Source organism: Acanthochromis polyacanthus, chromosome 1, assembly GCF_021347895.1.
Source record: "Acanthochromis polyacanthus isolate Apoly-LR-REF ecotype Palm Island chromosome 1, KAUST_Apoly_ChrSc, whole genome shotgun sequence".
Lineage (NCBI taxonomy): Eukaryota > Metazoa > Chordata > Actinopteri > Pomacentridae > Acanthochromis > Acanthochromis polyacanthus.
This window is the reverse complement of record NC_067113.1, coordinates 32,667,405-32,794,404: the sequence shown is the minus strand read 5'-3', so window position 1 is coordinate 32,794,404 and position 127,000 is coordinate 32,667,405. Positions and strand designations below refer to the sequence as shown.

Below are 127,000 nucleotides of genomic sequence, written 5' to 3'. Positions count from 1 at the left end.
GCTGAAACCAAACTGACACTCTGTGGCGGCCATCTTTGATTCTCTCCAACTCCCCAAAACAAACTTCAGAACACTTGAAGCTGTTTTCAAGGGCAGTCCCGAGCTTGCAATTATTTTCTGCAAAAAAAAAAAAAGAGGCGCGACAGTTTGTGTGTCCTGGAACGCTGGGAGCTCTGCGGCTTCGGCTTGAATGGGAAACAATTAAAGTGTTTTTTGGCAGAACATGAAGCCAGACGGCGATAAAAATGGCTGAGCTGTTCAACATGGCTGAGAATCTTCCAGAAAGATTTTCCTCCTCCACTCTGGGTCACTTTCTGCTCTTTACACTCACATCTCTGGGAGGGCAGTAGACAAAAAACTATACACAATGTTATCATATTAATATGACATAAAAAACATAAATGTTTCCTCTTTTCAGGAAGCTAAAGCTTCTAAAATTAAGCTTTTGCTTCTTGACTGACTTGTGATGCAAAAAACCTAAAATGATTAATCATTTTAGCTGTTTTCATTAAAATACAGATAATAGCTGTAGAATAACAGGAAAAAACAGTAATTTATATATTGACTGTAAAAAAACAAAGTTGTTTAAAGATGTTTTGTGTCTCATTTTTGATTTTTTGAGTCTTATTTTTGTCGTTGGTGTCATTTATGCTGTTTTGTGTTTGTTGTTTGTGTCATTTTGCGTCTCATTTTTGTCGTTTATGTCTAGTTCTTGGTGTTTTGCGTCTAGCTTTTGTCGTTTTGTGTCCCGTTTGCGCAATTTTGTCTCTTTTTGTTGCTTTCTGTCAGCTTTTTGATTTCTATTTCCGTTGCTTGATTTCGTATTTGTGTTGTTTTGTGACTCATTTATGTTGTCTTTTGTCTTCTTTGTGTTGTTTTGCATCCAGTTTTTGTCATTTTGTGTACTGCTTGTGCTGTTATGTCTCATTTTTCTTTCTTTGCGTCTGTTTTTGTTGTTTTGCATTTGTTTTTGGTATTATTTTTGTTGTTTTATGTCTGTTTATTGTTGTTTTGTGACTCATTTGTGTTGTTTTATGTCCAGTTTCTGTCACTATGAGTCCCATTTGTGCTGTTTTGTCTCATTCATGTGGTTTTAGGTCTCATTTCTGTGGCTTGATCTCGTATTTGTGTTGTTTTGTGTCTATTTTGTGTTGTTTTTTTGTCATCTTTGTGTTGTTTTGCATCCAGTTTTTGTCATTTTGTGTCCTGCTTGTGCTGTTTTGTCTCATTTTTCTTTCTTTGCGTCTGTTTTTGTTGTTTTGCATTTGTTTTTGGTATTATTTTTGTTGTTTTATGTCTGTTTATTGTTGTTTTGTGACTCATTTGTGTTGTTTTATGTCCAGTTTCTGTCACTATGAGTCCCATTTGTGCTGTTTTGTCTCATTCATGTGGTTTTAGGTCTCATTTCTGTGGCTTGATCTCGTATTTGTGTTGTTTTGTGTCTATTTTGTGTTGTTTTTGTCATCTTTGTGTTGTTTTGCATTCTGTTTTTGTCATTTTGTGTCCTGCTTGTGCTGTTTTGTCTCACTTTGCGTCCGTTTTTGTTGTTTTGCATTTGTTTTTGGTATTATTTTTGTTGTTTTATGTCTGTTTATTGTTGTTTTGTGACTCATTTGTGTCGTTTTATGTCCAGTTTCTGTCACTATGAGTCCCATTTGTGCTGTTTTGTCTCATTCATATGGTTTTAGGTCTCATTTCTGTGGCTTGATCTGGTATTTTTGTTGTTTTGTGACTCATTTGTGTCTTTTTTCTCATTTGTATTGTTTCATGTGTCATTCATATTGTTTTGTGTCCGTCTTTTATATTCTGCAGGAAAACGTCCTCCAACTTCTTTGACTCGCATCGATTTCTGTGAACTTCTCTCCTCCTCCTGCTGAGGAGGTGGTTTAAAGGTCGAGCTGCAGCCCAAAGAGGCCGAAGAGGTTTGATGAAGTGCAGCCGAGGAGGAGGAGGAGAGGAAGGGGGAGGAAGGAGTGGAAAGGGTCCACCAGCGCAAACACCTCTGAAACAGAAACATCCATTTAGCAGCGAAAACAAGCCCCCCTCACAAGCCCCGGGTGAATGGGCCACTTCAGCCGGCCGAGGAAGTTCCAGCGAGGGGCAGGATGTTCCCCTCGGGACGCTCTCGAGCCGGGCCGAGAGCCAGAACCTCCACAGAGACCCCCTCTCTGCTCGCCCGGCCTCCAGCTCCTCCTCCAGCAGCCGGCCGGGCGGCCTCGGAGGCGTGGAGCCGCCGTCGGCAAACAAAGAGCGACGGCCAGAGAGTCTGGGCGATTAGAGGGCGGCCGGGACGGAGTGAGAGGCTAATTTGTTCACAGAACCAACAGGAAGTCTCGCTGCATTTCCTGCCGCGGTCTGAAGGTGAATGCTGCCGATTCAGAGGCTGTTTACTCTCCCTCTCTGTGTGCTCCGTGATGCAACAACAGCTCACTTTTCACCTGAAGAAATGCGGTTTCTACAGCCAGCACCGCCTCGTTCTGTCCTGAATGTTAAAATGATCCAACATTAAAGACTCCTCTGGTGAAAATCAGTGGTTTTAACGTGTTTATGTGGCGTATTTTTAATGTTAAAGACACAATATGAGGGAAATAAACAGTCAAAGCAGCAGTTTAATGATGACAGACGCAAAAACACGGATTTAGACGTGTCATTTGTGTCTCATTTTTGCTGTTTTGTGTCTCATTTTTGTTGTTTTGTGTCTCATTTTTGCTGTTTTGTGACTTATTTGTGTTATTCTGTGTCCTGTTTGCATTTCTAGCATCTTGTGTGTGTCATCTTTTTGTCCCATGTTCATTTTTGATATTTTATGGCTTGTGTGTGTCATTTTGAGTTTCGTTTGCATTGTTTTGTGTTATTTTTGTTGTTTTGTGTCTCTTTGTTTTTTGTGACTCATTTGTGTCTTGTTTGTCATTTTTTCGTCTAATGTTGCTTGATGTCTTGTTTTTCTCATTTTGCATCTAGTTTTTGTCATTTTGTGTCCCGTTTATGCGGTTTTGTGGCTCATTTTTCTTGTTTTCTGCCTGTTTTTTGTTGCACATCTTTCTTGTTGTGTTGTGTTTTGTCGTTACTCTTGTTTGCATTGTTTTATGTCTAGTTTTTGTGATTTTGGGTCTCATTCATGTTATTTTTGGTCTCATTTTTGTCATTTTGTGTCCTGTTTGTGCTTTTTTTTGTCTCAGTGTTGTTTCTTGGTGCCTTATTTTTGGTTTTTAAGTTTCATTTTGTCATTTATGTCTCGTTTGTGTTGTTTTGTATTTTGCTTTTATTGTTTTGTGTCATGTTTGAGTCATTTTGTGTCTCATTTTTGTCATTTATGTCTCGTTTGTGTTGTTTTGTATTTTGCTTTTATTGTTTTGTGTCATGTTTGAGTCATTTTGTGTCTCATTTTTGTCGTTTATGTCCCCTATGAGGTCATTCTTACATAACAAAAGTACAACAATAGTGGAAAATTCCCCAAAAGACAAATAAACGGATTCACACCTGAACCAGAGATGCCATTCAGGATACAAATAATGTGGACTTCAAGCTCACAATCAGAATCTGTTTAAATGAACCAGCCTCAGTTTGTTAAAATTCCATCACATCTCAGATTTAAACAGATTCTGCCTGGTTTAGGCTTTGGGTATTTGCTAAACCAGATGACAGAAACTGTTGTGGAAGATTAATCTGTTCTGTAGATGCTGTAACCCAACCGTCTAGCTTTAAGTATTTGATCCTCGTGAGGATCCAACACCAGAACCGACCGCTCACCTGCTTCCTTTTATAATCCGCCTGCTGACAGGTGAGGCTGTAACGAGGTCATCAGTGGAATTCTCTTCACCTGTCAGCAGTTTAACGCCGAGGCTGTATGTTGGTTCAGACTGAAAAAGGAAAACTTAACGCTCCTCATGCATCCAAAATCCATTCTTCATGTATAAAATAATGTTGAACACAGAGCTAATGTGAACTGTCACCTATCCAGATCTGCTGTAAAACTGTTTCCATTTGGTGTCATTATATTTTGTTTGAATGAAGCTCCTTTATATCAGGTTTTAATCCTTTTCTCATCACTTTCCTCGCTATGGACGCCCTGAAAAATGACGTTTAGGCTCAACAACATCACAAACACACACACACACACACACAAAAATAAGGTTTGCGTCATTCATTTAAAATAATCGAGCTTTTGTGTCTCATTCCTGTCATTTTGTGTCTCATTCCTGTGATTTTGTGTCTCATTTCTGTTGTTTTGTGTGTCATTCCTGTCATTTTGTGTCTCATTTCTGTTGTTTTGTGTGTCATTCCTGTCATTTTGTGTCTCATTCCTGTGATTTTGTGTCTCATTTCTGTTGTTTTGTGTCTCATTTCTGTCATTTTGTGTCTCATTTCTGTTGTTTTGTGTGTCATTCCTGTCATTTTGTGTCTCATTTCTGTTGTTTTGTGTCTCATTCCTGTCATTTTGTGTCTCATTTCTGTTGTTTTGTGTCTCATTCCTGTCATTTTGTGTCTCATTTCTGTTGTTTTGTGTCTCATTCCTGTCATTTTGTGTCTCATTTCTGTTGTTTTGTGCCTTGTTTTTGTTTTTTGGTGTCTCATTTTTGCTGTTTTGTTTTGCTTGTGTTGTTTTGTGTCATTTTTCATGTCTTGTGTCTGTTTTTTGTTTTGTGTCTTGTTTGTATTTTTAGCATCTTGTTTGTGTCATTTTTTGTCTTGTGTAGCTTCATGTATTGTTTGTGTTGCTTTGCATCTCATTTTTGTCATTTATGTCTAGTTTGTGTTGTTTTTTTTGTCATTTTGTGTACAATTTGTCCTGTTTTGTCTCATTTTTCATGTTTTTTTGTTTTTTGTTGTTTTGTTTCTCATTTGTGTTGTTTTATGTTTTGTTTGAGTTGTTTTGTATCTCATTGTTGTTGCTTTGTGTCTCATTTTTCTTGTTTTGTGTCTGCTCTTTGTTCTCTCATTCTTGTTTGCTCTCACACAAACCTGTTTTCTGCTGTTTTATGTCTGATTTTTCTTGTTTTGTGTTACGTTTTGTGTCTAGTTTTTGTTGTTTTATGAGTTGTTTGTACATTTTTGTCCGATTTGCACCATTTTGCATCAGTTTTTAGTGCTTAATGTCTGTTTTTTTGTTGTTTTGTGTCTAGTTTTTGTCATTTTGAGTCCCATTTGTATTGTTTTGTGTCTCATTTTTGATGTTTGCATCTTGTTTATAATGTTTTGTGCCAGGTTTTTGTTATTTTCCGTCTCATTTTTGTTGTTTTCTGTCTTATTTTCGTTGCCTTCCTGGCTTCATTTCACGAACATGCCCTCCTAAACATCTGATTTCTTCACCCTGAATCATAAAAATATGTTTTCGCCACAGGAACAGTTTGTTTTGCAAAGTGACAGAGTCGGGCCGACAGCGAAGCGCTATTATAACATGTTTATTGAAAACCTTTTGTCGACAGGCAGCTTGTCAGGCACAGAGAGAAAGAGAGAGACAGAGAGACATAGAGGAAGAAGAGAAAGTTGTGAAATAGTCGCTGTTTTTTTTCTTTCCATCCCGGTGGGAGATGTTCGCCCAGAGGGGATGTTGTGGTGGAATGTTACAGAGGATTCATCATGATCAAAACATCGCAACAAACAAGCTATGAATCACAAACAAACAGGAAAAAAGAGAAATGTCACATAATGCCAAATGGTTAGTTCCACCTTTCTACGTTAGAAAAATAAATTACACGGAAAAGGAAAAAGGAAAATCATGATTTCCTGTCTCGCTGTTGTTGTAAAAAGCCGGATGTGGAATGCAAAAAAAATGATGCAAAAATCAGAAAACAGCTCACACAGCTGCATAAAAACTACTTTTAAAGCCATAAATTAATCTTTACTAACTGGTTAGAACTGAAAAGGGGCCAAAAATGAACCAGAAAGTTAAATAAAATACGCAAAAATTTGAGGAAATCTTTGAATTTTTGACAAATCTGAAAGGAACAAAGCAAATCGGAGTCGACGCTCCTCTGATTTTAATCCCGATTACGTTGAGGATGACTAAAACACAGAATAAATAAGTGAATCCGACCTCAGGTGGCGCGAAGTCGACTGTACATACAGTAAAAATCCCTCCCTGCTGAGGCGTTTATTCATTCGACAGCACAGAAAGTTTACTCTGAAATATATCCAGCAAAGAAAACACGCTCACTCTTTAACACATTTGTTGTTTTTAACACATTTCGCATTGAAATCAGTTTTTTTTGCAAATAAATCAGCGTTTTCATGTCAATTTTCACTTCCAGAACAGAAATTTCCCACTTTCATTTGTTAGAAAGACGTATTTAATGCAGAAAGAAACATTATCAAAAGTCAGGTTTTTCAAAATAAAACGCCACATGTTAAAAACAACAAGATTTTAAAAGCGATTTGACAGAAAGCTCAACAAGGAGGTGGCGAAATGAAATAAAATCATAAAATAAAGAGGATAAACTATGCCAGGAGCAAAGCGCATCTAGTAAAATGACTACTCTACATCATCATCATCATCATCGTTTTCTTCTTCTTCTGGCTCTTTAATGAAAAACACTGAAAAGCAGACGACAGCTCTGAATAAAAACACTCTCACCATAGGGAAAGCTTTTACCCAGCATGGAAGAATAAATAAAACAAAATAATAAAAAAAAAACCAGCATCCGTTTCATTAGATCCATCCAAACCTTTGCAGAAGTGCCTTTTTTTCTTCGCTTGAAAAATGAAAAACAAAACAAAAATCAGGCTAAAATTTGCATAACCTGCTTCTAGAATCTAAAACGCTTCTTTTTTCTCTACAGTTATACATTCAAAAATGAACCCATCTCCTTTGTTTTGTTTTGCTAAAATGACCTCCAGGCACTTTGTAGATTTTGGGCCAAAACTGTAGTAAAATAATAATTTAAAAAAAACGGAAATAAGTTCTTAATTTCAGCACAATTTGGTGTTAAAATGTAAAAATCCGCCAGATATAATTACAAATTCTGACACTTTTAAGTACTTTAAATAGCAAAGGGGTGATTTATTTAAGTACATTTCATAGTTTCTCAATCATACATCGATTTACAGTCATTGCAGAGTAACCGAATATTATTTTTATCATCTAGCAGCGGATTAATTTCATCAATTATTTCCCTTTTTGTGATTTTTCTTGTGCTAAAAACAGACTCTGTAAACACTATTTTTTATTTATTTGGGGAGTCAGCTGGAGACACGACTGCATGTGATTTAAAAAAAAATTAAATAAAAGGTGGAGATATCCATTTGGCAATCCCATGATCCTTTGCTGCACATTTAACCGGAGCAGCAGCAGGATATCTGACTTTAGAAGACTTATTTTGGCACTTTTTTCTCTCCTCTCGACAAACTTGAAGCAGGACCCACCGCACACTCCGGAGTCTCCTTTAAACAAACCGATATATTTATATTTATATATAAAAACTGTATATAGAGTTTCTTTTTTTGCCGTTTGACCCGTGAGTCGCGCAGCTTCGCCTTCATTTTCAGTATTAATACTATTAGAGCAGCGATAAAACCTCAAGCATCTGGGCAGGTTTTTTTTATTCTTCCCACTCAAACAGCTTTTACATTTCTGCCTTCCAGCTGATGTTTTTTTTTTTTTTTAAATTAAATCTACGAGTGCACGTGCTCAGAGTGTTGCTGGAGCACATCGTCGACCCTGTGACCTTTAGGAGTTTAGAGATGGAAGCCGTCTTTTTTAAGAGAAAAGTCCACCTTTAATATGTAATAACTGTTTTATTTTGAAGGAAAAAGCAGCAACTGGTGGTTTGATTTGGGTTACTGGGTGGGTTTTTATCAGAACTAAAGGGCAAGAGCTGATTTCTACACTGTAAAAAAATAAAATATTTTTTTTGGTAAATAAACTGAATATCTGTCAGCAAATGTGCCAGAAAAATATCAATAAAATGATAAAAAATAACAGTAAATATTAGTAAAATAATGATATTTTAACTAACACAATTAAAGGAAAAACTGTCTAATTTCATAGTCGGCACAAATTAATATTAAATTAAAAATCGATGTTTTTATTGAGGTGAACATTGTTTACATTTTTGGCCTGTTTTGTTTTTACAGTTAACATGTAAATAAATATTTTTCTGTTATTTTATTAGTTATTATCTGTAATTTAACAAATTCTTTCAACATAATTTCTTTCCAAAAAAAGGTAAAGATCCATAATCTAAAATAATTTTACTGATTTAAAATAGTTTTAAAAAAAAAAGTATAATTTATAGTCAAAAGCTTTGGCTATTTTTTATGGTTAACATGCAAATTATTATATTTTTCTGCTGTTTTATTAGTTGTTACCTGTAATTTAACAAAACAGGTAACATATAGGAAAAACCAGTCTAAACAAATCATTCATAATTTCTTAAATTCTAAATATTTATAATTTCTTTCCAAAAACAACACATATCCATAAGATAAAATTATTAGTTAATAATTTAAATACATTAAAAATACTTTAAACATTGTTTTGGCTGCTTTGGCCTTCTTTTATAGTCAATATGCAAATTATATATATATATATATATATATATATATATATATATATATATGTATATATATATATATATACATACATATATTCTGTTATTAGTTATTATTATCTGTAATTTAATAAAACAGGCTAAAACTGTAAAGTAATAGTTAAAAGATTGTTCACCATTTCAAAAAAAGTTTTCTTTAAATGAATGGCAGTTATCTGTGGAAAAAAAAAAATACATTTTTTGCAGATTGAAACACTGTAAAAGTTCTGTAATTTTACCATCACACTTTTAGAAGGACAACATAAAGTTTTGATTTCTGTTAGGGACATCTTACATGGTTAAAATGTAAATTAATGTAAATTAACTTTATTTCTGTGATTTTACTAGTTATTCACTGTATTTTAATAAAACTATGAAGTACCCTTACATTTTTCGAACAATTACAGTTAAAAATCATTTTAAAACACACATATTATTGTTTTTACAGTGTAGACTATAGGTCTGGACTCAAGTTCCCAGCATGCATTGCACCAAAACCTGGACAAATTTGGGGTAATGGGGGAATGCGACTTTAACTTTTCTTAATTTGTTCTTTTGCTGTTAAAAACATTTGTTCTCTGGCGTTTTTTTCCCCATTTTTCTAAATGCAACAAGCACATTATAACTAATAACTGCAGGAAAGCATATCTGGGAATTGTAGTTCAATGACAAAATCTACTTGAAATTGCTCATTCAGTAACTTTTCTGTTACTAAAATGGTTTAAAATGAAATATTAGCCACAATTAGACCACCAGCTGCTCCTTAAATTCATTAAACGTTACAAATTTAACACAAAACAGTAAAAATAGGAGGATTTTTCCTTAAAAAGGTTCACTGAAGGCTCCTTATGTTTCACAGCTAGTTGTTGTTTACGATGTTTGAAGTACTTCAGTTGCACTGAAAGGTCTCTTTACGACCTCGAAGCACTGCGTTTTCTTGCCCAGCAAGAGCTAATCATTGCTATCGTTTTGCAAACTCGAATCGCTCTCAGAAATCACCCATCATACATTCTTATTCTCTCTCTTTTTTAACAGAAAAACTGTCATCTAGCTGTAAACAAACTGATAAAAAGATGGATCAACAAACCAGAGGAGTCCGTGAAAATAACGTCGGTTGTAAAATAAGTTACACAAAAAAAGAAATAAAAATCTTTGCGTACAGTACTAAAATCCTAAACTAGACCTTTCGAACTTAAGAACCACATGTTAAGTCTATAAATATCTTTACAAATATACACGTTAATTATTCAAATAAACCTTTTTTCTGATTAAATGTTTTACACATCGTGACAGTGTCTTCTAGACTGCTTCCATCCTAAAGCAATATCTTAAAAAAAACAACGTTTTTTGTGTTTTACGGCTGCGGACAGCAATATGATACATATTTGCATTTATATATTTACAATAAATCACTTTTCTAGATACATAAAAAAACAAAAACGACCTCCGAACCTCGCTGCTCTTATTACTGAATGGCCCTGAAGCTTCGACGAACGAATCTGTTCCATGATTATCACAAAAAGCGGTGGGTGCCGAGACGCGACGATGACGTACAAATTCAGGAGTAAAAACGTGAGATCCTCTCCGTTTCCTTGGAAGAACGAGTCCCATCGTCGAGTCGGTTCTGACGTCTGCTGGTTGATTTTCCCGCGAACTTTCAGGGGATAGAAAAAAAATCGCCCGCCTACTGGATCGCCGATCAGTCGCTCGTCAATGCCCTTCATTTCCCCCTTTAGATCCTCTTTATTTCAGTCAGGAGGTTTAATCCCAGTAGGCACGGAATGGTTTGACCCCACAGATTGTCCGTAACAAAAGACTGGCCCGAGTACAAAAATAGAATCTTCTGAAAGAGGAACAAAAAAATAATCCTTCACTGCTTCTCGGAGTCTTTTAAGGGAGCGTTTAAGACGAGCGGAGGAGCTGAAGGAAGTATTGCATGCCGAGTTTTTTTTCCGGACGTCGAGTCACTGAGGAGGTGATTCTTAAGCGTCCTTCGGGTTCTACGTCCGAATCACCCCGTTGCTGGGCAGCTGTTTGGGAAGACAGGGCTCCTCGGGCAGCGGGTCGTGGGCGAACACCGAGTCGTCCCCCGAGGAGCAGGTGCTGTTGGAGTCCTGGCAGGTGGGCGAGTACTGCTCGAAGGGCACCGACAGGTCCAGGTACTCCTGGAAGAGCAGGGCACGGGTTAGAATGAGGACGCTCATAGAACTGGGTTACCTTTTTCTGTAGTGTCACCTTCATTTTTGGCTTTTTATTACAGGTAAACAGTTGAAATAGACTTTAAACTGTAGCTGTATTTCAACCCTTGGAACCCAAAAACGTGTTTAAAAGGAGTTCCATCTTTACAAACCAAAATAAAGACACCATTTATCAGCCAGAAATTGCAAAAACTGAAAAGAATCATTGGATTTTCTACTTTCTGACAGTCCTTGAACTACTCTTGTGTAACTTTCAGTGACAAAATTGTCTTGTCTTTTGCCAAAAATAGTTTGTTGACTTGAACAAATTCTAGAAAAAGCGAAAATATTCTGTGCTACTCCGACTTGAACTTCTAAATTGTGATACTTAATCAAAATCACTTTATTCTACATGTTCCAATTAAAATGAATAGTTTCCTCTGACTAAATTCTATAAAAATCAAAAAATTCTGTGTTCAGTGGTGCAACTGAGAAGTCTTTAGTGACTCGGCTGCAACCAAAGGTCTGGAGATAAAAATTCAGAAACCTTTAAATTTAAGCTTAACATCCTGATATTTCATCCATGTCACTTTATTCCACATATCCCATTTAAAAAAATGCTAAACATGAACATTTAACTCCAAGCAAATTCTGTGAAAAACCAAAAATTCTGCACCCCTCTGCACAACTCTGAAGCCGTTTGTGATTCGGCTACAACGGACAGTCACATGACAAAAACTGAAAGACTTCTCAGCAGAACCGCAGGCAGTGTTTATGGCATCGAACGGCAGCTGTGGAGGGAGACTTACATCGGTGGAGGTCATTGATAAAACCCGGTCGTGATCTTCTACCAGCTGCCTGAAGGTCGGCCTCTGAGACGGGACGGCGTGCCAGCACTCCCTCATGATCATGTACCTGAAAACCAGCAGCAAAGTTCACTTTATCTGCATCTCGTCCAGTAAAATCAGACAAATAAAACCAGATATTAGATGGATTATGTTAGAGAGACAGCATGACAGAGCATTTTATTGATCCTTTAAAGGATGTTGGAGTGTTGCAGGAGCATCACAAAAGACATTAAGATAGCACTAGAGGTAAGAAACCGCTATTTACTGAAAATACAGCACTTTAATAACATAATTTAAGGAAAAAAGTAAGAATACAATAAGACCAAACTCCCACAGTGCAAATTAAAGTGAATTTTCAGTGACTTGTAACCAAAAGCGCCTGATTTAATCTTACTCTCAACCCGTTTCCGATTCATTTTAGCTGCATTAAATGTCACTGAGCTCTAATCTAAAGGGACACCTACAGTTCATGGGTGCAGTTGGCAGGTTTGTCCATCCGATGTCCCTCCTTCAGCAGCTTAAAGAGCTCTTCCACTGGGATTCCCGGGTACGGCGAGCCCCCCAGGGTGAAGATCTCCCACAGCAGAACCCCGTAAGACCACCTGGACACACACAGAAACACAAAAAATACACTACGGTCAAGAAAGAAGCTTCTGATCGATGTGTTTGTGGGTCAACATTGATCATAAATAATGTTAACTGCACCCGATTCAAAAATCCATTACAGACTGTTATTGTCTCGGACAGCCGGTCGATGCTGATAAAAATCAACATCTCTCCCTTCGAGCCAGAAATAAGACACAAAAGGAATTAAACAGAAGTGAACAGAGCAATGATTTCTGTCAATGTGTTAATCAGTAATTAGATCCTCATGAGAGAAGCTGGTTTTAAAGCCAAACACTGGTGTTATTTTAGAGTTTTTTATAGTCAAGAAATGCCTTTAAGGAAGCAAAAATTAACTGTCTGACTTCCTCGTAAAAGTAAATCTTTCAAAACAGCACACAAAAACATGGAAGACTACATAAAACAGTGCGTTTGTTGTGGATTTTTCAAGCTGCGAATCAATATTTGGAGCTTTAGGAGTATCGTCAGGAGCAAAACAGATCAATAAATTGTCAGTTTTGGTGTTTTTATGGAATTTTAGAGTATTGTCATCCTTATCTGAGACATTTTTAATCATCTCTGCAAATGGTTGTTGCATCAATCGTACATCAAATTAATAAAAACACCCCTGGGGCTGAAGCTAGCTCCATTTTTGTCCACAATCAGAGTTCTCTTTTCTTTGTGGCAGCAAAAAAAAAAGTTCTAAATGTGTAAGCTTGATCCACAAAGGCGAGCTTGTAGAAGTCCAAAACTGGCTAGCAAGTTTGAAAGGGATGTAATCTATAAAAATTGACAAAATTGTACCAAGAACAAACAGAATTGCAACTTTCTGATGGGCCCTGAACTACTCATCAGTGACATACAGTTCCATTGGAAACAACCAAATCAAAAATCTCTTTATTCTACATGCCTCATTTAAAAATCCCCCAAAATAGACTGTTTGGTTTAATCAGAAACTGTAAAAAAATAAAAATTTTGCCAACTTCTACGTAACTAGAAAGCCATGAGTGACTCAGCTGCAATGAACAGTGACATGACAAAAATTCAGAAAGTATTTGGTTGAACTACAGGCCAAGTATGGCAACAAATTAAGCTTATAGTTAGCAAAGTATCAAAAGTTTGTGGAGCCAATATTAAATTCCAGTGTTGGTAACACATTTGAGCAAACATGCAAAGCATGCTGATTCCAGTTTTTTTTTCAGTTTTTGCAACTAAATTATTTTAAGAAATTTAGTTTTAATTTGCCCGATTTTATGATTTATGGATGTTATATTACACTGAAGACATTTCTGAGTTCTCTCTACTTCCAGTCATGGCTGTTCTGTTTCCACAGAGGTGCAGGACTTTATAGTGCAGAGAAAAATGAGCCCACAGTGAGTCAGAGAACAAAAAAAAGCCTGTAGCTAAGCGGGGAGTTAATACCATTTACTGAAAACCAGACTGACTGATAAAAATCTTGTCAGCAGCTTTTAAATGCAATGTGACTCAACAACAACACCAACAAAACTGCACGGAGAGAATTTACTTTATGCAAAATAAATCCCAGAAAAGTGCAACTGCACACAAACAAATGTGCAGAAAGCTGCCTTTTTTCAGACAAAAATGGGTCAAAATTGAGATATTTATTTGATTTAACAGCTAATGCTGTCTCCTTCAGTGTAAGTTTGTTCTACTGCAGTTCTCTCTCATGTTTCTTCTGTTTCCAAAGACGTTCTGGACTTTGTATTGCAGTAAAATGAGCCCACAGTGAGGGAAAATGTGCTTGGAGTTGAGACTTGGTGTAATCATCTGTTGGTGTTTTGATGTGGACGGAAAACTTTGGACAACAATCCAGCAAAGTGTCAACACAAACAACCGTAAATCTATCCGTGTTTGTTTTGGATTCACGCCTTCATGTCTCCAAAACGCCACCTAAAGATGAATGGAAAGACTTATTATACGGTATCTACATTTACAGTCCAGCTGCTGAACCTCTGGCAGCTCCAAACCAAGCCATCATCTCCTTCTCTTTCTCCCTCAGTGGCAGCAGCTTCACTGAACGGCCGCATTATTCCTAAATGGCTGAAAAATGAGGGAAGGTAATCAGATAATGGGCAGCCTATTAACCCGGCGTACTATTGTTGGGCCGCTGGTCCAGTGAATCAGAACGAGACGCCTCCTCCTGCTGCAGCGCTCAGCGGGTTTAATCTAATTATCCTCGCTCCGGTCCGGAGGGTGGAAAAAACAGACGCTCACTGGCCCACCGTCCGAACAGCGAAGGAGGCCGGAGAGAGACGTCAACGTTCAGAGACGCAGCTGAGAATAAAACTCTGATTCTAAACAAAGCAGAGTCCGAACGGGTTCACGAACCCCTCAAAGACAACCGCAGGGATCAGAATAAAGAGTTAACATGGATTTTCTTAGAGGCACCTGCAGAAATGAGAAGTGATGTTTGATTCTGTGAGATTTAGATGTTCAGAGTACATGAGGGGAGAAGTTTTACACCCATCGTGCATATATAATATATGCACGATGCAACGCAGATGTCTGTCCGTGTTCCGCGCTCCGGTCGGATGGTGATTTCCGTTGCATTGCGCGCTCACTTCCGCTTTTGATGACGTATCGTGCTCAGATGATTACTCGAGGCTTCGTTAGCTGCAGCCCTAATGTGAACACCACATCAGCTGCCTGCTGATGATCACATGATTGTGATCCGACTGCAAGTCCACCGCTGAGGACTTACTGGGATTTATCCATCGGAAATGATAAAAGGAATAATTGAATATATTGTGGGGTGTTTCTGAGTCCTATCAATTCCTGCCGCCCGCTACTATTCTATTATAGCAATACTGCACATCTCGTAAAGGCGAAGTCACGCTTTCCACGTCTCTTTATGCTAATCGCTAACAGACCGTGAATGCAAACAGCGGACGTGCAGGCACTTCTATTAAATTCTATTTATTCTACAACAGCATCAGTTTGCATTTTCGCTCGCATCACACACGAAAAATGGGCTCCTGTAGATGTTTCTAAAAGGTTATAACTTGGCACTTTTTGCAGATTATAGAAACGCACAGACATAGCACGGTAATTCTGGAGAATTTGGAGCTTTTCACTGCACGTAGCGACAAAATCAGAGTGCTGCAGCGACGACTTCAATTACAACTCGTTTAATGACTAATTATAAAGGTGTGAAGTCCTCATATAGCCTTCTCTTCTAAATTAGCTTTGGCTTTGAGGTCCTGCTTTGTTTTCGTGGCACATTTAGAGTGTCGATGATCTGCATGAATCAGCCTCAACCCTCTGAGCTCCATAATCTGCTGCCGCTTTTGAAAAGAATGATATTTCTAAAAAAAAATCACCAAAATTGCACCATTTATCAGAGCCAAAAAGTGTTAAAACAGAAAAATTTGTCAGATTTTTACCTTTGATGTACAGTTCCATCTGAAAAGTGAACCACATCTAAGCTTAAAACCGTGCTATTTAATCAAAATCCCCTTGTTCTACATGTCATTTAAAAATTCTCTAAAAATAAACCGTGCACAAAAAACAGATTGTGTAAAAAAGAAAAAAATTCTGCACTTCTTTGTGCAACTCTCAAGCTATCAGTGATTCAGCTGTGACCGATAGTCATGTGACAAAAATTCAGAGACTTTTTGGCTGAACTGCAGGCTGTGTTTATACAAAGTAGAATGTTGTGCATGCTGATTCTAGTTTTAATTTGATTTTTGAAAGATAAATAATCGAAATTTTAAATGATTTAATGCCTATTGCTTTGTGAAATGGCACAGAAAACATTTCTGAATTCTCTCTAGTTCTACTAGTTTCCATAGAGGTGCAAAAATAAGCCAACAGTGACGGAAAATGTGAAAAAAGTGCCCAGAAACTGCTGCCTGGAGTTGAGAGGGTTAATGCTAATATTGATGGGTTAAAGCTGCTTATAGCTGGTCACTTGTTAATTCAGATTTGACCAGTTTCATGCTGAATATTCCCAAAATGTTTTGCCCTGTCAGTGTTCAAAGAGCCACTGAAACTGTATTAAAAGCTGCATCAAATATCTCCACATTAAAAGTAGAACAATGGGTGCTTTATAATTTAATTCAGCCACAAGGTGGATCTGTAGCTCACCTAAAAATGTGCTGTTGTTATTCATTTTTTAACGAGCACACTCTGCTTTCTGTCAGCCAGAAGGGCTGCTGATTATCTGGCAGAACCTCGCCTTCAAGCTAGGTGGTTGAGAGAAATCAGCCACAACTTTATTGTCTTCTGTCTGATTTCAGCAGCGATGAAGCCGTTCTGCAGGTTGTCGATGTTTTAATACTCTTCCTCCTTCTTGATTCATTTAGACTGCCGTTGCAACTATTAATAACGTCTAAAGGTGTGGTTTCAGTCCTGTAGACATTTTAATACGCAGTCGAGACACTGTTGAGCTTATACTCACTTCTAGAAAATGCAGTAAATTGCAATATAAAGCAATGTTGTGATGCAAAACTAACCCTGGTGTCGTCCTGCGGATCAAAAATGACCCGTTTTAAAGTTTGAAAATGTGGGAAAAAGAATATTTTCACAGTGAAACTTCTGATGTCCACATTTTCAACATTTCTGGGAAATTTTTGAACATTTTTTGGTGGGAAAAAAAAATGTTAGAAATGTTTCTTTTAAGAACATTCACAGAAATTCGCTGGATTTTAGTTGATTTTTATGTGAATGTTCTTAAAGAAAATATTACAAGTTTTACTGATATACATGTAATCACTTTAGATATTATTAGGATTTTTTTGGAATATTTTTACTCATTTTTTGAAAATATTTACAAGAATTTTCTTGCCAAATTTGGGGGATTTTTTTTTAAATAAAACTTTTAAGGGAAACTTTTAAGGAATTATTGGAATTTTCTTCCTGAAGGTTTTGCAAATTTTCAGAAATTTGGGGATTTTTTTTTTGTTGAATTTTTGGATTTTTTTCAGACAAGGAAACACTATTTTTTGGTGCTTGTAAATGAGGACAACAGGAGGGTTGAACACTTTCCATTCATGCTGCCGTCTTCTCTATGGTAGCTGATCTTGTGTGTGTGATTAAAAGCTCAACAAAGCCGCCCAATGTTCAATTAATAGCATATTAGAAGGGATAAAATGATTTCTGTTTGAGCTGTGTTTTTTTTATAACACAAACAGCTCATTTCATTCCACACTTCATCCACCTTTTCTGCTTTCCGTGCGTCACTACGATTCGTTCCCGCTGCTTTTACAGGCCGACACCTCCGAGGAAAATCCTCACCTTGGCGACTCTTGGCAGCGGGGAGAACTCTGCTGGCTGGTAGATGAATTTAAAAAGTAAATTCATCTTGTCTCGATGTGATGATGTTAATTACTAAAAGGCTCACTGTTCCTCTGTTCCACAAAAAAACAGAAGAGAAAGTGTGAAATAATCCCGTAAAAATGGCTCCCAAATGTTGTCTCGAGCCAGTTTTGCAGCTGGAAAGATGGAAGGAATCTGAAGTTTAGTTTTTTCTTTATTTTCTGCTGTTTTTCATTGTTTAACGCAAGGTTGATCTTGGAAAGTACAAAAATTACAGAAAAGACATTAAACGTAAAATTTAAAATAATTTCTAGATCATTAAAAGTTGTTTTGATTATAAAATAAAATATTAGATTGCTCTTTGTCATTTTGTGTCTCATTTCTGTAAATTTTGTCTTGTTTTTGTTGTTTTTTTTGTTTGACTTTCATTGTTTGTCATGTCATGTTTTTGTCATTGTGTGTTTCCTTTTATTTCCAGCTTGTGCTCTTTCCAGCTTTTGTCATTTTTATCTCGTTTGTGTCCATTTTTTTGTCGCTTTGTAACTTTTTGTCTCTTTTTTTTATTATTTTGTGTCGTTTGTCTAATTTTTTGTCATGCTGTTTCTTGATTTTGTCCTTATGTGTCTCATTTTTGCAATATTTTGTCTTGTGTTTGTTGTTTTTTTGTTTGACTTTCATCGTTTGTCTCATTTTTTGTCATTTTGTTTCCTTTTATTTCCAGCTTGTGCTCTTTCCAGCTTTTGTCATTTTTTGTCATTTTGTATCTCATTTCTGTAAATTTTGTCTTGTTTTTGTTATTTTTTGTTTGATTTTCATCATTTGTCTCATGTTTTTGTCATTGTGTGTTTCCTTTTATTTCCAGCTTGTGCTCTTTCTAGCTTTTGTCATTTTTGTCTCGTTTGTGTTAATTTTTTTGTCGCTTTGTCACTTTTTCTCTTTTTTATTATTTTGTGTCGTTTGTCTCATTTTTTGTCATTTTGTTTCTTGATTTTTTTCCTTATGTGCCTCATTTTTGCAATATTTTGTCTTGTTTTTGTTGTTTTTTTGTCTGACATTCATCGTTTGTCTCATGTTTTTGTCATTTTGTGTTTCCTTTTATTTCCAGCTTGTGCTCTTTCTAGCTTTTGTCATTTTTGTCTCGTTTGTGTTAATTTTTTTGTCGCTTTGTCACTTTTTCTCTCTTTTTTATTATTTTGTGTCGTTTGTCTCATTTTTTTGTCATTTTGTTTCCTTATGTGCCTCATTTTTGCAATATTTTGTCTTGTTTTTGTTGTTTTTTTTGTCTGACATTCATCATTTGTCTCATGTTTTTGTCATTTTGTGTTTCCTTTCAATTCCAGCTTGTGCTCTTTCCAGCTTTCGTCATTTTTTGTCTCGTTTGAGTCCATTTTTTTGTCGCTTTGTAACTTTTTGTCTACTTTTTTATTATTTTGTGTCGTTTGTCTCATTTTTTTTGTCATGTTGTTTCTTGATTTTGTCATTATGTGCCTCATTTTTGCAATATTTGGTCTTGTTTTTATTGCTTTTTGTCTTTTTTAAAGTAAAACACTGTACTGTTCAGTTCCAGATAGCTGTGACTCAATGCTTTGTTTCTGTTTAGACATTCTGTGATCTGAAAGTTGTAATATGTTAATGTTAAACTGAGGCTGAATGTTGTTGAAGCTGAACTTGTTTTTCTGAACAAATTTCAGTTTGTTCATAACGTTTTGTTAAAAAGATGGTCCCTTAAAATGTGAACATTTTCAGAATGTACTTTTTTGATCTAAAACAAAGGAAGCATTTGGAGTTGTGGTTATTTATGGGTTATTACGTTATGATTTTACTGGCCACTGGAGATCAAATTGGGCTGAATGTGGCCCCTGAACTAAAATGAGTTTGACACGCCTGGTTTAACGTGTTTTAATTGAACAAAAAAACCCATCACGGGTCAAAAGTCGAAGTCCCGCAGGGCGTGTGAGAGTAAACTGGCTGCAGAGCGACTACTGTATGAAGGGAGGAGGAGGAGGAGGTTTGGCGGGAGGATCGACTCTATAATCCAGACCTGCTGAAATAACAGAGCGGCCCGATTCTCCACTCGGCCCGTTCCCAGTCTGCTGTAATCACACGGCGAGCCAGTGTTGACAGGGGCCCGTGTTTGGCTTGGATGGCTGTGCTGGGGACACAGCGTCTGGCTTGGACCGGCGGCGGGCGGGGGGGTGAAATTCGGTTTAAAAAGTCGGCTACCGCAGGACAGATTGACTCCAAGACCTCCTTGCCTTTCTTCTCTTCATCGCGGAAGCAATCAGGGGTCGTAAAAAAGTCGCCTCCGATCCCTTTGAAACCGCCGTGGAAGAGAAGCGCCCCGAGGGAAACACCTTGAGACAAATCCGCCGACCCTCGTATCTCCTCCTGCTCTGGAGCGGCTTGGATTGACGCTGATAAAACAACAGTAAGACGGCAGGGCTCCGTTGTGTTTCTTTCTGTCTCTGATGTCGTGTCCGGAGATTAAAGAACAAACGCGGCGTGGAATGCGAAGCCGTCGATACGCAAGAAAGTCGGGATGGAGTTGACAGTGAGCGGGAGATATTTGGAGAGGGAATGCTATGATTGGGAATTCACATGCGGTTGATGCTAACGTGCTCAGTCATGATATTTCAACACCCGGATTCCTCCGGTGTACGGTCGCCACACATGAGTGGACGATCGGCATGTGACGGTTGGTTTGTGCAAACTTACACGTCGCTCTGGTGCGTGTAGACCCGATCGAACAGAGCCTCCGGAGCCATCCATTTCACGGGCAGACGGCCCTGAAAGAACAAAGAAACACAACAGAACCGCAAGTCAGCAGAACTGTTCTGTACACAGCAAAATATGAACCCAAACAGGCAAAGTTCACCGGCAACCTTCAGCAGCAGGCAGTGGAAAACATACAGCCGTGATCAAAAGTTTACATACACATACATCAAGGCAGTCTTGAGTTTCCACTGATTTCAACACCTCTTAATTTGTCATGACTTACAGTCATCAAATTTTGGTTCTTTCATAGATTTATTATAGATCTTCTGGAAATACAACCAAATCTGCTGGGTCAGAAATATCCATCCATCAATGCTAATGTTTGGTTAATCGTCTCAGCTAAGTTTTTTTGGTTTCTGTCCACATTCTTCTGGTTTATCTTTGACCCTCCTCTTAACAGAATTGGTTCAGTTCAACTAAATTTGTTGGCTTTCTTCATCAGTCCACCGGATCATGTTGGATTTAAGTCACGACTTTGGGGAGACCAGACTAAAACCTTCATTCTATCCTGGTTTAACCATTTCTGTACTATTATTAATTTGTGTTTGGGTTCATTGTCTTGTTGGAAAACCCAAGACCCAAACTTCTGGCTGACGATTTTAGGTTTTCCTGAAGAATGTGGAAGTAATCCTCCTCCTTCATTATTCCATTTACTTTGTGTAAAGCACTCAGAGCATGATACTGCCACCACCATGCTTGATGGTAGGTTTGGTGTTCTTCAGGTAAAAGGGGTCATTCTTCTCCTCAGTACCATTTTTTGGCCATTTTCACCACCACTAAGCACTTTTAGTTTCACTCCACAAGCTTCTCATTGTTTTTTTGACCCTCTTCTTGACAGACTCGGTTTTAGTTCAACTGAATGTGTTGGCCTTCCGACTCAGACTTGTTTCTTCATCAGTCCACAGGTTCTTGATGGGTTTAAGTCAGGATTTTGGAGAGACCAGTCTAAAACCTTCATTCTAGCCTGAATGAACCAAGAATGTGGAGGCAATCCTCCTTCTTCACTATTCCATTTACTCCAGAGCCCCAGAGCATGATACTGCCACCACCATGCTTTATGGTAGGCTTGGTGTTCTTGAGGTTAAAGGCCTCACTTTCTCTACAAACATATTTCTGCTCATTGTGGTCAAATAGCAAAGTTTTTGTTCCGTCTGACAGCAGAACTTTCCTCCAGAAGGCCTTTTCTTTGTCCATGTGATCAGTTGTAAACTATAATTGAGCTGCATTGAGGTGCTGTTTCTAGAAAGACTCTCCGTCCATTATGATGTAAAAAACTGAAGACACTAAAAACCTGCATCCCAGTAAGTGTGTGCAAGCTTTTGCTCACGGCTGCAATAAATGCAACAGACAAAAGTTTGATTCGGATCAGCAGTTGTCGAGTCCAAAATGGAACAGATATCCACCGCAATTTCTGAAATGCAATCATAGCTACGAGTGGCTCACAATAAAACAGTGTCATATAATAAGTACGAAAGCATTCACTCACTTATTTAGCTTATTGAAAGTAAATTAAATTTGCAGGTGTGCTGTACTTTCCTCCCCTAACCTGACTGTGACATTGAAAGATAAACAGAAGCGAAGAGCCACTGAGTGTGTAATACTCTGCAGTCAATGCCATCCCCTCCTCCTGCAACTTAAAACAGGTATTGCTTTCCTGACAGAGAAGCCCCTGATGGAATGAGACTCACATTTGTGGTCTTTTTGTAGTAGTCTATATTGTGCACGTCTCTGGCGAGGCCGAAGTCAGCGATCTTCATTACGTTGTCCTCCGTCACAAGGACGTTTCTGGCTGCCAGGTCTCTGTGGATGCACTGAAAGGAAGAAGTAAAAACACTTTAGACACACATTGGAACAAAATAGGTTGCACTCGCACGTCTACAGGGTGAATATCGTCACTTAAAGACAGAGCGGCTGACGAATTTCTCTTTACATGGAAATTTAAACCTCAAGTTTTGCATCATCTCAGTCACAGTTCTATTTGTAATTCTATCCTAAAACTCAGTCCAAACACTCCAGAACCTCACTGCATTGACACATCTATAACTTTACCTTGATTTCATGTCAAAAAAACGCAAAGAAAACTTACTTTAAAGGACATTTACTATATTTAATTGAGTGTTTCTAGCATGCAAAACAAATCAAAGTCCCTATGGCAAAGCCTCCTTCTCATTTTCTGCACTTTGGGATAATATTTAGGTTGAAGCAGTGCAGCATGTATGTGACTGACCTTCTGTGAGGCGAGGTACTCCATGCCTCGGGCCACCTGGTAGGCGCAGGACACCAGGTCTTTGAACGTGAGCTGCTCGTCGGGGATTTTGCAGGTGTCAAAGGAGTAGTCCATGCCCGGCGGCCGCCTCGCCCGCAGGTACTCCCTCAGGTTGCCTTTGGAGGCGTATTCCACCAGGACGTACAGCGGACCTGAAGGCAACACCGACATCAGAGTCACTTTGAGGACACGGTTTATTCCCACGTTAACGCGCTGCGGTCTAGACTTCACCGCGGCCTCACCGTCCTGTGTGCACGCTCCCAGCAGGTTGATAATGTTTTTGTGCTTCCCAATCATCTTCATCATCTCCATTTCCGACACCAGGTCTGACAAATCCTTATCCGTGGCGTCATCTGAGAAGAGCGAACATAAAACCGGATCAGAACAGCACCGCAAGAAGCCATTTGTACTGATGAAGTGCTTCACTTGTAATGAATAGTTTGGAGACACAAAAGGACAAAAACACAGATAAGAGAGAACAAAGTTGATCATCATGTAGAGACAAAGTGAGTATGTGAGAAAAAATGGAGCACAAAAGACACAATTCTGCTGATTTCCTCCAGGAAATCAGAGAGAACATTTGCACCACCGTCACTGCAGAGATCGGGCATTAATTCCTGGCGATGACGAACCTTTCAGCATTTTCACAGCAACAGTCAGCGGCTTGTTGGGCTTCTCCTTGTCGATGCCGACGGCTTCGGCCATGACCACCTGACCGAAGCAGCCTTCTCCCAGAGGTTTACCCAGAGTGAGCCTGGAACAAAAGCAAAACGTCTGTTTATGTCTCTATACAGACTTCATATAAAAAAATTGGACACAGCCACTGTGACGTCAAGCATTGGTTTGTAAGACGGCTGTTGTGAAGATTTGAGTTTGGAGATACCGGAGAAACTGTGAAAATGTGCTAACAAACTGCACAACGGTTTTCTAATCATCAATGAGCCTTTCACCACCATTAGCTAACACAACGTAGCATTAGAACACAGGAGTGATGGTTGCTGGAAATGTTCCTCTGTACCCCTATGGAGATATTCCATTAAACACCAGCTGTCATTTACCACATTAACAATGTCTACACTGGATTTATCATTCATTAAGTTATCTTCATTAAAAAAAAATCTGCTTTTCTTTCAAAAATAAGGACATTTCTAAGTGACCTCAAACTTTTGAACAGGTGCTGTATATTCCATACATATATTACACAAAACATTGTAATCATTAACAGGAGTTTTCAACACATGACTTGAATAACTATCTATAAAGAGCTAATTATACTACAAGGATTGGGGTGATTTTGTAGGGAAGCGCAAAATTATACTGCACTGTTGTTGTGAAATTTTGAACTTTTCTCACATAGTGCAACACTGGTAAAGGTAATCAAAATGGGATTTTCTTTGAATGGCATACAGATCAAACGAATTAGTTCATTACTGCAAGACTCTACAAACAGAGTGCCTGTTTTGGTTCAACATCATCCTTTCTGTAGCTGAATTATTTCGGTACAACTGATGTTTTGTTTTGCAAACAAATCTTCCTTTTCAGTGTTTCAACAAACTCTTTTAAATAAGAAAAAGCCCTCATTTTAAATTGGAGTAAATAATCAAACAGACGTCTCTTGTTGATTAGTGCCTGAAATTGAGAACTGTGCATTTTCTTTTTGTACCAACCTGCAGAAAAAGTTGCAGCATCATGTGTTAATTTGTCTCATTTCACATCACAATATCAAAACAAAAACAATATATTATGTAGCTCTAATTGAGATCATATATTCAGTAGGAAAATGTTTACTGAGGTGGTAAATTAAGCAAGCAGTAGGGTTATTTTCTCATACAGTTTGACTACTTTTTGCAACTATAGTAGTCGCCCCCTTCTGGTTGTTAGACAGAATGCAGGTTTAAGGCTTAACTTTCCAGAACTGGAGGCTACATCCATCTTTTCTATACAGTCTATGGTGCAGATATCTGAAATTTGATTGAGATTATAAGGATTGCAGAGTGTAGAGGAAGGTGTAAGGCTGTTATGTTTTTCTTACCGTGTTCGGGGAAACTCCCATTTAGGGTCGGAGGGCAGCTCGAGCTCTGAGACGTTGGCGAGCATCGGTCCGTCGCTGGACGACAGCCGGGCGATCCGGACCAGCGGCGTGTTGGAGTTCATGGAGGAGTTGGAATCCAAGGACACCTGCTTGGGTGCAAAAAAGAAAATGTTATAGTCTCTGAAAAGAGTGAAGTGATTAGTGTTGAAACAAGAAGACAGAAGGGAAAAGAGAGAGTCTGACTGACAAAATCTAAAATTTCGCAGCCTGAAACGTTCATCCTAGCCTTATTCAGTCATTTCTTTACCACTTTTGATGCGTTTTTGGGACCATTGTCTTGTTAAAACACCAAACTGTATCCAAGATCCAAACTTCTGACTGATGACTTTGGGTTTCCTAAAGATTGAGGGGGGGTAATCCTTCTTCTTTATGATTCCAATGACTTTGTGTAAAGCACCAATTCCACTGGCACCAACACAGCCCTGGAGTATGATGCTGCCATCACCATGCTTGATGTTCTCAGGGTTAAAGTCCTCACCTAAACAGTTTCATTGAAAGTCCTTGCTGCTTTATTGAAATTAAGATCACTGCAAGAGGATTTTTTAATTTGTTTAGCTATTTCAAATAGTCTGATTAATATCTGGTGTCCAAAACGAGGTCAGCGTAATAATTAAACAAATTCTTCACTGAAAAACATGAACGAAAACTACTTCCACAGATTCACAACAGCCACAATTTAACCTTGAGCTGAAATGTAAAAGAAAAAGCAAACATTTACTGACTGAATAAATGATTAAATAACTAAACCAATTGGAATTCTATTTTGGCAGCAAACATCACACATCCCAGGACCGGCGTCGGAGCTCAGTTTCTTTGAAAAACAGCAGGACTTCTGACACAGGCAGTGACTTTTACAAACAACTGGCCCGTGGCTTCGAACAGGAGGTAACAAAGACGAATGAAGGAGGATGTAGAGGTGGGCGAGCGAGCGAGCAAGCGAACAACATCTCTATCCATCAACGAACTCCATTTCCAGATCGGCCGGTCGTGCCGCTGCACCCCTGGGCTCGACATCCTCCCACCATTTATCTGGCTGATGGCTCCGGCCAGCTTTTTGATAGATCTGTTTATGTCAGAGCCTGCCAGCTCGGCCCCTTCAGGTGGGGTCCTGGAACAAACATGTCCACTTACCAGACTCCTCGACTGGAGGAAAATGAGAAAAATGCTGTGAAGCCCAAAAAAAAAGAAAGCAAGAAAGAAAAAGCCCTGACCACAATTTCAGAGGCATGAAAAGTAATATCTGATAGAACATGCCAGGAGGTTTACAGGAGATTTACTCAGAGTTATGAAAAAGAAAGGAGAGAACCGGGAGATTAGCTTTACAAAAACGAAGCTAAGATTACAGAAAAATGCAATAAGAACTTTCCCCGCACTACCTTATAAGACCATTTATATGAAGGTAGCAGAAATAGAAAAGCTTCAGAGGCTACAATTAAGGGATCTTTGAAAAGATGAGCTTTCAACTTGATATAACCTAACAAGACCTCTTTATGTAACGAGGACAAACACGCCATTTTACAACCCTCACAGTGAGAGCCGCGCTTTGGGTTTGAAAGTCGTGTGTTCGTTTTCCAAGAGCTGAATTACGACTTTCAGGTCAGAGTTTTCCTTTTCTAAAAATGCATCTTTTTGCATTTCGAGGAGCTCAACCCTTTAATTATGAAGCTGGAAAGCTGGAATTTGCTCAGAACAGCCACACAGCGGCTTTGTCCTGCACACAGCGGGAGTCCGGCAGGGTGGGGTCGCACGGATAATGACAAACTCATCGACAGGGTACAAATTCAGCCTGTCTTTGCAAACAGAACGCAAGAACAAGACGTGCATCGGCGTCTGGATTAAAACTGCTGCAAGAAAGCAAAATAATTGAGCCACGCTGCACCGTCTTACAGTTTTCTGAAGATTATTTAAAACATATAAAAAAGTAATAAGAACAGAAATAGCAGCTCAGACAGAATTCCCCTGATGGAGTGAAGAGAGGCTGAGGGCAGATTAATTAGTCTGCAAGGAAGGTTACTCGAGTTTGGTCTTCAGAAAGCCTATTTCCCTTCTTGGACATGTCTGATTCTAATTTTACTCAGACGTTTCCCTGTCTAACCGCTGTTGGTTGTTGACTCATTTTTTTCCTTGTCTGTCTAGAAAATACAAACCAACATCCCAAACTTAACCCTCCAAACCCTGAAACCTGCCTGCAGCATCGAAAAGTGTGTTATCTCTAAGAAAATCACCAAAGTTACATCATATATCAAAGCTAGAAACTTCAAAATAGAAAGAATCTCATCTGTGAGGTGCTTTTCTATCACAAAAACGAAGCTTAAAATCCCCGTATTTAATCAAAATCACTATTTTCTACATGTCTAATTTAAGAAATTAACAGAAAAGCAAGCAATAAAACAAAAATTTTTGCATTAGATTCTGTAAAAAACTACTAAAACTCTACACTTTTTGCTCAACTGTGAAGCCAAGAACCACTTAGCTGTTTAGGGGACTGTTTGAATGAACTAGGATGAACTGCAGGCTGTTTCCACAAAGCAGATGGGAGACAAATATGGAAATGAGTCTTTAAAGTTTGTAAAGATCTCCTATCTGGCAACTAGACTTGTTTGAACATGTCTTAATATCGATTGTACAACTTTAAATTTGTGAAATTAAGCAAAACGGTTGTTTTTAGACCACCTCTACTTCCAGATTCTGCGGGGTTTTTTGCTGTTTATCTGACAGAAAACCATGCGCGTCTTTTTCTTTTCGGAGTACATCAAGGATTTATACTGGGTCCACTACTTTTTAGAATTAAATTTAAATAAACACCAACATTTGTAAATTCATTTTACCAATATTGTTCACATTGTATTCTTAATGTTACCTTTGATGCTACCTTAAATGACCTTCTGTCTAATTACTGGACTTATTAAAACATTTCTGATTATTAATTTCGGCACTCTGATATCGTGAGATTCAGCGTTTTCTGGCTGTATATTTGACAGAAAACCATGCATGTCTTTCCTTCTCGGAGTACCTCATGGATCTATTGCGGGTCCACTACTGTTTTAGAATAAATTATAATAAACAAAAATAAGCCACTTTACCATTGTTGTTCACATTATATTCCTTATGTTACCTTTGATGTTGCCTTAAATGACCCTCTGTCTGACTACTGGACCTGTTTGAACATGTAAGAATATTAATTTCACAACTCTGATATTGTGAGATTCTGTGTTTTTGGTTGTATATCTGACAAAAAAACATGCATGTCTTTTCTTCTTGGAGTGCCTCAAGGATCTATTCTGGGTCCACTACTTTTTTTAGTATGAAATTCTAATAAACACCAGGATTTGGGAACCTATTTTACCAATAGTGTTCACATTATATTCTTAATATTACCTTTGGTGCTGCCTTAAGCGACCTATTTGGCTACTAAACTTGTCTGAACATGTCTGAATACTGACTGTGCAACTCTGATACTGTGGGATTTTGCTTTACAAAAAAAATAACTTGTTTTTGCTAAGAGGAGGGCTCTCAATCTTCTTATCCTCAGCTCTTGTCAGTGAATAAGTATATTCACAAAATGTCAAACTATTCCTTCAACCCTAAAGAATTGTTTTCACTATAGTTTAGTTTTAAACCAAACACAATTTGCCTGATCTTTGCAGATATCCGGCTTGAACTTGGACTCGACTCGGCCCGAAGACACGACATCGAGGAGATCGCTTCACTTCTGCCAGCCGCGGCGTTGCAGCTGCTCTACTTTATGTTTCTCTCCAAACAGTTGAGCGCAGAGTTTGTGTTACACCGAGAGTGAAATCTAAAACTAACACTGACAGTCACAGGAGGGCATAAATATCCCTGAGCTGAATCTGCTCCAAGATAAATGTGAACACATGTCACCAGCGTGATGCCTTCCAGCTTCCGCGCAGCGTCATCAAAACAGCAGGACGACGAAAGATCCGCGACAGATAGACGAGCAATAACCGTCTCTATTTACTTATGTTGTAAGCTTGCGTGAGCCCAGTCCTGTGATTCTTCTTTCGAAACTTGAAAAGACAGATCCAGCAAACTCTTGTGGCAACCACTGTGAAGCCAGACTACAGTAAAATAGACAAGGAGAGTGAAAAAGAGGGGGAAAGTCTTGTACGAATCTTGTATCTACTTTCTGTTACCTGTCTCTTGAGGGGGAACTTTGACAGCTTTTGCACCGGAGGCGTCGGGAGGGTTTTCTGCGTGGTCATCCTCATGCGGCAGAGGATGACGATGACCACTGCGAGGATGAAGAGGACGCAGCCCGTCACGTAGATGAGGATGTCGGCGTAGTAGTCCTCCTTCTCTGGACTCACTGCTTCGAAAACATGCAAAAGACAGTCAAAAATGCACACAACAGTTTTTCTAAAGGATGATGAAGCTGTCTTGTTTTGCTCAGTTTCACTTAAATGGACGTTCTATTAAATAACGTCCATAACTCAAAGTGGCAACTGATCAGAAAGCTGTAAAGTATGCATTCATATTCTGAGTTGAGACAGCTAAATGATCAGCTTGTAGTTTTATCCCGCAGCAGGTAATTGCACCTGTGATACGCTTTTCCCTGGGGAGGTAATTATTGTCTTGAACATCGAACACAGAAATGTCTTTAAATTGCCTCGTAGCCTTGAGACACACAAACAGACGATGTGCTCTGATTAAAAAGCGTCTCCCAGTAAGGGAAGGCTCGGTTCGTTCAATTAAAGAGGTGACGACACACTTTGGACGCACTCGAAACGTGTTAACAACTAACAATCTGAGGTAATGCAAGATAATTAGGTTTGAAAATGAATGTTGAATCAAGACTGTGCCACTGAGCAAAACACGAAGCTGTCAGAAGTGGAGTTCATAATGTAGGTGGAGGGAAAAGAGGAAGAGGAATATACCTGGAAGCACCGTCAGCCAAGCAGAGTGGTAAGCATAGCCGATAGAGTTCCCTGCCAGACAAGTGTACTCGCCCGCATCCTCAAAAGACACATTGGTCAAGAAGAGAACCTCTAGCTCCTTATCTGTGGTGTTAATACCGGCCGTCTGTGGAGGATGAGGAGGGGGGGGGTGAGAGGAGAAAGAGGGGGAAAGGGAGATATCATGAGCCCAAAGCTTCTTAGAGGAAACACCAAATACACCCCTGGAGATAATGGACAGAACGGAGGATTTTGAGGAAGTTTTCTGCTGACAGCGCCGCCACCAACACCTGAAAAACACCCAAGCAGCACCTTCACCACACTGTGAAAGAAGCTCGCCGGTTCAACTTAAGGTCACGGATGCTTTAGTGAAAGAAACAAACTTGTAGAATCAGGTAGGGCTGGGCGATAAATCGAATTAATTTGATTAACTCGCCTTTTTAAAACCTGACGATTTGAAAATTTGCCAAACCGTAAAATCGAGGCGTGCTTAAATATATACCAATACAGATTCTTCTTCTGCCTTTCACGACTTGTGCACTGGCGTTTGCTTTACACTCACACCCCCGTCATGGCAGACACAACAGCAGACGAAGAGTTGGTCGCGAGAAAAGTGCCTCATGTTATATCGATTATATGGAAGTGGTTCGGCTTTGACAAGACTGACACAGAGCAAACTACAGCCATGTGCAAGGTTTGCAAAAGTACTGTGAAAACGAAGAGTAGCAACCCAGCTAACCTCTTTCAGCACCTCCGGCAGAGGCATCCTAAAGAATGGGAAGAGTGCTCGCAGCTACGGGAGTGCAGCATGGCTAGCACTAGCCATAGCAAACAGACCGCAAAGAAACAACAAAAATCGATTAAAATCGTAATCGTCCAAGATGGCTAAAAAAAAATTAAAAACTGAGATTTTATTTTTTGGCCATATCGCCCCGCCCTAGAATCAGGTTTTCTCTAGATTCCAGGACAGTGGTTTGCTCTAACATAACTATCTTGAATATGCATTTTTTATCATGAGAAAAGGCCATTTCGGGTGCTCAGAAAGCCCCATATACAGGGGCTATCGTCCCAGACGTAGAGGTCATGGGTTCAAATCCAGCCCATGGCCATTTACTCCTCCACTCTTCTACTCATGTTTCCTGTCTCTCTCTCTCCATTGCCCTATATACAATAAAGGCAAAAAAGCCATAAAATAATTTAAAAAGAAAAGACCATTTCATGCTTTCTCTAGCCACAAGGGTATGAAAATTTCGTTCCCCATGTGGACATCCATGTTCAGCCCAACATCTGTGACCAGACTGTTCAAAACAAATGCTTGTTCTTCTATATTCTGCATGATCCACACCTTTTTCATTTAAGATGTAACTTTAATGAAAAGATGGACTTTGGAGATGCTTGATTTGTTGACGGTGCCCAAACACAGTGTGGAGCTCTAAAATCTCCAGGTATCCCGTGTTTTTTCTGCCCACTGCTATCGGCACACCTCAGAAATAATCACATTGATATGATGCTACTGTCTAATCTTTGTCTAGCTACGATATCATGAAAAAAGTGTGTGTTTTTGTGTTCAATATAACCTGTTCTTTAATATTATTTTGTACATTTCAAAAAATATGCATACTTAGTTTCTCCACATATGCAAAAAACATTATGTACTTATGAAGAAATTTGTGCAATTTAGATAAAATCTGTCCAATATCAGTACTTCTTTGGTCAGTATTTCTACTCATGAGGGAATCTGTGCAATACCATTGTTTTTTGATATACAGATATGTGCAATTTTGTTATTTTCCACATCTAGGGTAATCTGTGAAATATCCAAATATGGAATAATCTGCACAATATCAACAGTGCGTATGTATGTTTTTGGTTATTTTTTATTTTCTGCTGATGTTCCTTACATGTTTGCACTGTCCTACTTGTTGCTTTAAGACTGCACAATCCCCCTTTGTAGGATGAATAAAGATGCATCTTATCTGATCTCATATAAGGGGCAATGTAACTGTCACCTGGAAACCATGAATTGACCTTAACTGACAAAACCTGTTTGATAAGATGGAACTTTTTGACCCGTTTTCCGTCACTCGCACCAGCACCCATGACCTTAAATTGAACCGGCGTCCATTTTACCTGATGCGAAAGCAAACCAGATCCCTTCACCACAACGTCTCGTCTGCAGAAATCATGGCGAGCAAGCAGAAGTTTTCTTTATTTTTAGACCTCCTGGGCTTCAGTGATTCTTGGCTGCGTATTTGACAGAAAAGCGTTTGTGTCTTTTTCTTCTCGGAGCGCCTCAAGGATCTATTCTGGGTCCACTCCTAAAGTCAAATAAACACCGAGGTCTGTGCAGCCATTTCGCCATTGTTGTTAAAAATTTCAGTCCACTGGTGCAACATATAATCATCAAAACGTCGCTCCAGCTGAGTAAACTTACATTCAGTGCCCTCCCGGTGCAGTTTCTTATAAATAAACTTAAAAAGAGCATCCCCGCAGTTGTGGTTTTTGCCCTTTTGACTAATGATTGGTGTGACGACCGGTGGGGGAGTTCGTTTCAAAGCCGGTGTCTGATGTGGTTCGGTGGAAGGGAGAGGTGGAGGACTCGCTCTCCAAGCCTCGGTAATGAACATCGACATCCAGACCCGGTTATGAATCAGAGTCCTGCTGCATGCTTCCATATAAAAGCACATTAATATAGCTGGAGAATGCACTCCCAGAGAAATCAATACTGCTGTGTATGCGCGGCTGGTTTGGTCGGCGAGGCTTTTATGTCGTCGGTGTGTTTCTCTGTGTAAAGGTGTTTGTGGGTGAGACGTCTGAAGTCACCGTGGTAATTAATGGTGCAATATTGTGTTCGTTATCGACCGGGGGAGGAAGGGAAAGTGGCACCGGGAGTTAAAATGGATGATAGCCACCAGCTAACAAAAAGTGAGCGCTTGAACTCAGAGGAGAGAGATCTATTAGCAGGCCAGCGAGCCGTCGAACCCACAACCAGGAGGAAATACTGCAGAAAACAGGAGGAAGAGGAGCAGCGGAATATCCGGCTCGGAGCTCAGGATTTACCTGGGTTGTGTATCTTAAGCCAGAAAGCGTTTTCCGACTTGCCTACAAAGTTTGAGGCTCGACACCAGTACTTCCCGGCGTCTTTCTCTGTCACGTTGGACAGTTTCAACTTACTGTGGGCCTCAGTGTGTTTACTGACAACACTCTGCAAAGGGAGAAACGAGAAGCTCAGTGAGGCCTTCAAGGATCCTGCAAGAACACATTGTGAGAAAACAAACCCTTTTCAGACACGCTTTCCCTTCTGTTAAGGTGACGGCATCTGGACTTTTTGCATAAAAATGAGCAATCTTGGTCAGCCAGACCTTGTAATATTTCACTTTTAACAGGACACAAGTCTGAACAACATGTAATCACATTATTATTTGAGGCAATTTTTTTAACATTTAAGCACCCAGATTGGTCCAAAAACAAAGAGTTTGCGTGCCAAAATGTTCAAATGTCTTTTTCACTTTACTAAATAGAATGTCCATAAAAATACAACTTCACTGTGTAGAAGACAGAATCTAACAGGCCAAATTAATAAGACTCATCAATAGTGAAGTTTACTTTGTCGCTTCCAGTTGTTTAGGACTGTTTCCTCTGAGCTTCAGCACAAGTCTGTACTATATGCAGTCACACTATTAGATGAATTGTGTCAAGCAATTTGAGGATTTGTTTTCAACATTTCGGCACCAATATTGATCCTAAAAGATTACAGAGAGCAAAAGACAAAGGGTTTGTGTGCCCAAACGTCTTTAACATTCACTTTGCTGTACAATTTCACACCTATTACAAACTAAAAATTCCATAAAAGTAAAATTTTATTATGAAAAAGACAGAATCTAACAGGTCAGATTAATAAAACTCATCAGTAATAAGTGTAATCCAGGTTTTGAATAACAGGAGGTAAAGTTTTTCTTTGTTGCTTCCAGTTGTTTAGGACTATTTCCTCTGAGTTTATTGAATAACTGCAGCATCAGACAGCAGCAGGATCCATATGAGTGACAGCTGACTTCATTTACATTAACTGGATTATAAAGACACATAAACAGAATGTCCAGCATTTAGGGAATCATAAATAATCCAGACTGTTTTTGAAGAACTGCTTAGTTTAGATTCAGTCCTTTGTTAATTAGTGCCGTCACTTGAACAGATTGTTATATGTCTCATGTCTGAAAAAGGTTTTACAAGCAAACCTGGAAGAAAACAGACACAAACACAGACTTTAACACACTGCAACACATTCTTATTTTTCCACTTTAAATGCAACACTCAGAGCCCACTTTATTGCAGGTTTAATACGGCGGCTCTGCCATTAATCCCACCTTAACGAAGCTCACGCTGTTGACATTTTCAACAAATTAAAAGTTTACCGTTGAAGGGGCGGAGTGAGTGACATTTTACAAACACCTCTCAGTAAAATGCAGTCCAGCAGCATCAGCATCACCATGAGCTCAGGGCAAAAACACAGCATTGATTTACAACCTCTGTCGACAGAAATTATGGGCATCGTAAAAGTGAGGCCTTTGTGACAGGTGTGAGTCGTGTATTTGACTGCACAGGTGTGTTGCTGCTTATCTGTTTTATGCAATAAAATCAAGTTATTATTAGAACTCTGGAGACAGCCAGGCTGGCAGTTTCCCCCCTTACAGTCTTTATGCTAAGCTAAGCTAACCCTTTCCTCTAAAGCAGGGGTGTCAAACACGTGGCCCGCAGGCCAAAAGCGGCCCTCCAGAGGGTCCAATCCGGCCCACGGGATGACTTTGTAAAATACTAGATTGCTCAATGCTCATTTGTCATTTTGTGTCTCATTTTTGTAATATTTTGTCTTGTTTTTTGTCTTTTATTGTCTGACTTTTGTTGTTTGTCTCATATTTTTCTCATTTTATGTCTTGTTTTTGTCATTTCGTGTCTCGCTTTTGTCGTTTGTGGCACGCTTTTGTCATTTTGTGTCTAGTTTTTGTAGTATTTTGTCTTGTTTTTGTTGCTTTTTGCCTTTTTTTGACTGACTTTTGTTGTTTGTCTCATATTTTTATCATTTTATGTCTTGTTTTTGTTTTTGTCACAAGGAAAAGATATTCTTGGTGCTCGTAAATGAGGACAACAGGAGGGTTAAAACATCTCAAATTAGGAGGTTACATGAATCCATTTTTGAGTGAAAAACTGCTTTTTCTTGTCTGGCTTATTTTAAGACAACTAAGCTTGACAACCCTGGTAAAACATAGCTTTAAATAAGTTTTCCCAGCTAATTTTAAGATTTTTTTTCACTTATTTCAAGGTAAAAGTTCCTTGAAATACGTTTTTTTCCCTTGCTTTGAGAGGGGCATTTTTTTTCCAGTGTAGAATCTCAAAAACACACCAACACCCCCCATACGCTGCAGTAACACATGCTGTCTGTAGGTAGATTAAAGCCACTACAGCGCGTCGGTTTAGCGGTAAATGCAAAGAAAAGCGCCTCTGAATTATTAAACGGGCGAAAGCACATAAAGGGAGAGAACATATCATGTTTTATGGTCGTTTAATGAACATCCAGGGCTCGGCTCCAGACGCCTCCCCACGCAGGGCGAGTCGTTCATCGTTAACTCTTTTTCCAGGCTTCAAAAGAGCGATTCAGGCGTTTATCAAAAAAAAAAAAAAAAAAGATCATGCATGACCCCGTCCTCCTCCCACCCTCAGCTGTGTTTAACTCCTCCAGTACATACGCCACACATGAGAAAGCATCTCACGCCGAATGAACCGCGGTGGGCCCAGAGAGAGTGACAGAGGGAGGGAGGGAGGCGCACAAATCTCACTAAATACTGTTTCAATTATGTGGTAGTTGAAAATAGAGCGTGGAGCCGCAGTCTGGGCTGACAGGGCTGCTTTCCCCCCTTTCTGTCTCTCTCTGTCGGCCTCTGCTTCTCACTCCCTCTGTCTTTTATCTCCCTGGAGTCTTCTCTGCCCTAAACGTGTGAGCCAAATTCACGTACTGACGGTGAAGTCGAATGAAACGCCGCAGCTTTCATGTAGAAGCTGCAGAATTAAATGTAAAGTAGCCCTCTGAGCTCCTGTCACATTTTTACTCACTGTGAGCTCATTTCTTTATTCATGGGTTGTTTTGTGTCGTGTTTTTGTCATTTTGTCTCGTGTTTGTGTAACATTTTTCCTTGTTGTGTTGGTTTTTTTGTCTTTTTTTGTCTGACTGTTGTCGTTTGTCTCATGTTTTTTTCATTTTGTGTCTCGCTTTTGTCATTTTGTATGTCGGGTATGTCGCTTTTGTTGTTTTGTGTCTTGTTTTTAGCGTTTTGTGTCTCGCTTTTGTTGTTTTGTGCCTTGTTTTTAGTGTTTTGTGTGTCGCTTTTGTTGTTTTGTGCCTTGTTTTTAGTGTTTTGTGTGTCGCTTTTGTTGTTTTGTGCCTTGTTTTTAGTGTTTTGTTTCTTGCTTTTGTTGTTTTGTGTTTTGTTTTTAGTGTTTTGTGTCTCGCTTTTGTTGTTTTGTGTCTTGTTTTTAGTGTTTTGTGTCCCGCTTTTGTTGTTTTGTGTCTTGTTTTTAGTGTTTTGTTTCTTGCTTTTGTTGTTTTGTGTCTTGTTTTTAGTGTTTTGTGTCTTGCTTTTGTTGTTTTGTGCCTTGTTTTTAGCATTTTGTGTCTCGCTTTTGTTGTTTTGTGCCTTGTTTTTATTATTTTGTGTCTTGCTTTAGCGTTTTGTGTCTCGTTTTTGTAATATTTTGTCTTTTTTGTTTGATTGTTGTCGTTTGTCTCTTGTTTTCATCATTTTGGGTCTCATTTTTGTCATTTTATGTCTTGCTTTTAGTGTTTTGTGTCTTGCTTTTGTCGTTTTGTGTCTCATTTTTGTAAAATTTTGTCTTTTTTTGGTCTCACTATTGTCGATTGTCTCATGTTTTATCATTTTGGGTCTAATTTTTGTTGTTTTGTGTCTTGCTTTTAGCGTTTTGTGTCTCGCTTTTGGCGTTTTGTGTCTGGTTGTTGTAATATTTTGTCTTTTTTTTGGTCTGACTGTTGTCGTTTGTCTCATGTTTTTATCATTTAGGGTCTCATTTTTGTTGTTTTGTGCCTTGCTTTTAGTGTTTTGTGTCTCCCTTTTGTCATTTTGTGTCTCGTTTTTGTAATATTTTGTCTTTTTAAGTTGTCTTTCTTCAAAACCTGTAATAAATTTGTCATTTAATTATTACTTTTTATGCACAAAAAAAGCTATAATTAAAAGACCGTTTCAGTCTGTTGAACAAATTATGCAATTTGGTGAATGTTTAATATTTAATCAGTCATTTTTAGGGCTCTTAGCCTTACGGTAGTTCCATGTTGAATGAGGGTGGCATTGATTTTCATGGCAAAAAAGTGATTAAATGTACTTTAGACTGATATTTTTAAAGTGTTTTCACAGATTTTTATACAATTCAGAGCACAGGGCACCACTGTCACTGTTCACAGTGTGCAAATATTCAATTTATTATCGAATAAATGGTCAAAAAATGAGAAGTCGAGGCCCTAACTAACCTCTGCACTCAAGGTTTTCTTTAAGGCTTCGACTGCAAAATAATCCATCCTGATGCTGCCTTTCTGCTCATATTGTTCTGAAAATAGCGAGTTTGAAAGTCAGAAATCCATCAGTTCAGGAGACTCTTTTTCTTTCTCATCTTATTCCTCCTTCGCTCTCCTTCGCCCTCCATCTTAACCCGCCGCTCTGTCACACTTTCTCTGCTCTCCCTGCTGACTTTGCCCTTCCTTGTGTTCCCTCCACTCATTTTTTCCATGGCTTTTTTGGGTGCCTCTTCCCTCTTTCCTCCTCCTCCTCCTGCTGCTGAAACCACGCGACGCAGCACATCTGACGGCAGCGGCGGTTAACAGAGCCCGACTCTCTGCCTGCATTGCCGCCACCACAGCAGTTAACTTAGTCCAAACCAGATGTTTGTTTTATTCCCTCTCTCTCCTCTCTCTGGAGGCAGAAAAAGAAAAAAAGAGGGGGAGGCCAAATGAGAAAGCTCTTGGTTTTTCAATGGGAGTCTTCCTCTGTTCGCCCTCGAAATATAAAAAATAAAAAACAACAACAAAAAAAAAACACGCCCCACTGTGGGTTTAGGGTGTTGTCCTCTGCTGGCGAGGAATGTTTTTCACTCTATTCTTGAACGCCGCCTGTGGAGGCGACGAGACCTCCTAAGACTACGCGACGCCTTCCCCGCTGCGTTTATTTAACCTTGATTTCACGAGAGAACGCTCGAGATTGGGAAAAAAAAAAGCCTCGAAGAGTGACAAGACGCAGCGACGGAACAACCGCAAACAAAAGCAGACAAAGTGCAGCTAAAAACTGAAGCAAAAAACACAGAATATGGTGATTTTTGAGTAAAAAACATCTGCAGTCCTGTACACACTCTGTCACAGAGCTGCAGGTATAAACACAGAGTTCATTCCCAGGCAAGAAAACGCGTCACGACAATCAGCAACGAATCAAACGAAATGTTGAGGAGGATAACCTCTGAGGTGGATTTGTGCTTCGATCAGGGTTTTATCTCTTATTGCTTCAGTTAAGCTTTTTGTTTTTCTGCTCAACTGAAGCTCAAGATGCCGGTTTTTGTCGATTATTTTTGGGAAAAAAGCAGAAGAAGTGTGATGATTGTGTGTTTTTTGTACTTCTGACAACAAGGAGAAAGTTCAAAAGTAGATTTTGCAAAAACCGATAACTCCATTTTGATATATTTTCAGAAAACTTTTTTTTATTGTTTACTTGAGATAATATCAATCAAACTGAAATTGAGTGGATTTGACTCAGTAGAAAAATACATGACAAAATAGAGAAAAAATAAATTATTAGTGTTATTTTTATCATTATTATCTCAAGTAAACATTAAAAAATGAGTTTTCTGAAAATGGAGTTAGCTGTTTTTGCCAATGAACTCTTCATTTTTTTTCTAATAATGCTAAAAGAAAATGTAAATTTTAAAAAATGAAAAGCATCTCCTTGTGCTGATTATAAATCTGTCACACAGTGATTTATCAAACATCATAACTTCGACTTTAATCTCCTTTTCGGAGTTAGAGATAATAGATCAGATTTAGTTCAGTAATAAGAAATTAAACAATGAATATTTTGCTGCATGTTTATGGATTTCTTACTGTATTTCTTATATATTATTATACTCTTATGATGCTATACTCCTAAAATATTCAGTTTAATTATTGTGCAATTAGTAAAAAAAAGTTGTGGTTACAGTGGTTATTTGAAAGACTGGTAAAATGTGTATTGCTTTCAATTTAATTAAACAATTAAATTACAAAAATAAACTGTGAATTTATAAGTCTAATGTAAAATAACATTAAAAACGTAGACTTTAAGTGATCATTCAATTTCCACTTTCTACAATAAAAAACAAAAAATTGGGGCATTAAAAGATTATTGAAATATTTTTGCATATTTGCAGAAATATTTTCACTTCATGCAAATCATGAAACTGTTAAATTCAGTTTTAATACAGAAAATATAATCATAAAATCAGATAAAAAGTGTCAAAGAACAGAAAAACTCATTTTGGTTGTGTAGTTTAACGTAGATATTATATAAAAGAAAGATATCTTCTGTGATTTATTATTATTATTATTAATAAGAAGAAGAATTTAATTAAAGTTTGCACAACAAAAATATTGAAAAATATTAAATTAAAAAAACTATATATCTAGTTATGTTTTTATTTATTTATTTGTGCATATTATAAGTAATTGCATTGATTTGATATAAATATCCTTCAATTTACATTAAAAAAATCCCCCCAAATTAATAAATAAAATGGAGTTATGGAAGAAAATGTATTTGAAATATGGAAAATCTCTGTATTTTTGTGACTTAGATGGGTATTTTCTATCATTTTGAAATTTAAAATTTTATTTTTTTGGCATCCTAGGAGCCAGAAAATCCTTTTTCAATTTAATTTTCAAATTTAATTTATTTTTTTACAGTGTAAGCTGAACTACACTTCATTTTCCCCCTGAAGGAAAAAAACAGCAAAAGTCCGCCTTAAATTCTGATTCAATTTAACTTTATCTATCTTCAGCCGCAGTAATAATTGAACCTGAACTTCTCCAGGTGTCTCATACAGGAGCAGAATATGATTTCTATTGATATTTCTGTGGATATCACCTGGTTATGGAGTGCACATTTCTATACACTGTGGTGTGTTGCAGAGTGCAGGTGAAGCTTTTCTCCTATAATGAAGGTGTAACATTTAAAGAATGAGCTCCACAGTTATTCGCTGCTGTAAAAAGAGCCTGGGGAGCCGCAGACCCACCTCCTGTAAAAGCTCATTAAACGAGGCATTTAGGAGGGATTAATTATGAGTGAAATTATTGTCGGCTGAAACCCACTCCAGGCATCGGGGCTCATTAGAAGCAGAGCGGGGAGGGAAGCGGTGAACACCCACCTTGAGGATGTTGACGTAGGGGACGCCGTCGGGCCCGTAGCGGCTGCCGTTCACCTCGATGTGTTTCAGCCACTGGATGTGCGGCTGGGCGTCGCTGTAGACCTTACAGTGGAACTCCACGTCGCTGCCCACCACCACCGTCTGGTTGGCTGGGAGGCCTGCCTGGAGGATGGGCCTGTGGGGCGAACGCTCTGCAAAGGAAGAAAAAAGGAAGGTCGTGCATGTTAACGACGAGCTGCAGGAAATGCACACATTCAGCAACTCTGGTGTGGTATTTTTTAAATTTATTCAATGTTTGCACAAAAGAAGAGCTGAGAGCTAAACGTTTACCCAGAACATCCAGCTGGTAGGTGTGGCTGATGGCGCCGTACTTGTTCTGCACCACGCAGGTGTAGTTTCCCCGATCCGACGGGACGGCGCTCTCCATCACCAAACTCCACTGCTGGTGTCTCAGCTGGGCAGAGGACAGAAAGGAGAATTTTTAGCATATATCACTACTTTTATACAACAAAAATAAGAAAAAAAACCCAAAGGTTGATCATAAAGGATCCAGGGAATCCTTGGATTTGTTGGGTTTTCATGTATATTTTTGTCCGGTAAAAAGCTACAGGGGGTCCTCGGTTTACGACATCCTCGACCTACAGCTTTTTGTTGGTCACGTCGGAACTGTTTACGGTCAGGTCCTCGGTTTACAACGTATGGTGCTTCGTCTTTACGTCGGAACTGGTTGGCGAGCGGAACGGACGAATACATCGTCACGCGGCGCTACAAGTTGGTTTTGTTTCCATTCTCCGGTTGTACGCCGCCTTGGGTTGTGCTACATTCGCTGACTTTTTGCCCTTCATTATGGCTCCCAAGCATAAGTCAGACTCTTCTGATGGCAGTGTTTTGAAGAAAAAGAAAGCCATCTCCATGGAAAAGAAATTAGATTTAATAATACACCAGGAACGTGACTTTTCCGAAGAACTGATCGACATCGTGATGCACGTAATGGCTTAACTTATGGTGAAAACTGACTCAAACGATCTGTAGGAACGGAACTTAAACATAAGTCGAGGACCTTTAAATTTGTTTAATCTCCATAATTAATGATGATGCAAAGTTGTGCATTACCGCAGTCTTAGCAAAGTCATTACATTAAATGATAAATTGTTTGTAGTTCTGCCATTCGGGAGTACGGGAATCGAACGATGAGCCTTACAATTAGCGGACAACCAGTTCTACGATCCATTAGTTAGAGTATTATGCATAATTAATACCACAGTAGGATCTCAGTGTTAATATGTACTGTAGTCAGGTAAAACTATGTTATATATGCAGCATATTAGTAGTATTTTCTTTCATTTTTGTAGGATTAAATCCATGTCACTTATCTAGGTCACCAATAGTGGAGACTGAACCACCAACCTTCTGATTAGTGGAAAACCACCTTTACCATCCATTAGTCAGAATATTCTCCATCATTTTTGACACTGTAGGCTCTCAGCTTTAATGTATACCATAGTCTGATAAATATAGCAGTATTTTCTATAATTTCTGTCGGGTTTTATCGCTAAAATGTTAATTATTCTGGTAAAACCATACCATTATTACCACTACAGAGTCTCCATCATTTTTAACACTGTAGGCTCTCAGCTTTAATGTATACCATAGTCGGATAAATATAGCAGTATTTTCTATAATTTTTGTCGGGTTTTATCACTAAAATGTTAATTATTCTGGTAAAACCATACCATTACGACCACTACAGAGTCTTTTCTTTAAATTGGAAAACACTTCTGCTGTTATAAACGTGCTAAATAAGAAATGTTGACAACACTTCTGAATTATGAGGAGACCGTTTCTAGAAACCTTCTGGGGAATTCGATGTCACACTTGCAGTCCTGTTAGACGAGCAACACACAAGCACTCATTCAGTGAATTCCCGCTGGTGATGACAGCCCTGTTGATGTAATTCACAATCACAAGCTGCTCTCTGAGGAGTTCAGATCATCTGTTCTTAATGGAAGAGAAGCAAAGGAAACTTGATGTGAAACTAGGTGTGAATACAAGCACAAACATACTGAGAACCAGCATTAAAACAGAGACAAACTCTCCTTCAGCTAACAAATATTCCTCCTATTTGCACAGTGGAGCTCCTTCTTGTCAGATCTCTTCCTTCCTTTGATATTCTTTGCTATCACAGAGCCGGCCGGTCGGTAAACACGAGCGAGCCTTTGTGCTGAGCGTGTTTACCGAAGTGCAAACCCCATTGAGCAAACATTTGAAACGATAATGCGACTTTAACCTCCTTTTATTAATTACATGCTGCTTGATGCAGAGCAGACGCGACGTGCAGAAAACAGTCTTTTGAGCAAACGTCTGGATGATGTTCGCCCGCAGCAGCGAGAAGGAAAAACTGAGATGAAAGCAGCAGAGATCTCCTAAGAAGTCGCCTTTTTTTATGCTCAAAATGCAAGACTGCTGAAAATATGTCAGATTTTCAGGCTGAAAGTTAAAACCGTGACACAGCAAGAAAGATTTCCAAGTTTAAAGACCCATTGGGGACCATTGTCTGAAGTTTCATTTTCACCTGTTGCTTGCTTTCAGTTTTCATTCATGGTTTGGTTTCAACACCAAAATTATTGGGTTTGATTGAAACTTTCCCAATAATAACTATGTTTTAGGCACCAATATTATAGCATATATGAGCTTCTCCTACATTTTCTTGGCTAGTTTTGGGAGGAAAATGGTGATTTTCCTCAACCTGTCCACATAGTTTTGGGGTCTAAATCTGTTGAAAAATCCAGTAAAAGAATATTGCTCTACATCTAAACAATGCAAGATTGCTACACAAACTGATACACAATGATCATTTTTTTGTCTTTTATATTTAGAGAGAAACATAATTTCTCTCTGAAAGTTAAAGCCGTGGCATAGTAGGAAAGACTTCCTGTTTCAAAGGTCCATGTGGAACTGTTATTTCTAGAATTAAGTCGCTAACTTCAGTTTTCATTCAAGGTTTGGTTTCAGCACCACAATTATAGGGTTTGGTTGAAACTTTCCCAATAATAACTACGTTTTAGAACCTTGGTAAAGTTTAGACACCAGAATTAAAGCATATTTGAGCTTCTTTTACACGTTCTCTGCGAGTTTTTGTACAAAAATGGTGATTTTTCCTCAACCCGTCCACGTAGCATTGGCGTCTAAATCTGTCGAAAAATCAAGTAAAACCAAAAGAACGTTGCTATACATCTAAAAACCATTATGATTTACGTCGGTCAACACAAGCTCTGTGCTGAGCGTGTTTACCGAAGTGCAAACCCCATTGAGCAAACATTTAAAACGATAATGCGGCTTTAACCTCCTTTTATTAATTGGATTCTGCTTGAAGCAGAGCAGACTTGTAGAAAATAATCTTTTGACACCGTGCAAATGTCTCGACAGCAATGAGGAGATGAAAGCAGCTGAGCGATGGTTATTCTTAATGCTGAATGAATGGATAAACAATGATGCTTATTTAACGGATTTTCTGACGAAAAGTTAAAACCGTGACGTAGCAGGAAAGACCTGCAGCTGTAAAGAACCATCATGTTTGAGCTTCTCCTATATTTTCTTAGTTTTCAGAGTAAAATGATGTTTTTTTTTGCAAATTGGTTAAAAGTAAATTGAATAAAGCAGCAGAGAGACGGATATTCGTACACTCACGATGCAGGATTGTTGAACAAATTGATAAACAACGATGGCAGGAATACCAGAAACCGAATGCAACGAAGCTCTGATAATCAGCTGATGATATTAAGAGCGGTTTCTCTGTTTGTTCGGGAAAGCCTCTTTTAAAGCATTCTCTTTTCTCTGCTTGCACTGAAGGCAGACAGGCTTTTCTCTTTTATTTTTTTGCACCTCCGAAATTGGTTCCACTCAAGAGCGATCCATCCCCGGAGAGTCGGACGGTAAATTTTGAGTAGTAATTTGAAGCAGGTGTGGCTGGAGAGCAGACAGATACTAACTCGACAGATTCAGAAGCCGAGGAGGAGGAGGAGTGAGCAGCTCGGCCCGGCGAGGCGAGAACAGAGAACCTGCTACGCATCAACAGGCTGAGTCTTCACGGGCCAACGGCAACGACCTGCACCGTTTAAGTGGAAACGTGCCGCCGCCGCTGCTGCAAGACGAACTCCACAGAAAGAGGTCGCAGAGTGATGTCAACAAGGAGGCTGTTCAGTGGTGGAACACTTAACATCACCTGGAAAATGTGCAGAGGAGGCTCAGTGTTTGCAGCAACATTTAACCTCACAGGTGTGGGGAAGCAGCCAGCCATTCACAGATCGTATACACTACGGTTCAAAGGTTTGGGGTCACTTACAAATGTCTTTGTTTTTGAAAGAAAAGCATCAATGAAGGTAACAGTCTAGACATTGTTAATGTGGTAAATGACTATTCTAGCTGGAAATGTTTCATGGAATAGCTCCATTTCCAGCAACCATCACTCCTGTGTTCTAATGCTACATTGTGTTAGCTAATGGTGTTGAAAGGCTCATTGATGATTAGAAAACCCTTGTGCAGTTATGTTAGCACATGGATAAAAGTGGGAGTTTTCATGGAAAACATGAAATTGTCTGGATGACCCCAAGCTTTTGAATGGCAGTGTAGGTCAACTTTAACTCATTGAGAGCAACTTTAGCTAATATAGAGCAACTTTAACTCATATAGAGCGACTTTAATTCATTTTTGAGCAACTGTAACTAATGTAGAGCAACTTTAAGTAATATGGACCAACTTTAACTCATTTAGAGCAACTTTAGCTAATGTAGAGCAACTTTAAGTAATATGGACCAACTTTAACTCATTTAGACCAACTTTAACTTATTTCTGAGCAACTTTAACTTATTTTTGAGCAACTTTAACTAATACAGAGCAACTCTAATGTAGAGCAACTTTAACTAATTAAGAGCAACTTTAGCTAATGTAGAGCAACTTTAACTTATTTTTGAGCAACTTTAACTTATTTTTGAGCAACTTTAACTAATACAGAGCAACTCTAATGTAGAGCAACTTTAACTAATTAAGAGCAACTTTAGCTAATATAGAGCAACTTTAACTAGTATTATCAGCTTCAGCTAATATAGAGCAACTTTAATTAATGTAGACTACCATTCAAAAGTTTTTTGACACTTGGAAAGGTTTTTTCGATGTTTTTTCAATGAAAATAACATTAAACTAATCAGAAATACAGTGTAGACATTGCTCATGTGGTAAATGACTACACTGTGTTAGCTAATGGTGCTGAAAGGCTAATAGATGATTAGAAAACTCTTATGCAATTATGTTAGAACATGAATAAAAGTGTGAGTTCTCATGGAAAACATGAAGTTGTGTGGGTGATCCCAAACTTTTGAACTGTATTCTACTTATACATTAGTAGTCTGAGCTTCTTCTTCTTCTCTTTCTCCTTCTTCTTCTGTCTTACACTCTCTCTTGGAGGCGCATGCGGAAAATACTGTAACAGTGTAAATATTATGCCTGAGTGTGCTCTCTGCAGTTGCGTGGTAACACACACCAGGCCGCCCGCTCGACGCTGGCAAACGCTTTTTCACGGCGGCTGGCTCCACCCCGTCTCAAAAGCCTCTCCGAGCTCCGGGAGTCAAACCGGAGTCAATGGCTGCACTCATGAGCAGATGAGTGACGCCTTGTGCTGCGGTCGCTCAGCGCTCGGGAGGGAAAAAAACATGGCGACACTCGAGGAGGGAAGCTAGAAGGTGGTAAAATATGAGCTGGAGTCGATGCTCGGCTCAGGCCAAGACCACCAACAGAAACAGAAAGAGGCTGTAGTCGCAGCTCGATTTCACATAAAGACCTCGATCAGTGTAAGACGGAGGACGTAGACCTACTGCTGTTCTGCTCGCTTTGTACAAGTTTACGCTCAAAGCACCAACAAAGTTCATCGTCTCCCAAAACTAGGCTTCTATGCAAACAAATTGCATTCTTATTTAGATTTTGAGAGACATTTTATTTTGAAAGTAACACATTTTGTCACTCGAAGGATCCAGGAGGTAAAGATGGAGGGATAAGTCGGAAAAATGGAGAATTAAAGTTCCTTCATTGTTCTGATTGTACAGTGTACAACAGAATTAAGCAGCAAACGCATTTAAGAAGTAAGAAATTGTTGTTGTTATTGTTGTGAAGTTATCTTATTGGATGTAAGAGGATCACTATGAAAACGCTGGTGTAGCTCATGTTGCACTTCTGGATTTTGCATATTGCTGAACATTTATGAAACTGTAAGGGTTTAAAGTAGACAGCAAGACAGGAAGAGGACTCTCATTCAAATGATACCAGGGTCCAAGTCCCATTTAGATAATCTCATAGTTTTGGTGCCTTAATCTATGAAATCGTGAGTGAAAGCCAATAGTACTCTCCTAAATAACTGAACAGCATTCTGATTCATGTTTTAAAAGAGTTTTTACTCATAATACCAGATCAGAGTCCTGTGTGGGACTTTATTTGGTCTTCACTGACTCTTTGGTTTGGTTCAAACACCAAACTGCTTGGTTCAGTCGAGGTAAACAACCAAATTTAGGTTAAAAAAAACGCCACTTTCCCAACATGTTTTAAGTTCTCCTCCATTTTCTGCTTTACCAGGAATAAAGTTATAATAAAAAGCAAAACAAAAGCCAAAGACAAGTTTATTCTAACTGTATTTGTGATACAACAAACATTGGATCCCATTTAAATGTAACTGGGTCATTCCGTATGAAATGAACCAATTTGAAGAAAACTTCCCACCAGAGCCTCTCAGATTTTGCAAAGTTTTTACATACATTTAGTACATTATATATGATGGGAAAATCCAAAATTTGAATGCTTTATTGTCATTAGTTTCAAAGTTATGGCCATTTGAAGTAGGTAGGGGGTACCCTATTATTGCAGCCAAAATTAAGACTTGAAATTTTCGACCATTTTCAGACTTCTATAACTTCTGAACAACAAAAGATAGAGATCTGAAGTTTTCAGAATCATTTCACAGTGACCTATAGTCTTCAGAAATGTGAAAATATTTACTTTATATTTATAATTGCATGTTACAGAGAGTGAAAAAGTTGCAATTTTATCCATCAAGAACTTCTAAACTGCTACATTTGGCCACCCACTACACAAAAACTAATCATCATATCCATTAGAGATTTTATGTGGTATAATTTGGCTATCTAAGGATTGGATCTGTATAAAATGAAAGTGCTATGGTATGTAATGCACGAAATATGAACAGCTAAAGTAGGGGGCCACTGGTTGAAATGATATGAATGACCCAACTAAAAATGCAGTTTAGTCGTACAGGAACATAATCTAACTTGAACATTTAACAGTCTTGCTTCTAAAAGTGGACTGTTCAATCTGCTAAACTGAACCTGAACTCCTTTTTTGTGGTAATTACTAACTGCTCCATTCTGGCTCATTTATTTATTCTCCACATACAGGCCACTTGCTTTTATTACCCTGTTCCTCTGGCTAACCCCCGCTGAACCTGCGGCATTAGTCCCTGAACGTGATAATCCCATCCATTCCAATCATGCCAGATTCCAACCAGAATTAAATTATTAAGCAGCTTATGTTCGAGTCATACGAGGCTTTAAAGGTTTTAAGGCTTTTGGCTGCGGATGTACAGGATGGAGCCGGCCATGGGAATGGACAGGCGCTTTTACACTGCAAAAAGTGTGAAGGAGGCGACTTTTAGAGGCGTGAAAGTGTGTTGGAATCTGTATTCAGTTACAATATGTCTCGGGACAAAGTAATCTACTTCATTTTAAGATATTTCTTCGCTTTGCCGAGCTCGTCATGGAAAACAGTAAAGTTACCTCACGCTTACTGGCAGATTACTTACTTTAATTTTAACCCTCCTGTTGTCCTCATTTACGAGCACCAAAAAATAGTGTTTTCTTGTCTGAAAAAATTCAAAAATTCAGCAAAAAATTTCTCCAAATTTCTAAAAATTTGCGAAACCTTCAGGAAGAAAATTCCAATAATTCCTCAAAAAATTCCCTTAAAAGTTGTAGTTAAAAAATTCAACAAATGTGCACATATTTTCAAACAATGACTAAAAATCTCCCCAAAACAATCCTAAAAATACCTAAAATGAATGCAAATATATCAGTAACACTTCTAATATTTTGGTTGAATTTTTTGGTTTATGTTCTTAAGAAACATTTTTAACATTTCTTTTTTCCACCACAAAATGTTCAAAGATTTCCCAAAAATGTTGAAAATGTGGACGTCAGAAGTTTCATTGTGATTTTTTTTTTTTTTTTCCCCACATTTTCAAACTTTAAAACAGGTCAGTTTTGACCCACAGGACGACACGAGGGTTAACCAAAACAAGAATTCATAGCTCGGCTGCCAGCATCAAACGACTCAAGCAGACATTTCTTGCAGCGTAGCAGTTGTCTGAAAAAACACAGGAAGCCCTGTTCCCTTTATAGTCCAAACTCCTCCGTCTTCACCTCGCAAAATAGCCCTGTCAGAACCAGCGGGGCCAGTTAGCAGAATTTATGACTGTGTCAGAGCGGACCAGTGGCCCGGATCTGCGCTACCGTCTAATTTGACCCACAGAGAAGGCGGAAACAGATAGACGCAGCCCTCAGGGTTCGCTATTAAAGCTGCCAGAGTTTGTGGGTCTGTTGCCTGAGTTTGGCTCGGCACGACGCTGCGTCAACATCCAGGAGAAGACTGTAAAATTGGAAGTATGAGAGTTGAAAGCAGAAGAAACGGCTACGAAAACCAAATAAATAGGATAATCTGTCTTTTGATATCCGTGGTGTATTTGGGTAAAACGACAGGGGAGGAAAGCGAAAAACCGTGGCAGGTCGAAGATTTATAAAAAAAAAAAAAAGAAAAGAAAAGAATAGTCCAAAAATAATCTTGCAAAGTGTAGAAATTCCTCTGCGGCCTACAGAGACTCACAATCCAGCCTGTGTTAATGTGTGCAGTGGAAAAACACGGATTTAAGGTGCTTAAAGTCTTAAAAAGTAACGGTGTGGAGCCCGTTTAAGAGCACTGCCTTGGAAAAATGTCAAAGCATGGATTGAAGAATCAGTTAAGTGCTGACCGAGCAGGATGGAATAAAACAAGAATTACATTGTCGACTTTTGTCTTGTTTCATCGGCTGAAGTTCAGAACACAAAAGTATTTTTTCACGGACAAGAACGCAAACTTTCATGCTCTACCTACTGATGCTAACTTTTAGAGCTTTTTAAAAAGTATGCACACATACATCTGTACTTTTCTGCAATGAGTCCAACTATATGTTGATTCTTAAATGGATGAAGGCATGCTTGGAATTTATTATTCAACAATAAAATAAAAGTATAAAAATAATTTAACACTTGGCAGAAAGTGTGCCAGAAAAAAATATTTAAAAAATGTGAAAACAACAATACACATCTGTAAGAATTTATATTTTTGGTGAAATTCTATACAGAAAAACTGTGTTTTTTATGTTCTGTCACTAAATATTTGCTATATTAGGAAATTACTAGGAATTATGTTTTTTTCAATCCTTAATCTGCATAAACTTTTTCTCTCTTTTTCAAAAAAATGTATTTAATTTCACTATTTTACAATCCTTAATATGAATAAATTTCCTCACTCTTTTTCAAAAATCTGAATTTTTAAATTTATGTTTATTAATTAATTAATTACTATTTTACAATCATCAATTGTCATAAACTTTTCAAAACTCTGCATTTATTTATTCATTTATGTTTGTTTATTTCTTACAATTTTTCCATCTTTAATCTACCTAAATTTTGTCTCTTTAATATTTTTTGCTGATTTAAATACAATAAAAATGTTGTAATTATACGTTTAAATGTTTTTTTTAATTGAAAACAACAGCAAATATCTACAAAACAAAATGACATTAAAGTTTTGACCCTTTTTATTGGTTGAAATGTAAATTAATGCTTCTTTTCAGTGTTTTTACCAGATATTAGCGGTAATTTAACTGAATTGCTGTAATTTAGTGTTTGAAAAGAACAAATTAGAATTCATACAGATGTTTTTTATGGTTATCATGTCAATAACTTGTCAGTTTAGGAGCCCCAGCGTTGGAAACGTGTCAAAACCAGGATTGAAAACGCAGTTAAGAGCTGAGCGGCTGCGGTGGAACCAAACACAATAATTACATTGTCGACTTTTGTGCTGCTGCCGTTTAGCATGAACACAATAAAACTCTCTGCTGCCATATGCGGCGGCCACAACGGCGTCGTCTTCGGCTGTCAGAGCCTCAATGGAGCGACGACACGCCCGCCTCCATCTGACGGCTCAATGGAGGCCGACCTCTGACCCCTAAGCCCCGCCCCTCCATCACGCAGAGCGCCACAGTTGTCTGCAGAAGGACGCACAAAGCTCCGGCACGTCGCACTGCTGGAATCTGATTTTCCACTGTGCAAATGAGCCACGCATCCTATTTACCGTTTCATTTAGTCTCCACAAACGTTTAGTTCTCTGAGCTGCATTTCAACAGAATCACAAAGAGAATCCAGAGCAGACGGGAAACAACACACTGAGGACATGTTGGTGCACAAATTTATAAAAGTGCAGGACTGGATGTGATGCATTTTGCTGATACTCTGCCGTGAATCTTCACCGTAACAATTATTTTCTTTCAAAATAACAGGCAGTGTGCATTTTCTCAAGAAATCCACGACTTCCAGGAATCATAAATATGTTTTAAAAGCATTCAGATCATTTCAAAACTCACCAGCAGGTTTCAAAGGCATGTTATCTTTTTTTAAAAATGCGAGAATTAGAGCATTTACACAGAAAAAATGTCATAAACTACTCATCTGTGTGGAAAACTTCACCAAATCCAAGCTGAAAGTCGGAATATTTTATCTAAATGTCTTTATTCTACATGTCTCATCGAAATATATTGTATGTACATATACACCCCTGTCAAAGGTTTTAGGACGCTTTCTTATTCATTTGAAAGAGAAAGCGTCCTAAAACTTTTGACAGGGGGTGTACATATGTATACATATATATATATGAAGGCAACTGCCTGCAGCTCAGACTGACATATTTACTTTACACAGTAATATTGTCTCTTTTAGTGCATTTTTTTTCATAAATTAAAAAAAGCACCTTTATCTCTATATTTTTATGCTTCTAGAACAAAAGCAGGAAGCTAAATCCTCTTGACTCGGCTGCTAAATGTCGGGCAGAAATTCGTGCAGCAAATGATGAGTCTGTTTAGAAGCCTTTATGCGTTATAAAAAAGAAAGAAAATGCTTGCTAAAATGGAATCCTTTAAAGAACAAAGGGGAACACGGTGCATCCCCAGAAAGGCCACTTTGCAGACGGGAGGAGCTTTTAGTGGGAGGGTTAATGGAGCTGAATGCTCAGTCAGTCACACCGATGTGCTGCAGGTCTGAAGGCACTCAGACTAAATGACAAAGTGGCTGCTGAGCTGAGAGGACTCAGCACGGGTCAGTTAGCCGGTCAGATGCAGCCGACACACACCCACGGTTGTCCCGTCAAACGCCCTAAAAAATAAAATACAAACCAGCCACGGCGGCCATTCTTTCAGCGGACATTAAGCACGGCTGTCAGAGCAGGAATGATCTCGTCACGTCGGTCTGCAGGCAGCAGGAAGGAGCTTCACCTTGAGGACCCTGTGGGGCCAATAGAGTCTTTAGAAGGCCATTGTCAGGCTGTCAGAGTCCCCCAAACTACCCCCAACCTGCCCTCCTACCCCCGACCTGCTGGATGAACTCATCACGGGCAGATGTGAGCTGAGGTTAGAAGGTCTGTGACACCGAGGGACGAATCCACTGCAAGAAACGTCTACTAGAGCTCTGTCAGCACAAAAACCAGTCAATCTGTATATCTGTACATATACTTCACTGTGATGTTATTAGAGTTCACTTATTGATTCTTGAATAATATTTACATTTCTGCAGATGGTGCAAATGCCGATGAAGGTCTGCATGAAACTTCTGATAGAATTATAAAGTAAAATACATTAAAGAATTAGAAAGAGAACATATGGACAAAAATACACTAAAAAATCCTGTAAAAAAACAAAAAAAACAGCAATAGTTTGACAACAAGGGCACAAGAAAAAATACTTAAAAAATTGTGAAATATAACGAGAAATATCTGTAAAATAATTAGATTTTTAGAGCGTTAAATGCAGTAAAATGGTGTGATTTTATGTTGACACGTAAAAAAATACTGATTTCTGAGGTAAAAAATTTCTATTTTACAAAAATATTACAGAAAAAAATATATGTATACTTTTATACTTTATACTTATTTAATTCACATTTTTACAAATCCTTCAGATTTTTTTCTGTCGTATTATTCCTCCATTTCAAAGGGCAGGAAATTATTATATTCGTCTGTAATTTAAGAAAACAGGAAAAATCTGTAATTTTTAAAAAAACTTTTTGAATAAATTACAATTGGTAAAAATAGCCATTCTTTGATGTGGACAGCTTTAGCCTATTTTTTATTGTTAACATGTAAATCAATAAAAAAAAAAATCTGTGTTTTTACGAGTTATGTGTATTTTTTTTTTTTTTTTAAAAAGGAAAAATCTATCAAAGGACAGTAAATTGTTTTAAATGTTGCATTGGAAATCTGTTTAAAAAGGTACATTTTTACAGTGCAGCTGCATTTATATTGGCCCTAGTAACATTCTAAAAGGAAATAACCAAATCTGAATAAAAACACTTCATATGATCACCTCAGTTGGAGCAGATCTAATCTTTTTGTGCGTGTTTTCTTTTCAGTGTTCCACTTCTCGTCGACAAACTCCATTAGAACAACTTTCACCAGATTTTGCCTCAAACTTTAATCAGTAAATTGAACTGAAAAAAATTTCCCAAGAAAGTTAGAAAACACAGCTTTATCTTGCTCTCCTAACAACCACAAAACATCTGCAAAAGCACACCTTATTTTATCCCTATATTTAGGGTATACGTAAACAGTTACATATCGTATTTTAATCACAGTGAAGAGATAATCCCAGCTAATCCCTGAAGACTCCATAAAAATCAACTGATTCATTGTTTCCTGCAGCATCTACAGCTTTTCTCACAGAAATACCACAAATAGAACAAGATGGTGTTTAGCGTTAGCCACATTAGCCTCTAATGTTTAGCGTTAGCCACATTAGCCTCTAATGTTTAGCGTTAGCCACATTAGCCTCTAATGCCTGACGGGACAAAGGAAACTAATCAAATCAAATCAAATCAAATCAAACTTTATTTATATAGCACCTTTCATCCATTTAAAATGCAACACAAAGTGCTTCACAAAATAAAAGAATAAAACAACAGAGAGAATAAAAAACATAGTGTAACCAACAATATATATACATATATATACACACACACACATATATATATATATATATATATATATATATATATATATACACATATACACATACACAACATACAATGTATATACACATGCGCTCACACACACACTCACACACACATACACACAACACGGTGCTGAGACACGGCAGGGCACTGAGGAACCATGTGGGAAAACACGTCTACTATAAACAGAACTAATAAAGGAACAAAGAAGCGCCACAGACGGCTGATTTGTGCAGAAACAGCTATGAGCATGTGGCAGGAACAAGAAAAAGGGGATGACTGTGTTAAAAACTAGGTGATAATATAATAGAATTAGGGACATCAATCAGCCTAAATGAGGATAATGTGACTGGATGTTCAGCGCAAACATCCATCAGAGCACAACCAGGCACCGTGGGAAGATTTTAGTGTCGTTTTCCTTACATTTCTCAACTTTTAGTGCAACATTTCATTCACCTCCACTGTTTTCAGGGTGAAATAACACTCATATCTCACTCTGGTTCTTATATATTTGGTATTTTGTGCGTTCAGATGGACATTTCTTGCAGTGTGCAGAGCGGTGAAGAGGTCAGCGGAGGTTTTGACACCGGGACGGGCTGAAGCTGTTACCCCCGACCCCCCTGAAGCCTCATCGTGTCACCGCCTGGCCGTCACCCAGCAGCGTGATTCTATAGAGCCTGACCTCCATGTTCACCTCCCCAAAGGCCGACAGCGGTGATTAGCTAACCGGATTTTAAACCGGGACGGAGCGGAGGGAGGACGGAGACGCACCGAGGAACGTCTTAATAATCACACAGCGATCCAGAACACTGGAACCGCTCACATATGTGCTACATTTTCACATTTCATGCTCAGCAGTTGAGGAATTTAAGCGAGCTTCTTCTAGATAATTTAATACTGCACTGAAAACATGAATCTATTAGGATAATAGGAGCTTAAAGGAAGCATGAGCAAAGGCTGAGACACGTGATAGGAGGAGAAACGTCTTAATAAGCGCTTATTAACATCTCTATTTGGACTAAATTTAGTTTTATAATGGAGGATAATGGAGAACAAATGCTTATTATTGATTATTTTCTCAGTAAACTAGTAGATTGTGGCCAACATGACGTCTACAACCCAAAGATATTCAGTTTACTGTCACAGAGGAGGAAAGAAACACGAAAATATGTACATTTAAGAAGCTCAAATGTGAGAATTTAGACTTTTTCTTTATAAAATTACTGAAATTGGTCAAAATAGTTGCAGATTAAGTCAGTATTCATCAACTAATCAATTAATTGTTGCAGCCCTATAGTTGCAAATTAAGTTTTCACCAAAACACGGGTAAAAACCAATCAGAATGTGAGTAATTGTCATTGAAAAATTGCTTATAAAATTGCTTTGTGCACAGCAGAAGTCATCCAACAGTGACTAGTGGAGTAAATCAGACTTTAAAGCTGCAGAAATTGCTATTTACATAAAGTTATAGTGATTTAAATGGTGAGTTTTGCATGGAAAGATAAAATGAGAGTGAAACAAAATGACTCTTTTTGGGTTTTAGATGAACTGCCCCTTTAAAAAAAACAACTAAAAATCAGAATAAAGAAAAGTGTAGGTCTGATTTGATGACATTAAAGCAGCTTGTTGCTGTTTAACCGTAACGTCGCTGCTGAATATCTCTGACAGAATCGATTCAACCACCAAATGTTCCGTTGGGTTGGCCGAGTCAAGAGGATTTTACAGCCTCTGAAGGGCAGCTGTGAAGAGTCGGCCTCACATATCACTCCTTAATTACACATTAAACATCCCAGAGGAGCAGGAAAGTGAATAAAACAGCTAAAATAAAAAGGCTGGGCTGACTTTAATATCCTAACGCAGCCTCAGTCACCACAAAAACACAACAACACGGTGCCGCTAACTCGACACCGGTGAGTCATTTCGTGCACAAAGAGGACTCTCAGGGACTCGGAGGAGAAGTGTGGGATTAATTTGCTTCATCGTCGGGCGAATCGTCCACGTGGTAAAAGCGGTTGGAGGCCGATGGGTGACGGCGACAGGTGTGTGTGGACAGAAGGGAGGGAGACAACTGCTGTTGGTCTGCTGGGAGCAGATGTTGGAGATCTCTGTAAACTGTTAATAGCTGCAGGATCTCATTACATTTAACTCTTGAAAGGCCAAGAGCCGCACCGGGGAGAAAGCGTCTGTCGATGCCCCGATAGCTGTCCGACGCATGTTTACGCTGCCGAAGCTGCGGGATGCAATTTTAGCATCAAAGGAAATCATTTAATTGGTCATTTTAGCTTGATTCTGCGTATTGATCTTTGATAAACAGACGATAAAGCAAGCTGTCTACATGCAAAACCACTGCATTTCTAAGCCATCAAACTCATTTTTTCAGCGTTTTTAGTGCAGATGCTGCAAATAAAAGATTGCTGTAGCCTCTATAACATCACTCCATAACATTCTGAAGTCTTGAGTTTGGAATTTGGCTTCAAAAACAGACATAATAAGCAAAAAAGTGGATCTGAATAAGAACTGAACCACAATATACATCACCAGACTTGAACTACTAGTCAATTCTTTGGTAGCTCCGCCCTGAAATATACCATTTCTCTTTTCTATTTTACACTCAATGAGGCCATAATTTGCTAAATACACACTCTGCCGTACTAAAAAATATGTGAAACTAGCATTTGAGACCATAAACTTGGTAGGAAAATGTTTTCTGAAGCAGCAAATCAAAGAAAAAGTAGGCTAATTTTCTCATCGACTTCTATGAAAATCACATTTGAATGAGGAGTCGCCTCCTGCTGGCTGGTAGAACGAATACAGAAATGTAGAAATCAATCACTTTCCAGACCTGATGCATGCAGCCTGTGGCTTTGCTGCTGCAGCCTACAGCTAGAAAACTTTGTGTACATTTAGCTCTACAACATTCACGCTTTATTGCGTTTTAAGATATCACGCTAGACTGAAAATAGCTCTGAAATGCAGTCAGTGTTGTGGTAGTTTTGCATGAACAAACATCTTCAAAGCACTGAGTTGGCACTGCAGAATGGTCTGCTGCACCTTGGTTTTATTCTTCTATATGAGTAAACAAAACACTCAGGTTTGTTTGTTTTTAAGCCAGTCATAGTTGTCTTAGGTGCTCCAAAGCCCAGGACGGAGTGCTGGTGCCCCGGCAAACAAAAAATACTGGTTGATTTGCACACAGGAAGGCAAGAGTTGTCATTTAAAGGACCAACAAGGCTTAAAATGTTAAACTTTCAGTGTGTTTGCAGCTGTTTGGAGCTTCCTGTTGCTGTTTCCCAGAGTGGATGGGATTTTGATAATACTAACATCCACATAGCGGCATCTGTTGCTCTTCTGTATGCTGTTTCTGAGCCATGGCACATTTATTTTATTGGTCAAAAATGGTCTAAAACAACTTTAAAACTATCAAAAATTACAAAAAACACTCAAAAATGACTCAAAAAAGTCCTTTTAGAGATTTTGTAGTCTAGTTTTGAGTTAGAAATATGTTTCACCATGCTGAATGTATCTTCCAACAACTTGCTCCTCTGTTCACTGTTCTTGAGTCATGTTGCATTTATTTTATTGATCAAGTAGGTTTTAATTTCCTCTCAGTCTAAAATTGTCCAGTATAACGTCCAAAGTAACATACAATCTGTCCAAAATGACTCAAAAATTGTCTGACTTGAAAACTAACCAAAATTAGTCAAAATTTGTTCAAAATGACAATTATTTGACAATGCTAACATCCACATAGCAGTAGAGGAGAAAGTGAAGTGACATGTGCAGCAGAAACAGCAGCTTTACAACCACAGACTAATCTAAAAGCAATAAAGAAACTCGTCAGCTAGCTTTGCATCACACAACAAGGAAAATATGAAAATGTGGGACTAAAGTATGAGAGTTGTTTCCAGTCCCCATCACTTTCTAAAAGCACTGCGAGGGCTGAGAGGGAGGGGAAAACAAGACGCACGGCCGGATGAAGCTCCAAGAATTCACATCTCTGGGCAGAATTTTAGAATTTACGTGCCATTAAGTCAAAGTTTATTTTGAACCAAAACACACGTTTTGACTGTTTGAATTCCGATGCCGTTACCGCACCGAGCTCGCCCTTTAATCCTGCAGCTCGGAGGCCGTGGAAGGAACACAGAAGTCAACTGTAACTTTAAGCAGCGCCATTCCACAGCACAGCCCAGTGTTTAGAGTGAATCCGATGACAAAACTGAGCACAGCAGCTGTTTGCCGCGCCGCGTTACTGTCAACGCCGGGCTATCACGCCAGCACGCATCCGAGCACCACTCTGATTTCAGCGTCGCAGCGTGGGTTTATTTTCAGTCGAGGTTAAGAGCGCTCCGGAGGTGTTTTCTGACCTTTATTTATCGTGAGAAGATTCACCGAGCGCGAGTCTCTTTCAGCACTCTGCTTCACACTCCTCCGCTTATAGACGCTCATGCCAGGGAGCATCGCAGCGCCGCTACTCTCGCACCAGCGGGGGATTAAAATGCCTTGCTAAAAGGCACCCGGTAGCAGCTCAAGCAGAGCAGAACATGACCTCCTCCGGGCAGAGCTGCCGGCGCTGGTGTGAATATTGGAATCTATAAATCACGGCCGTGCTCCTCTAACCTTTAAGTGCTAACATGTTATTCCTCTCACCTTGATGCCTCCCATCCTCTGCTCTCCCTTGAACTCCTTGCCATTCTTCAGCCAGTGGATGCTCGGCGTTGGATTTCCGGCTGCAGCACAGCGGAACTTGACAGTGTTGGCAGCAGGAACGGCCAGCAGCTTCTTGTCCATCCGGTCAGGTCTGGTCCAATACGGAGCTTCTGTTGGGAAAAACGCAAAACAAACGGCGCTGCATGAGTCACTGGAACTATTCCAATAAAGCAAAAATAAGACCAAGCTTAACCCTCCTGTTGTCCTCATTTACGGGCACCAAAAAATATTGTTTCCTTGTTTGAAAAAAATCCAAACATTCAGTAAAAAAGTTCCCCAAATTTCTGAAAATTTGCAAAACCTTCAGGAAGAAAATTCCAATAATTCCTTAAAAGTTTCCCTTAAGAGTTTTACTTTTAAAAAAAAATGCCCCAAATTTGGCAAGAAAATTCTTGTAAATATTTTCAAAAAAATGAGTAAAAATCTTCCAAAAATAAAAATCTCCTAAAATTACCTAAAGTGATTACATATATATCAGCAAAACTTCTAATATTTTTTAATTTGTGAAACCTTCAGGAAGAAAATTCCAATAATTCCTCAAAAAATTCCCTTAAAAGTTGTAGTTTAAAAAAATTTAAAAAATGTGGAAAGAAAATTCTTTGTTTCAAACAATTAGTAAAAATCTCCCTGAAAAAATCCTAAAAATGTCTAAAATGATTACATGTGTATCAGTGAAACTTCTAGTATCTTCTTTAAGAACATTCAAATAAAAATCAACCAAAATCCAGCGAATTTCGCTGGATTTTGGTTGATTTTTATGTGAATGTTCTTAAGAAACATTTTTAACATTTCTTTTTTTTCCCACCAAAAAATTTTCAAAAATTTCCCAAAAATGTTGAAAATGTGGACATCAGAAGTTTCACTGTGGAAATGTATATATTTTCCCACATTTCCAACATTGCAGCTAAAAATGAGCCCACGGTGAGTAAAAATGCGACAGGAGCAAAGAAACAGGGCGAGGCAGGTAAACGATCGGCTTTTGTGTCTTGAGGTCAACTCGACCTGCGAGCGCTTTCTTATCCAAACAGATCTGACTTTGTTTTTCCATTTTCTGACGATCACAGAAAATTTCGTGGACGGACCCTCCAGGAATTTATACTTACATGTTTGTGTAATTGCTAAAAGACTGCACAGATGGGACGACTTGCTCCTCTGCCCCGTTTAAAAAGCGCCTTCATCTTGGATCGGTTATGTACTTCGGCAGAACAGATGTGAGGCTGTGGCTTCACCAGAGGTCTTCCCTCATACAACAGCATAGCGTACCTGCTCTGTTTACAGTCACTAACATGCACTTGCGCTGTCTCTGTTGTGAATTTTTCAGCAGATTTTCATTAAGATGACGTGGCTGCGCTTTCAAGACACAATAAAACTTGGACATAGCGTTCAGAATGCGCAAAGTGAGTTTAAGAAAATAAGAGTTTTGAGAAATTTGTTAGTTTCCGGGTGATTTTTCATTGCTCCTGTCACATTTTTACTCACTGTGTGCTCACTTTTCATTGCAATATAAAGTCCTGTACCTCTACAGAAACGGAACAAAGACTAGAAAATAAAAAAGAAATAAAATCTGTATTCTGTGCAGCATGACACAGAAATGACGCCATAAATCATAATAAAAGCAGGTGTTAGTAATACTGGAAAGCATGGCATCTCTGCACGCTATAGATACTTTACTATTCGCATTTTAACAATCAGTTCTAACTGCATTTTTCACTCTACTCTGTATACCAGCGGTAGAACGATGTTTCGTCGTGCTGAGAGCATCTTCCAACAACTTGCACCTCTGTTTACTGTTTTTGAGCCATGCTGTGTTTATTTTACTGATCAAAAACGGTCTAAAATAACTTGAAAACTGTCTAAAACGACTCAAAAACGCTTAAAAATGACTCAAAATTGCTTCAAAGTGACAATTTTTAAGTCATTGTGGACATGTTTTTTAGTCCAGTTTTGAGTCTCTGCTCATCAGCTGTAGAAAGATGCTCCACCATGCTGAATGTATCTTCCAGCAACTTGCTCCTCTGCTCCATGTTTTTGATCCATGCTGCATTTATTTTACTGATCAAGTAGGATTTATTTTCCTCTCAGTCTGAAATTGTACAAAATAATTGAACAAACATGCCCAAAGTAAAACAAAACTTGTCCAAAATCATTAGGAAAATATCTAAAATGACTTGAAAACTGCCCAAAATTACCGAAAAATGGTTCAAAATCCATGATTCTTTCTGGTTTTTTGCACTTTCTGGCTCAAATAAATGCTGTAATTTCAGTGTTTCTTTAAAGACAACACGCCTTCTAGTCCCTCTTGTGGGTTTTGGGGTTAAATATAAGGTAGAGCTGCTGCTGGTGGGTGTTTACCGGTTCTCAGTCGCCTTTACATTTCAGGTCTAGATCCGTCTTTCTGCAGTGTTCAGCCTACAAAGAGATACAGTTAAGTTTGAGATTCCCCGGCGGTGTAAAACACAGTTTGACGGACGCTGAAAGAAGACGAAAACAGGTGCACAAAGCGTCCAGCGCAAAAACTTCATCATCTTCCTCGGGGCGCCAACAATACGGGAGCTCATGTGAATCGCGCAGCGCTGAGAGTTTGGGAGGCTGTCAGGGCGATTTATTGAGTTGTATTGAGAAGACGGCGGACAAAGAGAGTGCAGCGAGTCATTGTTGGTGTTGGTGGGTGTGGAAGGTCTGCTCGGTGATTCCCGGGACAAAGGCTGGGGAGGTCATCAGATGTCTCTTTTACGTTCCCGAACACAGGAGCGGAGCCGATTAGCATCTGAATGGCCGGTGGTGCTGTGTTTGCGTGCCGTCGGACAAAAGCTAGAAAGCAAAACTCTCATAGGGACGACTCAGGTGAGACGTCAATCTTTGGCCTCTTTGATCGGCTACATGTGTCTGGTTATTATCAGGCCTCGTTTGTGCCATCAAACGCCGGCTTCATGCAGTAATTGCAACCAGGCGGACGCAGATATGAAAGACGTATCTCAGAGAGCAAACAAACACTCTCCACGTGCAACAACCACGCAAACCTCGGTTAGATTTGGTTCCTCCTCTCTCTCGTGTTGCGTCGTATTTGGACTGACTAAACCTCGGAGGAACACACTGTTTTCTTGGCATCGCGATCAGCCACACACGCACTGAGATTTTAAACAGTCTCTCTCTGAATGTGTGGTCCCTCCAGGCCTGGAAACACCTTCGTCCTGCTGCTGCTGCTGATCCTTCAGCCACAAACCCAAAATAGAAACCTGTGTGGATTCACAACAAGCTACCGGAGTCTCCACAGTTTTGTCCCGACCTTTAGCTGCTGAACTCGTGCTTTTCCTTGCAATTTATGTTCAGATTTCTTTTGGCAAAGCAAGCTATTTAGAGTTTAAGTTACTAGTTAGGGTGCTTCAGATAATCTACAGTGGAGAAAAAGTGAAGTAATGTCATATTTTTACTCTTTTTCTCTTTCAGTAGGGTTCATTTACTCTACTTGCACACCAGCCAGGCAGTGTTTTACTACACTATTGCACTATCCATTGCACTGCACTGCTCATTTCTTAGTGTCTTTTGTGTTTTCTTTTTTCTGTGTCTTGAATGTTTGCACCGGGGTCTGATAGAAACGGCATTTCAATCCTGTAGATATGGCAGAATTGACAATAAAGCTGACTTTTAAGGCATTTTTTTCTCCTTGTGAAGAAAAAATGACTCTACCCTTTCTAAGGTCATGGGGTTAGGGTTAGGACTTTAGATATTGTATATTCTGTTGTGACAAAGCAGACTGGTTGTCTCCATATTGGTCTGTAATCTAAATCTGACCTTCTTCCAACTACAGTATATACCCAAAGATCAGACAGAATCCTCAGAACTGATGCTGACATTGCTCGCATGAACTGCTGCTCTATTAATGTCACTGATATCAGTTAACATTACTCGCTGAAAGTTGAAAACTTGATTATTCTTTTTGTTTTTACAGTTTCTGGCTGATAAATGGTGACATTCTGGCAGTTTTTTAATGGTACATGGGTTTGAAAGGGGTGTTATCTTTGAAAAATTGCCAATATTACACCATTTATATGTACATTTTTGAGGTCTTTCTACTTCTAGCCATATTTGTTTCCATACAGGTGCAACATTTTATGTAATGTTGACTGATTTGAGGGTTCAGAATGATGGCTAAATTCATCCTTAGAACTGATGCTGAAATTGCTTGCATGAACTGCTGCTCTGTTGGTGTCACTTCTCCTGATATCAGTAAACATTACTCGCTGAAAGTTGAAAACTTGTTTATTCTTTTGGTTTTTACAGTTTCTGGCTGGTAAACGGTGACACTCTGGAAGCTTTTTTTTAATGGCATATGGGTTCAAAACAGGTGTTCTCTTTAAAAATTGCCAAAATTACAACATTCATATTTACATTTTTGAGGCTTTTTGCTTGTAGCCATATTTGTTTCCATACAGGTGTAAGTTCTCTTTCTATATTGTTGATAGATTTGCGGATAAATGAAAGGTAAATGACAAATAAACAGATGCTTATCCACCATGACATCAGATTATTATTAACTGAGGAGGTGATTGGACCATTTAAAATCATTTTTGCTCTGGTTAGAACGGATTACAGACCCTAAAGTTTTCTTTCTTTGTGATTTGCTGGCTCTGCGGATTCTTCATAGCCTGCTTTGGAAAGCTGATACAGATACTTTCCACTCGAGGAAAAAGCAAAGAAAAAAAAGCAAAGAGAAATCACAGCCTTTTCCAGTTCAGAAGCAGCAGTCGATATTTTGATTTCGGTGTGCTTTTGATTTACTGCGGAGTCCTGCTTTGTACGCTCAGCAACACTCAGGAATCCCGTCCCGTGTCTAATTGGCCGGATGGTATTTCCTCAGCAGAGGGAGGGATTTTACTGGGAGGAAGACCGGCGCGAGATACCCTCCAAGAAACCTCCACAGGGACGGACTCTGCAGATAAACCCGGCCACGCACGGATATATGACCACAACATCTCCCGTCAGCTGTGCAGCGATGCGGTGTCACGTCCACCGTCAGCTGCAGGGGTTAACTGAGGAGGGGAACCTCTAAAAATACATGTTTGTTTTGTTTATGTTCCGCGGCAGGTATTTTTACAAGGAAAAGGTGCAGCTGTATGACGATTTATGACTAGTTTTTGTCTTCATATTTTTAAGAAATCTTTCCTATTATGTCACTTCCTGTACTGTACAACGAATAACCACCAGCTTGGTCTGAAGCTCTATTTAAATTCAAAGTTGGAAGCATTTAGAAGTCGGAAAATACTCATTTGAATTTGTACATATCGGGTTTTCATGTAATTCCTGCAAATTTTACCACACCTGCTGCTGCATCTCCCGTCAGCTGTGCAGCGATGCGGTGTCCCGTCCACCGTCAGCTGCAGGGGTTAACTGAGGAGGGGAACCTCTAAAAATACATGTTTGTTTTGTTTATGATCCGCAGCAGGTATTTTTACAAGGAAAATGTGTAGCTTTACGACGATTTATAACTAGTTTTTGTCTTCATATTTTTAAGAAATCTTTCTTATTATGTCACTTCCTGTACTGTACAACGAATAACCACCAGCTTGGTCTGAAGCTCTATTTAAACTCAAAGCTGGAAGCATTTAGAAGTCGGAAAATACTCATTTGAGTTTGTACATATCGGGTTTTCATGTAATGCCTGCATATTTTACTGCACCTGCTGCTGCATCTCCTGTCAGCTGTGCAGCGATGTGGTGTCCCCTCCACCATCAGCTGCAGGGGTTAAATGAGGAGGGGAACCTCTAAAAATACATGTTTGTTTTGTTTATGTTCTGTAGCAGGTATTTTTACAAGGAAAAGGTGTCCGGTTGCAGCTGTATGACGATTTATGACTAGTTTTAGTCTTCATATTTTTAAGAAATCTTTCCTGTTATGTGAATTTCACTTCCTGTGCTGTACGACGAATAACCACCAGCTTGGTCTGAAGCTCTATTTAAACTCAAAGCTGGAAGCATTTAGAAGTCGGAAAATACTCATTTGAGGTTGTACACAGCGGGTTTTCATGTAATTCCTGCATGTTTTACTACACCTGCTGCTGCTGCTTTTACCAGCTGTTTGACTTTCCATATTTGTGTTTTCTACATGCTATGTAAACACTGCCTGCAGTTCAACCGGCTCGTCTCTGATTCTTTTTTTTCTGACTGTAGCTGGGTCGAGTTCGATGTTTGAGAAATTGCTGAAAAAAACGTGGAATAAAGTGATTTTTATGAAACCTCACAATTGGTTATTTTTTCCAACACATTAAACATGAAACACTATCCAAACTCAAAGCTGGAAGTATTTAGAAGTCGGAAAACACTAATTTGAGGTTGTATATATCAGGTTTTCATGTTATTCCTGCGTATTTTACAACACCTGCTGCTGTTTGACTTTTCCTTTCAGTCTCTCTCGTTTATTTCCATACTTGTTTTTTTTCCTAAACACTGCCTGCAGTTCAACAGAGTAGTCGATGATTCTTTTTTGTCGCTTGTAACTGAGTCAAGTTCTGTTTTTGACAAATTGTTAGGCAAATCATGTAGGATAAAGTGATTTTTATGAAATATCACAATTTTAAGCTCAGATTTGGTTCTTTTTTTCCGACACCAAACTCTCCTAATTATCCAAACTCAAAATTGGAAGCTTTCAGGAGTCTCAAAATACTAATTTCAGGCAGTTTATTCAAGATTTCATGTAATTCCTGCGTATTTAACTAAACTTGCTGCTGCTGCAACATCATTTTGACTTGAAAATTCACTTGTTTCTTCTCTAAGCCGTGGAAACACTGCCTGCAGTTCAACCGAGTAGAATTTTTGTCAGTTACTGCTGGTTGCATTCGAGTCGAGTTCTATTTTTGACAAATTGCTTAATAAAACATTGGAATAAAGTGGTTTTTGATAAAATATCACAATTTTAACCTCAGATTCAGTTAGTTTCTTGACATGTTACACATGAAACACCATCCAAATTCAAAGTTGGAACTATTTAAAAGTCAGAAAACACACATTTCATTCGGTATATTTCAGGTTTTTGTGTAATTTGTACATATTTTCTAACACCTGCTGCCTCTCTCACAGCTGTTTGACTTTTCCTTCCTCCCCTTTCAGAGTTTGATGATAAAACGTGCTAAAAATTAATTTCTCGTAGAAAGTTAGGCCGTCTGCCAAACAGCGTGATTGATTTCTGGTGAGGATCCAGTTGTTTTTTTTTCTGATTAATCATTTATTTTCTTGAGAGATAAGGCTTTTTTTTTTTTTTTAAGGATTTTTCTCATGAGCCACTCGGCTGAAGGACAGCTATCTGGCAGACGTGCGCCCTGATTGCGTGTCACTGTGAGTGTTTTGATGCGGATCCAGATGCGGATTGAAATTTTCTAAATACTTTCAGTTATTGGAACAACAAGTTGTGGCGGATTGCGCAGCCTTGGCAGCAGCGAGCGCCGTCCGAGTGCTCACTTTGTTAACAAAACACAATCTGATCGCATTTTCTCTGTGTTCAGACGAGGCGACGCTCTCCAAAGTGTTCCTGAAATGCAGCTGCTGATGCTCGCTTCTCTCCTGACTCGTGGCTTCATGTGTTGCAGAAGCACTAAAACAAGTGGTTTTGGGTTGAAGTTAGTAGCTACAGCATCATCACAACTCCAAATGTGCTTCAGATAATCTAAGGTGGAGAGTAAAATGAGAAAAGAGAAGCTACAAACTGAATAAAAGTCGTATTTTCAGTTCTGTTCTCTTTGCTAAGGGTGCATTTAATCTGACTTTTAGAACATTTTAACCCTCTAAACCCCACTACTGTCGTATTTTACAGACTGTGGGCTCGCTTTTTAACCAGTTTACCCAACTTTTACTTATATTTGGCATATCCTAAAGGATGATTTGTTGGAGTTTTACTGCTTTACAATGCAGTAGGGAGTTGGTAGATAGCTTATATTAATACACAATATTATTTTTCAGCACTTTAGGGGTTCATTTTCAAGGTGCATGCGATGAATTTGTTTTTTTTTCTTTCTCATTTTCACTCACTGTAGGTGCAGACAGCTGCATTGGAATGAACTGGAATCAACTTGTGCAACATTTCTCCAACTGAGCAGAGAAATACTGGAAAAATGCAAAAACAGAAGCCGCAAATTGAATAAAGTCACATTTTCCCCCACATTCTCTTTGATTGGGGTGCATTTAATCTGACTTTTAGAGCACTGTAACCTTCTAAACCACACGACTCTCATTTTTCCTCACTGTAGGCTCGATTTTAACCACAAAATAAAGTTGTGCACCACATGCTTATTTGAATCCAATCCGATTACATTTAGTCATTTTAAGACTTCTTTTCTTCTCTTATCACAGCTCAGGATGCTATCAAAATGCCAAAGCAGAAGCTGCACAGTTTTTTCACCCACATTCTCTTTGATTAGGGTGCATTTAATCTGACTTTTAGAGCATTTTAACCCTCTAAACCCAACTTCTGTCACGTTTTAACCAACTGTGGGCCTGATTTTCACCACAATACAACGTTGTGCATCTGTATTTATGTTTTGAAGGTATTTTCTCTGTATTTGGATTGTGCAACGCTGTCACAAGTGTTCCTGACATGCAGCTCAACTAATATTTTCACATTTTAACCCACTGTGGGCCCATTGTTCACCACAATATAAAGTCCTGCACCTGTATTTATGTTTATTATTGCATTTTCTCTGTATTTAGGGTTCATTTAATCTAACTTTCAGAGCATTTTAACCCTCTAAACCACACGACTGTCACATTTTAACCCACTTTGATCCAATTTTTCACCACAATATGAAGTCCTGCACCTGTATTTATGTTTATTATTGCATTTTCTCTGTATTTAGATTATGCAAAATGTCTGAAATGCAGCTCAACTTTCACACTATTCTGTTTGATTAGGGTGCATTTAATCTAACTTTCAGAGCATTTTAACCCTCTAAACCACACGACTGTCACATTTTAACCCACTTTGATCCAATTTTTCACCACAATATGAAGTCCTGCACCTGTATTTATGTTTATTATTGCATTTTCTCTATATTTAGATTATGCAAAACTGTCTGAAATGCAGCTCAACTTTCACACTATTCTGTTTGATTAGGGTCCATTTCATCTAACTTTGAGAGCATTTTAACGCTCTAAACCACACGATTGTCACACGATTTAACCCATTTTGAGCCAATTTTTCACCACCCTATGAAGTCCTGCAACTGTATTTATGTTTATTTTTGCATTTTCTCTGTGTTTTCACGATGCAATGCTGCCACAAGTGTTGCTGAAATGCAGCCCCTGATGCTCGCTTCTCTGCTGACTTGTGGCTCTGCTGCGTTGAAGCGCGACTCTTGCATCAGCGCAATTAGCTGCAGCGGGACACGGTGGCCGATCGGAGGCCCTTCAGACACCGATCTGGAGGAGGAGGAGGAGGAGGAGGAGGAGGAGGAGGAGGAGGAGGTCTAATTGTGTAATTGTATAATTTGCCCTCGCTGACGCCTGCGAGCACACAGGCAGATTTCATTCCAGATTACACTGGGGCTCTTTGAAGGCACGCTGCCCCCAGAGAGGGCAAACAGAGCGGGAGGACCGGTGGCCGTGGAGCAGCGTAGCGTGGCCCGGCGTCCGGCGCTCTGCTCTCCTGCCAGGGTAAACAAGGAGGCTGCATAGCTCCGGAGCACAGATTAGGCTCTGTTAACATTCCTCCCTCCCTCCTTCAGACACGCTGCTGCTGCTTTCTCTCCACGCTGCAAAAAGTGTCCTGGCTTTATTAACCGGCATTCATCGTGTGAGGCCTGCCGGATCTCTCTCCTTTTATTTTTATTTGCCCATCTATCAGCGGAGGCGTTTGATTTTGGGAACTTTGAAATGTGGACGTCATTAGTTTGTTGGACAATTTCCGCACATATTAGAGATAAAAGTGTGAGTCAGAAAGGTGGCGCTAACAACTGCAGATGAGGATGTGTTGCTCATCGGGGAGGACGATGCTTTTAGTTCAGGACTAACCCTCTGAGCACACAGCTGAGTTACTCAGGGCTTACTCAAAGTGTACCGCACGCGCAGAAGAGGACACAACGACGACACACGCAGAGAGCGTGTTCAGTGTTTACGGAAGTAAACATGGACGCTAACAGCAGAGCATGGCTGACCATTTTAAAGTTGTTGTCCAGCCGGAACCAGCATATTTATAACTTAATCGTTTTAAGGAGAAGGTCAAGAAGGAAGAGAGCCAGGATTTTGGCCCTGGCGTTTTGTGGGGCAGTGGCAGCAACGTCTGTCCAGAGAACTGTGTGGGTGCGGAGTCGCAGCCAGGAGTGGTGGGATAGCGATGTGAGAGGCTTCACAGATGCAAACTTCATTCAGAATTTTCGAATGCCAAGGGCGAATGCTTGAACGCAGAATAGTGACGTTTGTCGTGTACCAATGACGGATAAATGCGACCCGGCCGTTCAGACTGAAGCCGCATGGCAAAAGATCCGATACGTATCGGAATTAGGACCACATATCCAAGTGGCCTGGGTCGCATTTGAAAAAAAATCGGATTTGGGTCACTTGAGCCTGCAGTCTGAACGTAGCCAAAGACGATTAGTTCAAAGACCACCTGAAAGTGAAAAATCTGAAGATTTTTTCTGTTTTTACAGTTTCTACCGCTGACAAATTGTGTCATTTTGGTGATTTTTTTTCAATATAACACACCTTTTATACCAGTTAATTTGGTAAAATAGTTTCTTCATACAGTTATAATCACTCAACCATGTTAACCAACACTATTAGTGTATTTTAATCTGCAGTCTGGTTTCTGTCACTCTGAACCATCCTGAGGTTTTTCCTTGTTTCCAGAGAACCGTTTTCCGCTCCCTGTCCTCATTACCAGCTTCCCTCTTTCACCATCTCCACATCTCCATCTCCGTCCTCTCAGCATGAGGACGTGGAGGTTCTTCCGCCCGTCGACGGGGACCCTCCGTCTGGCCGAGCGGCTCGTCACATGGCTCCTTCCTGCTCCAGCCGGCTAATTAGCGGTGGCTTAGCGGACATTAAGCAGCGATAGGGGTTTAATGTTTCTGGGCTAATCCCTCTCCTTTTGGCCGGGAAACCGGAGCCTCATATGTCATGAGGTGGACTTACATCCAGAGATTAAGTCTGGCAGTCTGAGGCTATTTACTGGCATTCAAGATGTGTGCTAGTAAAGCTGCCACCGCCACTCCGGCCCGCTCAGAAAACACTCGAGGCTTTTCACTGCGAAGTGACGCGGCAGCATTCAGATTTTACACTGAGGGCGTTAAAGCTTATCCAGCACAAAGACGCCAACAAGGAGCTCATTCTGCTGCTTTCTACTGTAATCTGTGGATAAGAGCATCAGACACACGCCTCCAGGAAGAGAAAAATATGAATATGAAGCAAGATTACATTTTTAATTCTCCCACATCCAAAGGGAGGAGAATGAAGGGATTAAATGTTGAAAGTGATAGTAGCAAAATAAAGACTATTAACACAGACAGGGTTCTGCTAAACGACGGAGTGGCTGATAGCATTGAGTGTCACGATAAGAACAGAAAATTAGAAAAATGAGGCCAGTGAGAGGTGATTATTTGATGTGAAAAGAAGAATTTACAGCCCTATAAACACAGCTGCTGCAGGTTTTTGAATGTGGCATCAATTTCGCATCAGTTACTGTGTTCGAAAATACTGATTTCTTCACCGTTTTAAAGGAAAACGGACGTTTTTTTTTAGATATTTAACAACTTCAAAATGAAAACAAGCTTCAGCAAGGTTTTCTACATGAACTCTTAACTTGATTTTATGCACGACGTGTTTATTAACCCCTGATGATGTGGCGTTTCTTCGGATAACTTAAGCAAATCTCACTCTTGAAAGAAAGCTATTTTATTCTTCATGTCATGTTTGAAAATCAGCCAAAAATAAAGTGTTTGCTTGAACCAGATTCTGTAAAAAATTTAAAATTCTGTATTTTTTGGTGATGCTAAAAAGTCAGGATTGACTCTCCTGCGATGAACAGTCATGTGACTAAAATTCAGGGACTTTTTCGGCTGAACTGCAGGCAGTGTATGCAGCCGACAGGAGACGAACTGAAAATACAAATAGTGAAACATCTATTGCACATGGACACACAATTTTTTTTATTCAGTATTGGTAAAGCCTGTGAAAACTGCAAAAAATATTAGACATGATGATTGTATTTTTTCAATTTTTCTCAAATAGTGTTAAAAATGCAGCAGATGTTTTCTTTCTTTTATGATTTATGGCATTATAATTGGAGATATTTAATCAAAATAAAATATCATTTAAATATTTACTGAATAAAACACTTGCAATAAACAGATTCTGAAAAAAAATTCTGCATTTTACACACAATTTAGGGACTTTTTGGCTGAACTGCAGGCAGTGTACGTACAGCATAAAACGAATGAGAGGCAAGCGTTGTGTTTTTTTTTCTTATGATTTGTGGCGTTTCAACTGTATCCCACTGCACACATTTCATTTTCGAGTCGTTTCTACTTCTAGCTATGGTTTTCTTGTCTCCATAGAGGTGTAGGACTTTAGATTGCAGTGAAAAACGAGGAAATACACCCAGAAACTACTCGGTGTTTAAAGCTATTATCAGAGCAATTATTTCAGAACTTTTTCTTCTAATTTGTTGGTAGAGAAGTGGCCGAAAATTGAGATTATAATGGAATTCAAATGGAACAAAAGCCCCTGGATGAAGTCGTGCTAATGATGGTTTCACGGTGAGCATCTGAACACAAAAAGACTCACAAACATTAGATGTTTCTGCACAGACGTCCTGCTGAAACTCAGCAACCACTGATTTGGGCTCTGGAGCTGTTTCATTTTTCCTCTCTACAAACACCACCTCTGTCCTGGTGGTAGCTATTTTTCTGCGCTTCACATCCTCAGTAACTCCTCTTTTTTTCTGTTTTCACACGTCCATCTCCCACCGAGTCCTGACTGCGGTTGTCTGGGTGAAACGCTAATGATGGCCGCGGGGCGTCCCGCTGTTTCGGCAGCATCTCCCACAGCCGCCGTCTCGCTGTTTCAGTCGAGTGTGACGCCGCTTGATTTGCTCTGAGCTTTGTGGCGACGTTTCCAAAGAGGCTTTGATTTGGTTGGAGCTCCCGACCGTCACCGCAGCGCTTCCACGTCCTGCTGCCGGCACCGATTTCAGCGAGCAGCCGAGGTGGACGGGGAGCTAAATCAGGGCGTGACGCTGCTGCCGTGTGTAGGGCTGTTTCCATGTTTTACACCGGCAGTCTGTTATTTCACTACTGTGAGCCTCCATATGGTGTTTTTTAAAAGTATGGATATCTATCTAGCATGTCCATAAAGAGTATTCATTCTTTAATTACAAATAATATCTAGCAGAATCATAGAAAATTGATGTCTACATCAAAATTTGGATTTTTACAATGAGTTAAATTTAGGTAAAATGACACTATTTTATTTTTAAATGCAAGTAAATAAAAACAACACTATTTTAAAGAGTTATTTGAAAGAACAATCGTCAATAATTTTAACTGATATTTTACACATTTTCCATGTTCTTTTAAGGTTGACTGTAAAAATAAGAGCTAATAATCTATTTTTTTTCCAAAAGCAGCAGCAAAGAAGTTTTTTTTAAACCAATATTTGCCACTATTTGAAAGAAAAATCATGTCTATTAAGAACTAAAAGGTGCTAAATTATTTTCTAAATGGGTATTTTATAGATGGTCCCTGTTTTGTTAAAATAAGCATCACGGGAGAAAATACAATAATTAATTGACTGGAATTTTTTTTAAAATAAATATTTTGAAATGTTTTGAAATCAGCAAAAATATTGCTAATTTACAAAATACTTATATATAAAGAATTTAAATAAAAATGAACATTATTTTAGAGATTTCCCCAGTTTTGTTCAACTACAGGTAATGTCTATAAAATTTAAAAAATACCAAAACTGTATAAAATGTCCACATCAAAAATCTGTATTTTAACACATAGTAATTTGTTCTTTTACAATTTATGACTGTAAAATGACACTTTTTACGGTAAACCAGCAAAAAGGAATTATTTTGCAGACTCAGATCATCAATCAAAAGAAAATTTAGGCAAATCAAGGACTGGAAACTGTAAATGATTTTTTAAAATGTATACTTTTCCATGCTTAACACACATTAACATCCTTTACGGTTTTGTTAATGTACAGAAAATAATTAGTAAAATCTCAGAAAAAAAATAAATTACACCAAAACTGTGAGGAATGTCAAAAAAGTAAAAATCTGTAATTTAAAAAAAGTCATTTGTTCTTTTACAATCCATGACTGCAGAATTACTCCACAAAAAGCTGCAAAAATACAGATATTTCCCCATTTTTATAGTATTTCCCTTTTTTTTTTTACTGTCATTTCTTGCACTCTTGCAGCCAGATTTCACAGGTTTTTTTCTCATTTTTACAGCATATAAATTCCTTTTTTCTCTCCACCGTTGTCTTTTGCACCTCCATCTCTTCACTCTTGTTATTTTTCCGATTCGTCTTCGGCTGTCTCCCTCCATCTGCTACATTAAAGGCGTCTCGGTGTGGCGTCTGGCCGGTCGACAGCTTTCTGAGGGCCGGAGACGTTTTCCCGTCTCTCCGGAGTCATGATACCTGACAGAACGGAGCGTGTCGAGTCTTTTTTCACCTACACCTGAACTCGAGTGCCAGAACGGTTCACGTCAGCGAAGAGAGGCTGAAACATGCCGGCGTTTGATCTGGGCAACACCGGTGTTTAGCTCAGTGCTCTGAGGAGGTCACTAGAGCCGTATAAATGCCGATTACGGATATAAACCAGAGAACGCGCTCGTACAGATCTAATCACCGGCATAAATCCCTTGATTGTCACCCGGTGGCTCGTAAAAGCAACGATCTGATGAAGTGTTGTGTCTCCTGCAGATGAAACCTTTAATCAGAGCGGCATGAATCCAGCTATAAAACGCAGATTAAGCGAGGATAAATGTGGCTTAAATAATGTGAAGCGCCAATATCTGTATCTCAAGAGGACTGGCAAACACTTTTTACCTTTTTATTATATAGTGAGGTTTGCTAATAATTCACAAATCAGAGTGTCTGGAACACTTAGGGCTGCTTAAATGTGTAATAACTCTGAAATATTATTCACTTTTACATGTCATATTTAAAATTGCCCAAAAAATAAAGTGTTTTGTGGAACTAGAATTTGTAAAAAACTAAAAATTCTGTGTTCCTTAGTGTAACCAAAAAGCCATGATTGACTCTGCTGCGATAAAGAGTCGTGTGACTAAAAATCAGGGACTTTGTGATTGAAATTATCCTTTTTTTCTTCTGCTTTTTCTTGACTAGCATGTACAAAAACACGCATTTACGATCCCTCTGTAACCTCACTTGAGGAGTTTTACAAAGAAAAATGAGACAATGATTGCAGATTTTCCAGGATCTGATCATTTTTCTGTCGCGGTCGGCTGCTTTAAACATCAACACCAACACAGGAGTCCTTTGTATTTTGACGATATGTCTCTGAATTGATTTGAGATGAAGATAATCTTCAGTACAGCAATTTTGTCTGTTAGCAGGATTAGTTATTGTCTTTAATTATTGTTTTATTGTCTTTTCAGGATGAGGGTTGCATACTGTTGAACATTTCAGTGACGTGTTCAGGAGAAGTCAGAGAAAAAGTGGCTATAAAACAGCTACAAATTCATTACAATTGAATAAAATGTAAGCAATTAATGAAGTTTCTGCTGTTCTTCCACATATGATATCATATGGATCCTGTTGTTGAGTGATTCTGCAATTATTTAATAAACTCAGAGGAAATAATCCTAAACAACTGGAAGCAACAAACTCCTGTTAGTTCAAACCTGGATTACACTCACTGCTACTGCTCCTCATTCATCTAAGATGATGCAGCCTGTTTTTATTGTAGTAAAGTTGTATTTTTATGAACATTTCAGTTGTTGTTCCATGCACATAAATGTCTGAAACATGGAGACGTTCATATAGATTCAACAAACTCAGAGGAAACAATCCTAAACAACCGGAAGCGACAAGCTAATCTAAGATGGTATAGACTCTGTTTTTAGATCTTTCTGAACTTCAGTTTTGTTATAAGTTGCTGCAGTTGTTCCACATGAATAAGTGCACATAATTGGAGATAATTATATGGATTTACTGCTGGCTAATGCTGCAGTTATTTAATAAACTCAGAGGAAATGATCCTAAACAACCGGAAGCAATAAGCTAACTTCAGCTCCTATTAGCCAAAACCTGGATTACATTCATCATTGGTGCTTTTCATTAACGTAAGATGTTATGGACTCTATTTTTATTGCACTAAAGTTGCATTTTTATACACATTTCAGCTGGTAATAGATGCAAAACCGTAGAGCAAAGTGAAAGAGAAAGGCGATTTTTGAGGTCATTTGCTCAGAACATTTCAGTTTACTGTTGGTCTGTTTATTTTTAGGTTTGTGTTTTTGCTCCCGTTTCTATTTTCTTCATTTCTTCTACTTCAAATCAAAGTTATTTTGTTTTTCAGGCAATTTGCTGTGCACATCGATTTTCTGAAAACTTCAAAGTCATTTATCTTGAGCTCATTCAAGGTTTTAGTTTGCACCCTGAAGCCTTTTAAAACAGAAGAAATATCACCTTAGTGAAACAAGTGACAGCGTTTGAGTATAAAAAAGAAAGAGAAGAGAAATTAAGAATTCACCATTTTCATTACCTGCATCTTCTGGGTCTTCATCGTAGTCTTCATCGTCACCAGATGACAGAGAATCTAACGGAGGGAAAAAGCAGAATGAATGTTAATTTCTCATGAATAAAAACCTCTTTTCCCCTCAGACTCCGTGAACTCTGTTGGCTATCAGATAACGAGCAAAACTACATCTGGAAAACTTCGGAGCCCAGAATCTGTTTGACTCGAGACGATGGGGAGGAGGAAGAGGAGGAAAAAAAAGGAAGAAAAAGAAGCAAAGCAGGAATTGTTGCATGGTAAACGCTCTCAGATTAAATGGCGTGTGTTCTCATAGATGCTTGAATGCACATTAAAAGCGGCTGTTCATTGAGGAGCTCATGAATGAGTCCACAGTTCTCTGCAGGCAGATACTACAACCTAAACATTTCCACAGACGCTACAAATGAGAGGGTCATTAGTGTTGCAGTGAGAGAGCACGTGTGCAGAAATAACACCACCAAAAAACCCCAAAGCCCGGCTAATTATTCTGCAGCCACAGATACAACTGTTTAGATTTGCTGTATCGCACATTTGGGCTGCCGTTGTAATTATTTTCGACGTGACCTTGAAGTTTCCTGGTTTGACTCCGCAGGTCTGGTTAATGAGAGCCAGCTGTTACCCCGACAACCCCGGTGAGCCAAAACTGCTCCTGAAACTCCTGACTGGCAGCTTTTTTTTAAGGCTATTTTCCCCCTTATCTGACACCTCCAGCCCACAAATCCACTCGGCGATTATGCAGCAGAAAGACGGATTTTTAACTCGATTTATAAACAGGAAACAGACTTGTTGTTGTCAAAATAAAATTCAAACAGTGTGATTATGGAAATGGATGAAATCAGATAAAAGAGGTGTCTGTGGTCCTCTCTGATTGGTCGACATCTGAAGGTGTCTGGGGTTCTTTCTGATTGGTCGAGGACTCGAAACGCGTCAGCGGTCCTCTCTGATTGGTCGAGGCTTCTGAAGGTGTCCTGTGGTTCTTTTTGATTGGTCAAGACCTCTGTGATCCTCTGATTGGTCGAGGACTCAAATAGCGTCAACGGTTCCCTCTGATTGGTCGACATCTGAAGGTGTCTGTGGTTCTTTCTGATTGGTCGAGGACTCGAAACGTGTCAGCGGTTCTCTCTGATTGGTCAAGACCTCTGTGATCCTCTGATTGGTCGAGACCTCTGAAGCGATCCTGTGGTCCTCTCTGATTGGTTGAGGCCTCTGTGATCCTCTCCAATTGGTCGAGAACTCAAAAACTGTCAGCGGGTCTCTCTTATTGGTCGAGGCGTCTAAAGGTGTCTGTGGTTCTTTCTGATTGGTTGAGGACTCGAAACGCGTCAGCAGTCCTCTCTGATTGGTTGAGACCTCTGAAGGTGTCCTGTGGTTCTCTCTGATTGGTCCAAAAAGGTTTTTTGGGGGTTTGTTTGTGGTTGTTTTGCATCTTCTGGTCACTTTGTGTCTCTTTGTGGTAATTCTTTACCTGTTTGGGGTCATGTTGCGTCTTTTTTCCAGTTTCTCTGTGGTTGTTTTGCATCTTTTTGTAGTGGTTTTTTGTCTGGTTTTGCAATTTTTTTTCAAGTAGCGGTCATTTTGCTTCTCTCTGTGGTCTTTCTTTTCATTTTTAATAGGTCTCTGGTCATTTTGCATTTCTTTAAGGTCATTTTGACTCTTTTTATGCTTTCTTGCAATGCAAAATGCCCCTGTCTGTCTTGTGTTTTGTGTGATATTTTAATCTGTGACTCATTTATGGGAACACTTCAAACAACATCAGAGCAACAAATGAAAATGTGGTGTGAAAGTGTCTGAGAAACCATCCTGCTTCTGCTAAAACCACCTTAAAGCCAGATACATGCAGCACATTTCCCTTTTTTGCGGATAGACCTCATTCATCTCCATGTTTTCATTCACTTCAGGCTGCAGACAGCTTCTTAAACATTACAGCTCCTTGTTTCCAACATGTGTACGGCGAGCGTCCGATACGATTCCTGCCGTCTGGACGCCATCCAGGTGCTAAATCTGATACCGCTGCTAAATATCTGACACCTTGCTCAAATATTTGAAGGAAAACACAATAGTCCGTGTGTGTTTTAGAGCGAGCCGAGGCTGCAGTGTTTAAAGTAGAGGGAGGAGAACAGGATATCGCAAAAAGTCCGACTTGTCGAGTTATTTAAACACGCAAAAATGATATGAAACGTCTGCTTCCCGTGTTACCAGAATTATAATATTTAACAGAGCTACAAGTTGTGAAAAGAATTGTGAAACTGTAGTATTTCATCAAAATCACTTTATTCTACGTCTTGTTTGAAAATTTGCCAAAATTAAATCTTTTTCTATAACCAGATTCTGCAAAAAACTAAATATTCTGTGTTTCCTGAGTCAACCAGAAAGCCAAGAGTGACTCATCTGTGACCAACAGCCATGTGGCTAAAATTCATTCATTTTCAGCTGGATTTTCAACTTTTCAATAGTCCCAAACATCTCATTCCACCTGGGAATGATCGAAATCTAAACTTGAAATTGTGATATCTCCTCCAAATCACATCACGCTACATGTATTATTTAAATAATTGAAAAAAAAAAAACGTTCCCACAACTTTGATTCTGTAAAAGGCAAAAAATTATGAGGTACTCGCTGCAAACAGGAAACCAAAAATGATCCAGCTGTGACCAACTGTCATTTAGCCAAAATTCATGAATTTTCAGCTGAACTGCAGGTTGTGTTTACACCATTGTTGATTCCAGGTTAATTATCAAAGCCAGAAAATGTAAAAACAGTAAGAATCACTGGATTTTCAACTTTCCGACAGTCCTCAAAAGCCTAATTTTACCTGAGAATAATCTAAATGTAAGCTTGAAACTGTGATATTTAAAAAATTGCAAAAAATAAACCGCTCCCACAACTAACATTCTGTAAAAAGCAGAAAATGATGTGGTACTCGGTGCAAACATGGAGCCAAAAATGATCCAGCCTTCGCAAAAAGTCTGACTTGTCGCATTATTAAGTACTCCCTGTGTCACCAAAATTACATTTATCAGAGCTACAAGCTGTGAAAACAAACAGAATTGTTGAATTTTCAACTTGTCCATGGTCCTGCTCATCTGGAATGAGGTGTTCTGTGACAAAACGCAACCAGATCTTAACTTTAAATTGTGGCATTTCATCAAAACAACTTTATTCCTCTTGTCTCATTTGAAAATTTGCCAAAAACAGACCTTTTTCTATAACCAGATTCTGCAAAAAACTAAAAATTACATGTTTCCTGTCGCAACCAGAGAGCCAAGAGTGACTCAGCTGTGACCAACTGTCGTGTGGCTAAAATTCACAAACTTTTGGTTGGATTTGAACCAGATTTTCAACTTTTTGACAGTCCTCTAACACCTTTTTCCACCTGGGAATTAACTAAATTTAAGCTTGAAATTGTGATATTCCCTCCAAACCACTTAACTCCACATGCATCATGCAAAAAAATTGCAAAAAAAAACCCAAAACAAAACATTTCCACAACTCAGATTCTGAAAAAGGCAAAAAAAAAGATCAGGTACTTGGAATTCTTGAGTTATTTAAAGATGCAAAAATGATCCTAAATGTCTGCGGTGAATTTGCTTCCTGTGTGGTTTAAACTCCAGAGACGTACTGAGCGGCGCTGCGGGTGAATTCAGTTATCTGTCTTTATGTATTTGTTCAAAGCGACAAAAAGCCTGATTTTAAAGCAGAACGCAGCTTGGTGAGGCGGTTTCTTCCTTCCTGCCGTCTGGAGCTGATCTGCACTGCGGGGAGGAGAAGCCGTCCACCTCTGATCAGACCTGGAAAAGGCCATTTTCTGCTCCGGCTCGCAGCCAAACTCCTGCATCTGTGTGAGCTTCGAGGAGGAGGAGGTGGGAGGTGGGAGGGCTGGAACTCTCTCATTTCTTGCCACCCCATCTGTTTTCAATGCTGAAATGTTTGGAGCTAATTGCTTTCTAATTAGTTGTCAATAACAGGCTCAGCTGGTGTTCACGACTTTTATGGGGGGGAAACGCCGGCCGGTTTTCGAGCTCCCGCCTGCTCCCTCCTGACCTCCACCACGCCTCCCTGCATTCCTACCAGAGCTCTGCTGAACGCTTCAAACTCATAATGAATTTCACCTCTGACGGAGCATCAGGACGGAGGAATGGGGTTTGTGTGTGCAGCCTGGCAGGAGGAGAGAAGAACAGAAGTTCCCTCCTGAGCCGAGCCTTCACTGTTTTCCTGTGAAGCCTCATAAAACAGCTGTCATGTTGAGACGTCGCCGCTATAACTGTTTATTGATAGAAAACACTTTGAGTCTGTCAGAGAAGCAGAAACTCAGAGGCAGGTCGGGTTTCACAGGCGCTGCAGTGTCTGTTTCTACTTCAAAAATTCACACGTTGTGAGTTTTCTTTCTCATTTAAAGGGCAATGACGCTGAAAGTGTAGTTTACATTCGTACATATTTTCCCACATTTTCAGATTTCAGAGAAACGGAACTGTTTCTTTAGCTAACGCTCATGTAACAATGTGACTCCCAGAAGGCTTGTTATGTTTAAAAATGGCCAAAATTGTACTTTTTTCAGAGCTACAAGCTGTAAAAACAAAGAATAGCTGAATTTTTAGCTTTTTAACAGTCCTACTCATCTATAATGAGCTGCTCTGTGAGAAAATATAATATAAAATCATTTTATTCTACATGTCTCATTCAAAAATTCGCCAAAAATAGACAATCTGTTCTAACCAGATTCTATAAAAAAAGAAATATTCTGTGATCTCTGCTGAAACTAGAAAGCTATGAGTGACTCAGCTGCGGCCAACAGTCATGTGACTAAAATTCAAGGACTTTTCAGTTGAACTGCAGGCAGTGTTTACACACAGCAGAGGAGACAAGTACGGAAACTAACGTTGATACTCTTTTTTGAATGTTATATGGCATTGTTGGTTTGCTATACTGCACAAAAGACATTTTTTTTAACCGTCTCCTTTTTCATGCTTGTTCTGTTTCCATTGAGGTGCAAGACTTTAGATTATAGTGAAAAAAGAGCCCACAGGAATACTGATTAACATGCATAAATATTTATCTCATGACTTGCCATGAGGAGTTGTGTACAGCAGTAGAGCATTTAAAAAGCCTTTATCTTTATATTTTTAGTTGTACTGTAGCAGGAGTTCCCCATACAATGCATATTCTGCCTGCCTTCTCCAGTGGTTGTGAGACATTCGGTAAAAACGAGCGGCTCTCACCTGTCACCCTGATGGTGTAGTTGCTGAGCAGCGCGTTGCTGTGGGCGAGTCGACACGAGTAAACCCCCGAGTCCTCGTACGACACGTTGATGATCCGCAGCATCCTCTGGCCCAGGCGGGTCCGGTTGCTCGGCACGAGTCCGGCGCCGTCTTTGAACCAGACGACGGGCTCCGAGTGGTCCTCCAGGTCACATGACATCTCCAGGGTGTCGCCCATCCCCAGAACATAGTCCTCCAGGAAGGCGGTCTCGCTGGACACAGAGTCTGGACACGAAGGAGAAGAAAACAGCGGCTTATTAGAAGGAAGTTCTGTTGAGATACGTCAAAATACATGTCGGGTTTTATTAGTTATTACTATTATTTAAACGTCTGAACCCGAAAACCAAAAGAAATCACCAAAATTAAACGATTTAAACCACAAAACGTGATGAATTTTCAGCTTTTCCGTGGCAATGTTCACCTGTAATGTAAACAAGCAGATGATTTGTGAGAATCATTTGTGTTTATCATCATTTCTCCAAAGGATTTAAAAGAAAATATTAATTTAAATACTGGGAATCATTTTGTGTCTCTTTCGATTCTAAAGTTGTGACTTTAATTTTGAAGTTTTTCAGATGAGTTTCACTTCCTTTTTGGACGACTGGAAACATTTTGACGGATCATAAATAATTTTCAACAGTTTTTTTGGTTCCTCTGGACACATTTTTAATCATTTTGGAAAATTCTAATAATTCTGAACCATTTTTCTGTTATTTTGGACAAAAAAATTCAACTTTCCAACAGTCTACGAGTCAATCTTTTACGGATGTCTGCAAAAAAACACCTTAATATAAGACTAAAACTGCAACAGCTCAAAGAAAATCACTTTAATCCACAGGTCTCATTTAAACATTTTACCAAAAATATACCTTTTGCTAGAAGCACATTCTGTAAAAAGCTGAAAATTTTTGGGTTCCTGCCGCAACCATGAAGCCACAAGTGAGTCAGCTGTGACCGACTGTCATGTGGCTAAAATTACTGGAATTTCAGCTGAACTGCAGGCTGTGTTCACACAGATTTGACTGGATTTTCAACTATCCACCAGACTATGAGCTAACCCTCTATGAATGTCTGCAAAATTAGCCCAATAAAACCTAAAAAAAACCCTGTGATGGCTGAACAAAATCACTATATTCTACATGCCTCATTCAAAAACTGGACTCCCAGTCAAACAGCAGCTCCTTTACTCCAACTCCTCTATGTGCCAACTGAAAAAAAAATCTGAAAATCCACGTTTACAGGCCTCATGCTCCGGAGAAACAAACAAACAAACTCCCCTCGTGTCTCCTCTCGTCCTTTAAACCGGAGGCGTCTTCAGACTCACACCTCAATTACACATCTCCGCTCCGGTTGCCCTGGTAACCATTCACGACGTACGCAAGGACACGGGGAGCGATGCGTGCACGCTTTCACACATGTAAATAAAAAAAAGAAGTCCTGTTGGCGCTCACACCCACGCTGGGAAACAGTGAATGAGGTGATTTATGACGGTAAATGCGCCCACCGCTGACCCGCTGACAGGCGGCGAACCGAGCCTCGAACCCGAGAGCCAAGGTTGAAACCAGGAGCGGCCCAGACGAGACAATCTTCACGGGGAATACGTAATCGGCTCCCTGAATTATAGATGAGTTCCTTCAGCGAGAGGCTGCAGCTGTGGAGCCAGAAGGTAACGCTGACACTTTAAATATGTCTGAATGAACGGCGCACTGTGCTCCCAAACTGAGCCACGCAGTCACAAATACACTCAAATCACCACGGAGATGCACTAAATTACTAAAAGCACCCACTGAAAACATCAGTCCAATCACTATGCTCCCTAATGGCTTCATGTTTGTCCCAAGAAGATCAAAATGTGCAAGTTTTCTGTAGAATCTCTACCCTGGAAATGGTTTATTTTGGCAGATTTTTAAATAAGGCATCCAGAATAAAGTGATTTTGACGGAATATTATCATTTAAAGCTTGGATTTAGCAAATGTTTTTAACACACACCTTCACAAAGTAGAAAATCTGATGTTTCTTTCCCTTTTTTGCAATTTGCGCCTTTGAAAAATTGTGTATTATGGCAAACAAAAGCAGGTTTTGGTGAATTTGACATGGAAAATAAAGAGATTGTTGATAAAATATCACAATTTTAAGCTCAGATCTTGGTAATTTTTTCAACACACACCCTAACAAAGCTGAAAATCCAACGGTTCTTCCTCTTTTCACAGCTTGTGGCTCTGATAAATGGTGTATTTTGGCAGTTCTTTTCAACAGTAGCATGCTCTTCAAACTCCAGAGCTGGTTTTGATGAATGAGGGATGCAAAATAAAGAGATTGCTGATAAAATATAAAAATTTCAGGCTTAGATTTGGTGAGGTTTTTTCAACACACATCCTCACAAAGTTGAAAATTCAACAGTTCTTTTAGTTTTTACAGTTCGTTCCTTTGATAAATGGTGTAAATTTATTTCTTAACAACACAAGTTTCCAACCTGAAGGAAGGTTTTCATGAATGAGGCATGTAGAGTCAATAGATTTTGATGAAGCATCCCTATTTTAAGCATAGATTTGTTCAATTTTTTTTGACTCATGGTGCGTGAAATCATCATAAAATTGAAAAACACTGAGATTCTTTCTGTTTATCCCAGTTTGAGTCTTTGATAAATGGTGGAAATTTGGCAATTTATTTAAATGATTAAATGCCCTTCAAGCCCACGAGCAGGTTTCGGTGAATTAGACGTGTAAAATAAAGAGATTTTTGAAGAAATATCACAATTTTAAGCTTGGATTTGGTCTTTTTTCTCAGTGAAATGGCACTTCGTGGATGGGTAGTTCAAGGACCATCACAAACATAAAAAATCCCTCCAATGTTATGATATTTTCAGAGTGTCTGGCACTGAAAATGGTTTCATTTCGCTATTTCCGCCTTAAAGAAAACATCCTTTCCAAACCCGCAGCTGTGTTTTGGCATTCAGAGGGTTAAATTAATCACCAACCAATGAGATGAAAGTTGAAATTCTCTGATTCCAGCATCTAAAATGTGAACATCTTCCAGTTTCTTTCCTCCTCTACGACCATAAACTGAATTTATTTGACAAAACAAGACATTTGCTGTTATTTTTCACCATTTTCTGACCATTTACAACCCAAACGACAAACGAATTAAGCAGGAACGGACAAATATTCCGTGTAAATGATTGTTATTTGCAACTCTGAATCACCAAACCAGCTCGTGGATCTCATCTAGTCTTGATTTAAAACCAAAATATGCAAAGTTCCCAACAAGTACAGCCAATAAATGAATGTAGGGGCACAAAGAAACTCGACATATTTCTTCTACGGGTCTTAAATGTGTTGAATGGGGCGGATGAATTGTGAATTGTTTTCTCCGTCTTATTATATCATTAAAAATCGGGCTGTAGTTAAGTAAATAACGTTCCTAGCGTGGCTGCGCAGCTCTCGGCGTGGCCTCTGGCTTTGACAGCGATATTTACTGCACTTTTTGTTAAGACAAAAAGGCCCATTCAGGAGAAGAAAAACAGAGATTCAACAGCGCATAAATCCAAAGCCAGCATGAATGGAGCGCTACCTTTGTGTGTTGCTGCGAAAAGACACGCCGAAAACAGACCGCAGAATATCTTCAGCTCTTAAACATGGGGAACTGGGCTTTATGGGGTAGATGTAATAATCTCCAGAGACTCGTAGCTCATTTTGGCTTTATGGAGGCCGAGCACTCAAGCTCAACTTCCTCTGGCAACGTTGAATGAGCTGCAGCAGCAACGAGGCTCCGCTGGAACAAGCGCTTTGTATCAGGAACATATTTATGAACCCCCAAAAAACACTGGAGGGTTATAAAGGCAAGTTATCTTAAAGGAAAATCTGTAAAATTACACCATTTGTCAGAGCGAGAAAGTGTAAAAACAGCAAGAACTGAAGGATTTAACAGTAAGTTATTTGGTTAAACGACTCAATTCAAGCTTAAAGCCACTTTATTCTACAGGTCTCATTAAAAAAAATTGCCAAAAATAAATCATTTGCTCTAACCACATTCTGCCATAAACAAAAAATTCTGCATTCATTAGCAGAACTGTAAAGCCATGACTGATTCAGCTGTGACCAACAGTCATGTCACAATAATTCAGGAACTTTTTGGTCGATCTCCGTTGGTCAATTGGAAAAACAACCAAATGTAAGCTTGATTTACTTTATTCTATGTTTCACTTTAAAAAAAATGCTATAAAAAAACAACAATAACCAGATTCTTACCTTCTATTCAACTCAAATCTACTAATATAAACTAAAAAATTCTGCATTTCTAAGCAGAACTGTGAAGCCATTACTGATTCAGTTGTGACCAAAAGCTACGTGACAAAAATGTAAAAACCATCCGGCTGAACTACGTTTAAAATAGCTAAGTTTATTAAAATCTAAAATCCAAGTTTATTTCATTTTTTCTACATGTTTTTTTTAAAAATTCACCAAACATAAACCACTAGCTCTAGCCAGATGCTGTCAAAAACGACAAAAACCCAAGGAACTTTTGGCTCAACTAGGTTGAACGGCAGGTTGCGTATACACAAAGCAGAAAGAAGACAAGAAGAGAAACAAATAAAATAGCATATCCTGAATAAAATTTACTGTAAAATTTATAGTACGGAGAGTGTCCGTTACCCTTGTGGAAACTTAGAAAAAAGTTGTAAATGTTGATTCCAGGTTCTTACATTTTTGCAAAAAAAAATAGTCAAACTTCAACTTTACGTTTTTTTTCTTTTTCTGCTATTTATGGCATTGCAATTGTGTTAAACTGCACAGAAGACCTTCCTGAGTTCTCTCTACTTCCAGTCATGGTTGTTCTGTTTCCACAGAGGTGCAGGACTTTATATTGGAGGGAAAAAGGAGTCGACAGCGAGTAAAAATGCAAAAATAAAAAACAGACGACTTGGAGTTCAGAGGATTAAAGAGTTAAAGAGACATTATTTCTCTTTTGCGCCCAGTTTTAGTTTTAATGTTTTGAGACGATCCTTTTTTAGTCTTTTTAATCTGTACGAATCGACCCGTTAAGCATCAGCCGGTACATTGAATTAAAAGTAATTACATTTTTGATAAAAGTGGGAATTTGCTAATTCACCGGCTGCAGCGTTTGGTAGAAAATTGACATTTGTGGACCCGCTGGAAGCTCAGCGAGGCCTCCGTGGAGGGAAATATGGATCAGGCATCACAGTTTATTTAATTAGGAGTTGCTAATAGTGAAGCGAGGCGATGCGTTCGTGTGATCCTGCTGCTTTTTCAGCTTTGATCCTGTGAAAACAGATAGGAGGAGCGCGTTCACCCCCTGATGTTTGCAGCGCCGGAGGCTAAACTAATGCAATTTAGGAAAAGAACAAAACAAAACAAAGATGCAGTTTATTCCTGGTATATTACAATCAGAAAGAAAATCTATTTCTCAGGTGTCAAAGGAAAGAGCGAAGCCTCCTTTTCATGGTCACCGTCGGCGACAAAATATCGGTTTGTGCTTCAGATCGTGGACTTTGAAATGCAGATTGGAAGCTCGCTTTGAATGAACGTGGACGGAAAGGATTCGCTTTGTGTCTCTGCAGAAGCTTTCACGACGGATCCGCTGGTTGGAGGTTGCAGGTTTGATCATTCTGACACGAGACAGAACAATAAAATCTGCTCCTGTGGAGAAATTTGAAGGGAGGAATTCATAATGAGCTGCAGAGAGAGAAATCCAGCTGCTGTGGGTCCAGATGTGGAGGATGGTGGTTCTACTGAGATGTGGGAGAAGCTCCTCAGCATGTGAGAAAATAGGAAAACAAATCAAAGCTGTCGTTTTACTCCAGGCTGGAATCAAACTGGGGCATTTAGTCTCATTTTTTCACTAGATTTTTAATCCTTTTTAACCGTTCACCTGTAATTTTTGAAATTAATTTACTCTTATGTTACACATTTTCCTTGTTTTGTTAAATTACAAATAATAGCTGCTAAAATCACAGAAAATAAAGTATTAATGTACGCATTAACTGTCAAAAAACAAACAATAAAATAGGTTAAAACCGTAAAGAATGGCAATTTGTTCTTTTACAGTGTCTAAGCATAAGATTCTGCATTTCTTACTGCATTTAAATCAGTAAAAATGTTGTTATTTTACAGATATTTGCTGTTATTTGACAGAAAAAATAATGCACATTAAAGAACTGAAAAATGTTCAATATTGTTTTGGATTATTATTTGGCAGATTTTCAGTTTTATCACAGAAAACAACGCTTAATTTATACGTCATCTGTGGGAAAAATGCCAAAACTGTAAATAATGTCCACATCAAAAATCTGTAATTTCATAAACTCTAATGTGTTCTTTTACATGTGATAATAAATGACTTTTTATAAATTTATTTTTAATGCATTTAAATAAACAAACAAAAAATACCACAGTAGTTAACAGATATTTGCCTTTATTTTCACATTATTTTTATTTATTTAGCATTTCTCTCTCTCTCTCTCTTTTTTTTTTTTTTTTACAATTTTTGAATATTCTAAAATTCATTGTGTTTTTTCACCATTATTGAATTATTAATTTATAGATTTTTGTTGTTTTGTTAAATTTTACAGTTAATGTCGAATACAATAAACTAAAAAAATAAATGATTTATATGTTGATTGTTGAGAAAATGGCCAAAACGGTAAATAATGTCTTTATAAAAAGTGTATATTACATATACATGAATAATTAGCAAGCAATTAGTAATTAATTAATAATTAGGCAGTAATTATTCAATGTGTAATTTCTCTTATAATTCCCTCAAATATCATTATTTGACAGATATTTGCCTTTATTTTCAGTTTTTTGCAGCTTTTCCTCCAGTGTTACAGTATTTTCTTTCTCTTAGATGCTATTTTCTTGTCTTTTCACGCACTTTTATGATCTTAATGTCTACTTTTATGTTGAATTTTTATGTTTTTCACACAGGTCTACCTTTAAATCATTTGTCTGATTGTATTTCTTTGCCGCTGTAAATGAATTTGTCTTTTCTGCCAGTTTCCTCATTATTTTTTTCCAATGTACACCCCCTGTCAAAAGTTTTAGGACACTTTCTCATTCAAATAAATAAGAACCTGTCCTAAAACTTTTGACAGGGGGTGTACATTAGAGGATGACATGGAAGGAGAAGTTGAGTTTTTATTCTGTGCTGAAGCCTTAGTCTCTTTATTCTCTTCATAACTGTTTATATTTACATCTCTGTGAAACATTCTGAACCTGCGGCGCTAAATAAAAGCTTCCGGTCTGGTCTGAACATCTAGACGCTCCCGCTGCTTCATCGTCCGGTGCAGCATGTCGGAGCTATCGGCCGCCTGCAGCGAGTGTTTGCCAGCTTGTTGGAGCGACCGTAGCCGGAAACCTGCAGCCAGCTGGAAGCAGTGTGTGATATTAGCGAGCGTGGACGGCGTTGCGTGTATCTGTGGCTGGACGGTCACTCCATAAACCAGGAGGCCCCTCCGTATCATAACAAACGGCCCTTCAGGAGGAAATAAAGTCCGTCTTTGAGATGCTGCCGTCCGTTGAAGCGCCGCTCGCAGGACTCCGTCTTTTCTGTAGCGTCTGAAGAGGTTTATTTATCCTCCACAAACTTCTGCAGGAGCCAGCGGGGATGAAAAGGCCTCTTTATGTGGGGAAGCCTTTCCACGCCGGCCTCTCCAGCACACTCCTACAACGACCGAGGGAACAAGAAGGAGCGGAGAGACCACGTTTACGTCCCACTTTAATCCAATTTACCCTTCACTGTACGCATCTGGCAGACCTCAAAGGACGACCTGGAGGAGTTTACTTGTGTGTTTTATGAAGACACAATCCTACTTTTCAGGGTATTTTGGGGTCACAGAGGTCAGATTTCAACATGCAGACACTGTTCCTTTGAGGTCCTGTTTGTTTTTGACCCTCTGAACTCACGTTGCGACACAGCAGACTGGCTGATTTTGCATCAAATATCTGGAAAATAATGATATTTTAGGGAATTAAAATACAAGAAAACTGTATTTTAACATATTTTTGACTCTGACATTGCTATGTTTTTGATGCCAAGGTTTAAATGAGGCCAAAATGTGAAAAATAAAACCCAAAATTTGAGTCTCTGAATCCAGACTTCATCCTTAAATCCCCTAAAATAGGACATTTGTGTATCTGGATGTTTTAAACTCCGCGTGAGGAGGATATCTTCCGATTCTCCCATCGCTGTTGTGGCACTTTGATGAACTCATTTTCTGCTCCGGAGCTTCGTCCTCGCACAAAGTTTCATCCTTCAAGCGTCCTGCCGGGTTGATTTACGACCCCCTTTCTGTGACGTCTTCTTCTTCTTCTTCTTCTTCTTCTTCTTCTTCCTCTTTTTTCCCGCCGAGCTGCTTTGCATAAACCGGCGTCCACACGTTCGAACAGGCCGCGAGACGGATCGTAAACAGCAGCAGCAGATTACAGGACGGTGCTGCTTTCAGGGGCTTAACAGGTCCTTTTATTGAGCCTCCTGGAAAAGCGGCGGCACATACCTTCACCCGACCAGATCTGCTGCTCGGAGTGATGGATTCCAGATGGGCCGCCGGGACATTCATCTTTATCAAGCTCCCCTTTCTTCCTCCTCCTCGCTGCACTTAGTTAATAATACGACAGGCTCTGCTTTCCAACGTGTGCTGCAAACAATTCGGCGACAAATGGGCTTTTTTATTGCAGGTAATTAGTTGTTTGCTTCCACTACTGAAAAAGACCGGACTGCTTTTCTTCTGGTAGAGCAAATACCTTCCATGTTGCATGTGATGTGTGGATGCAAACAGCTCAAAGCTTGCAGAAAATGTGACTTCAGTGCATTAAAATTCCAGTTTATAATAATTTTTACTATCTGATAAAATAAGGTTAATTCATGATGCACACTCTTCACTAAAATACACAAGACTTAACAAGACAAAATCAACAAAACCACTGAATATATTGAACTAAACTAGCAAATATTTTCATTTTCGGCTGTTTGGTCTATAAATAAAAGCTTAAAAATGTTGATTAGCCCGAGAAAATGCCCTTAAAAATCTCAATTTGTCCACAACGTCCCAAAGATATTCAATTTACTGTCATAAAGGAGCAAAGAAACTGAACATATTCACATTTAAGACGCTTGAATCACTGGATTTTCACTTTTATTTCAACAGTTGGTGATTAATTTAACCCTCTGAACTCCACAACCTGCTAGCGGGTTTGACAAGCATGTTGTCTTTTTAAAAAGTAAGAGCCAGAAATAGTAAAACAGGAAAAAAAACAACTTTCCAACAGCCCTTGAACTACCCAAATCTACGCTTAAAGTCATGATATTTCATCAAAGTGCCATTCTTCCATATGTGTCATGGGAAAAAATAGCCATAAATAAAGCGTTGACGCCAACTAGATTCTGTCAAAAACAAAAAATTCTGTGTTTCTCACCCCAACTGGGATGTCATTTGTTACTTAGCTGAGATCAACAGTTGCTTAACGAAAATTCAGGAAGTTTTCGGCTGAACTGGATTGAACTGCAGGCAGTGCTTATACAGAGGGAATGAACTGAAAACGTAAATAGTAAAATGTTTATAGCATGTAGAGTCATCGTTTGTCTTTGCAGTATTGGTAGCACCTGTGGACACTTTTTGAAACATGTTGCACAGGTTGGTTTCAGCTTTTTGCAATATTTGTGAAATATATAATCCAACAAATTCAACTTTTGTTAATATTTTTTGTGATTTACGGCATTATAAGTGTGTCATACTGCACAGAACATATTTCTGAGTTCTCTCTACTTCTAGCCATGGTTGTTCTGTTTCCATAGAGGTGCAGGACTTTATATTGCAGTGAAAAATCTGCTAAAACAAGACACACGGCTGTACAAAAGCCACAGATTCCTCGCGTCCAGAACTATCTGGAGGCTGCTTCAGAGCATCGTGTCGTCCACAGCAGCCGTCTGCTCGCTGCATCCCGCCAACAGATTCTTTTACTTCTGCTTCCTCTGCTAAAAAAAAAAAAAAAGAAAAGCTGCCACCGGCTGCCAACCGTTTGGCAGAACTCCCTGCCAGCATCACATGACCTTCAAACAGGATCTGTGGAGCCCCAAACAAGCAGCGCCGCATTTCTCTTCCTGTAAATCCAGCTCCTTCTTCTTCTTCTTCCTTTTTCCCTCCTCTTTTTTTTGTATTTTTTTTTCTTCTAAAAATGTGCAGTGAAAAAAGGAAACCCCTAATCTCTGTTTAATATGGTTTGGCCGGATGTAAATACCTCGGGACAATGAAGCTAATCTGGGCCGGGCTGACAACCTCACACCGTCGCCAGAGAGAGAGAGAGGGATGGGGGAGACGGAGGGGGAGGCGAGGGGATGGTTTGATGGAGATCAAGGAGGAGAAGGGAGGGAGGGAGGCTTTTCCCTTTAGCTTGTTGCTTCTATTCTCCGCCGTCCCGATCAAAAGAGCCCCTTGAAAAAAAGCATCAAGTTAAAGATGGACGCCGCCTCCAAACATCCCGCCTCCCGCCTTTGCCTCACCCCCCGCTCGGCTAACGAGCATCGGAAGCTACTGTACGTCTTGGCGGCGTCCAATCGCCTCCTTTCATCGCCCTCCTCATCATCATCATCCCCCCGCCGGCCTCAGAATAGGGCCTCGGTTTGGTAATTGTCATTCCAAAGACGAACTGGCCTAGTTTCAATTCAGCAGACGGGTGGAAGAAGCTGGAAACACCCCACATTAAAAAAAAACAAAAAAAAAAGCCAGGGTGGAGCGTGTGCGAGGCCGCCGGACAACACGATCACGCCGAGGAGGAACCAGTCTGATCACAAGGTGGCTTTAGGAGCTCTCTTGATGTTCTCTCAGAGGTGAAGATCGCGGGAGGAGATCGATCCTTCAGGAAAGTTCGACTTTGGAGGAAACGACGGGAGTCAGAAGATGCTGAAATTCGAGTGAGAGCTGGAAAACACAACTTTTTGCTGCTTTTCCTGGACTTTTTTTGTGTCTTATAAAGAATTCACATCTTGATTGTGCAGCAGCAGGTACAGATATAGATACATAAATGTTTTTTTTTCCCTATTTGAGGCTATTTACTGATATCTACAGCGGCCTTTACTGCTGATAAAGTCATGTTTGTATGTTAAGTATTGACCTCAAAGCAAACTTTTGGGTGTAAAAAGTGTGCTATGTTTAAAAAATTGCCAAACTTGCACCATTGATCAGAGCTGGAAACTACTAAAATTGAAAAAATCTTCATAAATGTGTCTTTTTGACAGTGCTCGGCCTAGTTATCGGTGATGTGCAGCTTCATTTAGAAAATCAATCAAGTCTCACCTTAAAATCCCCATATTTCATCAAAAAAAATTCTCCAGGCTGCATATGGAAATGTGCTTTTACAGATTCTGATTATTGCAAACGGTTTATTTATGGCGAATTTTAAAAAAAATTATGTAGAATAAAGTGATTTTGATATAATATTATAATTTTAGCTGTAAAGATTTCAGTTTCCCACAGATGTTGAGTTCAAGGAACTTCGGAAAGCTCAAAGTCTTTCTTGATTTCACAGTAAATCCCAAACTTTGCAGCATGAATTTGTAAAACTATGTGATGTGAGGAGGTGGAGGCGGTCGGTCCACGTAACGATCAGCAGGACGTCGGAGCGTTTACTGCTCCGTTTATTACAGTCTAACCTCTGCTGTTGGTCCATGTGCTTCTGATCACCTGCAGCCGCCACAAAAGCCTCCTGAGCCTAATTCCCTACGTCTACCTCCTTCCTGCCCTCCTCTCCTTCCCGTTTTTGTTTTCTGTCTTTTCTGTCTGACCTGATGAGTAAAATCGAGTCCCAGAGAGCGCCGACGTCGCGCCCCCCCCAGCAGGTTTTTGTCCTGAATGAAGGACTGTTAAAGTGTGTTTGCTTGTGAGAGCAGGGCAGGAGCAGGAAAGCCTCTAATCCCATCATCCCTCCCTCCAGGACCTGAATCCGCTGCGAGCCCAGAGAGAGGAGCCTCTGTTTGGGGGGAAGAACAACTGCAGCACAGTTGTCCCGACACATCCACAGCAGACATCTATAGCAGCACATCCTGGACACAGAGAGGCCTGAAGAAGCAGCTTTAACCCCGTGAACCCCTAAAACCTGCCACTGGGAATGAAAAGCACGCCTTCTTTAAAAAAAAAACAACACAGATATTAAACCGTTTATCAGAGCCAGAAACCGTAAAAACAGAAAGAAAGACCAAACCGAAATGACCGACCTCACCTCAAACTATGATTTCATCAAATCCCTTTATGCGACGTCTCATTTAAAAATTGCCAAGAATTAACTATTTGCTTTAACCAAATTCTGCTAAAAACTAAAAATCTGCACTTCTCGATACAACCAGGAAGCTATGGACAACTTAGTTGTGACCAACTGTGGCTTTACAAAAATTCTGGGACTTTTCAGCTGAACTGCAGGCAGTGTCTACCCAGAGCGGGGCAAATAAGAGACAAACATGAAACAAGCTAAATAATAAAGTGTAAAATATCTACAGTGTGCAGAGAAACTTATTTTCCCGTCTTGGTAACATCTGTTGGCACTTGAAAAACTTATTGTACATGTCGATTTCAGGTTTTATTCAATTGATGTAAAATAAATAATCAAAGAAATTCAACTTTCATTTCTTATTTTTTTTTATTTACGTCCTTTTAACTGTGTCAAACTTCACAAAAGACACATTTAAGCTCTTTCTACTCCTAACCATGGTTGTTCTGTTTCCATAGAGGTGCAGGACTTTAAATTGCAGAGAAAAATGAACCCACAGCGAGTAAAAATGTGAAAGAAAATGCCCAGAAACTGATATGACGATACAGGAATAGTGCTAAATAAACTTATTTTAAAATTCACTGTAATCAACTTGAGACTGCTAGCATTGCTAATTGGCTAGCCGAGCCTTGCAGGTACCCGTATCTATAGTAACCCCTTCAGTAACCACGGCTACGGCGCATGTACGCCTTCCACTACGGTCCTGCCTTTCCATTCATTAAAGAGTCAATGGGAGTTTCCTGAAGCAGCTCAGTGCCGCAGTAAAGCACTTCACACACACGAAAATGTACAACTGCTTCCTTATTCAGCCCGAGTCGGCGTGACACCGAGCAAAGAGCAGCACTCGACTCCCAGCTATTGCGGTGAAAAGGGCTCAATGGTCGATTATTCCAGGCTGCAGACGAACATGAGAAGCAGAATACGGCTCTGTGAAATTATAATCTCATATTGTAAAGGGTAAAATAAAGCAGGAAATCTTTACTTTTTACGGATTTACTCACTGAAAAACTGATATGATTAACCTTATGTGAAACCAGCTGATTAATTTTCTGTCGCTAATGAATTAAATACGCATTTAATCATTCTGGACTTTCACTTGAACCTCCAAATTCGACATTTTTCCGTCACTGTGGGCACATTTTGCACTCCAATATAAAGTCCTGCCCCTCTATGGAAACAGAACAACCATGATCAGAAGTGGAGAAAACTAAAACATGTCTCCTGGCTCTACATCCCGCAAATATTTGACTATTTACATGCTTTAATTTGCTTCCATACCAGTCTCATGTCTGTTCTGTAGTTCATCCAAACGACACTTGGTCACATCTGAGGTTTTATTAGCTTCACGGTTGCACCAAAGAATGCAGATTTGTTTTAGTTTTTGACAGAGAAACCAGTTTATTTTTGGCAAATTGCTGCCAATGGAAGAGCACATCACATGCGAGTAGTTCACGGGCAGTCAGAAAGATGAAAATCCTGAAATTATTTCAGCTGTTGCAGTTGCTGAGTCTTACATTTTCAACTTGTTTCTTTACTTGCCTCCTATGTGTTTGGCATAAACACAGCCTGCAGTTCAACCGAGTTCATCCAAAGCCTCACATGCAGATTTTTTTTTTAAGCTTTTGACAGAGAAACCAGAGTATATGTGGCAAATTCTTCAACGAAACATGCAAAACAAACAGATTTTGATTTAAAAATTTGGGCTTTAGGCACCGATTTTGCTTAATTTTCCCAACGGAACTGCAGGTCACACATGAGTAGTTCAAGGACTGTCTGAAAGATGAAAATCCCTGAAATATTTCAGTTTTCACAGTTTTTTGCTTTTATGAAAGGTGGAATTTTGGTGATTTTTAAATAAAAGTGAATTCTGCGGTTCACAGAATTACCGGCAGTCAGTGGGCAGACTTTGGCCTTTTTGGAAAGTGTTTATTTCATGCAAAGTTTTCTTAAAGAACCATAAAAGTGCATAGCTTTGGACAAACCAGTAGCGCAGTTGCTAAGCACAGGATTAATATATTTATTTAGTATTTAGATTTGTTCTGTGTTGTTTCCTTGTCGGTTGTGACGGAGCTCTTTGTTGTGGAAAACTGGTGTCAAAAACTAAAACTATTGGTCGTAACTGAAGTTGACATTCATTCATTTGTTGTTTATTTTGCAGGGAAAATGCACCAAACACGTCTCACACCAGATGAAGCCAGAAGCTGTCTTTGATCCGCAGGAACATTCAGAAAGCAGAAGCATGAAGCCGGCTGCTCCAGAGCTAAAATAACCTCCTTTGATTGTGCCTTTGTGGCGACGCGCAGCAGATAAACCGGCAACGTTGTCACACGAGGAAAAAATGCAGCCAATTACCAGAGACACCACAGTCAAAAAATAACATTTCATGGGAGTTTTGAAAAACATTCTGACGTCGGTTGTCTTAAAAAAATGACCAAAAGCGGAGTGGAGTCTACTGTCAGCCAGAAGTCTCTTTCTCTTCTTTCCAGGCAGAATAAGGCTTCCATTACGCTCCGCAGACGGCACAAGGGTTTATTATTTTAGCTCTCCTGGCAAAATAACACGAGGGGGGAGCTGGGGGGGTGAGGAGGGGTGAGGAAGGAGGGAAGAAGGAGGGAGTTTGGTTTCAATATTAGATGTGTCAGCTGCCCGGCTCGATGATGTGGACGAGATTCAAACAGAAGCTCATGTGAGGGCGACGACACACATCGTTACTGAGGAAAGAAAGAAAGAAAGAAAGAAAGAAAGAAAGAAGGAAAGAAAAAGAAAGAAAGAAAGAAGGAAAGAAAGAAGGAAAGAAAGAAGGAAAAAAGAAGGAAAGAAAGAAAGAAAAAAGAAAGAAAGAAGGAAGAAAGAAAGAAAGAAAGAAAGAAAAAGAAAAAGAAAGAAAGAAGGAAGGAAAGAAGGAAAGAAAGAAGGAAAGAAAGAAGGAAAGAAAGAAGGAAAGAAGGAAAGAAAGAAAGAAAAAGAAGGAAAGAAAGAAGGAAAGAAAGAAGGAAAGAAAGAAGGAAAGAAGGAAAGAAAGAAGAAAGAAAGAAGGAAAGAAAGAAAGAAGGAAAGAAAGAAAGAAAAAAGAAAGAAAGAAGGAAAGAAAGAAAGAAAAAAGAAAGAAGGAAAGAAAGGAAGGAAAGAAGAAAGAAAGAAAGAAGGAAAGAAGGAAGGAAAGAAAGAAAGAAGGAAAGAAAGAAGGAAAGAAGGAAAGAAGGAAGGAAAGAAGGAAGGAAAATAGATGGGACACGGAAAGAAAGAAAGAAAGAAAGAAAGAAAGAAAGAAAACAGGAAAGAGGAAAGAGAGAAAAAATAGACAAGAAAGAATGAAGGAAAGAATAGAAAGAAAGAAAAGAAAGAGAGAAAGAAAGAAAGAAAATGAAACAAAGACAGAAACAAACACAAACAAGAGAAACAAACAAAAAGAAAAAGTATTATAGTAAAACGGTGATGTAGATATATATTGGTGAATATTGGAGCACAGTGTAAATACTTCATTTTGTACCAGTTTGGTCTCATTCTGTTCTCCACTCTAATAATGACCTGATCCAACCTTTGTCTGATATAAATCTGATTTACTAAAGTCTGGACTGATCTAAATCTGATGGGACGAGGATGAAGATGATGAAGATGAGGAGGAGACGGAGTGAACAGATGTGTGGAAAGGTGTTTGGAGGAAGAGGAGTGAGAAAGGGAAGGAGGGATGAAGAGAAGAAGACGACGACAGAGGGAGGAAGGAGATGAAAGACGCACTTCTACACACACTTCTACACACACAGTCTGCTGCTCTGCCTTCATTCACAGAAATGGAAATGTGCTGCAGCAGAACCACACCACTGCTTCTGTTTGGTGGACATTCAGAATAAGAGACAGACAACACTATATACAGTCTGCACACAATGATATTTGTGTGTTTCTGTCTTTTATTATGCGTCTTCCCTGCTCGTCTAAACCCTTACGGTGCCACTAATCGAGCCTCTGAAGGTGCTTTTTATTCTCCGGCTGGATCGTCCTGATGGATGGCGGCTGAAGAACGCGGCCAGGACACTCTGAGCACGTTTAAACGTGTTTTCTCGCCGGAGAGAGTCTGAGCCGGGAGCCAGCGCCGTTGGAAGAGTGTGTTTTGTTGCTGGCAGAAGCAAACAGATGGCAGGTTGTGTGTGGAGCTGAAAGGAGTCCAACACACACAAATACAGCGGGACCAGCAGAGACGATCCAGAGCCGCTCTGTCCTCCTCAGAAACACTAACACAGCACCCTCTCTGCTCTGTTATTTCACCTCCATTACCAACTTAAACTCTGTTTACTCGCCTGTTGTCTGGTTTCTGTTTGTGTGCTGCTTCTTGTGAATGAAGAGTGGAAGACAAATCCTCGACAATTTGTCCTGCAGGCAGTTCAACTCACCTAAATATACACTTTTCTTTCTCTTACATATAAACAAACAAACCAAGTTTCTATTCTATCATTGAAGGTGAAATAGAATTAGTGAAGGCTAGCACCTGCAGGTTTATAGAATCACCAACTATACACCATATTTCAGAGCCAGGAACTGTAAAAACAGAAAAAAAAATGTACAAATTTACAACTGTCCTTGAACTAACCACATGTGCCCACAGTTAAGCTTGAAAACCGAACCAGATCTGAGCTTAGAAAAGTGGCGTTTAAAAATTTGCCAAAAATAATCTGTCTGCTCCAAGTAGATTCTGTAAAAAACTAAAAATTCTCTGATCCTTCGCGCAACTGTGAAGCCATGAGTGACTCACCTGCGACCGAGAATCACGTGACAAAAAATCTGAAATTATTCAGCTGAACTGCAGGCAGTGTTTACACAAAACAGAGTTTTTAACTGTGATTTTAAAATTCTTGTCGTTGAAAAATGTACTGGTATTTCACTGTGTCCATATTTTGTTTATATATATATATATATATATATATATATATATATATATATATGAAGAGTTTATTTGCGAAAACAGATTATTTTAGAAATTTTCAGAAAACTTATTTTGTTATTGTTTACTTCAGATAATAATAATAATAGTAACACTAATAATTTATTTTTTCTCTATTTTGTCGTGCATTTTTCTACTGAGTCAAATCCACTTAACTTCAGTTTGATTGATATTATCTGAAGTAAACAATAAAAGAAAAAGTTTTCTTTAAATTTGTCAAAATGGAGTTATCTGTTTTTGCAAATAAACTCTTCATATACACACACATATATATACACACACACACACACACACTCATGTAGTGTATATCGTGTACAGTGCATACACTGCATTGTATAGAGTATACACTGTCTATATTGTACATTGCATGTAGAGTATTTATGTTATATATTGTAAATTATATGTAGTTTATGCACTGTATTTTGCATATAGCATACATAATGTATATAGTGTGTATACTTTAGTGTATAGTGCATATACTGCATATTATATATGGTGTATATTGTATATCACTATGACACTGTATATAGGACATATTGTATATTATATAAAGCGTATGCACTATATATAATGTGCACTTGAATTTCCCTCAGGATTTATAAAGTATCTATCCATCTAGTATAAACTGTATGTTATGTATAGTGTACATACTGTGTACTATATATAGTGTTGATACTCTGCAGTGAAGTTCAAACCACATTTTCTTCTATATTATGAAAATCCTTTGACAGCTTCAACCTCTTCCTGCCTCCACACAACGGTCCTCTTGTTTCGCTCCACGTCGCTCTTATCTCTCAAGTATCTCAACAATTTCCTTAAGGGGAGCTTCGTAATTAAAAAGCCTCCGTATGTCAGCGCCACTGCCAGCCGAGAGCCGAGCCGGAGGACGAGCTCAGGTGAGCAGGAACGTGCTGCAGAGGCATCATTAGGCCGAAACAAGCCCGACACGGCGCCATCAAAGGGCCTCAGACCCGTGGAGAAGAAAATAAAGTACATATATGGATAGAGTGAAGGTGTTTGTAGAGTCTGTGTGTGCTCAGAAAGTAAAAAAAAAACAAACCTGACTGCAGAAGGTGGCAGAGGTTAGACGTGAGCAGAACACACAGACGGGGCGGTGTTTTCATCCATAATTCATCCAGCGGTGTGCAGAGGCTTTCAAAGGGCATAAATGAGGGGTATTAATACATACATGACTGCAGCCTGCCGACGAGGTTCGTACGAAGGCCACCGGCTGACAATGACCTACTGATCTACAGCCTGTTCCTGCAGATTCACTCAATGTGGACAGTTAACACGATGGAACCTAAAACCCACCAGCAAAAAGCATGATATACAGAATAGAATCACTTTATTCATCCCTGAAGGGAAATTCAATATATATACAAAACAAAAAATGACCAAAATTAAACCGTTTAACAGAGATAAAAACAGGAACAATGGAGAAATTCATCAGATTTTCAACTTTCCAACGGTCCTTGAACACATCATATGTGACTTTTGGCTTAGTCTAGAAAAATAACCAAATTATAGCTAAATATCTTTATATTTAATTAAAATCACTGTCAACATCTTACTTAATGATTCACCAAAAATTAACCGTTTGCTCAAACCAGATTCTGTAAAAAACAAAAAATTCTGCACTCCTTGGTGCAACCAAGAAACTATTAATTAGCAACATTCACATGACAAAAATTCAGCAACTACTCAGCTGAACTGCAGGCCGTGTTCACACAAAGCAGACAGGAGACTAGTATGAAAACAAGTTTTAAATGTAGGCAGTAAAACATCTGCAGGGAGTCAATAATCAGACATGCTACCTTAAAAAAGAAAATCACAAAAAAGAAAAAAAGAAATCACTGAAATTAGACCATTCATCAACGTCAGACACTTCAAAAAAAGAAAGAAAAAGCAAATTTTCACATTTACGAAGGCTATTGAACTACTCCTCTGTGATGTGTGACTCAATCAGAAAATGTAACCAAATCTAAGCGATTTAAAAATTCACCAAAAATAAATGGTTTACTTTAACCAGATTCTGTAAAAAAACAAATATTCTATGCTCCCAGACACAATCATGAAGCTATTATTTACCCAGCTGTGACCAACAGTCACGTGACAAAAATTCTGGGAACTTTTAGCTGAACTGCAGGCAGTGTGTACATTACATGATGCTGATATAGAAGGCAAATATGGAAGTAAATTAAAAATGTAAGTAGTTTAATATCTATAGCCATCTAATAACCATACATGTAAAATGTAAAAAGAAAAATCACCCAATTAAAGTATTTATCAGTTAGAAACTGTAAAAACAGACAATCATCAGATTTTCAAGTTTGCTTTGTGGTTTCATCACAAAATGCAACAAAATCTAAAATCATCAAAATCAGTTTAGTATTAAAAGTTCACCAAAAATAAATCGCTCACTGGACCCAGATTCTGTAAAAAAATAAAAATTCTGGGCTCCCTGACACAATCATGAAGCTATTATTCACTCAGCTGTGACCAACAGTCACATGACAAAAAATCTGGGAATATTCAGCTGAACTGCAGGTCGTGTGTACGCTATATAGTGCTTATTAAGAAGGCAAATATGGAAGTAAATTAAAAATGTAAGTAGTAAATTAACTATAGCATGTAGAATAATTGTTATTTTCAGGTACTGGTCACATCTGTGGGCACTTGAAAAATTCAGCTTTCACGAAATAATCAAAGAAATACAACTTTCTATTCGTTTTTTTTAATGATTTATGGCATTATAACTGTGTCATACTGCACAGAAGACATTTTTGTAGTAACCACGGTCGTTCTGTTTCCACAGAGGTGCAGGACTTTATATCGCAGAAAACAAAGAGTCCACAGCAGGTTAAAGACGAGATTAAAACGCCCAGAAACTGCTCAGAGTTCGGAGGGTTAACTCCAGCCTGAGAACTCCAGTTGACTTCTGACAGCGTTTCACAGCCTGTAGTAACAGATGAAGAGATAAGAGCGACGATGAAAAGCAGCAAAGCGCAGAAAAGGAACTTCCCAGCCGCTGGTCTTCAAACATAAAGGCGCTTTTTGTTTCGCAGTTTAGCTCGATCCAATCCAACTAATTTAAACTGCAGTCTGAGATCTGATATGAAAACCCTTTAATAACATTTTGCTTAGCGACCGGCTTTTTCTTTCCCCTACTTCTGCTCGACTGTGTGTGTGTGTGTGTGTGCGTGTGTGTGTGTGTGTGTGTTATCCTTGGAAAAACACTGCGTCTAGACGGTAATGCCTCTTTAATGAACAATGCGCTCAGACGACATGTTTAGAAGCTGCTGATGAGTTTTCGGCGTGTGAACTCTGCAGGTTAAATCAGAAACTCCAACGCAGGTGACGATGAGTCGCTGGAAATCCCTCGTTAAACGGGACTCTCAGCCGTGCTCAGTGTCTAAGCCCCATCCAGAAAAGTGTCCAAAGTGTCTGCCGGATTAAGTGCCTGACGGACGGAGCATAGAACAGCCATTGTTCCACAAATCGTCATTCTCCAAAAGCTTGTTTGGCCCGCACGCTTCCCACGCTTGCCAAAAGATTTCCTGATAATGTTGCCAGGGGAATGAACACTCGTATCGCTGCTGCAGAGGAAGGAGAAGAAGAAGAATATCGCGGTAACTTTACGCTCAAGTTGTGATGAACGATCCAATTTCCAGAAAGCCACGCTAAGCCCACACATGGAGGAGGCTCGTTTGCATAATTGGATGATTAAAGGGTGGCGGTGTGGAGGGCTGCGCGGTAAATAACGCCGCCGCCGCACTCCAGGAAACGGCTCCAAATCTGCACGCTGGAGAGGCTCTTCAGGCTGGAAACATGCAGCTTTATCAGGGCAAAGCAACATCGGCAATTTGTAGCTGTGGCCGACGTTACTCATGTAAAAGACACGCTCCTTAAAAGCAGATTTATTAAAGGATTCAGAGTCTGAGGGCTGGAGGGAAGTCATGACCTGAAGAGGGTGTGGAAGTTGGACTGTTCATTTCTATAGAGAAAGAAATACTTTTTTCTAATGGAAAGAATATTTTTAAGTGTAGAAGTTCAGCTGCAGTTTGTTTCTTTGCTGCTGAAGGCAAAGCTTCACCGTAAAAAAACAAAACAGTCATTTTTTAGCTGTAATTGTTTGGAAAGAATTGGATTGCTTTAAAGGATTTCCTGTTTTGTCAAATAAAAATGTAAAAAAAAAAAAAAGCAAAACAGCACAGGCAAAAGTATTAATTAACATGTTGTTCACTGCAAAAACAACTTCTTTTAAAACAGTTTTGCTGCATTTTTAAAAAAAAATTTGGCATTAGTGTGGAGATTTTCCCTGTTTTGTTGAAATACAGAAAATAAATATCCAGATCATGGGAAATTATTCATTTACATGTTGAGAGCATGGAATTGCTGTAAACAAAAAAAATTCTACATTATTTCACAGATTCCCCAGTTCTGGTAAATTTCAGAAAATAAATAGCAGACTTACAGGAAAAAACTACAAATGTCTGTATTGACTGTAAAAAAAAAAAAAAAAAAGGCAGACCAAATTGCAAATAAAAACTCACAGAAATGTTTGTACATCAGAAAAAAAAATTGGAAGACTTTTCTAAATGAAACTTTTCCATAAAAATCACAACATCAAAGTGACTAAATCAGAAGATGATTTGATCACTTTCAAGCCAGCACAAGTCTGAACTGCACGCTGTTAACAGATGATGAAGCATTTTGACAAACTGGAATTAGACGTTGCATGAATGAAGTCATTCTGTAAAAACTGCACGGAGCACGACAGCATGCCTTCACTTCAGACAGATAAATGTTGCTTATTTCATGCCTGAAAAGGGCTTCAGACGGGCCTAGAGGGGCAGTAAAGCAGCTTAAAGCCCCTGTGCTGTGACAGGACGGCAAAAGACACAAACATCCTGCTCGAATACATTAAAAAAACACAATAACAAGGGTGAAACTTTAGCAATCTACACGGCAAAATGTGTGTTTTCACAGAAACCTACAGTCTGTAAATGCAGGAGAGAGAGGCAGAGAGAGAGGAGGGAGGATTGCAGGGTGGAAAAAGTGAAATCTGGCAAAGAAAAAGAGACAAAAAGAGGCAGAGATGACAGTGTGAAGAGTGGAGGCCGAGCGTAAATCTGCAAATGCCGCCGTTTTAACGAGACTCCTAATGACCCAAACAACCCCTGCTGACATTTACAGTGTCTGCCAGGAGGAAGGCGGGGGGTCAATGACCTCACACACACACACACCTACACACACACACACACTTTCTCTCTCTATCTGAAGGGAAAAATGACCAGACACAAAAACAAAAGCAAACTCTGCCTTCCTTTAACCCTCATGTCGTCCTGCAGGTCAAAATTAACCCGTTTTAAAGTTTAAAATGTGGGAAAAAATATATATATTTTTACAGTGAAACTTCTGATGTCCACATTTTCAACATTTTGGGAAATCTTTGAACATTTTTTTATGGAAAAAAAATGTTAAAAATGTTTCTTTAAGAATATTCACACACAAAAAAAAATCAACTAAAATCCAGTAAATTTCACTGGATTTTGGTTGATTTTTATGTGAATGTTCTTAAAGAAAACATTAGAAGTTTTACTGATATATATGTAATCATTTTAGATATTTTTAGGAATTTTTTTGAAGATTTTTACTCATTTTTTGAAAATATTTACAAGAAAAAATAAAACTTTTAAGGGAAACCTTCAAGGATTTTTTGGAATTTTCTTCCTGAAGGTTTTGCACATTTTTAGAAATCTTTGAATTTTTTTATTTTTATTTTTTACAAGGAAACAACATTGTTTGGTGCTTGTACATGAAGACAACAGGGGGTAAAGAAAACAGAAGTTATACAGATATACATAAAATCAATGTAGATATTTTTAAGATTTTGTGGAAGATTTTTACTCATTTTTTGAAAATATTTACAAGAATTCTCTTGCCAATTTTGGAGGATTTTTTTTAAATAAAACTTTTAAGGGAAACTTTCAAGGAATTTTCTTCCTGAAGGTTTTGCACATTTTCAGAAATTTGGGGAATTTTTTTGCAGAATTTTTTGGGGTTTTTGTTAGACCAGGAAACAACATTTTTGGTGCCCATAAATGAGGACAACAGGAGGGTTAAATTCACCGTCTTTGCCTAACCTGCTGCAGACATAACAGTCAGCTAACTGCACACTAACACACACACAAACGAGGCGATGCAACGGCCACACTCAACACGTCTGGTTGTGCAGTTTCACAGAGCAGCGCTGCCCTGCAGGGTGTTCACGGGGCAGCGGGTGGTCGGTAAATACAGCAGGCAGCAGAAAAACACACCAACACAACACAGAACTCTGCTCTTTGTCACCAAACGTTTTCTCTCTTTTTTTCTTCTTACATTTGGAAATGCCACCTCCAGCCCTCAGGAGAAATAAACAGCAACACGGTGGACTTAATGGAAACTCTCAGGGACCACAGTGACTCCTTTTTACCTCACACATGCATAAATACAGAGCAGAGAAGAGGGAGGAGGAGATTTACTCAGCGCTGCAGTTGTTTGGCCACATTCCAGGGCTTTTTTTTTTTTAAGAAAAGGGTACTTTGGGTTTTTTCTTTAAACTGTGAGATGATTTGGGACATAAACACCCTGTCTGAGTAATTCATTTTTGATATTAAACTTAAAGAAACCACATGCAGTTCAACGGTTCTCTTTGGAAGATGGCAAAAGATTATAAACTTTAAAAAAAAAGTAAAAATCAAGCATGACACCAGCAGATATGGGACAAAAATAAAGCACCTTAACTCTCAGAAACCCTGAGCAGTTTCTGGGCGTTTTTCCACTGCATTATAAAGTCCTGAACCTCAATTGAAAATGTCTTTTGTGACATTAGACACACTTATAACACCATAAATCATAAAGAAACAAATAACAATAGTTACATTTTTGTGATTATTTGTTTCTCAAAAATTCAAAAAAAAACCTTGAATTGACATGTACGATACTTTTCCAAGTGCCCACATGTGTTACCAACACTGAAAAAAAATGCAGTGACACTACATACTGTCGATATTTTACTATTTAAACATTTTTAATTTGTTTACACACTTGACTCCTGTCTGCTCTGTGTATACATTGCCTGCAGCTCTGCTGAAAAGTGGCAGAATTTTTGTGACATGACTGTTGGTCACAGAAAAATCATTCAGGGCTTCACAGTTGCATTAAAAAGGAGAGAATTTTTTTATTTTTACAGAATCTGATCAGCGCAAAAAAAAAAGGCAAGCTTTTAAATAAACCATGTAGAAATAAGTGATTTTGATTAAATATTGCGATTTTAAATTTAGATTTGGTCACTGCATTTGAATTTTTGTCACATGAATATTGATCGCAGCTTGGTCACTAATTTCTTTCTGATTGCACAAAGAACTGCAGATTTTTTTGTTTTTTACAGAATCTGATTAAACAGAACTGCATATTTTTGACAATTTTTTGAATGCAACATGTAGAATGAAGTGATATCGATTAAATATCACGATGTAAAGCTGAGATTCGGACTAGTTTTCTATGATAAGCTCAAGGACGGCTGCCGATGTTGAAGATCTGACTATTATCTCTGTCTTCACAGCTTGATAAATGGTGTTGTTCACAAAGATAACCTGCCTTTCTAACCCAGCGGCGTGTTTTAGGGGTTCAGGGTTAAAGGTTAGGGTTAAACAGCGTGTCTGTGCAATGACAGCAGTTTCTCTTCTGGGAGTTTTAAAAAATTTTTCTTGCCCAAACTGACGGAAAAGGGCCCTCGGGGGGGCTGGTGGTAACATCACACATGATGAATATGCAGCAGCTCAACCACAACAAAGAAACAGTTTAGGAAATATCGAAAAACAGTCGCGCAAACCTGCAACCAATTACTCTGAATTAATATTTACAGGCCGGCTGTAAACTTTCAAGGGCATTCCTGTCCTCAGCGCCTGCTAATGACACGCAGACACAAAAACACAAACCTCGGTGACATTTCTGCAGCCCGGCGCTGCTGCGGAGGCTGAGGGGGAAATGGTGCCATCTGCCAGCAAAATGACAGTCATTTTGCCCCTACTGCTCGTCCATCTGTGGACGGGGGCAACTCTGCTGGAGGCAAGAAGGCCACGGGGGAGAAAAGACTGGAAGAGCGTCACCACTGGAGGATCATGCAGATCCTGAAGGTTAAGATTATGACACCGAGGATGCGTTTTTCCTTCAGTAATCAATATTTAAATGTGCGACGCTGCACACTGTGATTAAGTTTTTAAAAATCTGCACCCAGAGGCAACAGATTATCAGCTCAGCGTGAGAGAATATATTAAAACTATCGCTGCAATTATCAAAAACCTTCCCACCTATAACAGGAGAGAGCAGTGAACTGTAGACACGTTCATTTCCTCAGCTTAAAAAAGAAAACGCAACAGTCCTTGAGCGTGAAACTGTTAATTAGCTCCACTTTTAATCCTGCAATTCCTCATTTAGCCCCTGAAATTTGAAGATTTTTAAAAATTTACATGCAATCGAGTGTTTTCTGCGCTGCTTTCCTGCTGGATTCCTGAATATTCTTGCTCCAACATGCAGCAGGAGGTAGGTGGAAAGAAGAGGGTTCTGGTTGAACCTTTGACCTCCACACTCACGCTGCCCACAAGGCCATGTGCTCCATTATTTATGCAAATGAGAGGCGATGAAAGCTTCCATCAGGCCGCCTGAAGCTTGCTGACTGCACAGGATGAATTTCTGAGGAGACTACAGACCAATAATAACAACGTGAGCCAGATATATCGGTGTAGCATGTATGCTAATGGTGAAATTCAGTTTTTTATTTTGTTTTGCATGCAGAAAAACAAATGTTCAAGCTCATTTCAAAACAGTACCACCACACAGTGCGTCGACCAGAGTGGCTCCAACTCCATTCTTTAAAAATCTCCTAGTTAGGGTGTTAATGATTAGCCTTTAATTAACTGACGAAGATGAAGGTCAGAAAATGTGTTGCAGATCAGCTGTAGTACCCGGTTGCGCCACCAGGAGGAGCCTCTCGCTGTTTAACGCTGTTACGATCAGAAGAACTAGGATTACCAGAAGCTACATGCTAGCTAGCAGAGGGCATTGTGGGAGTTTATTCTCAGTGTCTGCCAGTCCATTTTTAGGCGACTGAAATGTGCTTAGACATCATCGCTACGGCTATTTAGCTGAAAAACCTCCCCCAGCTTATGTCATGTGATTGTAATCAAATTGATTATTGATTGATAAGGCTGTTGATCACCAGAAAAGACCTTTGCATCCCCACTGTAGTAGAAGCGGTGAGTCAAGCAGCGTGAATAAATTTAATAATCACACAATGAGCCCATAATTTTCCATTTGCACCATTATTCTGTTTTATATATATATATGTATGTATGTATGTACACCCCCTGTCAAAAGTTTTGACATTCAAATGAATGAGAACCCGTCTCATTCATTTGAATGGTTTGTTAGCCACTTGTTTCGTTAGCCACTTGCTAACAAAACAAGTGGCTTGTTAGCAAAACAAACAGTTACCTTCCAAGCTAAGTGCATGAGGATTGCTCAGCTAGCTGATGGTTTAACGTACTTAAAAGTTGGAATATTTGACGTTGTCGGTGGAAGTTTGAGAGATCGACGCAACTTCTTCCATCTTGCGGTGTCTGAAGACGGTTAAAAGATTGCCGTTCAAGCACTGTTGAAGCAGGTAACCGTCACCGTTTCAAATGAATGAGAACCCGTCTCAAAACTTTTGACAGGGCGTGTATCTAAAGAATAGCTGCTGTTGAGCCTAATATTGGCAGTTCGCATCATTTCCACCATGACTGAAAGGGTCATCTCAGCCTTCTTCTGCATTTACATAACAAAAGTCAATAAGTGGGTGTTTTTATTGCTTTTTTATTATTATCGGGATCAAACAAATCTCAGAGATAACTTTTCGAGGAGACCAGACTTGGACATGTCCATTAAACTCTCCATTAAATCCCAGCTAATGAGATTATCGTGTATAAACAGCTGCTTAAGCGCATAAAACTGTCTCCTTTATCTCCTTTATCTACTGAGCAAACTGAGCATCCAGATCCAGACAAAGGAGGTTTTATTACCAGAAAGACAGAGGCGGAAAGATAACATTTTCAGCATCCTGTCGAGTAAAAACACCTCGCTAGGAATCGTTCTCCGACCGCAACTACACACTTAACGTCACATTATTCACCCCACAACACCTCGACATGACAAACATTAGCAGCCTGAAACCGTATCGTCCTCAGAGCGGTGGGCTCCGGCTGCGTTTGGCTGCAGGTAGACGACGATCACAGCCTCCTGGAGGGCTTTAAAAAAACACACCCAGCTTTTTGGATGATACCGAGCATGATGGGACGCGATGGCTCCCAGCAGGGAAGGCAATCAGGCGGACAGAATCACAAAACGTCTGATATGAGAGAGGGCAAAGGAGGGGGGACAGAAAGCGCAGCGCAGAGGGGATTTTTTTTTTTTTTTGGCGGCGATCGCTGGAATTCACACCCAGGGAGAGTTGTGGCTGTCAGAGCAGCCCCAGGCAGGTTTTACAGCCTTCTGGGGGCAAGTTGGTATCAAACTGATGTCAAAACGTAAGTCTGTTTAAAGCCGCTGAGCGAACATGACAGCTGGGTTTTCCCCTCTCAGAGCTGTGTTGATCAGGTTTTAATTTTACAGTCAGGACCAGAAAACACGACAACAGAGGCCTGAAGCAGACACGCTTTATAGGTTAGCTGACTTTATGCTGAAGTTAAGGATTTAAGTCTGAAACCCTCCAATGGTTTCCAAAGGCATGCTGTCTTTATAAAAAAAATGACACAATTTACCAAAGATAGAAACAGTAAATACAGACAGAATTGTCAGATTTTTAACAGTCCCTGAACTACTCATCTGATACACATCACCCTGTCAGGAAATTCCATCCTAAATCACTTTATTCTTCCAAAACCGTTTGCTCCAACTAAAATCTGTCAAAAACAAAAAATTCTGGGTTCCTTTTCACAACTAAAAAGCCATGAATGACTGAATTATGACTAACAGGTATGAGGCAAAAAATCTGTGACCTTTTGACTACTTTTCATGAAAGAATTAACAAATTTGTACTTCAAATCATGACATTTTAGCAAAATCGCTTCATTCTATCTGTCACATTTATGAATTTCTCAAAGAATAAACCAGAATCTCTCAAACCAAAAAATTCTGTGTTCCTATACGCAACTAAAAAGTCTTGATTGACTCAGCTATGAGTCACAGTTATGCAAGAAAAAATCAGTGATTTTTTGGCTGCTTTTCACAGAGAAGATGGAAAAATGTACCACATTTGTGCTTCAGGATATTTCACCAAAATCGCTTCTTTCTACACGTCACATTTATAAATTTGTCAAACAAATAAGCCAGAATCTCAAAAAACAAAAAATCCTGTGCTCCAATATGCCACTGAAAAGCTATGAGTGACTTTTCAGCTGAATTGCAGGCAGTGTTTACACGATTCAAGCCCGAAAACAAATGAAAAATGCGTGTAGTAAAACATTTACAGAATGTAGAAGTATAGTTGGGATGAGAAACACCGAAAAAAAATCATATTACAACAAAATCATTTAAAAATTGCCAAAAAAAGCCAATTTGCGGTAAGCAGATTTGGCAAAAAAATAAAAATTCTGCACTCTTTCCTGCAACCGTGAAGCTACCAGTGACTCAACAGCAAGCAACAGTCAAGCAGCAAAAAAACAAGAAAACATGAGTACAAATATACACAGAAAATTACGATGTAGTCGCAAAAAGCAGGCATTTAAATCTGCACCACAGAACTCTGTATGATGAATGTAAAGCCAGATCTGAATGCATTTCAAAGAGAAAAGCTAATTTTGCATGTTTCTGCCACTGCTCCACCACATGAGAAAACTCCAAACTGCTTTTTTTCAATGATTTTTCACATTTTCAGTGCACATTCAGTCTTAAAAAAATCACCACAATCACTCTAAACTGAGTTTTTCAAGTCATCTGGTGACAAATTCCTGCATTTTTTCAATATATAACGGCAGAATCTCCGGCTCTGAGCTCAGTTCTTTGGAAAAAAAAGGCCACAACATGCTTCACACACATACATGCACAAGTTGAAGAAGCTGTAACTCTGCGTTCCTGCAGAGACAGCTGGGTCGACTCCAGAAAGTGCCCTCATCTTTCTTAATGCACTGTAGCGTGTAAAGTGTGTCAAAGACTCATTTTAAATAAGTCTCACATAAAACGAGAAGCAGGGAGGAGAGAGAGAGGAAGAACAACTCTCAGAAAAAGATTACTCTGCTGTGTTAGTTTGGTTTTTTTTTGAGCAATATGGAGAGATTAAAGCAAACACAGTCGACGTTTACTTTGGATTGATCTTTGGGTGTTTCTCTGCCTCGAGAACAAAGACGAGAAAATCGCGCTAAGCTCAGCGAACCGAGAAGAGTCCAATTAAATCCCGCTTGTAAAATAAAAAATAATAAAAAGAGAAGAACCGCGTCCGCATAAACAACAAATGCTCCCTCCAAGACGCCCTCATTTGAAGTGACGAGCACACAGGAAAGCGAGCCGAGTTCAAAGCAGACGTCCTATTAGCATGGAGGGAGAGGCGGCTATACGATGAGGATCCTTTCATCCTCGTTTATGACTCGACGTGAGGACAACCGGAGGAGGACTCGTCTGTTATTGTGCCGCGCGAAAACTGTCGCGTTTCTTGTGGTTTTATTTTCACCGCCCGTGTGACGCTTAAAAAGCCACAATGTCTTAACCCTCTCAATCCCAAAAAGCATGTTTTATTCATAGAAACGACCAAAATTACACCATTTATCAGAGCGAGAAACTCTTAAACACTTGGATTTTCAACCTTCTGATGGTTCATGAACTTGCCACATGCAGCTTAGTCGAGAATATTACACAAAATCTGTGCCTCAAATTGTAATATTTCTTCAAAATCACTGCATTCTTCATGTCTGATTGGAGCAATTTGTCAAAAATAAGTCGAAATCTCAAAAAACTAAAACCTCTGTGCAGGTGAAAAGCTTTAAGTGACTCAACGACAGTCATAAGTACAAATGTAAAACCTTTCTGCTGAACTGCAGGCAGTGTTTACACAGAGCAGAGAGAAGACATGACTGGAAACACATAAAAATGTGAAATATCTACTGAGTGTGGAGTCACAGCGCGAACAAGAAACAGACGAGACGATGGCGATATTTCAACCAAATCACTTCATTCCGCACATCTCTTTAAATATTTGCCAAAAATAACGCCTTTGCTCAAATCGGATTCTGTAAAAAACAAAAAATTCTGCAGTCCTCGGTGCAACTGTAAAGGCGTCAATGACTTAGTTATGACCAACAGCCAACTGACAAAAATTCATGGAACTTTTTCAGCTGTCGGTTTTATTCACAAAGAGTCAACATGAGACAAACACAGAGCAATATCCAATCAAAAATCTCATTATTCTGCATGCCTCATTTAAAAATCTACCAAAAATAATCCATCTGCTCAAACCAAATTCTGTTAAAAATAAAAAAATCTGCACTCCTTGTTACAACTTTGAAGCCATTAGTGACTCAGTTGTGACCAACAGTGAAGTCTCAAAAATTCAGGGACTTTTTTTAGCAGAACTGTACGTAATGTTTACACAAAACAGAAACGACTTGAAAATGAGCAATATTTAATCAAAAATGACTTTATTCTGCAGGTCTTCTTTAAAAATCTACCAACAATAATTAATCTGCTCTACCCAAATTCTGTAAAAATACAAAAATTCTGCACTCATTGGTGCAACTTTCAAGCTGTTACTGACTCAGCTGTGACCAACAGCCAAGTGACTAAAATTCAGAGACTTTTTTAGCTGAACTGCAGCCGGTGTTCCCAACAAATTCAAAATCTAAGTAACAAAGCACCTACAGTTTGTAGAGTTGGCATTTCTTTTCAGCACTGCTGTGCTGTTTGCTATGAGCATTTGGAAAAATGTTGCACATGTTGATTCTAAACTTTTGCCACCTTTGTCTTTCTTTTTGTTTAAGATTTCTGGCATTTTTCAGAGTTCTCTCTCCTTCTTCATGGTTCTGTTTCCATACAGGCGCTGGACTTTACTTTCTTTACTTATCGCAGTAATAAACGAGCCAACAGTGAGTAAAAACATGAAACTGCAGAGGCTTAAAGGAACAACGACGACACAAAAGCTCTCAAACTTGTCCAGCAGTCATCGCCTCAAAATGTCGCTTTTTCTCACGTTCGTCTCAAGCTCTGGACGGCAGCAGGTGTCGTTCCAGCGGCATGCGAGGAGTTTAAGGGTTAATCTTACCTGTGGGCTGAGCGGTGGGCAGCCTGGCCGGAGCCACGCAGAGCGGCAGGAGGAAAGAAATCCAGAGGAAGCACCACAGAGCCGTCATTCCTCTGGACGGAGAGGCGAGACGCAGAGCAGCCAGGCCCGACTCACAGCACATCCTCCGATCGCATGCTGTCCAGCAGAACGGCGGCCGCAGACGCCCAGAGAAAGTATCCAACAAGCCCCGGCCACCGACCTGCACAGACGACAAACGGCATGAGAGGAAACACAACAACAGAAGAGAAAGGAAGCAGAAAGCAGCGCCCTGGGCACTGCACTGGAAAAAATGCCCCTCTCAAAACAAGAAAAAAAAACCTTATGTCAAAGAACTTTTACCTTGAAATAAGTGAAAAAATCTGCCAATAGAACAAGTGAAAAATGACTTAAGATTTCTTGAAATAAGATATGATATTTAGAATATAGAGATCTTACAATTAGCTGGGAAAAATTATTTTAAGCTTTATTTTACCAGGATTGTCAAGCTTAGTAGGTGTCTTAACCCTCCTGTTGTCCTCATTTATGGAACCCAAAAATATTGTTGCCTTGTCTGAAAAAATCCCAAAATTCAGCAAAAACTTTCCCAAATTTATAAAAAAAAAATACAAAAAAAATTCCTGAAAAGTTTCCCTCAAAAGTTTTAGTTATAAAATCCCCAAATTTGGCAAGAAATAATTTTTTTTTTTAAAATCTAAAAATTGTAAATATTTTCAAAAAATGAAAAAAAATCTTCAAAAAAATCCTAAAAATCTCTAAAATTAATCATATATACATATATATATATATATATATGTATATATCAGTAAAAGTTCTAATATTTTCTTTAAAAACCTTCAGAAAAAACTCAACCAAAACCAGCGAAATTCTCTGGATTTGCATTGATTTTTTTCTGAATGTTCTTAAAGAAACTTTTTTTTTTTTAACATTTCTTTTTTTTCTCACCAAAAATGTTAAAAAATGTCCCCAAAATTTTTGAAAATGTGGCGGCTTTCACTGTGAAAATATACATTTTTTCGCCACATTTTTAAACTTTAAATTTGACCTGCAGAATGAGAGGAGGGTTAAAACAAGATAATTTCAAGATTGTTTGACTTAACAAGATATTTAAGATGCATTGCCCTAAAACAAGTCCTTGTGTCTTGTTGAAATGTCACTTCTTCAATGAATTTATCTTAAATCAAGCAAGGCGAGACATTTTGACTAAAAATAAGACAAACAGACTTGGTAAGATTTTGAGTTTTTGCAGTGTGCACACACGCTCTTGTATTCTGACCTGACATTCCTCACAGATTTCCAGGATTAGGGTGGAAATTCCTCTTCACAGTTTTTCTCAGAACCTTTCTAAAGATGTGCAAGGAGGAATTCTCATATTGGAAAAAGAAAAAAAAGAAAAACCTGCACCGTGTTTCCAAACTAGAAGACGAGTTTGTTCATTAACTCTGCAGCGACGGTACGAGAACCTGCCTCATTCCAGCCCGTCTACTCTTTTTCTGCCTGAGAAACTCTCCTGCATGGTTTAGCAAGCGACTGACACGGATTTACTAATGTTCCTGCAGGATGAGGAATGCCAAAGACGACAGCATCGGCGGCCCAACGTGCTCAGAGATGGACTGAAGCTCGCAGAGAAACGTCTGCCCAGAAAAGCAAAAGAAGAGCAGAGGCGTCATCGTAGTTCAGGCTCCACATTCAGCCCAGTTTCATCTCCAGTGACCAGTAAAATTACAGTATAATAACCTACTAATAACCACAACTCCACATTTTCCTTTGTTTTAGAGCAAGAAACTAAGTTCTGAAAACATTTAAGGAATTTTCTTTTTACAAACAACCTGAAGCTTCTTAAGAAAAATAAATTAAATTCCAACATTATGCCTCACTTTATCATTTACACATGACAGCTTACAGATCACAGAGTGTCTACAAAGGAACACAACATGTAGTCACAGCTGTCTGGAACTGAACGATACGGCATTTTACTTTAAGACTAAAATGAGAATAAAGTCAGAAAACAACAAAAATATTACAAAAGTGAGACATAAAATGAACAAAATGAGACAAACAACACAAAACGAAAACACAGAGACAAAAAAGTTACAAAATAAAAGAAGAGACAACACAAGCGAGACAAAAGCCTGCAGAAAATGACAAAAACGACGCACAAAACAACGAAGAAAGCAAAACACAAAATGACAAAAAATGAGACAAACGACACGGAGCAAAACAAAAAAGAGACAAAAGAATTGATAAAAGTTACAAAATGACAAAAAAATAGACAAAAAACAAAAATGAGACAAAAAATCCACAAAACGATGGCGAAAGCAAACACAAAATGACAAAACTACGACAAAAAGCACAAGAGAGATATAAAGGAATCACAAAACTCAGACAAAAAAACAATAAAAACAAGACAAAACATCACAAAAACGACGCACAAAACGACAAAGAACAATCTAATATTTGACTTTATGATCAAAACAACTTGTCATGGTCTAGAAATTGTTCTAAATTCACAATCTGTAGTTAATGTCTTCTCTTTACAAAGTGGACCGGACTGGACCGTCCAGAGGTCCGCTTTAGGCCTGCGGGCTTCATGTTTGACACCCCTGCTCTAGAGCGTCCGTCCATCTCCAGAAAACCTTCCAAACTCGGCTTTGTCGAGCACCAACCCTCCAGAATGATCCCTGCTTGCTCACACAGAGCTGCATTGTGCACACACTCGGTCCACAGAGAGGTTGTGTTGTCTTTAGTCTTAACAGGGTCGCTTTTCTTTCCCCTTCCAGGACCACAAACTGCTAACCCTCTATTTGCACGTTACTGGCTTTCGATGAAGAAGACTTTGCACGTGGATAAGATAAAAGACAAACTCTGTCCTCTGCAGAGCTCCGTCTCTCTACAAAACCCTTCTTTCTGCTCTGAACTACACCTTCCAGAGCTGACAAAGCGGCTTCACAGTTGTGCAGATCTGTTTAGACAAGTAGCATGACAGCCCTCTCGAGAAAGAAACCGGGAAACAATAGCGGCTTTAATCTGGTGTCAGGTAGGAGCTGAGACGGTCTGAGGAGCAGCCAGGTGTTGCAACACGACTGACGGGGGCAGCAGGAGGTCATCCGTGCCGCTTATCGCCTCATTTCTCTCCGATATTCAACTTTTTGTGACAGCAAAGTGGCCAAAAGTGCTTTGATTTCATTGCAACAGAGAACACGAGGCCTGCGGAAGACCCGGCGACGAGTTCAAAGACTCGCTTGCTAATATTTTCCCAAAGCATGAAAGGGAAACAACAAGCGCGGCGGTGAATAATACATGAACATTAATCATGCACAACTATCTTTACGTTGTAAAAGCTCAGGGGGGAGAGAAAGGGCTTCAGCCGGGGTTCAAATCCCCGTCATCCCCCGTCTCCTCCCTCAGAGGATCAATGCAAGCCGGTCACATGCTAGTCACACCTCGAACAGTGTCAGGAATCTTTAATAATTAAGCCGGGGAAGGGTCGACATTCTGGGAGATTAAAAGGCTTTTTAAGGGAGGAGGAGAGCACAAATGCAAACAGAAAATCTCCCACATTAAGTCTTTTTTCCCCATGTTTCTTCCTTCTATCTTTTATATATTTGGTGCCTTTACAGATGCACCAAGGAGTGCAGAATTTTAAGTTTTGTACAGAATCTGGATTGAGCAAATTGATTTTTTTGGCAGGTTTTTAAAGAGACGAGCAGAATAATGCAACTTTTGATTAAATATCGCCTATTTTTAAGTCATTTCCATATTTGTCTCCCATCTGTTCTGTTCGAATACAGCCTACAGTTTCCTGAATTTTTGAGACTTGACTGTTGGTCACAGATGAGTCACTAATGGCTTCACAGTTGCACCAAGGAGTGCATATTTTTTTGCTTTTTACAGAATATCGTTTGAGCAAATGGATTGTTTTTGGTAGATTTTTAAATGAGACATGCAGAATAAATTTATTTGTGATATTACTCATTTTAGGCTGTTTCCATACACGTCTCCTATCTGACTGATGTGAATAAAACCGGCAGTTCAGCTGAAAAAGTCTCTGAATTTTTGAGACTTGATTTTTGGTCACAGCTGAGCCACTAATTGCTTCAAAGTTGCACAGATGAGTGCAGAATTTTTTGTTTTTTACATAATCAAATTTGAGCAGATGGATTACTTTTGGCAGATTTTTATAGAGACAAGCAGAATAATAGGATTTTGATGAAATTTCACACATGATTAATTAGTTTCACGCTTGTTTCCTCTCTGCGCTGTGTAAACACTGCCTGCAGTTAACCTGAAAACTCACACAATTTTTGCCACTTCACCTTTGTTTGTAGCTGAGTCACTAATAGCTTCAAAGTTGCACCAAGAAGGGCAAATTTTTTTGTTTTTTTACAGAATATGGGTAGAGCAGATGGATTACTTTTGGCAAATTTTTAAAGGAGATGTGCAGAATAGAGAGTTTTTTGTTGAAATGTTGCTCATTTTTAAGTAATTTAAAATGTAAGTAGTTTCACTCAGGATATTCCTCTGATTCTTGGTTTGGAATTTCACTTTAAATATAGAAAATATGATCACTAAAAAGTAAGTTTGTAGCTCTGTAGGTCTTTCAACCTTTCTGTAGAGGGTAAAACAGCCCTCTAATTAGCTTCAAGTTGCCTCATTTGAGAGAAAAGCTGGCTTCTTTCAGGCACAAACCCTGATTTTTGCAGTAAGAAAACCCCTCCTGTGTTCTTCCTTTTATCTCCCTGCTCTCACCACACGAGCACACCTCCTTTCTCTGCTCTCTGGAGGTGAGAAGAGATATCGATCAGCCGAGATCTGAACTTTAAAAGCTGTCAGCTGGAGAGACTCGTGTAGAAAAGATCACATTACCACCGAGCAGCGACCAGAAGACACCGAAGAAAAACTACACAACCACAAAAAACGGTTGACTTCAACATAAAACTCCCTCTTAGACAATACTGTGAGCATTAAAAGTCTTAAAAAGACTCAGTTTTAACCTGCAAGACACATTTTTTACCCAACATAAAGACCTCCAGAGCCACAAACTTATGTTTTAGGGATAATATTGACGATATCTAAAGCAAAATTTCTAACTACGAATCAGAAGAATATCCTGAATTGCATAAAAGGAATAAAACTACAACATATGAGGGGTTTTCTCACGTTTGTGCATGAAAGAAACCAGCTTGTCTCTCATTTTACCCTCTACATAAAGGTTATAAAGACCTACAGAGCCACAAACTCACTTTTTAGGGATAATATTGTCTACATCTCTAACCATGAGTCAGAGGAATATCCTGAATTGCACAGAAGGAGTGAAACTACAACATATGAGGGGTTTTCTCAATGCAAAATCAGTGCTTGTGCATGAAAGAATCCAGCTTTTCTGTCAAATGAGACAACTTGATGCCAATTCAAGGACTGTTTTCCTGCATTTTCACACTCTACATAAAGCTTTTAAAGACCCACAGAGGAACAAATTTACTTTTAGGGATAATACTGACTTCTGTTTAAGGTGACATTTTTAACTAAGAATCAGAGGAATATCCTGGGTGGCATAAAAGGAATAAAACGACAACATTTGAGGGTTTTCTTATTGCAAAATGAGTGTTTGTGCATGAAAGAAACCAGCTTTTCTCTCAAATGAGACAACTTGAAGCCAATTAAAGAACTGTTTTCCTCCTTCTAAAGGGGCAAAAAAGAGAAAACTCCAAGCACAGCGATGGGCTCAGGCCAATTTCTGTAATGAAAAGAGGCAATCAGAGGCTCATTTGGAAGCGAAATGTGTCTGAGACTCGCCTGTGATTGAAAAACTGCAGCAAACTGCCGTGCGTTATTCCTCGGGTCAATAGAAACAATTAATTTGCGGCATTAGCTGAACTATTATCGCCCAGCACGCTTGTTTTACAGAAGCGGGATTTAATCATTCCAGTGCAACGCGAGTCCCAAAGCTCATTTCAGCCCTCTCCTCTTTTCCTGGGACGCTCTAATCCGGTAATTTTCCCCGGTTGGTGACTCCCCGGTTGGTGTGAGTCGGAGCCGAGCGGAGCCGCGCGGCCACGATCACCATCTGAATCCCATTGAGGCGCATGTGTTTGAAGCGGTGGATGAGTGATCTGCTGCTGAGGGGAAGAGAACCGCACAGCTCGTTCATTCAAAGGGGAGGAAGAGGAGAAGAAGAAGAGGAAGAAGAAGGGGAAAAAACGGCGCTGGAGAAACTTCAGAGATGATCAGAGGCTCCGGGAGAACGAGGCTGATGTGTAATTCATATCTCGACCTGGGAAGACGTCACTGTTGCAGTGAGGAGGAAAGGCGTGTTCCAAGCCAGCAGAGGATGGAAGGTTTTACTTTTAAGGATTAAAACTGCACATAAAAACATTTTATTTATTACACACACAAGCTAAGCTCCTCTAAAACGCATCGATTAGGCATCCAAAGCGCATCCTGATGGAGCGATAGTCGTGCGTAAAATCATTTTAAAAGCGCTTTTTGCACCTTTCCAAGGTTTATTTCTAGAAACCAAAGTGTAAACATTAAAAAGGGAACAAAAATGACACCGAAAGCAAGAGAAAAAATGGAACTGCTCCTTCCAGTAAAAGCCATACATGCGTATTTTCCAACCCAATTATGTATATGGTTATTTTCGCAGCGTGCGTAATTTCTCCAAGAGACACAAACCTGCGCCACACACAGCGCAAACCACATTTATGAGCTATAATAGAAACCGCCTGCGCTCTTGCTCCAAACCCAAAGTGGTACAAAAAAAGACTGCGTCCTTTTTTTCCATTTATTATCTGTTTGACAGCAGCCAAAACGCACCGATTGCGCACAGAGCAGACGCCAACCAGCCGCTGCCTCTGCGCCACCTGCGCGATGGCACAACCACCACCGGGCTGCTCCTGCGCTTCCACGACTCAAGCTCAACCTGTCCGACCCGCATCTACAAGGAAGTGGAGCAGGATCTCTCCTGTCAGGCGCTACGGGACAGTTTGCGGATAAAAAACGATAAAAATATGAATTAAAATGATGAGAAAATACTCACCCAAATGCCCAAAGTGTCCCGTTTTGACAGAAAACCGCCTCTTCCAGGTGTCTGATGTCACCAAACATTCATTCGAAGAAAAACCAGCCGTAAATTCTCCAGTGAACTTCACCAAAAAACCCTCAAAAAACTACTTTTATATCCTCACGTCCGGGCGCTTCGACAGCAGCTCAGCGACGGTGGAAAGAAAAGAAAAGAAAAAAAAGTCAGAAATCCTCCTCGCGGATTGACGGTTTCCACTCGGGCACCGCCGCCGACAAACGCCAACTTCTCCCCACTTAAATCCGGATCTCCGCTGCGCGCTGCTGTCCGCCGTGTCCAGAGCACCGAAACGCGCTCATCCTCGTCCTGCACCGGATCCGTGTGGAGGGACGACCGGAACGAGGCTCCTCGCTTCTCTCTCTCTCTCCGGTGCGGATGGCAGCTGCGAGTGCGCGGGTTCGTCGCCTCGGATCGACCAACTCGGACTGGTGGCTCCGCTCCTTCGGCTGCCTGTGAAGTACAGAGTTTGCAAGGTGCTGAAGTCAAGGCGGCGCAGCTCCGGAGAGAGGAGGACTTCCGGGTTTGGCTGCGAAAATAAAAGCGCTGAAGCGGTGACGCAATGGTTTTCTGATAGCAGTGCCAGAATGTTTGAGTTAGGGAATACAGTCAGGGAAACACGTAAAAAGACAGAAATCAACCAACTTTAGTCATCTTTTAGACTTTGATGTGGATTTATGAACATGGATTTTTAAAATTTCAACACTTAAGCTGAAAATATTTAAATTTATTTGCATTTTTGGTAATATATTTTCTAATTTTACATAATTGCTTTCATGATCCCAAATTTGTGCCACTTGTTTCAAGGTTTTTATTTGTTTTATTTACAGTTTATGGATTAATAAGGTTTTATATTTTCTAATCAGTATAAATGTAGCATTATACAATGACACTGAAAGTGCATTTGTGCAGAAGATCAGTAAAAAGAGTATTTAAATATCATGTAAAACCTGTATAAAATTGCTTTTGAAAATAAAAGCGAACCGTATTGTATTATATAGTTATTTAAATATGAATTGTATGTTTATTTATTTTCACAATTTGTATAGGTATTTTAAAAGAAAAAAAATACATTTAAATATAAATTATTATATAAACTGTACAGGTAGCCAAATAAAAGCAACCACTACAAGTAAATAATGAGCCAAAATCAGGTGAATCTTGAATAAATAGTCAAATTAATTCTTTTCTACAAGGTAAAAATGGAGATTGGGCTTTAATTTTAAGGATTAAAATATGCTTAGACATATATAGAAGAAAAGAATCATGATATTAATTGTATAAGCAAGTAAATTAGAACCAAATAAGCAGACAAAATCAGATAAATCATGATTAAATCATCAAATGAATCTTATTCTACAAGATAAATATACAGATTGGGCTTTTATTTTAAGGATTCAACTATACATAAGCATATATAGAAGAATTATGATATCAGTTCTATAGGCAACTACGTTAGAAATAAATAAGCAGCCAAAATCAGGGAAAGTCATTCAATAAATCCTATTCCACAAGGTAAATCCATAGGTTGGGCTTTTATTTTGAAGGCTGTACGCTCCTGCGTCACTGCTGCGCTCTTGACGCATAGCTCCTCTCCGGGTCCCTCCGGTGCCTCCCGGCCGCCTCTGGCTACTCCGGGCTGCGCGCCGCCGGGACAAACAGCAGCAGCAGCAGCAGCAGCGGGGGGACGGCGATCAGGTTTCGGCGCGCCGCCCCTCCTGGCCCCGCTGGAGGCAGCAGGAGACGGATGGATCCAAGCGCCTCCCACCGCTGCGTAAAAACTCCACCAGGAGAAGCTGGATTTGCTGTAAGAACCTGAAAGTGATGCTTTTCTCTACAATCAATGGGAGTTTAGAACCAGGAGAATTTCCTGGGAGATGTTTGGTTTTGGTTTAATGTCACTGTGTGGAGTTTAGTGACAATGAATTTATGACCGCAGACTTCACATGTAGCTTTATTTATTACTGTGGCACAAATATGTCTTGAAATATGACAAATGTTGAGCTGCCTTTCATTGAAATACTTGGATGTCTCACTATGTGATTAACAGATAATCCAATTAAATGACTAATATCACCAATAAAATGGTAGTTTTGCACCACATGTGGGACAACAGTGGCTGAATAGTGTGTTAAATTATGATCTTTTCATTTTGAGAGACTGGATAAGAGAAACCCTGAGACTCTTTTGCTTCAAACTGTTCTGAATACAGTCCATGCATTTAAGTGTGAATCTCTCAAATATATGCTTTAAACACTAATGCAGGGCGCTGCTTCTCACTGTTCCATTAAATGCATAGATGTAAGCTATTTTTTTTTAAATTTAATGATTTATGTGAAGATTTTTAGTTGCAAACAATATTTTAAAGGGTTTTATTGACTGAATGTTGCACCAACTCAATACTGTGTGTAATTTAAGTTTAAATTTCTGAATTAGTTGACGTAAAAACTGGATTAAAGTTGATGTAATTGACTTAATTTAATTTAATTGGGATTTTAAAACTAAGGTCAAGAGGTCAAGTCCTGTCCCAAACCTACTTAATTTTTTTTAAATCTGTTGACTGAACAATGTTTGTTCATATTTATGTTTATTAAGTGAAAACACTTGAATTATGTAGAAATACTACACTGTAAAAAAAGAAAGTAAAAACAAAAAAAGCAGACAATATTTGCAAGAGAAAAAAGTTAAAAAAAATAGTGGAACACTACGATTCAAAAAACTGTAGAAGCACTGAAAATAACTGTCAAATAATAATATTTTTACCTTATTTAAAGACTGCAAAACAGTGCAATTTTACAGTTACACTTTGTAAAAACCTAAATTAATTTCTATAAAAATCCATATTTTTTACGTGAAAACTTTCTCTCAGTTTTGACTTTTTTTAAACACTTAACATGTAAATTAAAAATTTTCCTGTTATTTTACTAAATATTATCCATAATTTAACAAAACCAAAAAAGTAAAAATAACACTTTTAAATTATTTATTATTTTTAAATCTTTAACATACATATTTTTATTTCCAATAACAGTAAAATTAATTATTTTTATAGTTAAACATAATAAAAGAATGACAAACTGATTCTTGATGAGGATATTATTTACAGTTCTAACATGTAAATTTATCTTTTTTTCTGTTATTTTACAAGTTATTGTCTGTATTTCACCAAAACTGAGAAAACATGTAAAAAATAACAGTAAATTATGGGTAAAAGTAGTATTTTTTTTTCATGAATACTTAAATAAAAAATGTGTGTTTACACTAAGTGATAAATAAAAACACATTAGATTGTAGTAAAGTTCATTCTTAACTCAGTATAACTCGTTGGTTTCACATATTTCTTTTCAGTTAACTCAAACTGTTGCTTTAATTCTTTTTTTGTTGTTTTCCACAGTGCAGGTGATCCAATTAGCGTAAATGTCAACATGCTGTCGCCTTCTACTGTCATTTACAGAGTGGTTTTACTTTATTTACTGCTTTAAATGCCATTTATCTCGTCCGTGTTTGCTCTTTTTTATTACATCTCACATTTAGTGCTCCTGATCCCTCCACAAACTGCTGTCAAACTGTAAATCTTGTCATTTGCAGCCTCCCAGCCATTAATGTGCTGTGTGAGGACTAAATGACCGTTAAGCAGCATTTAATCTGCCGTACGGAGCGGCCTCCGGGCTAATTGCTGCTGTCGGGACGGAGGTGAAAACACCCGACTCTGCTCTAAACAACACGCCAATTACCGTCATCTGCTAAACGCTGTTTTCAGAAGGCCACTTTATGACGCCATAAAGCAGCTGAACGACCCAGAGGAGGTGTGAGGAGTGTGTCGCTGTCGTCAGCTGAGGTGATCTCCTCACCAGGACCACACAGAGCACCTGCGTTTCATTATCAGACAGGTTTAAGAAGTAAAATGCTGCTTTTCTCTGGGTTCAGCCCACTTATACTGAATAAACCTTTGACACTGAGTCTGCAGTCGCTTTTTCTTCACCTCTACTCCACAAAATTGACATTTAATCAATGAAATGACCCCGAATTGGAAGATTATCACAGCGCTATGAGAGGTTTTACAGTTTGGTGTGTGTTGTAAATGAATTGTGACTTGTTTTGACATGAATAGAAGATGAAGGAGAAGAAGAAGGAGAAGGAGGAGGAGGAGGAAGAAGTACAACAACAGAGAGGGAGAAGAAGAAGGAGAAGCAAAAGAAAAGAACCAGGAGAAACACAACAAAAAAAGAGGAAGAAGGAGAAGAAGGAGGAGGAGGAGAAATAGAAGAAAAGAAGCAGAGGAACAACAACCAAAAAAAAGGAGAAAGAGAAGAAGAAGAACAAAACAAACCACAACAACAACAGAGAAGGAGAAGAAGGAGAAGCAAAAGAAAAAGAACCAGGAGAAACACAACAAAAAAAAGAGGAAGAAGGAGAAGAAGAAGGAGGAGGAGGAGAAACAGAAGAAAAGAAGCAGAGGAACAACAACAAAAGGGAGAATGAGAAGAAGAAGAAAACCAACCACAACAACAACAGAGAAGGAGAAGAAGGAGAAGCAAAAGAAGAACAAGAACCCGAAGAACAATAACAAACAGAAGAATGGGAAGAAGAAATAGAAGAAGGAGGAGGAGGAGAAGAAGGGGAAGCAGATGAAGAAGAACATAGAGGAGAAGGAGGACAAGTAGGGCAAGAAGTAGAAGAAGAAGCAGAACAGCAACAAAAAGAAGAAGAATGAGAGGAAGAACAATACCAACCACAACAACAAAGAGAAGAAGAAAGAGAAGAACAACAACAACAAAGAGAAGAAGAAGCAAAAGAAGAACCGGGAGAAGAACAACAACAAAGAAGAAGAATGAGAAGATGAAGAAAGAGAAGAAGGAGGATGAGAAGTAGAAGAAGAAGGAGAAGAACAACAACAAAAAGAAGAATGAGAAGGAGAACAATACCAACCACAACAACAAAGAAGAGGAGAAGAAGAAGACAAGGAGGAGGAGGAGAAGTAGCAGAAGAAGAAGAACAACAACGAGGAGAAGAAGAACAAGAAGAATCGTGGACCAGACCGGTGATGAAGCTCGCTGACCCTGTGGTGAGAAAAGGTCGGGGGGAACAAAAGGCGGCAGTCAGGAGGAGAGGTCATACAGATGGTGAGAAAGTCAGCCAGACAGCTCCAGTACTGATGGACAACCTGACCTCCACACACACACACACACACACACACACACACACACACACACACACACACACACACACACACACACACACACACACACACACACACACACACACACACACACACACACACACACACACACACACACACACACACACACTAATGAAGTCCTCCACCTCCTACATTCCTGCAGCTCCAGACCCCCGAGGAGTCGATCAGCAGGAGGAGGAGGAGGAGCTGCTTCATCTGGAGGCCAGTTAAACATTAAACAACAAAAACATAGAGTCAAATAAAGTCAATAAATCCTCACAGCTTTACTCAGCACATTATTCTGAGGGCTTTTCTGCTTTTTAGAAACACAAAAATGGACAGTATTTAAAAATAATTATGGCATTTAAATGCTTTCTAATATTGTAAGTATTCGTTCAATAATGACGGTTTTGCTGTTTTTTTCTGTTAAAATCTTTATGCAAAGTTGTTATTTAATTTAAAGTTATATGTAAGTAAAATTTAAAGCTAATTTATCAGTTTTACAAAACTATTTAGACACTTTTCTACAAGATTTTTGAAGAAAATGCCAATGAAAAAATCCACATGTAAAAATTTGAAAGGAAAATGTACTTTAATTTTGGAAAATTACTGTATTCTGATAAAAAAAAAAATCAGCTATACACCATTTTACAAATACCACAGCTAATAAGGTTGTTCCTAGTATTTAAAAAGTTTTTAAAAAGTCATTAACACAATTAGTCCATTTCAAAACTTATTTACACCCCAGCCAGTTAAATTGTTCCTGTTTTTATATTTTTATAGTGTCAGTAGCTTCTATATACAGCTCAATTCTGGTCACAGTGCCTAAAAATGCTACATTATTCGGTGTCCTGTGTCTTTTACTACAGTGCTAGTAAGAATTAAATATTTATCTGGTGTTATCACGCTGCATATTTCCACTGATAACCTGAAGGAGCTGCAGCATCGACTGTTTTCTCTCCGGACTCGCTGCACAATTGACTCTGAGCGTCTTTGTCTGCTGGAGGTGAACAAAAGCTGCAGCGCTAATCATTAACACCGAGATGAGGCTCAGAGGAGGGAGGTGATCGCTGAGGCCACTTCACGCTCGAACCTCTGCACCGCTGAACCATGGACACAACCAAAAAAAAACCCCCAAAACAAACAAACACCGCTGCTGTCAGGCTAACGGTAAGGCAGCGGTTCCCATAATGGGGGTTGGGACCCTCTGATGAGACGCAAGATGAAGCAGAGAGGTCATGGCATGATCCAACCTGATCACAACCAAACTGCTTTCTCAGTTATGCTTAAAGAGAGACTTATTTTAGTTTTATAATGTATTATTTGTCACCTGGGAGAAGAGGCAGCTGGTTTAAAGGAGCTGGATTCTCACCAAGAAGACCAGGATTCAGGATGCGGGTTCAGTTAAACTGAAGAATTCCCAAACAGCAGAGGTCTTCAGCATCTTGTCTCGTGTTTATGCAACGAAGTGAAGCGTGACGTCCGAGTCGGCAGCCACCCGGCCATTCGGGTGGTGGTAAGAAACACGAATGGAGGAGCCGAACACGACGGGATGCGCCGAAGTGGGCTGAAGGCGAAGGGAAGTGACGAGCTCCAAATATTCCTATTTCCGTCTGGAGGGAGGAGGGGCTGATCACATAGACATGTGTATATGTTTATGTGATCACATGACAGGATGAGCCGATGTGGGCTGAAGGCGGAGGGAAGGCAGTAATGCCGAATATTCGTTCTGCCCGGTGACGTCCGACCTGGGGGGGGGGATACCGCCGTAGCGAACGAATGTTCGGATATTCGGGTCCAGCCCTAGTTTTCACGCGCTTTCTGGGTAGGTTTAGGCACTAAAACTACATCGTTAAATTCAGAGATATATCGTCCTTTATTAGGTTATTCTACATGTTACCAGACTGGTTAGTGATATGCACTAAACTAGTTGGTTACAGTTGATGAAAATAATACAGTTTAAACTGGGCGTTTACCATTGAAGGACTTTTACCTACCGACCTGCCTATCATTAGATGATTTCTGGCCAACCAAAAGGAGTCTCCAGTGTAGACCCAGAACAGTGATTATGTATCTCATCTGGCCTGTGAACACCTTCAAGATGATCTGGAAAACACTGCTGGTGGAGGGGAGAACATCTGGAATGGCCCGTTTAGCCTGCTGCCTATGGGAGGAAATGATGAAATTCTTCTCTTACTGGTTTCTAAAGGGAATCAGTTCATAAAGCACAGAGTTAAAATACAATTTTTTTCTGCAAAAACTGACAATTCATAGACACTACGTACTAGAGTCACCAGTGGGTCGTTCTCCTTTCCCCCTGTGCAACAAACACTGACAAACTAGAGGACTCGGTCACCTGAACCTGAACTTGTGTCATTTTGGAGGATTTGCTGACGTGACTGATGATGTCTGGCACAGCTACGAGAAGTTGCATAAGAATAAAACACCAGTGGTACTGAGCTGCTTGCACAAATGAGGGTCATTTTTTATGGCAAGATAAGATAAAATAAGACATTTGCAATCCAGAAGCAGGAAGGTCTGCTGTGCCAGAGCAAACGGGAATAGTGCAGAAAATGTGGGGATGTTAGCAGAAAAATAAAAAACAAACAGGAAATACATAAAAGTACTGCTGATATTGTGCAGATTCTTTTATTTATAGTAATCCAGATGTTGCACAAGGTTGTTCTATACGTATAAAAACACTGGTGTTGCACAGATTTTTGCAAATGTAGGAACAGTTTAGTCTTTTCGATGTACAAATATTCATGATTCATAATGTAGTCGTTTTTATAACTCTTGATCCGTCTTAGTAAGATGTTTAATCTACTTTTTTGGGGCAGAAGCTGATAAGAAACAAGTCAGAGAAGTGAACTGGACGACTGCCGCAGTGATTTTCAGGACATTTAACAAAAGCTGGGTTTGTCGCTGCTTTATATTATCTAATAAAGTGTCTTACAACAGTTGCTTTTTCTTTTTGAGAAGCTTGTGTAATGCACAAAAAACACCAAATCAAACTGTTTGCATGTGGAAATGTAGCAAAAAAAAAAACTGATTCTGATTCTGATTCTTGCTCGTCAGATCAGCTGTTTTAACCAAACTTTCCCACATTACAGCATTTTTTGAACAATCCACCCTCCGGCTCATGGGCTCTTTGGAAAGCAGGTGTTTGACTTGAGCAGCAGAAGCTCA

The 127,000-nt window shown here is 39.1% G+C and overlaps 1 protein-coding gene and 1 long non-coding RNA gene across 6 annotated transcripts; one reads left to right on the top strand and one right to left on the bottom strand.

The window, feature by feature from the left end:
* Positions 1-5,386: 5,386 nt before the first annotated feature.
* On the bottom strand, positions 5,387-119,109 carry fgfr3 (fibroblast growth factor receptor 3). 4 transcript variants are annotated; one of them, XM_022206675.2, is made up of 18 exons: positions 118,594-119,109; positions 111,537-111,756; positions 79,951-80,214; positions 74,710-74,775; positions 57,937-58,106; positions 40,253-40,376; positions 39,923-40,113; positions 29,462-29,606; positions 28,721-28,896; positions 24,507-24,652; positions 23,107-23,228; positions 22,717-22,827; positions 22,436-22,626; positions 21,897-22,019; positions 20,149-20,219; positions 12,018-12,155; positions 11,515-11,620; positions 5,387-10,693 (listed from the first exon to the last, which is right to left on the bottom strand). In XM_022206675.2, the coding sequence occupies exons 2-18, from the start codon at positions 111,676-111,678 to the stop codon at positions 10,529-10,531; spliced, it is 2,451 nt and encodes an 816-aa protein (XP_022062367.1). In that variant the 5' UTR covers positions 111,679-111,756; positions 118,594-119,109; the 3' UTR covers positions 5,387-10,528. The 4 variants fall into 4 exon arrangements, with proteins under 4 accessions (XP_022062367.1, XP_022062366.1, XP_022062368.1 ...); XM_022206674.2 differs by having other exon boundaries at positions 24,507-24,655; positions 118,594-119,108; XM_022206676.2 differs by having other exon boundaries at positions 24,507-24,655; positions 28,721-28,893; positions 118,594-119,108.
* On the top strand, positions 90,040-96,564 carry LOC110959712 (uncharacterized). 2 transcript variants are annotated; one of them, XR_002596246.2, is made up of 2 exons: positions 90,040-91,009; positions 94,427-96,564. It is a non-coding gene; the product is annotated as an uncharacterized LOC110959712 (long non-coding RNA). The 2 variants fall into 2 exon arrangements; XR_002596247.2 differs by having other exon boundaries at positions 91,939-96,564.
* Positions 119,110-127,000: the final 7,891 nt, after the last annotated feature.

Excerpts from the sequence above, each read along its gene's own strand:
- fgfr3 (XM_022206674.2), bottom strand. The coding sequence starts at position 111,678 with ATGTGCTGTGAGTCGGGCCTGGCTGCTCTGCGTCTCGCCTCTCCGTCC. Across the intron at positions 74,776-79,950 it reads CTACACCATCAGGGTGACAG|ATTCTCTGTCATCTGGTGAC; the intron begins GTGAGAGCCGCT and ends TCCCTCCGTTAG. Across the intron at positions 23,229-24,506 it reads TGGGAGTTTCCCCGAACACG|GCTCACTCTGGGTAAACCTC; the intron begins GTAAGAAAAACA and ends CTTTTGTTCCAG.